General features: G+C 42.2%; 3 long non-coding RNA genes across 11 annotated transcripts; 2 read left to right on the forward strand and 1 right to left on the reverse strand.

The window, feature by feature from the left end:
* Window positions 1–871: 871 nt before the first annotated feature.
* LOC149983503 (uncharacterized) lies at window positions 872–7,686 on the forward strand. 2 transcript variants are annotated; one of them, XR_016496435.1, is made up of 3 exons: window positions 872–4,580; window positions 5,040–5,111; window positions 5,211–7,686. It is a non-coding gene; the product is annotated as an uncharacterized LOC149983503 (long non-coding RNA). The 2 variants fall into 2 exon arrangements; XR_016496434.1 differs by having other exon boundaries at window positions 5,214–7,686.
* A 14,274-nt stretch (window positions 7,687–21,960) lies between these two features.
* Window positions 21,961–74,784, reverse strand: LOC118964617 (uncharacterized). 8 transcript variants are annotated; one of them, XR_016496120.1, is made up of 5 exons: window positions 74,443–74,670; window positions 61,080–61,218; window positions 40,847–40,926; window positions 37,970–38,050; window positions 21,961–24,780 (listed from the first exon to the last, which is right to left on the reverse strand). It is a non-coding gene; the product is annotated as an uncharacterized LOC118964617 (long non-coding RNA). The 8 variants fall into 8 exon arrangements; XR_016496123.1 differs by having other exon boundaries at window positions 37,974–38,050; window positions 40,836–40,926; XR_016496121.1 differs by having other exon boundaries at window positions 40,836–40,926.
* A 28,594-nt stretch (window positions 74,785–103,378) lies between these two features.
* LOC149983504 (uncharacterized) lies at window positions 103,379–110,960 on the forward strand. The gene is made up of 5 exons (XR_016496417.1): window positions 103,379–103,522; window positions 104,075–104,343; window positions 104,776–104,795; window positions 104,992–105,613; window positions 110,558–110,960. It is a non-coding gene; the product is annotated as an uncharacterized LOC149983504 (long non-coding RNA).
* The last annotated feature ends 33,219 nt before the right edge of the window (window positions 110,961–144,179 follow it).

Consider the following 144,179-nt stretch of genomic DNA (forward strand, 5'->3'; position numbering starts at 1 on the left):
AGTAATCCAAATTCATGACGCGCGATCACTAGGTGCAGACGAAACGTCAAAACGTTCCGTTACAGTCCGTAGAAACATGTCAAACGATGTATAGAATCAATCTTTAGGATGTTTTTAAAAATAATCTTCAATATTGTTCCAACCGGAGAATTCCTTTGTCTGTAGAATTGCAATGGAACTTAAGCTAACTATCACGTGAACACGGGTGGTCAGCTCATGCCTCTCTGGCAGACCTCTGACTCATTCCCCTCTCATTCGCCTCAACTTCACAGTAGAAGCATCAAACAACATTCTAAAGACTGTTGACATCTAATGGAAGCCTTAGGAAGTGCAATTTGTCCCCATAGACACAGTGTATTCAATAGGCAAAGAGTTGAAAAACAACAAACCTCAGATCTCCCACTTCCTGGTTGGAATTTTTCTCAGGTTTTTGCCTGCCATATGAGTTATGTTATACTCACAGGCATCATTCAAACAGTTTTAGAAACTTCAGAGTGGTTTCGATCCAAATCTACTAATACTATGCATATATTAGCAACTGGGCATGAGTAGCTGACAGTTTACTCTGGGCACCTTATTCATCCAAGCTACTCAATACTGCCCCAGCCATAACAAGTTAAATAACAAACAGCAATTCAGCTACTGCAATGAAGGCTTAGAGTACAAGTCAAAAGTTTGGAGACACCTACTACATTGTAGAGTAATAGTGAAGACATCATGAACTAACACAATGGAATCATGTAGTAACCAAAAAAGTGTTAAACAAATATTTCAGATTCTTCAAAATAGCCGCCTTGATGACAGCTTTGCACACTCTTGGCATTCTCTCATCCAGCTTCATGAGGTATGGAATGCATTTCAATTAACAGGTGTGCATTGTTAAAAGTTAATTTTGGGAATTTCTTTCCTTCTTAATGCGTTTGAGCCAATCAGTTGTGTTGTGACAAGGTCGGATTGGTATACAGAAAAGCCCTATTTGGTAAAAAAAAAACAAGTTCCTATTATGGCAAGAACAGCTCAAATAAGCAAAGAGAAACAACAGTCCATCATTACTTTAAGACATGAAGGTAGTCAAGCTGGAAAATTTCAAGAACTTTGCAGTCACAAAAACCATTAAGCACTATGATGAAACTGGCTCTCATGAGGGCCTCCACAGCAAAGGAAGCCCAAGAGTTTCCTCTGCTGCAGAGGATAAGTTCATTAGAGTTTCCAGCCTCAGAAATTGCAGGCCAAATAAATGCTTTACAGAGTTCAAGTAACAGACACATCTCAACTGTTCAGAGGAGACTAGATGAATGAGGCCTTCGAATGATCGAATTTCTGCAAATAAACCACTACTAAATTAAACAAATAATAGGAAGAGACTTGCTTGGGCCAAGAAACATGAGCAATGGACATTAGACCGGTGTAAATCTGTCCTTGGTCTGAGGAGTCCAAATTTGATATTTCTGGTTCCAACCGTCATGTCTTTGTGAGACGCAGAGTAGGTGAAATCCCTAGAATGGAGCCGAAGGCTGCTGTTTTACGATCCCATAACTAATTGTGCTATTGTGTATGTTTTTACTCGTTATTTATAATTTATTTAGTAAGTAATGTTTCTGACCCGAAAACAGCTTCTAGTTATCAGGACAGCGATTACTCACCCCATACTGGAGAAATATTTTTTGCTTCAACGAGTAGGAAAGAAAGGATTTACTTCAGACGGCTGACAAGGCCCTCATCCCCGTCATTCACAGGACAAAGAGACGGAGGTATCAAGGACGAAGGTCCTGGGTGCAATGAAAGGATCCATCGCCGAGAGGGTAATCTGCCTTTACCATCCTATTAGGTCCTATTAGCCAACGTACAATCAATCGATAGTCAATCAATCGATAGTAAACGAACTACAAACTACAAACTACAAGCAGACATTAAAAACTGTAATATCTTATGTTTCACCGAGTTGTGGCTGAACGACGACATGAATAAAATACAGCTGGCGGGTTTTACGTTTTTCAGCAGGATAGAACAGCAGCCTCTGGTAAGACAAGGGGTGGCGGTCTATGTATATTTGTTAACAACAGCTAGTATATGAAATCTAAGGAAGTCTCAAAGTTTTTACACTAAGACAGTCATGAAGAGGGCACAACAAAGCCTATTCCCCCTCAGGAGACTGAAAAGATTTGGCAATGGTCCTCAGATCCTCAAAAGGTTCTACAGCTGCACCATCAAGAGTATCCTGTCTGTTTGCATCAACGCCTGGTATGGCAACTGCTCGGCCTCCGATCGCAAGACACTACAGCCCAGTACGGCCCAGTACATCACTGGGGCCAAGCGTCCTGCCATCCAGGACCTCTATACCAGGCGGTATCCTAGGAAAGCCCTAAAAATAGTGTAATACTCCAGCCACCCTAGTCATGGACTGTTCTCTCTGCTACTGCATGGCAAGCAGTACAGGAACGCCAAGTCTAGGTCCAAAAGGCTTCTTAACAGCTTCTATCCCCAAGCCATAAGGCTTCTGAACAGCTAATCAAAGGGCTACCAAGCCAGTCTTTTACCCTGCTGCTACTCTCTGTTTATTATCAATGCATAGTCACTTTAACTCTACCTACTTGTACGCATTTCCTCAATTACCTTTACTAACCGGTGCTCCCCACACATTGACTCTGTACCGGTACACCCTGTCGATAGCCTCTATTGTTATTTTACTGCTGCTGTTGAATTATTACTTATATTTTCAAATGTTTTCTTGTTTATTTTTTACTTCACATTATTTTTGCTTCATGATACCATATGTGTTATTTCATAGTTTTTATGTCTTTACTATTATTATACAATTTAGAGCATAGTACAAATAAAGAAAACCCTTGAATGAGTGGGTGTGTCCAAACTTTTGACTGGTACTGTAATGTGAAACACGATACTTAAGTTAGTTTTCATGATAGCCAACTATGTCACTCTCCACTGTAATACACTGAGTGTACAAAACATTAGGAATGACATAGACCAGCATTTCCCAAACTTGGTCCTCGGGACCCAAAGGGGTGCACGGGTGCCCTAACACCACACAACAGATTCAAATTATCAAAGCTTGATGATTAGTTGATTATTTGAATCAGCTGTTTAGCGCTAGGACAAAAACCAACACATACACCCCTTGGGCTCCCAAGGACCGAGTTTGGGAATCCCTTACATAGACTGACCAGACTGAAAGCTATGATCCCATAGTGATATCACCTGTTAAATCCACTTCAATCAGTGTAGATGAAGGGGGGGAGACAGGATAAAGAAGGATTTTTTTAAGCCTTGAGACAATTGAGACATGGATTGTGTTTGTGCTTTTCAGAGGGTGAATGGGCAAGACAAATTATTTAAGTGCCTTTGAACGGGGTATGGTAGTAGGTGCCAGCAGACGCATTGGTTTGAGTGTGTCAAGTACTGCAACGCTGTTGGGTTTTTCACACTCAATAGTTTCCCATATGTATCAAGAATTGTCCATCACCCAAAGGACATCCAGCCAACTTGACACAACTGTGGGAAGAATTGGAGTCAATATTGGCCAGCATCCCTCTGGAATGATTTTGACACCTTGTAGAGTCCAACTAATTAAGGTTGTTCTGAGGGCAAAAGGGGTACAACTCAATATTAGGAAGGTGTTCCTAATGTTTTGTACACTCAGTGTAGACTTGAATCATGAGCATGTTGGCAAGTTCATCACTATAGATATACCACTGTAAGTCATCAGTCACCTGCTTAAGAAGTCAGACTCTTTATGACTGCAGTAGTCTTCTTATGCTTTAGGAAGAAAACAGCCTGCAAAAACGTCCTTAGTAAACATGCATTCTAAGTAAGTATGACCAAGGCATACAATTATTGTGGAGGAAAAGATCTGTTAAGAGCCACTGGTATTTACACTTGTCTTGATGGAAACCCATAGACTCTCTCTACATAAGCAAGCCGTCCTTCTAGTCAGCAACCTCATAACAATGGACAGACGTGCCTCCACAAGCTCAGAGGCTCCAAAGTCTGCTCTGGTATTTTGGTTGGTGGTGCACATGGAAATATAATTACTTGAACAGACGTCCTCCTCATTCAAGTCAATGTTCTGTGATACATCACAGGCAGTCTCCACTACCTCAAGGAAGAAAATTACAACCCACTTTACATCCCGTTTACTTCCTACCAAAAACTGCCAAATTTACAGAATTACTGGCGAGATCTTGGGTGAAAATTGATTTGTGACCCTTTTCCAACATGAAAAGCACGGCTCACGCCACCTGCATCACTGGCTTGGAGGTTGGAAGAGTCAATCATGATATCCCCAAGAATAAGTATGGTGAACTACAAATTCACACATTTGACTCTTTTTCCAGGGCAGAAATTAAGTTGTTTTTTTTGCGATTTGCATTACATCGATCACATTACAGGTCTGGGGAGGCACACTACTCTGCTCCTGAGTGCAGTGTGGGTCGGTGGCACAGCTCTTCCAACCTCCAAGCCAGTGATGCAGGTACCACCACAGAGCTGGGCCCCTAGGCTGCTCCCATTTCCTCCTGGCCCATCTCCTGCTCGCCGCTACTGGAAGTTTTGCAATAGCCAAGGTGAGGCTTGAGGACACAGCGGTGGCATTGTCCCTGCCGGTAATATTAGCTCTGGTGTGGATGGACGGGCGGATGGGCTCACAGGTAACCTCAACCGTGTTTTGGGTGTAAGTGTGGTCAGGTGTGTGAGTGGAGGGAAAGAAGGTGTGAGTGAGAGGGTTTGTGCTCATGCACGTGTGTGTGTGTGTGTGTGTGTGTGTGTGTGTGTGTGTGTGTGTGTGTGTGTGTGTGTGTGTGTGTGTGTGTGTGTGTGTGTGTGTGTGTGTGTGTGTGTGTGTGTGTGTGTGTGTGTGTGTGTGTGTGTGTGTGTGTGTGTCAGATCCAGCTTATGTAAAGTGTTTTGACACCCTAGGATGGATGGATAGTTTTTTCCCTTTGTTTTGGTGTGCAGTCAGTGGAATGCCCTATTCAGTTTCCTCACACCATCATGACTACTGCCACTTGTTTCTCCGCATGTAGGATTGGAGACAGTCGTCAAGGTGTTTCTTAGCTGCTTTTGACGCCTCCTCAGAAACAATGTTTACCCCGAAGGTATGCCAATGGTTAAAAGTCCTCTGGGAAAGGTGTATACACAGTCGGCTCAAATGTAGCGTGACATTTTCCGTTTGTTTTTGTGTTTCTTTTCTATAGCAGAACAGGAAAAAGACAGGGAACCAGCCTATTGGAATGCTCAGGCCAAGGAGATGCTCCAAGCCATGCTAAGACTCTGCCCCCGAACACACCGCGCTAAGAACATCATCCTATTTCTGGGGGATCGTAAAAGAGCAGGAACCATAGACATATGTTAAACAGATGGTACTTGTGGAAAGCATGGCATTATCTGGCATTGCAGGGCACAGTGACTTTACTACATAGCACAGGGGTTTCTTTTATCAATTACCGGAGGAAATCTGTCGGATAAATAATTGGAATTGTAGTTTTTTTAATAATTCAATTTTTTTTAAATAGTTGTGAGGCTCAGGCATGTGTACAACAAATGTGTTTTAATGAGATGAGAGCTGCTTTGGGATGCACACTTAGAGGCACAAAAGGTCTAAGGGATTTCTTGTCGACAGGCAGAATTTCCACTCTGCACAAGGTCTATTTTATCATTATTCTATTTTTTGAGTTACCGCTATTCACTTAAATCTTCTAAAAGTACAATATTTTTTTCATTTGTAGGTCTGTTGCTTTTTGTTCCCAAATATCACTTCTGAGGAGAGGTTTTGAGCAAAGCCTACATAATTAGTTAAATAGCAATTCATTTATTTGTCTTTTCAGATTGTAACATTTGCTACAGCATCCATATTAGGACATTGTTAGTTATCAGAAAGTTGTGTCTATCCTAATATTGATGCTGTACTTCAGAGGTTATTGATTGTGATTGAATTAAAAGAGAAAGAAGATTAAAAGATCAAGATGCCCTGGTTTAGTTTTAGAGCACATTAATGAGGGTGAAGCCTATCAACAACATCATTGTCATCTCATTTGTCACTCAGGGATGGGTGTGTCCACTGTGTCGGCAGCTCGCATCCTGAGGGGCCAAATGGAAGGAAGGTCAGGAGAGGAGACAGTGCTCGCCATGGATACCTTCCCTTACCTCGCCCTCTCTAGGGTTGGACGAATGCCTACACTATTTCACCCTAAACTCCCCCCACTATACATCCATTCATTTACTACCAACCTAGGCTGCGTTTCATTTACTGCCCTTCACAGATCTGCTAGGACTGAATGCTGTACTAAGTGGACCTATTGCTTATGTAAAAGATGTTAATCGTACTCTCCTTTCATTGTGTTAAGTTCAAAGAAATCACCCCAGTTGAGCGTTATTTATTATGTGATTAAATAGGAAACAGCATGTTAGTTGTGCAGGGCTTAATGATGTTGATGGCTGTCGATGGTAAAATCTGTAGCATGAAAACAACTGTGTTGGCAGTGAGCTTATGTGACCATTACATCGGTGCATGCTATCTAGCTAGCACACTTATATACAGCAATCATATACCAAAGCACATCCCAGAAAGACCCTCAATTCCTAACAGGTACCATAAACCCACACATGTATAATTCAGGAATGTATAGCAAACCTGTACACAGTGTAAAATATAAAAATAGAATACAGTATTGTCATGACGTTGGCCTGGGGGGTAGTTTTATGACAGTCATAAATACCAGAACTATATTCTGGTAATCCGAACAATTGAACATATGCGGTGGTACTTAATGAATATGATGTCAGTTCGGTTGTCATCTGAGACATTCTCATCAATGATAAGATGACATAACCTCTACAGTGGAAAGTCTACACATCAGAGTTATCGGATTCACATGGAAATGTTGTTCAATTGAAATGTTTGAATATGAAATTATTTGTGATGGGATGAAATGTGATTTTAGCTTCTAAAATGTGAAATGTGGGTTTTCATAAGATAGGGCTGCTCAATCAGTGGCCCACCCTGTGAAGGGACATGGGCTATAAAACTTTTCAAACATGCCCTCCTCTCCTTTCCTATATAAAGCCTTGACAACAATAGAACTTCCTGTTCCGGGGATGTAGGACGACGGTCCTATGTCAGAATGGTTCAGATGATAACTACAGAACGAAGCCAACATCAGCGTGAGCTTTGGTTGCGAATGGTATGAACTTTGAACTCTTATTCACTACAGAAGTGATACCTCCTAGCCGTTGAGTTAGCAACCGCAGCTGCAAACGCAGGTTAGGAAGGAACAGACAGAGTATCTCCTCTACCACACAACGACGTTACTACAACGTATCCAATTGACCACCAGAGACATTCTTCAAAGGACTCAGTTGGGCAACACGGCCTTCCATCTACCACCAACCTACCGAAGCGCAGCTCAGAGTAAATATTTATTGCATTTTCCTCTTCCAAATGGGCAGTAATTTAGAATGCATAAGATACTGTATTTACGATAGCTCAGTTCCTCAGTCTTCCCGCTCTTTCACTCAAACCCAGCCCCTTTTCTTTTGTGAAACAAGCTGTCATGCCTGTTCTGCCCGCTAGGGACGTTTTCCTTCATGACGTAATTTGTAATCAAGTTATGATTAATTGTGTGTATGTGTAAGTCTGTGTGAGGTATTTAGTAAATAAATAATTAAACCCAATTTTGTATTGCTGATTCAACTTGTTGGCCAGGGTTCGTGCAGATAAAATAATTTACAACTTTCAGATGAGACTGCATTAAGATGACGATTGATTTTGACTGCTATTGATGTAAAATATTACTAGACCTTTAAGAGTTTAATCGGAAGATAACAGCTCTATAAATATTATTTTGTGGTGCCCGACTCTCTAGTTAATTACATTTACATGATTAGCTTAATCAGATAATATTAATTACGAAGAAATTAATTTATAGAATAGCACCTGACGTTCGCGATCTCCTCCTATCTACAAGCGGGGCCAATAACAATACGCTTTATTGTCATCGGAATTGAACCAACCAATATCAGTGCTTGAACATTAAATACAAATTTCTTTAGAGGCAAGTGGAAACATAACCAACCATGTTACACTTACACCTACCCAGTTGTCTCAGATCTGCTGACTGGCATAATATACAATATACTATCCTAAATATATGCTGACAAAAGCACATATCACTGCATACTATACAGGTCGCGGAGGGATCTACAATTTTGGGGTGATAATGACTGTAAGAATGTCCGTTCTGGTGACTTTTTATACTGACCAAAAATATAAATGCAGCATGCAACAATTTCAATGATTTTACTGAGAATCCTAAATATTTACTATCCTATATTTATGATAGTATATTGAATATTGTCTGTATCTATGGATTTCACATGCCTTGGAATACATATATGCATCTGTTGGTCACAGATTCCTCCTTTTCAATGGCTTTGCGAAGTTGCCGGATATTTGCGGAAAACGAAATACTTTGTCGTACACGTCGATCCAGAGCATCCTAAACATTCTCAATGGGTGACATGTCTGGTGAGTTTGCAGGCCATGGAAGAAGTGGGACATTTTCAGCTTCCAGGAATTGTGTACAGATCCATGCGACACTGGATCGTGCAATTTCATGTTGAATCATGGGGTGATGGCGGCAGGAAAAATGGGACGACAATTCAAAATGCCAACAATAAAATGCAATTGTATTCATTGCCAGTAGCTTATACCTGCCCATACTGTACCATAACCCCACCGACACCATGGAGCGCTCTGTTCACAATGTTGATATAAGCAAACCACTCGCCCACACAACTCCATACACGTGATTTGCGGTTGCGAGGCTGGTTGCCAAATTCTCTAAAACAACATTTATGGTAGAGAAATGAACATTTATTTCTCTGGCAACCGCCCTGGTGGATACTACTGCAGTCAGCATGCCAATTGCACGCTCCCTCAAAACTTGAGTCATCTGTGGCATTGTGTTGTGTGACAAAACTGCACATTTTAGAGTGGTCTTTTATTGTCCCCAGCACAAGGTAAGGAATTTGTTATTTTTACCTTTATTTAACTAGGCAAGTCAGTTAAGAACAAATTATTGTTTTCAATGACGGCCTACCCCAGCCAAACCCGGACTACCCTGGGCCAATTGTGCGCGCGCCAATCACCTCAGGTTATGGTACAGCCTGGAATCGAACCAAGGTCTGTAGCGATGCCTCTAGCAGTGAGATGCAGTGCCTTAGACCGAACGATCATGCAATTTAATCAGCTTCTTGTTATGCCACACCTGTCAGGTGGATGGATTATCTTGGCAAAGGAGAAATGCTCACGCATAGGGATGTAAACAAATTTGTGAACAACATTTTAAGAGAAGTAAGCTTTTTGTGAGAATGGAAAATATCTGTGATATTTTATTCCAGCTCATGAAAGGACCAACACGTCACATGTTGTGTTTATATTTTTGTTCAGTGTAAAAGGATATCCTACCGCAAAATGTATGAAAATAAAATGTTGCTGAAGTCTAAAATATATTTTCCCCCTCCAGATATGAGTCTAATATAATGTATTGGTCTATATTTATCAGGCAGGTGTGCTATTTAGCAATTTGTATTATCACCTTATGTAGTCCACCTGATGCAGCATAGTGGCTATAACCCCACTGGGCTAATCATGTGCTATATCACAATCTCTAAGTTCTAAACATCTTATTGCTGGTTATAGCAACATATTGATGACTTAAATGTCCTCAAAATAGAACGTTCTACTGGCACTCGGCCAATCAAGGATCATGCATTGTGAATAATGTAGTTATACCTGACCCGTGTTACACTTAACCCCGGTCTTCCCTATGCATTCAATGCCATTGGCTTTGCCACTGTCATGCCCCTGCTAAAAACTTTAGTTCTAAAATGGTAAATTTTTACTTTCTTGGATTTGAGAAAAAAGTGTAGCCTAGTAACACTAGAAAGTTCAATGACCCTCCACTTTTAACAGTGGCCATCGAAACTGCTTTCAAAGGTGTGTTGTAGGCTACAATAACTGGGCATGTGTATTTCTCTCCATGCACGGCACACGCAATTTGATAGTGCCTCAAGAGGAATATTATTTTCTCACAGAATGCAAAAGACTGGGCAATTGAATAGGTAAACTATTGTATTATGTGGTTGTCTGATTTTGCTCTTGCTTAGTGTTGGCTGTGGAAAATGAACGTGGACAACAATGTTTTAATTAGATAATTCAAATAGGCTAATGAAAGGTGTGTGTGCGTGCGTGCGTGCATGGTGTATATGAGGTTTTCAGAAATGCCTAAATGATTAGATAAATAGCCATTCACTTCTTCGTCTCTTCAGATTGTACCATTTACAAAAAAAATTAAATATGTTTTTTTTTTTTTTACTTGGCTTATTACGTCAGATTATGTGGTTATCCCACTTAAGATGAATACACTAACTATACGTCGGTCTGGATAAGAGCGTCTGCTATATTACTAAAATGTAAAATGTTGTGGTGGGTGGGAGATGGGTGTGTGTGTTCTGCATGCTTTGTTCTCTTGACATGTCGTATCTTGTCCCATTCCACCCTTCTCCAGCTCAGTACAATCCTCTTGGTATTGTTGTGGGAGAATGTTCCTACACAGCTTAAATTGCATTTGACATTTAAAATGAAAATGTAACCATTGTGGTAAAATACAGGAAATACTGGAATTGGGTTTATGGTCAGATAGAGGTTAAGGTTCGGACTTGTAGCCAAACATAATCCCCAAATGTTTTCCTACTCAGTTGAATTCTCGACATCTGGATAAGAATTTTCAGTGTCTTTGGTGTCCGTTCCAGGTTCTCTCACATTCATCAGATAAGGTGCAATGAATGGGAAACAAAATAGTGAGGGAGTCAATGATTCCCTTCTTAGCGAGGTTCCTAGGTGTTGGGGAAAGGTCATTACAGTACAGATGTGGGACCTTAATTAGGAAATGTTCTATCCTGTAACAATGGGAAATGTCAATTATTGTGTGGATTATAATTAATGGACATTTTTGTAGGGGTTGATCCATTTTTTGTTAGGGAAAAAACATTTTCTGCAACCAAAGGGTGATCAAATTAAGATCCTACTTCTACGCCCACATTTGAGAGTGTTTGTGTTTGTTTTGTGCCATATAGACATAGTGTTGATGAGCAAATAAAAGACAGCGCTAAGACAGTGGGCCTCAGCCAACGCAGTGGTCTACGAATGCAACACTACCTTCGGTAAATGAAGTGTCCTCCGTGCTACATTGCGCCAAAGCACAAGGTATGGTGAACTGCAGCACATACTGTACACGCTAATTGTATAGTAGACAAGCAAAAATAAAAATGCACACAAACACACACACACACACTACCCATACACAGCCACACCACACACAATGCCTTGAAATAAAGAAGCAATGTTTACATCATAAAATTATCTCATATTGCCTTGCATCCACACCCTCTGCCACTCTCTCTCTGCCGATAGTTTATGATGGTAAGATTACAATGTTATTTAAAGTGCAATGTTCTTAACTCATTATCTACTGTGTCTTTGGGAGTAAACCGATCATCTGACAAGAAAGGGTGGGGCTAGTAAAGAGGGAGACCCTCAAGTGAACTTGTTCATAATTTTGATTTCCAAACTCAGGCCGGGATTCATTCCAACATAGATAACATAGACCTGCACACAGCTCAAGACTTGTAAATGCAATTTCCCAGACGTTTATGGGGATTGAGTTGGTTACACTCAGGGGCTCCCGAGTCAAACAGTGGTCTGAGACACTGCATCTCAGTGCTAGAGGCATCACTACAGACCCTGGTTTGATTCCAGGCTGTACCACAACCGGCTGTGATTGGGAGTCCCAAAGGGCGGCACACAATTGGCCCAGCGTTGTCTGGGGTAGTCTGTCATTGTAAATAAGAATTTGTATAAAACAAATACAAATCTACACTGCACATGTAGACACAAGCAGAAATCACCTTTAAAATTAAATTGCAGCGCAGATTAATCTGAGTTTGTTTGAATCCCAGCCTAAATATGATTTCATAAATCTTAACTGGCTCTCTGTTATCTTAGTGTCTGTGAATGGTGTTCACCTGTCTATGGTGGTGGGGTTATACCATAGGTTATGCTATGGACAGCGTACTTCTCTGTGTTTGTCAATGGAATAGCTCGGCCGTTCTACGAAAAGAGTGCCTTTTGCATCTCTTTGATAGTTTAAGCAGAAATTGTGTACCAATATTGAATTTCAGAAGCCTGTTGTGCCCTTTAAAATAGACCACACAGAGAATTCAATATATCCGTTTTTTATATATGAATAAAGGCTTGCTAAAGTGCAAGAGCTATGCATTTTGACAATGCATTCAGTCAACCCTGTGTCACTAATTGGAAGATTGTGACCCACTTAATAACATTTTCCAAGTATAACCACCATTGAAAAGCCCTAGTTATTTTGTTCCTTTGACAAAGTCATTTCTGAAGATTGTTATTTATTTCATGTGATTACTGATTCGTCTGTCCCTCATTTTAAGGTCGACCCTCTCATTTTAACACGGGGAAACTATTCCTGTCAAATATTCCTGTCAAATATTTTCAGTCTCCTGAGGGGGAATAGGCTTTGTCGTGCCCTCTTCACGACTTTCTTGGTGTGTTTGGACCATGATAATTTGTTGGTGATATGGACACCAAAAAACTTGAAGCTCTCAACCTGCTCCAATACAGCCCTGTCGATGAGAATGGGGGCATGCTCGTTCCTCCTTTTCCTGTAGTCCACAATCATCTCCTTTGTCTTGATCATGTTGAGGGAGAGGTTGATATCCTGGCACGACACGGCCAGGTCTCTGATCTCCTCTCTATAGGCTCTCATCGTTGTCGGTGATCAGGCCTACCACTGTTGTGTCGTCGGCAAACTTAATGATGGTGTTGGAGTCGTGCCAGGCCATGCAGTCGTGGGTGAACAGGGAGTACAGGAGGGAACTGAGCACGTACCCGAGGGCCCCCGTGTTGAGGATCAGCGTGGCAGATGTGTTGTTACCTAACCTTACCACCTGGGGGCGGCCCATCAGGAAGTCCAGGATCCAGTTGCAGAGGGAGGTGTTTAGTGCCAGGGTCGTTAGCTTAGTGATGAGCTTTGAGGGCACTGTGGTGTTGAACACTGAGATGTAGTCAATGAATAGCATTCTCACAAAGGTGTTCCTTTTCTCCAGGTGGGAAAGGGCAGTGTTGAGTGCAATAGGGATTGCATCATCTGTGGATCTGTTGGGGCGGCATGCAAATTGGAGTGGGTCAAGAGTTTCTGTGATTATGGTGTTGATGTGAGCCATGACCAGCCTTTAAAGCACTTTGTGGCTACAGACTTGAGTGCTACGGGTCGGTAATCATTTATGCTGGTGACACGCACCTCAGGGTGAGTGCGGGAAGGAGGAACAGGGCGTACTGGACCCTGGAGGCGCACTGGAGGCCTGATGCGTGGTGCCGGAACTGGTGGTACCGGGCTGGTGACACGCACCTCAGGGCGAGTGCAGGGAGCAGGAGACACAGTACGCAGAGCCGGCGCAGGATATCCTGGTCCAAAGAGGTATCCTGGAGACCAGGAGCGCTGAGCCGGCACCCTCCTTCCTGGATGGCGCCCATTCTAGCCCGGCCAATGTAAGGAGCTGGAATAGAGTGCACCGGGCTAGAATAGCATACTGGAGACACCGTGCGTTCCACCGCATAACACCTGACCAGTAACACGCTCCCCACAGTAAGCACGAGGAGGTGGCTCAGGTCTCCGACCTGACTCTTGCAATCTCCTCGTGTGCCACCCCCAATTTTTTTATTGGGGCTGCCTCTCGGGCTTCTCTGCTAGCTCCACCTGCCTCCACGGTAGGCGATCCTCTCCTGCCAGTATTTCCTCCCACGTCCAGGATCCTTTACGTCCAGTATTTCAGTATTTCGTCCCATGTCCATGCTGTCTGCTCCATCAAACGCTGCTCCTCCTTTTCACGCTGCTTGGTAATTTTATGGTGGGTTGTTCTTCTATGTTTTAGTTGCCTGTTCTGCACTAGCCATATTAGTTTCATGGTTCGTTTTGTTGTTTTGTCTAGTTTATTCAGTGTTCATTCTTTCATTAAATAAGTATGTACATTTACCACGCTGCGCCTTGGTCTCCTCCATATGACGACCGTGACAGATTTTGACAATGAATGTATATTTTATGCAAATCTTGTTAATGTATTTTTTATATATTTAAAAATCTTGTTTTGAATATTTACAAAAATAAAAACCTCCATGGGTTTCTTCCCTCTCCTTCCTCCTTGAATTCAACTCAGCATACATGGGTCAGTTATACCACTCTACCAAGGTACATATCATACTCATCTTTAAGTGAAACCTTAAAGACTGTCTGAAGTAACTTTTATAAAATATTCTCACGTTGCAGGCATCTTCTTTTACTCTGCCATGGCTGATAAATTTGGCCAATTTCTTCAACTTCTTTCCTTCGGTGTTTCTAACTAGTTATTCAAAGTTAATCCATACCAAAAGCCCTGTCCAAACCAAAAAACATTATCTTTAAATGCCCACACCAGTAGAAATCCACTATTTCAAGCTGAAAGACAATTGCCAGACTTTACCCATGAATTTAAGTCAATAAGTCAAAGTGCCAAATCTGAACTGCCCAGTTTGTGCAAATCCTCGTCAAGGTCGTCTTTTCCTATGAGATGACATTCAAATTCTTTAGCATAAGTTTAGTTTCAGGGTTGGGTGGAACATATTATGAATAAACATGAGGTGGGGGATTACAGAGTCCTTATAAAAGAACTGGTGAAGGAGAAGATGATGGATGAGGAAAAAAAGGAAAGATATGGAATAGGTTTTGAGTAAATATGGAATGAAGGATCGTACAGAACTTTTGGAAGAGCTTGAGGAGGAAATGTAACATGACGAGAGTGAGGATGAGGTGCAGTGATGACTGCTGAGAATAAGTTGAGTGTAGAGGATGTAGTGAGGTGAAGGAGGTGGGCATCAAGTGCAAAAACAGGGATATATACTCCAATAGTTTAGAGATGTAGTACTTGCAACGAGGACCGACGAGTTTGGGCCTCGTCCCAAAGATTAGAAGGGTGATTTTGGGATTGTAGAGAGAATAGATCCTTTCTTTTTGGTTGATCCATATGTGGTGTCAGGTTGGATGGAGGAAAGGTTGGGGACTGTTGAGTGGACTCTTGATAATTTTTTGTATTTCCTCCACCCAGAGGGAGCGGGCGCTCCGGATTACAAGATAAGGGACAAGAATTGTGACATGGTTTGCTCTCTGGAGCAGTGCGCTGTTGAAAGGAGAAACAGCTGGGGTTGCATTAAGTGTTGAGGAGCATTTGAAAGTGAAGATTCCCGGTGTCTGTGACACCTGCTGTTTGGTGAGACCTAGATATGGTGGGGAAATGGATAATACAATATCTGTCATACTGAGTTTTGATGCAGAGTCATTACCAGGTAAGGTCAAGTTAGAAAGTGTCAGTTTTATCCTGGGAGAGCTTATGTAATGAACATAGTATGGTGTTTTAGGTGTCAAGGTTATGTGCATGTTGCAGCAGTATGCAGGAGGGAGATTCATAGATGTGAGAAGTGTGCAGGAGGGCGAAGGAGTGTGTGGTATTGGTGGAGAAAGTTAGTTATGGGGGTGATCATGGGGCTAGAGATTGGAGGTGTCCGGTGAGCGAAAGGCAGGTTGAGTTTGCCAGGGTTAGAGTAGTACAGAAAGTGTAGTATGCCGAAGCAGTGAAGAGAGTGGTAGAGGGCGATGGGTATAGGGTAAGGGATCTTGAGAGGTTTCCTGTGAGTAGGCAGAGATCAAGAGAGAGTGATGGGAAGAATATGTGCTTCACTAAAGTGGATTTTTAGCATTTATAACCATGGTTGTTAATTGTACTGCAGAAATGGATCGAAAGTCACAGAAAATAGGGGTTGTGGTGGCAGCCGCAGAGAAGTACATTGGATTGCCCGAATTTACTGCAGAACAGCTGCAGGGAGTGTTGAGTGGTAGTGTAATGTCCTCTCACACCGTTAGTCTGAAATAGGACTAGACAGGGTTAAGTAGTGGAATGGGTGGTGTTTTTACTTTATAGAGGGCTAATAGGGGTTATGGCAATTTTCCTTTTCCCTAAGTTTGTATTATTGTATCAAGGAATATAATGTAGGTAGGCCGTGAATTACCTCACACACCATTACAGTAGGTGGCGATGTATACACCTAAAAGTTGGATGTGATCCGCCAACCAAATCCCAAAGAAGAAAAAGTGTTAGAGACTGGAAGTTGAGCGGAGATTGGTCTCCTATGCAAGTTTCCATGTATTGTCTATTTGGGTGTTTGCCGTGATCGCACTGAACCAGTGTCTGCGGGATGAGTGAGGAAGTGGGTGGCTGCGCTGGCGACAAACTGGGGCTGTGGAGCAAGGTGGTGATCTTAGAGCAGAAAACTGAGAGAGGCATTGGTACAAAGCAAATCTAGGAAGATACATGATTCTTCCTATGTTCCCCTACCCTTTCTCTCTCTGGGCCATTTTGCACTCAACTGAAAGCCTCTATTGACGTCAGGTTTCCCTGCCGTCTGTCTCGTTCTCGTTTAACACCGAAGGCGGGGCCATTAGTGATGTCTCCAAGCAGTCTCAGACCGGGCGCGTTCCAGGACAGGGAGATGTTAATTTTATTTTGTGGGGATATGGTTCTTATCAGGCACTAGAAATTCGAGAACCCATCCTCACCCTTTCCATGTTGTCTTGTCTGTCTTTCCCCCTCCCTATTTGTCCCATAGCAGTAGAGTCCATTTGAGGGGTTGGCAGAGTAGAGCAGGGCCAAGGGTGGGTTCCATCTTGTTTGCAGCACCAGAGCGAGATTGCAGCACCTTCCCTTAGAATAATTATCTTGTTGCAGTGGCATGTTAGAATAATTCACAGTGTACAGTGGAATTAGATTTGTGGTGCCTTTCACCATATTGTTGCTGTGCCATTTCAGAAAAATGCAGTGTGTTGCAGTGTGTCACTTTAGCATGTTCAATATTTGTAACTCACCACCTGGACTTGGTTTCATGTAGCAACATTTGAATTTCTGTTTTTTGCACTGGATAAAAGTAGAGACTGAGAGCTACAAAATGGTACATCATATACTGAATTTAAGGAAACAATGGGAAAGTAATTCTGCTTTGAAAGTTGAAACTTGTAAACTCACTTTTGAGAAAACCGTCTTTCAATGTTTTGGTACTACTATTGGAGAGCCCTTCTTTGTGTACACCCATTCAACATTGTTCACACCCTCTTTTAAGCCTTAGCCCCACCCATCTCTTTAAGGGTTGATTTGTGCGTTCTGTACCAACTTACCAGCTACTTCCAGATATCTTTATGTACATATTCTTTATCCCTTTACACTTGTAAGGTAGTAGTTTTGGAATTGTTAGGTTAGATTACTCGTTGGTTATTACTGCATTGTCGGAACTAGAAGCACAAGCATTTCGCTACACTTGCATTAACATCTGCTAACCATGTGTATGTGACAAATACATTTGATTTGATCTAAGAGAAAGAGAGAGAACAGGTCATTGAACATTACTCGCCCTAGAAGAGCTGGTTAGGCTGTTATGTTATCCAGAGCTTTGGTGACTGCAACTGTGCTGTCAGATTGTCCATTTGTAAATTCAGAGCATTTCGGGTTCAGAGCTCACACTGGACGCTCTGGCCAATAAGTATGGTTGTTCAGAAAGCTCTGACCTCACAACTACAGTCAAGCACCCAAGCTAACTGGCTAACATTGGCTAGCTACTTCCAGACACATAATGAGAGAACACCCCACTCTGACCATTTTACTCACCCTAGCAGAGCTGGTTAGACTTTTTCATGTTATCCAGAGCGTTGCTGACTAACTGTGCTGCTGGCAACAATTGAATTTAATTTCATTGCCGGCGTTTACTGACACCGGACATATTCAATGGGTGCTGAGCGTTCAAAAATGCATCAGTTATTCTACGCTCTGGCACACTTAAGTCGAGTGTCTTTTGTTAAGAAATGTAGCTAGATAGCTAAACAATGAATCCCAACGCATGACGTAACGTTAGTTAGCGAACCAGCCATCTAACGTTAGCTAGCTTGCTAACAGTACACTTCAACTTGAAATGAAAATACTTTAACAAAATACTCCACTCTAATTTGGACATGACGTGTAGCTAGATAGCTAAACAATGGACCACAATCAACTCATGCTGTTACTACCCTGCATGAATCTGCAGGTAGCTAACCACCCAGGTTCTAAGGCAATAACTAGTCAAGCAAATAAAATAAATGTTTATTTGTCACATACACATGGTTAGCAGATGTTAATGCGAATGTAGTGAAATGCTTGTGCTTCTGGTTCCGACCATGCAGTAATATCTAACAAGAAATCTAACAATTTCACAACAACTACCTTATACACACAAGTGTAAAGGGATGAATAAGAATATGTACATAAAAATATATGAATGAGCGATGGCCGAACGGCATAGGCAAGATGCAGTAGATGGTATAGATTACAGTATATACATATGAGATGAGTAATGTAGGGTATGTAAACATATAAAGTGGCATTGTTTAAAGTGGCCAGTGATACATTTATTGCATCAATTTTTAATTATTAAAGTGACTAGAGATGTTGGCATCAACCACTCAATGTTAGTGATGGCTGTTCAACAGTCTGATGGCCTTGAGATAGAAGCTGTTTTTCAGACTCTTGGTCCCCGCCTTGATGGACCTGTGCTGACCTCACCTTCTGGATGATAGTGGGGTGAACAGGCAGTGCCTCGGGTGGTTGTTGTCATTGATGATCTTTATGGCCTTCCTGTGACATCGGGTGGTGTTTGTGTCCTGGAGGGCAGGTAGTTTGCCCCCGTTGATGCGTTGTGCAGACCTCACTACCCTCTGGAGAGCCTTGCGGTTGTGGGTGGAGCAGTTGCCGTACCAGGCGGTGATACAGTCCGACAGGATGCTCTCGATTGTGCATCTGTAAAAGTTTGTGAGTGTTTTTGGTGAAAAGTCGAATTTCTTCAGCCTCCTGAGGTTGAAGAAGCGCTGCTGCACCTTCTTCACCATGCGGTCTGTGTAGGTGGACCATTTCAGTTTGTCCGTGATGTGTACGCTGAGGAACTTAAAACTTTACACCTTCTCCACTACTGTCCCGTCGATGTGGATAGGGGGATGCTCCCTCTGCTGTTTCCTGAAGTCCACGATAATCTCCTTTGTTTTGTTGACATTGTGTGAGGTTATTTTCATGACACACACCCCGAATGCCCTCACCTCCTCCCTGTAGGCCGTCTCGTCGTTGTTAGCAATCAAGCCTGCCACTGTAATGTCGTCTGCCATCCTCTTATCCCTGAGTGATAATAATCATTACATTTTAATGTAAGTATTTAGATTTTAGCTTCTATATCAAAATATTCTATACTCTATTAAAGTCAGGGAAATCAATACAAAAAAACACACTTCAACATTTCAAACCCTTCATTCTGGATTGTACAACCCACTTAGTATGGTAATTCTATAATCATGATAAAGGTTAAACTTTATTAATGGGAGTGAGTATCAAAAATACACAACGGATCTGTAGATTCAGAGGTGAATAAATCGCTTGATGTTAACCATTGTTTCCATATTTCTTTCCACACTTGGGTTTCATTGACCTAACTGTCCCTGGGACATCCACCTAGTCAAAATATAATACCCTGTTGTTTCATTAAAAATTCTGCTAAGACCTTCAAAAGGTTGGCGCTGGCTCATCAGCTCAGTGTTCCACTTAATGTAAACAGGTTAAGGGTTTAGAGAACCTTACTCTAAACGTGTTAAAAGAAAACAACCTTTAACCAATACTGACTTACAGCATGTTAATAATATTTCAAAGGAAGAGAAAGAGAACACGCTATAACAGTTTCACACCAAACTTGCTAAGAATGAGATTGTTGCAAGGTTAGCCCAAGCAACAATCTAGTGTCTCGCCTCACGTTTTTTAGGGCATAGCTCTGTCACTAGAAGCCTTGTCGTTCCAAATTATAATTGTGGTGTCAGGACAACAACCTTTCCCTCAACTTGAGAAAGACAAAGGAGCTGATCGTGGTCAAGAGGAAAAGGAGGGGCGAACACACCCCCATTCACATTGACAGGGCTGTAGTGGAGCGGGTCAAGTGTTTCAAGTTTCTTGCTGTCCACATCAACAACAAGCTATTATGGTCAAAACGCATCAAGACAGTCATGGAGAAGGCATGACAATGCCTTTTCCCCCTCAGGAAACTGAAAAGATTTGGTATGGGTCACCAGATCCTCAAAAGGTTCTACAGCTGCATCATCGAGAGCATCCTGACCGGTTGCATGACCGCCTGGTATGGCAATTGCTCGGCATCCTACCATAAGATGCTACATAGGACAGAGCATATGGCCCGGTACATCCTGGGGCCAAGCTTCCTGCCAACCAGGACCTATATACTAGGCTGTGTCCGAGGAAGACCCCAAATCTTTTCAAAGACTCTAGACACCCAAGTCATAAACTGTTCTGTGCTACCGCATGGTAAGCAGTACCAGAGCGCCAAGTCTAGGTCTAAAAGTCTCCTTAACAGCTTCTACCCCCAAGCCTCAAGGCTGCTGAACAATTAATCAAATGGACATCCGGACTATTTGCATTGACAGACCCCTTTGTTTTTACACTGCTGCTACTCACTGTTTATTATCTATGCATAGTAACTTTACCCCTACCTAAATGTACAAATTACTTTGACTAACCTGTACATTTACTCGGTACCCCCTGTATATAGCCTCGTTATTGTTATTTTTATTTTATTTTTTACTTTAGTTTATTTAGTAAATATTTTCTTAACTCTATTTTCTTAAAACTGAATTGTTGGTTTAGGGCTTGAAAGTAAGCATTTCACGGTAAGGTCTATTTGGCGCATGTGACAAATAAAGTTTGATTTGATTTGATCTTGAACCAAGTGGGGACAGCGGACTGGGATAGGAAGAGATTTAATATGTCGTGCGTGCTCTTTTTTAAAAAACCTTTATTTAACTAGGCAAGTTAGTTAAGAACAAATTATTATTTACAATGCCAGCCTAGGAACAGTGGGTTAACTGCCTTGTTCAGGGGCAGAACGACAGATTTTTACCTTGTCAGCTTGGGGATTGATCAAGCAACCTTTCGGTTACTAGTCCAATGCTCTAACCACTAGGCTACCTGCCGCCCCAAATGCAGTGGTTTGCACTTTCAATTTTGCGCTAATGCTACCATCTATCCACAGTTTTTGGTTTGGGTAGGTTATAATAGTCACAGTGGGAACAACATCCCCTATACACTTCCCGATGAACTCAGGCACCGTGTCCGTGTATACATCAATGTTATTCTTAGAGGCAACCCGGAACATGTCACATTCTGCATGATCAAACCAATATTGAACCATAGATTCCGATTGGCCAGACCAGCGTTGAATAGACCTTAGCACGGGTACTTCTTCTTAGAGTTTCTGCCGATAGGAAGAGAGGAGCAGAATGGAGTCGTGATCTGACTTGCCAAAGGGAGGGCGGGGGAGGGCCTTGTAGCCATTCAGGAAGAGAGAGAAACAATGTTTGAGTTTTTTGATGTGCGAGCATTACAGGCAATGTGTTGATAGAACTTCGGTAGCGTTTTCCTCAAATTTACTTTGTTAAAGTCCCAAGCTACAATAAATGCGGCTTCTGGATATATGGTTTCCAGTTTTCACAAAGTCCACTGTAGTTCCTTGAGGGCCGTTGTGGTATCGGCTTGAGGGGGAATATACATGGCTGTGACTAAAACCGTAGAGAATTCTGTTGGAGGTAATACGGTCGGCATTTGATTGTGAGGTATTCTAGGTCGGGTGAACACAAGTACTTGAGTTCCTGTACATTATCAGAATCACACCATGAGTAAGATAACCATGAAACATACACCACCGCCTTTCTTCTTCCAGAAGAGTTCTTTATTCCTGTCTGTATGGACGGGCCAGTATATCCGGAGAGAGCCATGATTCCGTGAAACAGAGTGTGTTACAGTCCCTGATGTCTTTCTGGAACTAGATCCTCACACTGAACTGGTCTACATTATTGTCCAGGGACTGAACGTTAGCAGTAATATACTCAGAAGTGATGGATGGTGTGCACGCCTCCTGAGTCAGAGAAGTCCACTCTGAATACCTCTTCTCCGCCGGATTCGTCTTGGAGCAGCCTCTGGGATAAATTAAATTGGATTTATGGGTTTTGTCTGGTCTAGGGGTTTTTGTATGTTTATAGGGCTGTTTCCTTTCTAGGTAGTTTGTAGGTCTATGGTTGCCTAGATTGGTTATCAATTAGAGGCAGCTGTCTATCATTGTCTCTGATTGGGAACCATATTTAGGCAGCCATATTCTGTGGGTACTTGGTGGGTGTTTGTCTTATGTCTTTGTGTCTATGCACCAGATAGGACTGTTTTCGGTTTTCACATTTGTTGTATTTTGTAAGTGTTCTCTCTTATCGTCTATATTAAACATGTTGAACACTAACAACACTGCATTTTGGTCGGAAGAAAACCGTTACAGCAATAATAATTAATTATTTGTAATTCAACATTGTGTCTTGATTTTGTGTGTACAGTAGGAAAAGGAAGGGATGGTAGAGAAGGCAAAAATATTAGGATTACATAAAAATGTATCTCCCAACCCAATGTGATGGTTTTATGTCTGAACCCAGCAATATAGTCTAATTTGCCCAGCAGTTGGGTAAAGGGCTCACCCAATGCACTGGGTAAGAAGCAAAACCCAAACCCACTGGGTTGAATTAACCCAATGCTGAGTTTGTCCAATATTGATCCAGCGCTGGGTTGTCGAAATTACCCAAATTGGGTTATTTTTAACCCAGCATTTTTTGGTAGTAACAATTTATTTTGGAAAAATAATGTGAATTGCCATATTAAGCAAAACTCAATATCTACCTTTTTTTTGTTTTCTGATTGTTTCCAGTGCATGCATACATTCAACAAGCTTTGGACGAAGGACTTCCAACTTCCAAAGTTCACTCAAAAAGGCAATGGTTCTGAACTGGGTTGGATTTAGTTATTGTTGTTACTTATTACAATTTTGTTAATGAACTTTTAAACTTCCATTTGTAAATATATTCCTCAGTTATCACTTATCTCATGTAAATAATTATGTAGTTATCCTTTTAAACATCCGAAGGTCAACATCCCAATAGTGTTCACATTTCTCTCATGTAAATGTTGCAGCTACATTAAATTATTTTTTTATTTATTTGGGATATATGCAATCTTTGCTATTTATAATCACTATGCTGATGATTTCAAGTTGTATTGGATTGATTTTTCTCTTAAAGACTTTGAATACTGAATGTCTTTGAATGTTGTTTAGTATATTTACTACTTTTTAGTATGTTTAGTTTTTTCTCTATGAAGTAAGTTCATTTAAAGTTATGTGATTTGGTTTATGTCGATACATCTGAATGTTATTTAACACACAGTAACCAAAACCTGATCTCATTTGCATATTCATACTGCGTTTGAACCAAACAGAATGTTCGCTACAAATTTCCCACAATTGTTGGCCAGAACTTCACAAGTTGCCGCATATTTACCACAACAGTTTGCAACAAAACTAATTTGCATGTGAAAATATGAGCTTTCTGCAAATTTGTGGTAAATTGGCCAAAGACTTACCACAACTGTTAGCCAGAAGCCAGTTTTTTCAGTAAGGGTTCATCACTCCTAACTTATACTGAACAAAAATTTAAATGCAACATGTAAAGTGTTTCATGAGCTGAAATAAATGATCGCAGAAAAGTTCCATATGCACAAAATGCTTATTTCTCTCAAATGTTGTGCACAAATTTGTTAACATCCCTTTTAGTGAGCATTTCTCTTTTGCCAAGACAATCCATCCACCTGACAGGTGTGGCATATCAAGATGCTGATTAAACAGCATTATCATTACACAGGTGCACATTGCACTGAAATGTGAAAGGCCATTTTAAAATGTGCAGTTTTGTCACACAACTCAATCCTACAGATGTCTCAAGTTTTGACGGAGCGTGGATTTGGCATGCTGACTGCAGGAATGTCCACCAGAGCTGTTGCCAGAGAATTGAATGTTAATTTCTCTACCATAAGCCGCCTCCAACATAATTTTAGAGAATTTGGTAGTACCTCCAACCGGCCTCACAACTGCAGTCCAATCAATCAATCAACCATTAGCAGATGTCACAAAGTGCTATAAAGAAATCCAGCCTAAAATCCCAAACAGCAAGCACTAGAGATGTAGAAGCACGGTGGCTAGGAAAATCTCACTAGAAAGGCCGGAACCTAGGAATAAACCTACATGGGAACCTGGCTCTGAGGGGTGGCCGTTCCTCTTCTGGCTGTGCCGGGTGGAGATTATAAGAGTACATGGCCATTAAAGCCAGATTGTTCTTCAAGATGTTCAAATGTTCATAGATGACCAGCAGGGTCAAATAATAATCACAGTGGTTCTAGGGGGTGACAGGTTAGTACCTAAGGAGTAAATGTCAGTTGGCTTTTCATAGCCGAGCATTCAGAGGTTGAAACAGCAGGTGCGGTAAAGAGAGAGCGAGTCGAAAACAGCAGGTCCGGGACAAGGTAGCACGTCTGGTGAACAGGTCTGGGTTGCATAGCCGCAGGCAGAACAGTTCAAACTGGAGCAACTGCATGACCAGGTGGACTGGGGACAGCCAGGAGTCATCAGGCCAGGTAGTCCTGAGGCATGATCCTCAGGTCCTTTGGGAGGGGAGGGAGAGGGAGAGATAATTAGAGGGATCATACTTAAATTCACACAAGACACCAGATAAGACAGGAATTACACCAGATAAAACAGACTGACCCTAGCCCCCCGGCACATAGATTATTGCAGCATAGATACTGGAGGCTGAGACGAGGTGGGTCAGGGGACACTGTGGCCCCGTCCGACAATACCCCCAGACATGGAAAACCAGGCAGGATTTAACCCCACCCACTTTGCCAAAGCACAGCCCCCATACCACTAGAGGGATATCAGCAGACCACCAACTTACTACCCAGAGACAAGGCTGAGTATAGTCCACGAAGGTCTCCTCCACCTCACGAGACAAAGGGGGCGCAAAACTGGACAGGAAGATCACTTCTGTGACTCAATCCACTCAAGTTGAGTATAGCGAAAAAATCCTGGCACTATTTGATGCACCCCTCCTAGGGAAGGCATGGAAGAGCACTAGTAAGCCAATGACTCAGCCCCCGTAATAGGGTCAGAGGCAGAGAATCCCAGTGGAGAGAGGGGAGCCAGCCAGGCAGAGACAGCAAAGTGCCTTGCCGTTCACCTTCGCACCACTGGGCCAGAATACACTCAATCATAGGACCTTCTGAAGAGATGACTCTTCATTAGACTTAAAGGTCGAGACCGAGTCTGCGTCTCTCACATGGATAGGCAGACAATTCCATAAACATGGTGCTCTATAGGTGAAAGTCTTGCCTCCAGCTGTTTGCTTAGAAATTCTAGGCACACCATGGAGGCCTGCGTCTTGTGACCTACGTGTAGGTAGGTACGGCAGGAACAAATCGTAGAGATAGGTAGGAGCAAGCCCATGTAATGCTGTGTAGGTTAGCAGTAAAACCTTAACCGGAAGCCAGTGTAGAGACGCTAGCACTGGAGTTCTAGTCAAGATTTTAGCAGCCGTTTTAGGCACTAAAATGTAGTGCTTTATCCAGGTAGCCAGAGAGTAGAACATTGCAGTAGTCTATTTTAGAAGTGACAAAAGCATGGATTAGCTTTTCTGCATCATTTTTGGTGTAATGAGTCACTCAGAAAGCGGATGAAACTGTGGGTTTACACGATTGACGAATTTCTGCACAAACTGTCAGAAACTGTCTTGGGAAAGCTCATCTGCGTGCTGGTCGTCTTCACTACGGTCTTGATCTGACTGCGGTTCGGCATCGTAAGTGAATTATGCAAGGAGCACTAAAGCATGCATGAGAGCACCAGCTGTTCCAGACGACGTGGTAGCCGATGTGAGCAAGACCTTTAAACTGGTCAACATTCACAAGGCTGGATTACCAGGACGTTTACTCAAAGCATGCGCGGACCAACTGGCAAGTGTCTTCACTGACATTTTCAACCTCTCCCTGAGCGTGTCTGTAATACCTACACGTTTCAATCAGACCACCATAGTCCCTGTGCCCAAGGAAGCGAAGGTAACCTGCCTAAATGATTGCCACCCATAGCACTCATGTCTGTAGCCATGAAGTGCTTTGAAAGGCTGGCCATGGCTCACATCAACAGCATCATCCTGGGTACCCTAGACTCAGATCCACAGATGACACAATCTCAATCACACTCCACACTGCCCTTTCCTACCTGGACAAAAGGAACACCTACTGTATGTGAGGATGTTGTTCATTGACTACACCTCAGTGTTCAACACCATAGTATCCACAAAGCTCATCACTAAGCTAAGGACCCTGAGACTAAACACCTCCCTCTGCAACTGGATCTTGGACTTCCTGACGGGCCACCCCCAGGTGGAAGGGGTAAGCAACAACATGTCTGCCACGCTAATCCTCAACTACAAATTAAATTGTATTTGTCACATGTGCCAAATACAACAACCTTACAGTGAAATGTTTACCTACAAGCCATTAACCAACAATGCAGTTTTAAGAACATACCTAAAAAAGAAAGAGATTTAAATAACAAATAATTAAAGAGCAGCAATAAAATAACAATAGCGGGGCTATATACAGGGGGTACCGGTGTCGCAAATAGTCTGGGTAGCAATTTGATTAGATATTCAGGAGTCTTATGGCTTGGGGGTAGAAGCTGTTTAGAAGCCTTTTGGCGCTCGGTACCACTTGCCTAGGTAGCTGAGAGAACAGTTGATGTCTAGGGTGCCTGGTGTCTTTGACCATTTTTCAGCGGTGCATGCTTAGGTCCCTCCTGTACTCCCTGTTCACCCACGACTGTGTGACCAAACATGACTCCAACACCATCATTAAGTTTGATGATGACAACAGTGGTAGGCCTGATCACCGACAGCCATGCTTTTTTGTATTTTATTTGGATCCCCATTAGCTGTTGTAAAAGCGGCAGCTACTCTTTCTGGGGTCCACACAAATGAATCTATATGTTTTGTTCATGACAGTTTACAATCTAAGGAAACGCCAAGTAATTTGTCTCCTCAACATGTACAACAGCCACACCATTCATTGCCAAATTCAGCTGAAGCCAACCATATTGTCGTGGAAATGTCCTCTATTTACCAAATCATGAGAGCAAACCACACACAAGTCAGAGTTAGTTATCACAAAGTCCATCTTTAATTATATGAGCTCTATCACAACCCTGTGACTCTCAGATCAATTCAGTGTCTATCAATGAATTCTCTGAGAGTCCCTTACATATTGCAACTGAGATCCTTTATAGCAAAAGACACACATAGCCAGACAGCATTGGCATAATTTATCGTTCAGCTTTGTCTCCTAAACTATATTCTTTTCTCAAACTCAGAATCATAAAAACCAATCCTCCATATCAACAGGCATATATCAAATCCATCCTATCTTGACAAGATCACAGAGACACATTTACTGGCACACAGACATTGTGGAGCCAAGAGATACACGCTTGACCTCTCCCCTCTCTCCGGCCCAAGCAACTTAGTCTTGACAGAGACCAGATGACTGCAAACCCCACCACAGTATTATACAAACACATTCTGATGAGAAGTAACTTACAAACATATGATGAATATTAAACATCTTACCTATGTTACCAACTAATTCTGATTATTCCCCAACAATATACAATACTCTTAGTTTTAGAGATGTTCAGGACCAGTTTATTACTGGCCACCCATTCCAAAACAGACTGTAACTATTTGTTAAGGGTTTCAGGGACTTCATTAGCTGTGGTTGCTGATGCGTATATGGTTGAATCATCAGCATACAGTTGAAGTCGGAAGTTTACATACACTTAGGTTGGAGTCATTAAAATGTGTTTTTCAACCACTCCACAAATATCTTGTAAACAAACTATAATTTTGGCAATTAAACACTGGAATGGTAGGATGTGCAGAGGATGAATGTGCAAGTTGAGATACTGGGGTGCAAAGGAGAGTGAGATAAATAAATAAATAAAATCAGTATGGGGATGAGGTAGATTGGATGGGCTATTTACAGATGAGCTATATACAGGTGCTGTATAGCTGCTCTGACAGCTGGGGCTTAAAGCTAGTGAGGGAGGTAAGAGGCTCCAGCTTCAGAGATTTTTGCAGTTCGTTCCAGTCATTGGCAGTAGATAACTTCATTTGACTCAACTGGAAGTGTACCTGTGGATGTATTTCAAGGTCTACCTTCAAACTCAGTGCCTCTTTGCTTGACATTACGGGAAAATCAAAAGAAATCAGCCAAGACCTCAGAAAAAAATTTGGAGACCTCCACAAGTCTGGTTCATCCTTGGGAACAATTTCCAAACGCTTGAAAGTACCACGTTCATCTGTATAAACAATAGAACGCAAGTATAAACACCATGGGACCATGCAGCCGTCATACCACTCAGGAAGGAGACACGTTCTGTCTCCTAGAGATGAACATACTTTGGTGCGAAAAGTGCAAATCAATCCCAGAACAACACCAAAGGACCTTACAAAGATGCTGGAAGAAACAGGTACAAAAGTATCTATATCCACAGTAAACCGAGTCCTATATCGACATAACCTAAAAGGCCGCTTAGCAAGGAAGAAGCCACTACTCCAAACCGCCATAAAAAAGCCAGATTACGGTTTGCAACTGCACATGGGGACAAAGATCGTACTTTATGAGAAATGTCCTCTGGTCTTATGAAAAAAACAGTTTGGCCATAACGACCATTGTTATGTTTGGAGGAAAAAGGGGGAGGCTTGCAAGCACCATCCCAACCGTGAAGCACGGGGGTGGCAGCATCATATTGTGGGGGTGCTTTGCTGCAGGGGGGACTGGTGCACTTCACAAAATAGATGGCTTCATGAAGGACAATCATGTGGATATATTGAAGAAACATCTCAAGACATCAGTTAAGTTAAATATTGGTCACAAATGGGTCTTCCAAATGGACAATGACCCCAAGCATAATTCCAAAGTTGTGGCAAAATGGTTTAAGGACAACAAAGTCAAGGTATTGGAGTGGCCATCACAAAGCCGAAAAAGTGTGTGCGAGCAAGGAGGCCTTACAAACCTGCATCAGTTACACCAGCTCTGTCACGAGGAATGGGTCAAAATTCACCCAACTTATTGTGGGAAGCTTGTGGATGGCTACCCAAAACCTTTGACCCAAGTTAAACAATTTAAAGGCAATGCTAGCAAATACTAATAGAGTGTATTTAAATTTCTGACCCACTGGGAATGTGATGAAATAAATGAAAGCTGAAATAAATCATTCTCTCTACTATTATTCTGATATTTCACATTCCTAAAATAAAGTGGTAATCCTAATTGACCTAAAACAGGGCATTTTTACTAGGATTAAAGTTAGTAATTGTGAAAAACTAAGTTTAAATGTAATTGGCCAAGGTGTATGTAAACCTCTGACTTCAACTGTATATTTTTTGCCCCACCAAGATTTACATGCTAAAATCGCCACTGCAGACATTTGAGGTTGGATTAATATATATATTTTTTTTACTGTCTTTACTCATTTGACAGACAAATAACCTAATCACACTGCGACAACACTGTTATTATTTATGTTTACATCATTTCTTCTGTCTGTGTGTTTGTATGATAAACCACTGCAGCCCTTACACTCATTACCTTAAGTTTACAAATGAAGTTGTATAATTGTATTGCAAAGGACAATGACTATGAATGTGCAAATAAAATATATTACAATAGCAAGTGTATGTCCATGTCTTTCCCACCATTTTGCGACAGAGACTGTGCTCCAGGGTGCAGTACATCTTCCAGGTGTGGAAGGCCGAGGAGGGCGTCATCTCTTTTACACTGCTTCCAGAAAGCCATCCCCTTGGAGGCGGAGGCATACACGTGCGAGGCCTGCATGGTGGACGCCATAGGTGAGTGGCCATTTTATTACATTTGGGGTCCATTTCTCTCCTTATCTCTTAGCCTTCATTTTTACTGATACAGGCCACAAACAAATTAACATGAAGGATGGCTTTCGGGAGTATTATTTAACATGTGTAGTTCGTAACTGTCAGTGCAGATGGAGAAAGGGGAGACAAGGAGAAGAAACCGGTTTAGACTACTGAGATGCAGCCTGGTTGTACTTTCATGTTTTAAGATAGAAGTCTTGTGATAATCACCAAAATGCAGATAATATCCCAAGTACATTGCAATTTAAGTGTTTAATCTCTCATTTATCATTTAAAAAAAATCTAATTTAGAGGTATTTTAATCATCAACTGTTTTTTTAATTATATTCTCTCATTTCATTTCCAATATCAGTGGGTAACATGATCCAACACATGGCTCAAAATCAAGACCCCCTATAACGAAAGGAACTAAAACGAAATAAAGACAGTTTTAACGAAACAGTCTCATTGCAGGGTTGAAGATGCTGACCAACCAGAAGTGAAAGGAAAGTACAGGGTGATGATCATGTGGTAGGTGAAGAGGAAGTGGAGCTGGCCGAGGGGTAAAGGCAGCTCAGGCCTCCAGGGCAGGACAGTAGTGACCCCCAGAGGTGAGAGTTGGGTACTGCATCTTAAAACATGCAACAGAAAATTACAAATATGTTTGCTTATTGGACAAGGTCAAGACAGCACATCCCCGTTTCATTTAGTTTGGGAATGTTTTATTTTGTTTCGTGACTAGTGAACACGACCATGCAAACAAGAAGGGAGAGACTCATTATAGAATATGTCTATGGAGAGATGGCGCTGTCAGCTAATCTGTCGCTTTATGGCAGGGATTTGACAGGCTTTTGTTCCAGTCCAGCTTTAATACACTTGTTTATGCAAAAATGTGTCTAAATTGAAGACTGTGTGAGTTTATTGAAATGTGTTAGTGCTGGGTTGGAACAAAAGTCTGCTAACACTGGGTTTGTCCTCCACTACTGGGCGATGACATGGATGATGATAATCTGTTAGGCCGACACACGTAACATAAATGGTAGTAGTGTCTGACGACAGACTGGGATGCAATGACTAATGAAGAACTTTGTTACGATACGCAGATTTTTAGCCACATCATTTGGACAAATCAAGATTTCGCAGGTGCTCACATCTTTAACATTTCGGAAGGCGAGGGGACATTTGGCCCATAGACTTAACCAAAACCGTCTGAGAGTTTCTGTTTATAGCTGTGGAGACTTTGCTAGTCTAGTTAGTATCTTTTCAAACACGTCTCCCCCAGAACTTAATTGAGCATCTGGCTCAATACGCAATATTTTCACTGGAAGGCCAAAAAGATCATCAAGGGCATCAACCACCCGAGCCACGGCCTGTTCACCCCGCTATCATCCAGATCTCAAGGTCATCAGACTGTTAAATAGCCATCACCATCTGGCTGCCACCCAGTTACTCAACCCTAGCCCTTAGAGGCTGCTGCCCTATGTACACTAGTCACTTTATTAATGTTTACATACTGTATTTTAGTAATTGCTCATCCTAATATTTATATGTTTCTTAATTCCATTATTTTACTTTTAGATTTGTGTGTATTGTTGTGAATTGTTAGATACTACTGCACTGTTGGAGCAAGGAACACAAACATTTCTCTACACCCGCAATAACATCTGCTTAATATGTGTATGTAACAAGTAACATTTGATTTGATATTTTAGTTATGGGTGTGCTAGATTTGGATGAAAATAATGATTCTGACAACTAATAATAATTCTTATGATCATAGTTGTAATTAGGGGTGTGAATGTGTAGCCCTTTCCTGCAGTCAATAACCATAAGCGCCCTCTATTGCCTCATGGGTGGAATGTTAATATTTTTCAGAATTGATGTATATTTTTATTTAAACAGACCAAAATCCGGTGTTTCTATGTCAAAAAGTTTTGTTATATTTCAGTCTTCTGTGATGTTTATAAAGTGTAATATTGGGATGCAAACTCAAAATGTAATATATTTCAACTCTATATCTGGCATGGTACAGGTGTCGTCCTGTTTTTAAGCCCATAACCATCTGTGTGAGGTGTATACATTTGTTTCAAAGTAGATTTGTTTAAGACTACTAATAATTACTCTGTGTGACCCTGATTTAGGCCCACTGCTGAAAAAAAACAGGTTAAATGTTTGAGATTCAGCCTATGACTGCAGTAGATAGAACATAGCGGGCATACCCAATAGGACCATATTCTGCATTGAGTTGTTCTTATCGTTTTAATGGAAAAAATGGCAGTGTAAATGTTAAGATTTTTTTTCCTTTGTTCCATCCAGTCATAATTGTTGTTATTATTATTATTATCAGGCATTTGTCTAACTACCCCAAACCAAAATGTCACGAAGCCATCCAGATATGGGTAAATATGTGGAAGAAATTGTATATTTTTTAAAGATGAATGAAAAACACTAATCTTGAATAGATAAGTATTCAAACCCCTGATTCAATACATGTTATATTCACCTTTGGCAGCAGTTACAGCTGTTTGGGTAAGTCTAAGAGCTTTGCACACCTAAATTGGACAATATTTGCCCATTATTATTTTTTAAAACTTTTCAAGCTCTGTTAAGTAGGTTGTTGATCATTGCTACACAGCCACTTTCAAGTCGTGCCATAGATTTTTAAGCAGATTTAAGTCAAAATTTCAACTGGGCCACTGAGGAACATTCAATGTTGTCTTGGTAAGCAACTCAAGTGTATATTTGGCCTTCATGTTTAGGTTATTGTCCTGCTGAAATGTGAATTTGTCTCCCAGTGTCTGTTGGAAAGCAGACTGAACCAGGTTTTCCTCTAGGATTTTTTTGCCTATGCTTAGCTCTATTCAGTTTCTTTTTATCTACCCCAAAATATCCATAGTCCTTGCCGATGACGAGCGTATCCATAATGATGCAGCCACTACCATGCTTGAAAATATGAAGAATGGTACTCAGTGATGGGTTGGATTTTGACCAAACATAATGCTTTGGAGCAAAAGTTCATTTCTTTGCCACATTTTTTTTGAGTATAACTTATTTGCCTTATTGCAAACATGATGCATATTCTGTACATTTTACTCCGTCATTTAGTTAGTCTTGTGGAGTAACTACAATGTTGTTGATCCATCCTGTTTGCTCCTATAACAGCCATTCAATTCTGTAACCGTTTTAAAGTCACCAATAGCCTCCCAGTGAAATCCCTGAGCACTTCCCTTCCTCGCCGGCAACTGAGTTCAGGACACCTGTATCTTTGTGGTGATTGGGTGGGTGTATTGATACACCACCCAAAGCATAATTAATAACTCCACCATACTCTAAGTGATATTCAGTGTATGCTTTATCTTTTTTTAATCCAAATCCAATTATTTGCGATTTAATGGCGAGGAGGCAGAATAAAAGCAGGGGAAATATGCATACTATTTTTATGAAACACCAGTCAGGTTGCAGCAGTATGTTTTTTCAACCCTGGTGTGATTAACTGAATGCGATACACAACATCCGGAACTAGCATTAGCCACTGGTGGTGGTGGACAAGGTGTTTCATAAAGAAAATATGCATTTTTTCCTGTTTTTCCCCCACCTTCTTGGCTAACATCTGGTTTTCAGGGTACAGTATTTTCATCCGAACTTCAGTTTCCCATGTAAGATGGAAGTGGGAACTCAGCTCAAGCGTCTTTCAACACCTGCTACGTTAGGTTAAATGCCAGGAGCCTTGTGGATTTGACAGCTTTAACACAGTTCCACCTCTGACAGTTAAAACATCAGCTATGCAGATGTCGGCTAAAGAGGATTTGATTGAATCTGGCCCATAGGATCTCTATTAGAGGTCGACCGATTAATCGGAATGGTCGATCAATTAGGGCCGATTTCAAGTTTTCATAACAATCGTAAATCGGTATTTTTGGACACTGATTTGGACGTGTTTTTTTTTTACACCTTTATTTAATCTTTATTTAACTAGGCAAGTCAGTTAAGAACACATTCTTATTTTCAATGACGTCCTAGGAACGGTGGGTTAACTGCCTCGTTCAGGGCAGATTTTTACCTTGTTAGCTCGGGGGATTCAATCTTGCAACCTTACAGTTAACTAGTCCAACGCTCTAACCACCTGATTACATTGCACTCCACGAGGAGACTGCCTGTTACGCGAATGCAGTAAGCCAAGGTAAGTTGCTAGCTGGCATTAAACTTATCTTATAAAAAACAATCAATCAATCATAATCACTAGTTAACTACACATGGTTGATGATATTACTAGTTTATCTAGCGTGTCCTGCATTGCATATAATCGATGCGGTGCGTATCGTTGCTCCAATGTGTACCTAACCCTAAACATCAATGCCTTTCTTAAAATCAATACACAGAAGTATGTATTTTTAAACCTGCATATTTAGCTAAAAGAAATCCAGGTTAGCAGGCAATATTAACCAGGCAGAGTCAAGTGTATATGCAACAGTTTGGGCCGCCTAATTTGCCAGAATTTTAAGTAATTATGACATAACATTGAAGGTTGTGCAATGTAACAGGAATATTTAGACGAATGGATGCCATCCGTTAGATAAAACACGGAACGGTTCCGTATTTCACTGAAAGAATAAACGTCTTGTTTTCGAGATGATAGTTTCCGGATTCGGCCATATTAATGACCTAAGGCTCGTATTTCTGTGTGTTATCATGTTATAACTTAAGTCTATGATTTGATAGCGTAGTCTGACTGAACGATGGTAGGCAGCAGCAGGCTCGTAAGCATTCATTCAAACAGCACAGTCGTGCGTTTTGCCAGCAGCTCTTCGCAAGCACAGCACTGTTTATTACTTCAAGCCTATCAACTCCCGAGATTAGGCTGGTGTAACCGATGTGAAATGGCTAGCTAGTTAGCGGGGTGCGCGCAAATAGCGTTTCAAACGTCACTCGCTCTGAGACTTGGGAGTAGTTATTCCCCTTGCTCTGCATGGGTAACGTTGCTTCGAGGGTGGCTGTTGTCTTTGTGTTCTTGGTTCAAGCCCAGGTAGGAGCGAGGAGAGGGACGGAAGCTATACTGTTACACTGGCAATACTAAAGTGCCTATAAGAACATCCAATAGTCAAAGGTTATTGAAATACAAATGGTATAGAGAAATAGTCCTATAATTCCAATAATAACTACAACCTAAAACTTCTTACCTGGGAATATTGAAGACTCATGTTAAAAGGAACCACCAGCTTTCATATGTTCTCATGTTCTGAGCAAGGAACTTAAACGTTAGCTTTCTTACATGGCACATATTGCACTTTGTTTTTGCATTATTTAAACCAAATTTAACACGTTTCATTATTTATTTGAGGCCAAATTGATTTTATTGATGTTTTATATTAAGTTAAAATAAGTGTTCGTTCAGTATTGTTGTAATTGTCATCATTACAAATAAAAAAAAAACATTAAAATCGTCACGATTAATCGGTATCGGCTTTTTTTGGTCCTCCAATAACCGGTATCGGTATCAGGGTTAAAATCATAATCGGTCGACCTCTAATCTCTATGGCAGAAACAGACAGCACACTGGGGCAAACCGTAAGCAATTGAGGGTGATCTATTGTACTATTCACAGGTGGTTGGTTTCACCTTAATTGGGGAGGACGGGCTAATGGTAATGGCTGGAGTGAAATGACTGGAATGGTATCAAATAAATCAAACACATGGTTTCTATGTGTTTGATGCCATTAAATTCTCTCCAGTCCAGCCATTATTATGAGTCGCCCTCCCTTCAGCAGCCTCCACTGGTGCTATTACACATGGAAACATTCAAACTTTTGTAATGTGTTCTTATTTTTGCTATCTATCTTTAGACAAATAACAGCATAATGGGTCACAAATTCCTCTGTGATTATATTATTCAAGTGTTATTTCATGGAAAATACTGCAATGACCAGAGAAATGTATAATGTATGAGAACACTTTGTAACAAATCATAAATGTATAAAATTAACTTCTAGTCAAATTCCAGGCACACTGTTAACCATTTGGAATTCGAATGACATGCCTTCCTCTGTTTTCACTGTATATTTTAGTGTATACATTTATTATATAATGCCTACTAAATACCGCAATCACTAAGGGTGGGTTAGGATGCACTTACTGTTTCTCCAAGACAATTCGTGGGGCTATTGCCTTCAGGACATATTCTGTCCTCGATCTGTCAAACTAGACAAACTTATAATTTTACAGTAGGCGCATGTGAGCTAAATATGACAGTCCCCCATATTGTGAAGGAGTAAGGGGCTAAAACGTGTCTTCAGATTTTCAGTTAAAGTTATGTAAACTATTGAGGACAATTCACATCTTTAAACCTTGGTAATAACTGTCTATGGTATATTTAGCTATTATTTGTCTCACTGAGATTAAAGATATATATATATATTTAGTAAAAGAGACCTGTAATATCTGCCTTTCAAAATCCTTATGACCCTCAGTCAAAAAAAATGTACTCACAGAATCATATGGATGGTTGGATATATACATTTTATTCCCCCTTCTCCCATTGCCACATAAGAAAGCTCCAACAAGCATGATCAAGATTTTATATGATGCTATGTCTACTTACACTCTCCATACAAGCCTGTGGGGGAAATACATAATATATATGCACAATAATCAGCACATCCGGACGATATCCCCTCTGACGTTTGGTTGGCGTGGAAATCGGGGACACAGTAGCATTCATTGTTCAGCGAGCTTTTCCACTTAGTTAAACCCACCGACAGCAATGAATGTTGATTGTGACCTTTGCTGTGGTTAGAGGCTGGAGGATTGGTTTCTCTGTGTGTGTGTGTGTGTGTGTGTGTGTGTTTAGGAGGGGGGTAGATGCAGAGGGGTGGAGAGGCAGATAGGGCCATAGTGTTCATCTTCCTTCTTCCTCTGGTCACATTGAGAGTTGGGCTGGCCACAGGGTACACTCAACGGTCGATGGTTTTTGTCAATTTAACTCAAACTCACCGACAGCGTTGAATGTTCACCGGGGAAAACAGGGCCTGATGGTGAGTCGGGCTGACAGTCGGGCTGACAGTTTGCTGCTTCGAGATGAGGAAAGATGAGGAGAGCAATAGGCAGGGCTGGATTACCGAATGGAGGTCAGGGGCCACCACCCAGATAGCAAAATGTGTAGAATTGCAGAAAATTAGCTATAAAATTTCAAAACTTTCTCTCAGCCTCATGGCAAAATATGAACAATAGCATGAGATGAGCTATAAAAACAGAAAAACTAACATTTTCTCTTGTGTAGAGAAATGTGTAGAATACTATTACAAAACTGCTTTTTCTTCAACACAAAATGTGTTGAAATGCAGTTTCTCAAAAGAGACCCGCCTGGAGGTCGGTGCCCCGGGCCCCAAAAGCAGTAGTCCGGCCATGGCAATGAGCAGCTGGGACTCTATTGCTCCCTCTCCATCCCTCTTTTATTCTCCCTATTTCTCGCTCATCCCTCTTATTCTCTCTCTCCATCCCTCCTTTATTATCTCGCCCACATCTATTCTCCCCCTTTCTCCATACCTCTATTCTCTCCCCATCCCTCTTTTATTCTCACTCTTCATCACTCTTTTATTCTCCTATTCATTCTTGTTTTATTCGCTCTCTCTCTTCCCTCTTTTATTCTCTCCCTGTCCCTCTTTTATTCTCCATCCCTCTTTTATTCTCTCTCTCATCCCTCTTTTATTTTCTCTCTCTCTCTCAGAGCTAGAAGGACACCACAAAGACATGGCCATTGTCCCTTATGTCTTAAGTCACTTTTCAGACGCCTCCATTTACCTGTTGTTATAAGAGGATGGCTATTTAACTTTGAGTGTTTTATTATACTTAAATGACTGAAACCATCTCATATTGCTCACCCACGTGAAATATATGTAGAGAGACTGAACGCTTGGAAATGAATTGCAGACATCTTCTCTGCTTCCTCTTGGTCTCGTCCTCTGGCATAGATGAGAAAGCAAGGGAGAGAAAGAAAGGGAGGCATTAAGAATTCAAATATGCACTTCGGTTGGGTTAATAAACCTAAACATATTAACATGTCAATTTCCAATAAAGCCCCATTTGTTTCACAGACCGTTCAATGTCCTGATTGCCAATTGTATACTGAGTGGCACCCCCTTTCCCTATAATGTATAGTGTACAAAACATTATGAACGCCTTTTCTTTCCATGACATAGACGGACCACGTAAATCCAGGCGAAAGCTGTGATCCCTTATTGATGTCACTTGTTAAATTCACTTCAAATCAGAGTAGATGAAGGGGAGGAGACCTGGTTAAAGAAGGATTTTTTAAAGCCTTGATACAATTGAGACAAGGATTGTGTGTGTGCAATTACGAAGGGTGAATAGGCAAGACAAAAGATTTAAGTACCTTTGAACGGGGTATGGTAAGTAGGTGCCAGGTGCACCAGTTTGTGTCAAGAACTACAACGCTGCTGGGACATCCAGCCAACTTGATACAACTGTGGGAAGCATTGGAGTCAAAATGGGTCAAAATGGGTCAAAATCCCTGTGGAATGCTTTCGACACATTGAGGTGTCCATGCCCCAACGAATTGAGGCTGTTTTGAGGGCAAAAGGAAAGTGGGGGTAGAGGGTAGTATAATGCAATACAATGTTCTAATATAATATTTTTTGTCCTAATATAATTATTCAAAGCATTTCACACATTATAATTTTGCTCCGAGTTTAACCTACAGTTCAGCGGCTTATTTGTCTTAGACAAATTTAATGCAAGGTAATGTACTTCACTTTTTGTTAAACTGTACGCGGAGCAGGAAAACACATTTGTTTTCACTCTCGGTAGCGGTTGAGGCTTTAGTCATCTTTTAGTCATCTTGAAAGTCCTGACTCATTTGAGTCTTGGTAAACAGCGCACCGTGAGAGCGCTAGGGGTGGTTTCTATCGGCATGTAGTCTATCGGCATGTGTTGCTAGCTACCTCAACTGAAAGACCTTAGTGTCAACACAACCTGCTGAGTCATGCTAATTGATAGCATCTGAAGTTTCACTATGATGTGGGGACCTTTCAAAGGCAAGACAGTCATCTGCATTTGTGACCACGCTAAAAATCGGTGCATGCACTCTCATGGAATGTGTGTGGCGCTTTTTCAATAATTAATGTGAGTAATACTAAAATGTGTTCAGTCATTTAATTTAATCTAAATGTAATAATGAACAGAATGTGACTGTCTTTCAAGGATGTTTTTTTCTCAAAGGTGGACAAAGTGAACAGGAGATTATCTATATGTTGACCCTTCTTCATTAGCTAAATTCTCTTGTCTATTCCGTACTGCAAAAAAATGTACTAATTCCTAACCAGGCCTTTATTAGCTTGCTCTGGAAACATGACCAAAAGTACAGCCAGTCCTTGCTCGAGGGCCACATCAAACTCCCTGAACCCTGGCCCCTTATTAAGCCATTGGATTGACATTGTGCGAATTGACAGAAGCGGATCAGCAGAGGTAATGGCAGTGTACTCCAAGGTCTTCTATGTCCAGAGGACGAGCATGACTCAGACTGGTTTGGTCAAGAGTCAGAGAGAAAGAGATGGACCCTGAGCTGACGTCCAAGCCCAAATCGGAGTGACGGGGCTGGGCATGACTGCCGACGGGCCGGAGGAAGTGGAAGTCTACAGTATATGGGGCTAGGGGGGGAGGAGGGGGTAGTCTTTTTCACTCAGACAAGCTGGTCTTAATGGTATGAGCAGCTCTGACATTTGACCACTTCATTGTTGTAAGACGATGGTCGGTTGGAGACCACTGTGAATGTGCGACTCAATGTAAAGGCTTTGTGTTAAAGTGATTTCCCCAATAGTCAAAGCATACAGAACAAGGTTGTACATAACCTTCTCTACAAATGTCTCCATTGCTGAAATGGAGACGATTTGATCTATTTTTGGATGAATGAGAAAGAGAAGACATAGCCAAATTACAACCACATGTATTGGGACCCATATCTAAAAACAACAAACTCTAGTGACAAATCGTTTGGCGCAATCAAATTACGTAAAAATAACAATGGGAGCTGTCTGCACATTGCTATCGTAGCAGTGTGTGAATTTTAGACTATTTTACAACTCAGAGAGCTCCATTCAGACATGAGGGGGTGCAGCGATGACACAAGGAATATTTTGTGACAACTGGTTAGGGACAGCCAGGCAACACAATACAATACAATACAATACAGGACAGACTGGTTTCCTCGCAGGGCAGCAGGCTACTGGGTTCATTAGGGAAGGGATTGGACAACAAAAATTTGAGTTTCTAATTGGACAAGTCCAGGTAGTCCCTCCTCGTTTCAGGCTGTTTTCATCCATTTGGTGCCAAATGAACATGACCCTTTTGGTGTTACTGACATATGAGACTGGTTGGGCAGTAGGCACACTTCATACACTGTAGTTATGGGAACTTGTAATCTTTTGGTGTAATTAGTTACATGTACAAGTAAGGAATTTAACAGAGCATTTGGTAAGTTAATTTTTTATTAGGCTACACTATAATAAAACATTTTCATAGACCTCATCTGCAGTAGTTACAACATATAACTACTTTGGCATTAGGGTAAAGTAATGTATTGCAGACAGGTTGTCTATCTGAGGAGGAAATTCCTTCCTGTTTTTTTGTTAGATTTACAAGCTGCCAGTAGGTACAGACTGGTTAGCTCAGCCCGTCTGCAGCTCTCTCACACACACTATGTGATCTGTTTACCTCCATCTTAATGCTCACCTGCATCTCACCTTTGGGTGTGTTTGTGTGATCTTCTGGCTTCTTCTGTCTCTTCACAGCTGAATGGTCTCTCGAGTTGTTCTGTGACCTGCTGTCATGCACGCACGGACACACACACAAAGAAAAATATAAAATACAAGGATACTATTTTGACATTTGAAATAATATTTTTTTCTGCAATTCTACACATTTCACTATGTAGTGGAGATATTTTTTTGCTGTTTTAAAGCAAATGTCCTGCAATTCTACACACTTTGCTATGGAGCAGAAAGAAAATATTGCAGTTTTAGAGCTTTCCTGCAATTCTATTAATTTTGCCATGGCTAATGCAGTATTCTTAAACATAATCAACAAAATCAATATGAATAAAAAAATAAATAAATGTATTCTCCCTGACTGTCTAGCTTTTATTTTGGTGATTGTTAGTTCTCAAAGATGAAATAATAAAAAATAGGTCCATTATATTTTCTACATATTTTCTATCTGATTTTAGTCATTTAAGTTTAATCTGAAAGCATTTTTCCATCACAAAAATTATTAACAATAAAAAAAGTTTTGGACCAGCCCAAGGATTTCAATTGCATAAAAATCCCTGAAAAATACTTGAAGACATTTAAAGAACAATGATAAGAGCACAGGCAAAATATACTACCCACAAAGCCACACACACTCCCTCTCGCTGCACTCAAACACACACACCCTCTATGTAACAGGCTGGGTTTGATGGGGTTGATTACAGTAATTGTGTGTGTGTGTGTGTGGGATCCTGTGGCAGGAATGCCATACACACACACACACACACACACACACACACACACACACACACACACACACAGGCTGTGACACCCGTATTGACGCCCAGCCTCTGAGCACTGAACAAACCACAGACTCGCTCAAACCAAAGCCCTACTCAGACGAAACCAAAATGGCAGCAGTTTCCCTGCATCAGGCCTCGTGTGAATAGCACACAAAGAAAGCAATCCTCCATTTGGGCACTGGGCTTGCTAATCTGCCGCTACTGCTAACTAGAAAGACCAGCAGACCTGTAGCCTAGCAGACTGTATGCATATTTTGGGCTCTTTCAAAACACGGGTGAGCTCACACAAATAAACACACACACACACACACACAGTTAAGCTGGGGGATGGGGGGAGTGGCTCAGGCAGTTAGTCTCACTGTGGTAACTGAGAAGAAGAGGTTCACAAATGCCTATATTATGTATCTCATACCATGTATTTCACAGAGTGCCTTTATGGCTACACATTTACCCATCTACACATTAAAGCCATTGCTCATCCATTGTTCAAAAGGCACTACACTTTCAGTATAATGTGCAACAAGACAGTGGCAAACAAATGTTCCCTTATTCACTCCTAAATTGTCATGACACTGAAGAAGGCTTAGGCCGAAACCTTTGTCCATCTACCTACCCCTGAATGAAATATATACTAAAAATTAAATAAAAAAAATAAACCTTGAATCTCCTTTTTGAGTATGGACCAGCTAAACAATTTTGGAATTCTATTACATTTTGGTCGACACACCTGTTCTGCGTGCAGTGGTCACACAAACTTTCATAGTCCCTTATTCATCCCTACAATAAGGAATTGGCCTGTTCAACTCAAAAGTTAGTAGGGGTTGCCCTTATTCCCTCGTCTATTGCCCCCTATTTAATCCTTTGTTACAGACCTATTCACATAATCGATTAATTCTTTGACAAAAGCCAATATACAATATGACAAAATGTTTAGTGTTTCACACATAAGTTTGGATAATAGGGCAGTTTTCTGTTCTTTCTAAACCACATGATGTTTCTCTACACAACAACTATGCACACTGATCCTTTGGTTATGTGGACTGGGTGGACATTGGAGCCAGCCATTAGATTGACCACAGGTGATAAGAACATGTCAGGCCAGCTAGGCCACATCTCCACTCCTGGTCAGCCCACTAACGTACATGTCAGTGAGAGAGATCTGTGTTGCGCTCTTTAGGGCATGCAACCGAAAATGGGCAAGTCTAGGTAATTCCTCCTTAATTCAGTCAGTTTTTTTTCTTCATAAGATGCCTAATGAATACAACCATGAGGTAGTACATTTGGGTCCCACCTGACTCTACAGGACAGGCCAAGTGTTTGTGTGTGTGTGTCAGTGGAGGCTGGTAGGAGGAGCTATAGGAGGACGGGCTCATTGTAATGGTTGGAATGGAGTTTGATACCATTCCATTTATTCCTTTACAATGAGCCTGTCCTCCTATAGCTCCTCCGACCAGCCTCCACTGTGTGTGTGTGTGTGTGTGTGTGTGTGTGAGAGAGAGATGACAGAAAGAGAGAGATGACAGAAAGAGAGAGAGAGAGCAGAGATGGAAAACCTGAAAGAGATACAAAGCCAGATACAGAAACCGAGAGAAAGAGACAGATGGATGGAAACAGAAATCCAGAGACAGACTGAGATAGAAATGCAGAGAGGGAAGAGAGAGGACTGAGATAGAAATTAAGAGGGAAAGAATGCCAGATAGAGAGAGAAAGAAAGATAGATGGAGAGTTAAATAGTGAATAATAACCACAATCACTCCAGTATCCCTTACATTGGCTGATGAAAACATCAATAGTCATCCATTAGCCGTGCCGTCCTCTCTCTCTCTGCTCTCATTCTGAAGGTCTTAATAGCGACACTGTTTGTGTGTGTGTGTGTGTCTGTCTGTGTTCACACAACGCTCATCTAACCAGCTAACAGGGTCCATTCACCTAATTCCTGTGATTTCTGAATCTGCAACAAGACGTATAGGACACATATACAGTTCAAGTTTTCAAAGTCAATGTCAAAGCTAAACTCAGCAAAAAAAGAAACGTCCCTTTTTCAGGACGCTGTCTTTCAAAACTGATTCGTAAAAATCCAAATAACTTTGCAGATCTTCATTGTGAAGGGTTTAAACACTGTTTCCCATGCTTGTTCAATGAACCATAAACAATTAATGAACATGCACCCGTGGAATGGTCATTAAGACACTAACAGCTTACAGACAGTAGGCAATTAAGATCGCAGTTACGAAAACTTAGGACACTAAAGAGGCCTTTCTACTGACTCTGAAAAACACCAAAAGAAAGATGCCCAGGGTCCCTGCTCATCTGCGTGATCGTGCCTTAAGGCATGCTGCAAGGAGGTATGAGGACTGCAGGTGTGGAAAGGGCAATAATTTGCAATGTCCGTACTGAGAGATGACTAAGACAGTGCTACAGGGAAACAGGGCGGACAGCTGATCGTCCTCGCAGTGGCAGACCACGTGTAATAACACCTGCACAGGATCGGTACATCCGAACATCACACCTGTGGGACTGGTATAGGATGGCAACAACAACTGCCCGAGTTACACCACGAATGCAAAATCCCTCCATCAGACTGCTCAGACTGTCCGCAATAGGCTGAGGCAGGTCCTCACCAGACATCACCAACAACAACGTCACCTATGTGCACAAACCCACCGTCGCTGGACCAGACAGGACATGCAAAAAGTGCTCTTCACTGACGAGTCGTGGTTTTGTCTCACAAAGGGTGATGGTCGGATTCGCGTTTATCGTCAACGGAATGAGCGTTACACCGAGGCCTGTACTCTGGAGGGGGATGTTTGGAGATGGAGGATCCGTCATAGTCTGGGGCGGTGTGTCACAGCATCATTGGACTGAGCTTGTTGTCATTGCAGGCAATCTCAATGCTGTGCGTTACAGTGAAGACATCCTCCACCCTCACGTGGTACCCTTCCTGCAGGCTCATCCTGACATGACCCTCCAGCATGACAATGCCACCAGCCATACTGCTCATTCTGTGCGTGATTTCCTGCAAGACAGGAATGTCAGTGTTCTGCCAGCGAAGAGCCCGGATCTCAAACCCATTGAGCACGTCTGGGACCTGTTGGATCGGAGGATGAGGGCTAGGGCCATTCCCCACAGAAATGTCCGGGAACTTACAGGTGGAAAAGTGGGGTAACATCTCACAGCAAGAACTGGCAAATCTAGTGCAATCCATGAGGAGGAGATGCCCTGTGGTACCTAATGCTGCTGGTGGCCACACCAGATACTGACTGTTAATTTGGATTTTAATCCCCCCCCCCTCCCGTTTGTTCAGGGACACATTATTCCATTTCTGTTAGTCACATATCTGTGGAACTTGTTCAGTTTACGTTTTCTGAAAATAAACGCAGTTGACAGTGAAAGGATGCTGAGTTTATCAGTATATTTTAGTATTTACCATTAGCAATGCAATTGTACCATGATTCTAGAAGCTGGTTGAAGGGAGCCTAGGCCGGTGTAGAATGAAGACTCTCCCTAATTGGACAGTACAATTGCAGATGTGAATTAACCTGGCGAACGTTGATGCACATAAAACAAAGATGGGAACCAGATATTGAGACCCCTGGAGAGGGAGAAAGAGGAGAAGGGATGGGGGGGGCGGGGGGGCCTAGGGTGGCATTCCTTGATCCCGGCGCTCCGGAGTTTGGTCTTGTTGGTAAGTGGAATAGGGATGTTTCCATAGGGGTAAATGTAACAGTTGCCTTCTCTCTCTGTGTGTGTCTGTGCGTGTGTAAAAGACCATCAGGGTCTTAGGGTTTCATTAGTCAGACAGAGAAGATGCACAGGCCAGTATGAGGGGAGCAACACACACAAAGTTCTTACTGCAAAGTACTTGCATTCACTAATATGCAACAGTAGCCCTTTATACTCGTACGTGTATATGGGTGGAAAATTGCAGATTTGGGCACTGATAAGCGCCTAAAATGGAACACAGTGGCTGTACAGTAGCATGTTCTAAATGACATCAGAGCTCAGGCTCTGCGATTCACAGCGCCGTATGTGTTTTGACTGACAGCCATTCTTGACCTTCAGCACCGCACGCCACAAGAAGTTCCCCTCATTCCCTCATTCCACCCGATAATTGGGCAACATTTGCAAATTGTTTGTTTTGTGAGAGAGAGAAATTCTGGAAATTAAGAGGACTCTATGTATTTTTGAAAGATGAGACGTTGAGGATTATAATAAATACCAATTTAATGTCATACAAGCAAGCCAAACACCCGTGAGTCCAAAATGTGCACTTCACATTCCCCTATCATAAAACTCATGTCATATTCAGCGACAACGTTAATGATCACTATGTTTGATGTACAGTTACAAGAAGATATGGCATCATATCCTGGGTTGTTCTGAACAGAATGAGCCAATGTTTGTCTCTTGTGAAGAAAACTTACTGCGCAATAAGCACCTGAAACAAGGATATAAACTCAATAATACTACTGTGTCACTAACTAACTAGTCACACACACACACAGACAGATACAAACAGACGCACACACACACACAACGTTGTTAGAGTTAGACAAAGAGAACCTCCAAAAAATAAACATGATTTACGAACTATTGGGTATGTCTCATTGCAAGGAGTCATATCTGTCATTATTGTACATAATGAATACTGAGATTCCTCTGGCCAGTCGGCCCACAGTAGAACCCAGGGGTCTTTTCAGCCTGTTCAGATAGAAATGTATTGTGTAGAACGGATATGATTGTCTGTCATGTAGAATAGGGAATCGTGTCAGCTCTATTCATAAGGAACTGTGTCAGCTCTATTCATGAAATTTCTAGGCTTGCTGAATAGATCCCAGCTGCAGCTGGGAGCACTCAGTCCCTTCCTCAGTCCCTTCCTTCCCTGCCTGCCATAGCGCAAATACCAGCCAGGCCAACCGGTCAACCCTGTGGCCCCCGAGATTTTCCCCTGGTTAAATATCCAGATGTACTTTTTAATGCACCCCAGGTACTAAATTTCCCATATGCTGGTTATAATACTAACTGTAGAATGTCTTTCCTCCTTAATGTAGACCATAGAGGGTAAAGAACAGCTATTGTATAACTATGCCATATCCAAAATAGACGTGGTGGAATAAATTAGCAGAACCTCTTTCAATCGTTTTTTAAAATAAAAATGTACAAACGGAAGGACTAAAAATGTCCATTCCAAAAGTGATGTGCTAAATATGGATTTGATGGTGAAATACAGCACCTTAACTATTTAAATGGATCTACATTCACAGAGAAGGAACAATGATTGACCTCAATTGTTAATACCTCGCTTTGATGTTAAATATTACTGGGATGCAGTTGGCAGTGCTGCTGTGGCTGAGAGCGGGAAGAAAAATGAGGCCTTTATTCCGGTGACTTAACCTCTCTCTCTCTTGCTAAAACCAAGTAGGGCATTCTTCATTAGGACAGATATGGCACGACTCGCCAATGTATCCCTTCATTAGCAGATATATGTGCTGCTCACTACAGTAGAAACATGGGGACCACCCACACGTTTATGCCCTCTCAAACAACTACGCACAATAAAAGAGCTGCTCTCTGGTGACTAAACGAGGGAATTCACACAAATAAAAATGGGGGGGGGGGACATTCAAAGAAATGCACCTTTTATACATGTCCACCAGAAGTAAACCGTGTAATATACAGTGCCTTCAGAATGCATTCACACCCCTTGACTTATCCCACATTTTGTTGTGGTACAGGCTAAATTCAAAATGGATGAGACAACTCTATCTCACCCATCTACAAACAATACCCCATAATTACAAAGTGAAAACATGTTTTTAGAAATGTTTGCAAATGTATTGAAAATAGAATAAAGAAATATCTATTTTATTTTCTAAGATTTTCCTGAGTTACAGTTCATATGAGGAAATCAGTCAACTGAAATACATGTATTAGACCCTAATCTATGGATTTCACACGACTGGGATTACATACATCTATTGGTCACAGATACCTTTAAAAAAATGGGCCTCATGATCATCACTGTATTGCTGTGCATTCAAATTGCCATCGATAAAATGCAATTGTATTCGTTGCCTCCCCATACCATAACCCCTCTGCATGGTTTTACCGTAAAGTGTGTATAGAAATGTCTATGCATGGTTTTACCACAGCGTCTGCAGTAAAGCAACCAGTAGAGACATGGTGTTACCGTAGCGTGTGCAGTAGAACAACCAGTAGAGACATGGTTTTACCGTAGCGTATGTAGTAAAACAACCAGTAGAGACATGGTTTTACCGTAGCGTATGTAGTAAAACAACCAGTCTCTCTAGCTGTAGACCACCCAGAGCAGTCATCCAAACAATCCCCCCTCCCTCTCACAATTCCTAATTGTCTCCATCCTCTGGTAGGGCCTTTCTACTTCCAACACATCTAAACTAAAACTAGCCCCACAGCAATCCTCAAACAAAACATCAGCCATGGGAGAATTTTAGGGCTTTGCAATATATATATTTATGCCTAAAATAGTACAAAGAGTTTTCCCTGGTCGATTCATATGGCAAGGAAAAACTCAATTATAGTAAGAAATCTGTTCTTATGCATGCTTATTGATGCAGCTTTGCATGCACTAATTATCCATTTAAATTGCACTGTATAAGACTGTCTCCTAAACAACAAGTCTTGTAAACTTTACCCATTGACGACAACGTTAAGACAGAACCTCTGCTGGAGTTCAACGGCTCAGTGTACAGAGGTAGTCAGACTTGAGAAAACCCGTAGCAATGCCTCTCTGCCAAAACCCTTTGATCATCTGCCCACCTCGCTCAGAATGTTTTGTTTCTAAACAAATAGTTTAGATGCTTTGCTAAAGTACGGTGACATTCCGTTGCGCTAAACAGTGCCCGAAAAAGACTCTGGGGGAAACAAACGATAAAGGGTTCTTCGGCTGTCCCTGTATGATAACCTTTTTTGGTTCAAGGTAGAACCCTTCCCCTCAATGAATAACCCCCAAAAGCCCTTTAGAAGTTGGAATCAATAACCAATACCTTCAGGGACAGCATAAGAACCCTTTATGGTCCTAAGTAGCACTTTTTGTTCTAAGAGTGAAGAGAAGGAGCAGAAAAGGAAACCAAGGAGAGCATAAGAGAGAAAAGTTCCCCTCCCTCCTCGGCACCAAAATGTTCAAAAACCTCCAACCCTGAGGTATTCATCTGTTTCTGTCAGAGGTTAGCGCCGATGCTAACAAAGGCTGTTTATTCTAGGCAGCATGGCTAATGACCCCTAATTAATTAATTATTAGCATTATGGAGACCTTAACGCCTTCCTTTGATTTACCAGCTGATACGCAAAACCTCATAACTAAAATCTCACAACTAAACTCAGTCCCAATAATCTCTCATTCCTCCTGAACTGTGCACTTGTTCAAATCTCCCCATAAATGTAAAATTATTAAATTGGTATAGGCATTGGCTGGAAAGAGTTCCATATATCTGTAATTTCCTTTCAAAGCCGAGGGGGGGGAATAAGTGCATAATTCGGGAGAAAGGAGAGATTATTGGGACATTTCAATGAAGAGGTTGAGCCACCATACAATGTCAACTCCAAGCACTGTAGCTCTTTGAAAGCTGAGGAAGTTCATGAGCCAAAAGAGAAAATATGGAGTACTGCTTCTATGAAAAATATATAAACGGTCTCACAAAAAGGTGCTAATTGTAAACAAGGGTCAAAAGAGACTTTGGGGAGCATATTTCGTAGTCTATTATACACTGAACAAAAATATGAACGCAACATGTAAAGTGTTTGTCCCATGTTTCATGAGCTGAAACAAACGGTCCCAGATATTTTCAATGCACACAAAAAACGTATTACTCATAAATTTGGTGCACAAATTTGTTTACATCTCTGTTAGTGAGCATTTCTCCTTTGTCAAGATAAACCATCCACCTTACAGGTGTGGTATATCAAGACACTGATTAGACAGCACAATCATTACACATGTGCACCTCGTGCTGGGGACAGTAAAAGGGCATTCTAAAATGTGCAGTTGTCACACAACAATGCCACAGATGTCTCAAGTTGTCTCTATCATAAACTGCTTCCAACATTGTTTTAGAGAATTTGGTAGTACGTCCAACCGGCCTCACAACTGCGGACCATGTGTAACCATGCCAGCCCAGGACCTTCACATCAGGCTTCTTCACCTGAGGAATCATCGGAGACCAGCCACCTGGATATCTGATGAAACTGTTTGCACAACCAAAGAATTTCTGCACAAACTATCAGAAAACGTCTCAGGGAAGCTCATCTGCATGCTCGTCATCCTCACCAGGGTCTTGACCTGACTGCAATTAAGCGGCATAACCAACATCAGTGGGCAAATGCTCACCTTCGATGGCCATGGGCACGCTGGAGAAGTGTGCTCTTCCCAGATGAATCACAGTTTCAACTGTACCGGACAGATGGCAGACAGAGTATATGGTGTTGTGTGGGCGAGCGGGTTTGCTGATGGTGGCAGTGGGATTATGGTATGGGCAGGCATAAGCTGCAGACAATGAACACAATTGCAATTTATCGATGGCAATTTGAATGCACAGAGATACCGTGACGAGATCCTGAGGCCCAATGACGTGCCATTCAACCAAGGCAAGTCGCAAGGATCTGTACACAATACCTGGAAGTTATAAATGTCCCAGTTCTTCCATGGCCTGCATACTCACCAGACACATCACTCATTGAGCACATTCACCGCCCCTACTTTTAAAAAATGGTATCTGTGACCAACCGATGCATTCCCAGACATGTGAAATCCATAGATTAGGGCCAGATGAATTTATTTCAATGACAGATTTCCTTACATGAACGGTATAACTCAGTAACTTCTTTGAAATTGTTAGATGTTGCGTTTATTTATGTTCAATGTACTGCTCTAAAAAGCAGTTTGTGAATGGAAATGCTCTCTTCTAAATGACAATATTCATTATTGCTTTCATTACACAGGCTAAAGTTGTACCGCCCTCTAAAAAAGCATTTTACAAATGGATATACTTTCAATAATCAGTTGCATTTGGAAAGTATTCAGACCCCTTCACTTTTTCTACATCAGTCTTATTCTAACATTGATAAAAGAAAAATAAATCCTCAATCTTCACATAATACCCCATAATGATAAAGCAGAAATGTTTTTACATTTATTCAGAAAAATGTAAACAGAAATACCGTATTCAGACCCTTTTCTGTGAGACTGACCTAAAAAAAAAAATTGTCCTGTTGAAAAAAATACATTGATAGTCCCACTAAGCGCAAACCAGATGGGATGGTGTATCGCTGAAGAATGCTGTGGTAGCCATGCTGTTTAAGTGTGCCTTGAATTCGAAATAAATCACAGACAGTGCCACCAGCAAAGCACCCCCACACCACCTCCTCCATGCTTCACGGTGGGAACCACATATATAGAGATCATCTGTTCACCTAATGTGCGTCTCACGAAGACTGTGGTTGGAACCAAAATTTCTCAATTTGGACTCATCAGACCAAAGGACGGATTTCCACCGGTCTAATGCCCATTGCTCATGTTTCTTGGCCCAAGCAAGTCTCTTCTTCTTATTGGTGTCATTTAGTAGTTTCTTTGCAGCAACTCGACCATGAAGGCCTGATTCATGCAGTCTCCTCTGAACAGTTGATGTTGAGATGTGTCTGTTACTTGAACCCTGTGAAGCATTTATTTGGGTTGCAATCTGAGGTGCAGTTAACTCTAATGAACTTATCTGCAGCAAAGGTAACTCTGGGTCTTCCTTTCCTGTGGCGGTCCTCATGAGAGCCAATTTCCTCATAGCACTTGATGGTTTTTGCAACTACACTTGAAGAAAAGACTGTTGTTTCTCTTTACTTATTTGAGCTGTTCTTGCACTAATATGGACTTTGTCTTTTACCAAATAGGGCTATACTCTGTATAACCCCCCCACCTTGTCACAACACAACTGATTAGCTCAAACGCATTAAGAATGAAAGAAATTCCACAAATGAACTTTTAAGAAGGCACACATGTTAATTGAAATGCATTGAGAGAATGCCAAGAGTGTGCAAAGCTGTCATCAAGGCAAAGGGTGGCTACTTTGAAGAACGGCAAATATAAAATAGATTTTTTGGTTACTACATGATTCAATACAAGCCTCACAAGACCTCAACTGGCAGCTTCATTAAATAGTACCTGGGAAAACACCAGTCTCAACATCAACAGTGAAGATGCTGGCCTTCTAGGCAGAGTTGCAAAGAAAAAGCCAGGTCTCAGACTGGCCAATAAAAATAAAAGATTAAGATGGGCAAAAGAACACAGACACTCCACAGAGGAACTCTGCCTAGAGGGCCAGCATCCCGGAGTCGCATCTTCACTGTTGACATTGAGACAGGTTTTTTGCGGGTACTATTTAATGAAGCTACCAGTTGAGGACTTGTGAGGCGTCTGTTTCTCAAACTAGACACTACTGTACTTGTCCTCTTGCTCAGTTGTGCACTGGGACCTCCCACTCCTCTTTCTATTCTGGTTAGAGCCAGTTTGCGCTGTTCTGTGAAGAGAGTATTACACAGCGTTGTACGAGATCTTCAGTTTCGTGGCAATTTCTCGCATGGAATGGCTTTCATTTCTCAGAACAAGAATAAACTGATGAGTTTCAGATGAAAGTTCTTTGTTTCTGGCCATTTTGATATGGTTCATGTGGAAAAGCCTATGTAGGACAAACGAAAAGACACTTAAAACAACGCATAGCTAAACACCTCAGCTCAATCAGGTGTAAGAACATCGACTATCCAGTAGCAGCCCACTTTGTTGAAGCTAACCATCCAATCTCCTCCCTCAAATACACAGGCATTGAGCATGTTGATCTACCAAGGAGAGGAGGTAACATTGAGATCCTACTTCTACAAAAGGGAGGCTTACTGGATATCCTATCTAAAAACATTGAACCCTAGTGGTCTGAATATTGACTTTGATCTCAGACCTTTATGAACAAATCTTTCTTTTATGAACAAGTCTTATAAATTGATATATTCTTTCTACAGCTTATTAGAGTAAACCTAATATGTTCCCCCTGTTGATGTTGCTTATTATGCATTAGGTATGAAGCAAAGGATTACATGTAACAAATACGAAATGAAATACAAAACAATTAAATATGTGAAATTGAATTAAACAATAATATATGTTGATGCTAATATTATGCACAATATTCAATTATGTTTCTATATGATAAAAAACGCCTAATATATTTAATATGCCATACACTATTCTTTAACAGTTTTACTAATTCATTGTAATTTACTTAATCATTTTGACACACCCCTCACCATTGTCATTGGTTGCACTGTATGTCTACATAATCTGGTTCAAGTATTCATGACATTACCCTGAAGAAGGCAGCACAGTGCTGCCGAAACATTGGTTAATACCAAATCAACTACTGGGAGTTTATATATGGAGTGTGCGACTCTCTATTTTGATAGTTTATTCTTTACTCAGCACAACAGTTTTCAGCTGTGCTAACATAACTGCAAAAGGGTTTTCTAATGATCTATTAGCCTTTTAAAATAATAAACTTGGATTAGCTAACACAACGTGCCATTGGAACACAGGAGTGATGGTTGCTGATAATGGGCCTCTGTACGCCTATGTAGATATTCCATAAAAAATTGAATATGGAACAAAAATTGAAAAAACAAGGAAATAAGCAACACCAGCTCAGACTGTGTGAGTGTGTGTGAGTGTGAGTGTGTGTATGTATGTGTGTGAGTGAGTGAGAGCGATAGACACACAGTTGAAGTCGGAAGTTTACATACACCTGAGCCAACAACATTTAAACTCAGTTTTTCACAATTCCTGACATTTAATCTGAGTAGAAATTCCCTGTTATTTGGTCAGTTAGGGTCACCACTTTATTTTAAGAATGTGAAATGTCAGAATAATAGTAGAGATAATGATTTATTTCAGCTTTTATTTCTTTCATCACATTCCAAGGGGGTCAGAAGTTTACATACACTCTACATACACATTAGTATTTGGTAGCATTGCCTTTAAATAGTTTAATTTTGGTAAAATGCTTTGGGTAGCCTTCCACAAGCTTCCCACAATAAATTGGGTGATTTTGGCCCATTCCTGCAGACAGAGATGGTGTAACAGAGTCAGGATTCTAGGCCTCCTTGCTCGCACCCGCTTTTTCAGATCTACCCACAAATTTTCTATGGGTTTGAGGTCTGGGCTTTGCGATGGCCATTCCAAAACCTTGACTTTGTTGTCCTTAAGCCATTTTGCCTGGAGTCATTGTCCATCTGGAAGATGCAACCAAGCTTTAACTTCCTGACTGATGTCTTGAGAAGTTGCTTCAATATATCCACATGATTGCCCTTCCTCATGATGCCATCTATTTTGTGAAGTGTGCCAGTTGCTCCTGCAGCAAAGCACCCCCACAACATGATGTTGCCACCCATGTGCATCACGGTTGGGATGGTGTTCTTCGGCTTGCAAGCCTCCCACTTTTTCCTCCAAACATAACGATGGTCATTATGGCCAAACAGTTCTATTTTTGTTTCATCAGACCAGAGGACATTTCTCCAAAAAGTACAATCTTTGTCCTCATGTGCAGTTGCAAACCTTAGTCTGGCTTTTTTATGGCGGTTTTGGAGCAGCGGCTTCTTCCTTTCTGAGCGGCCTTTCAGGTTATGTCCATATAGGACTCATTTTACTGTGGACAGATACTTTTGTACCGGTTTCCTCCAGCATCTTCACAAGGTCCTTTGCTGTTGTTCTGGGATTGATTTGCACTTTTCGCACCAAAGTACATTCATCTCTAGGAGACAGAATATTTTTTCTGAGGTCTTGGCTGATTTCTTTTGGTTTTCCCATGATGTCAAGCAAAGACGCACTGAGTTTGAAGGTAGGCCTTTAAATACATCCACAGGTACACCTCCAAATGACTCAAATGATGTCAATTAGCATATCTGAAGCTTCTAAAGCCATGACATCATTTTCTGGAATTATCCATGCTGTTTAAAGGCACAGTCAACTAAGTGTATGTAAACTTCTGACCCACTGGAATTGTGATACAGTGAATTATAAGTGAAATAATCTGTCTGTAAACAATTGTTGGAAAAATTACTTGTCATGCACAAAGTAGATGTCCTTAACTGACTTGCCAAAACTACAGTTTGTTAACAAGAATTTTGTGGAGTGGTTGAAAAACTAGTTAATGACTCCAACTTAAGTGTGTGTTAACTTCCGACTTCAACTGTGTGTGTGGGTGTTTACACTACAATTAGTAGTTATGTTGTTTAATGGGTTCCACCATTTTAAAGTAGTCAACTAGATGGGGATTCCTTTAATTGGGAGCAATCAGCCAATGAAGAAGGCTCCCGAGTGGCGCAGCAGTCTAAGGCACTGCCTCTCAATGCTAGGCACGCCACTACAGACCCTGGTTCGATTCCAGGATGTATCACAACCGGCCGTGATTGGGAGTCCCATAGGGCAGCGCACAATTGGCCAAGCATCGTCCAAGTTAGGCCGTCATTGTAAATAAGATTTTGTACTTAACTGACTTGCCTAGTTGAATAAAGGTTAAATTACGTTGTTGCTGGTGATGTCTGGTGAGGACCTGCCTTACAACAGGCCTACAAGCCCTCAGTCCAGCCTCTCTCAGCCTATTGCGGACAGTCTGAGCACTGATGGAGGGATTATGCATTCCTGGTGTAACTCGGGCAGTTGTTGTTGCCATCCTGTACCTGTCCCGCAGGTGTGATGTTCGGATGTACCGATCCTGTGCAGGTGTTGTTACACGTGGTCTGCCACTGCGAGGACGATCAGCTGTCCGTCCGGTCTCCCTGTCTCCCTAGGCAACTCACAGTATGGACATTGCAAATTATTGCCCTTGCCACATTTGCAGTCATCATGCCTCCTTGCAGCATGCCTAAGGCACGGTCACGCAGAAGAGCAGGGACCCTGGGCATCTTTCTTTTGGTGTTTTTCAGTGTCAGTAGAAAGGCCTCTTTTAGTCTCCTAAGTTTTCATAACTGTGACATTAATTGCCTATGGTCTGTAAGCTGTTAGTATCTTAACAACCGCTCCACAGGTGCATGTCCATTAATTGTTTATGGTTCATTGAACAAGCATGGGAAACAGTGTTTAAACCCTTTTAAATGAAGATCTGTGACGTTATTTGGATTTTTACGATTTTTATCTTTGAAAGACAGGGTCCTGAAAAAGGGACGTATCTTTTTTTGCTGAGTTCAGCTAAAACGTTCCACCTGATCTCGCATCCTCCCGCCAGCCCTCCAGCTGAGGACAAACAGTGCATTCGGAAAATACTCAGACCCCTTCACTTTTTCTTATTATTCGAAAATTATTCTACACTCAATACCCCATAATTACAAAGCAAAAACATGTTTCAGAAATCTAGAAGAAGATTTAGAAATCTTTAAATAAAAAATATCTTAATACTTATGTAAATCAGACTCTTTGCTATGAGACTCAAAATTGCTTTGAGACAAAAAAAAATGCTCAGATGCATTCTGCTTCCATTGATCATCCTTGAGATGTTTCTACAACTTCATTGGAGTCCACCTGTGGTAAATTCAGTTGGTTGGACATGATTTGGAAAGGAACAAAACTGTCTATATAAAAGGTCCCAAAGTTGACAATGTATGGCAGAGCAAAAACCAAGCCATTAGGTCGAAGGAATTGCCCGTAGAGCTCCGAGACAGGATTGTGTCGAGGCACAGATTTGGGGAAGGGTACCAAAACATGTCTGCAGCATTGAAGGTCCCCGGCAACCTTAAATGGAAGAAGTTTGGAACCACCAAGACTCTTCCTAGAGCTGGCTACCCAGCCAAACTGAGCAATCGGGGGAGAAGGGCCTTGGTCAGGGAGGTGACTCTGTGGAGATGGGAGAACCTTCCAGACGGAAGCCACTCCTCAGTAAAAGTCACATGACAGCTCGCTTGGAGCTTGCCAAAAGGCACCTAAAGGACTCAGACCATGAGAATCTGGAGGAAACCTGGCACCATCCCTACGGTGAAGCATGGCGTCATGCTGTGGGGATGTTTTTCAGCGGCAAGTACTGGGAGACTCGTCAGGATCGAGGGAAAGATGAATGGAGTAAAGTACATAGAGATCCTTGATGAAAACCTGCTCCAGAGCGCTCAGGACCTCAGACTGGGGCGAAGCTTCACCTTCCAACAGGACAACGACCCTAAGCACACTGCCAAGACAATGCAGGAGTGGCTTCGGGACAAGTCTCTGAATGTCCTTGAGTGGCCCAGACTTAAACCCGATCAGACTTAAACATCTCTGAGGAGACCAGAAAATAACTGTGCAGCGACACTCCCCATCCAACCTGACAGAGTTTGAGAGGATCTGCAGAGAATAATGGGAGATACTCCCCAAATACATGTCTGCCAAGCTTATAGCGTCGAACACTGTTTTAAATTGTTTATAAATTTGCAAAAAAAAAAATAAAACCTGTTTTTGCTTTGTCATTATGGGTTATTGTGTGTAGATCGATGATGGGGAAAAAACGATTTAATACATTTTAGAATAAAATTTATAAAAAGGGAAGGGGTCTGAATGCTTTCCGAACGCACTGTATATTTCTATTGTTCGAGTGGTCACTCGACTATCTTGTCAATATAATTGATAATCTTTTCTGCTGTGGAGAAAGAGTGGACAGTGCATGCACGCATTTGACATAATCACAGAGCAACAGACATGAAAAATAACAAAGAGCATCGAAAAGGGATTTTGGTGAAATACAATAGCACAATATTATTATATTTGTTGTATTCACCCCTCTTAAAGTTCACCAAAATTCTCTTTCCGTTGCTCTTTGTTATTTTTCATGTCTGCATTGGCTTTTGTGGTTGACAATTGCGCTGTGATGGATTGATTTGGTCTACAGGAACGTAAGACGAACAGAACATGCGCTCTCTACCTGTCTCCTCAGTCTGCTGTTTGAATGCTTTCTGTGAACAAGTACTTAGTAAGATAGCTATAATGTTTTTTTATTTTTTTTATTAAATAGAACACTAATTTCCATGAACATTTCATCAAGCCTTTGCTAATGTTGTTGTGATATTAGCTAGCGAACTAGAGGTAATGACAAGGTATTGTGTAAAAACACAATTTTAGGTTGGCTAACATTGCTATTTAGTTAGCTAAAGTAAAACAACACCAGGGTGTTTTACTTTATACTTTACTGTACTTCAATAAAGAATAAATAAATCCATAGATATTACCATCTTATTACCAAGTTATTACCGAGCTGGAATGTAAAGTGCTGTCCTCGTGCTAACGCAGGACAGTTATTGGTAGTTCTGCAGTCCTAAAATGATACAGAAAGAGCTAAAATGCACTGTGCTGTCAGCTTGAGCCCTTAATCAAGGGGGCATCACAGCGAGTCATATTGTAAGAACAGTCAGGTGACATCCTGGCTTTGAAACCAGGCTTTGAGACAGAAGGCAACACCTGAGCTTGTTGAATAAACTTGGTTTTGTTTTCAGTTGCAAAATGTTTTTTCCTAATGAATAGGAGGAAAAGCAAAGTGGGGTTATTTGCTTGGAAACACTCACAGGTTTCCTGATGTAAAAAAAAAACAACAAAAAAAAACAAGGAGCTACTCTCTATTTCCCCTTAAGCGTTTTAATCGCCACCTGCCTTTAAAACAAGAGGCCTTTGTTGAACTGGTAGGATGAAAGAGAGGGATATGTGTGTGAGTGAATAAGACAAGGGGAACACTAATGTGAGTGTGGGTAGGTAGGGACTAGGAAAAAATATTTCACAGAAGAAGGCTACAACAACTAAGCTACCACAACAGCTAGCTGGAAGCTAGAGCGTCAACCTTTTCAACTTCCTACCACCTTTTGAGAGAGAGAGAGAGAGATCTCAGGCAAAGAGAAGAAGAGAGGGAAGAAATTACAGCTTTCCGGCATTCTCTTTATATCTTGGCGTAACCTATAATCTTAGAGCCCCAGTCAGTCTGACCACGCTACAGACTAGCATTTGATTTACTGTAGCTTTTAGCCCAGGAGAGGGAAAGACAGAATGCTCTTAGACTAAGTGGCTCAGACATTGCCTTGGGAACACAGCAACACATTGCAGTATTTGTTTGTTCTCTGTGTGTTTCGTCTTTTTGCCCTGACAATGACCCTTCCACATACGGTGCTTTCAGAAAATATTCACACCCCTTGAATTTGTCCACATTTTGTTGTGTAAAGGTAAGGTTCAACATCCAAGTAAACTTGGTTCAATCTGTGACCAAATACTGGATCAAGACCCCTTATTATTCAGTATAAAACTACCATAGCATGAGAGAAGATAGATAAGATGGCGATACATGATACACAGTACCAGTCAAATGTTTGGACACACCTACTCATTCAAGGGTTTATCTTTATTTGTACTATTTTCTACAATTGTAGAATAAAAGTGAAGACATCGAAATTATGAAATAACACTTATGGAATCATGTAGTAACCAGAAAAGTGTTAAATTAATATATACACAATTGATGTCTTCACTATTATTCTATAATGTATAAAATAGTAAAAATAAAGAAAACCCTTGAATGAGTAGGCGTCCAAAATTTTGACTGGTACTGTATGTGACAGATCTTAGGATTCAAATACATATTTTTTTAAATGGGTAAAACTGGACTTAAAAAGGCACAAAAAAGGATGATATGTTGAGCCCAATTGATGGCTGGAGCAAAAAAGCATTTCACCTCTTAATTAACACGTGAAGGCCAGATTAACTCTGGACTTTTAACTCGGAATCAGGGATAGAGAGATGAGAGGGAAAGAAAGTGAGATGAGAGAGGGAGATAAAGGAGGAGTTGAGGAGTCAGGGATGAGGCAGGTGCTGGGAGAGACAGAACGGAGGGTTCCTCATCTGGCCTTGTATGGCTCAGTGCCTGTCACGCACGCCCGTACACACAAAAACACATTCAGAAGACACACAAACACACACTTGCAAAAAGACACACATTCAGAACGCACAAATCAAATCGTATTTGTCATATGCTTCGTAAACAACACGTGTAGAAATGCTTACTTATGGGCCCTTCCCAACAATGCAGAGAAAAATGTTAGAATAATAGAAAGATAATAACACAATAAATAAATACACAATGAGTTACGATAACTTGGCTATATACAAAACGGTACTAGTACCGAGTCAATGTGCATGATGTGTATGAGGTAATTGAGGTAGATATGCATATAAACTGTGTAAAAGGACTAGGCAATAGGATAGATAATAAGCAGTAAAGCAGTGTATGTGATGAGTCAAAATAGTTAGTGAAAAGGGGGGATAACAAAGAACCAAATAGCTATCTGAACTACTTAGCAGTCTTATGGCTTGGAGGTAGAAGCTGTTCAGGGTCCTGTTGTAGAGTTCTGCTAACCGACCCAAGCCCGATGGACCCCAACATTATACATGGGATTTGGGCCGGGTAGGGCCTGTTTTTTTTATCAATAACTAGGGTACAGGCAGGTCTCGGGTATCACTAAATTGATCACTAACATTTTGAAGCGGAGCCATTTGCTTGTGCTCTGCTGGCGCAGTACAGTCATATGTGACTAAGAGCATAACGAGGTGTCAGAAGTGCTTCAACCTCATCAAGACAGGAGAGATTATTTCACAGAAAATAATGAGTTTTGTCTGAGTTTATATTGATGAAAAGTAGCTAACAGGTAACTGCTCTCTCATGTCTCTTCATTGAGCAGAGCAGCCCTAGCGAAACTATGGATACTCAGTCTCAGAGCCGCATGAGCAGAGCAAGCCAGGAGGGAGCAGAGAGGGAGCGAGTGACAGAGCGAGAGAGTATGGATTTACTAACGGAGAAAGTAATTTCTGATTTCGGATGTTGGGCCTGATTGTTGCGGGCATGGGTAGGGCTCAAGCTTAAAATGTGTGCCCGTGAAGGGCTCTATCCTGTTGGTTCCAGACTTGGTGCATCGGTACCGCTTTCCGAGCAATAGCAGAGAAAACAGTCGGACTTGGTTGGCTGGAGTCTGACAATTCTTAGGGCCATCCTCTGACTTGCAGTTGGATGTGGAAGAAGTTGTCATACCAAGTGGTGATGCAGCCGGTCAAGATGCTCTCAATGCTACAGCTGTAGAACTTTGAGGATCTGAGGGCCCATTCCAAAACTTATCAGCCTCCTGAGGGGGAATATAGGCATTATCGTGCCTTCGTCACGACAGTGATGGTGTGTGTGGACCATGTTAATTCCTTAGTGATGTGGACACCAAGGAACTTGAAGCTCTCGACCCACTCCACTACAAGAGGGCTCAGGAGGACACACACACACAGTGTGCAGGTGACTCAGGCATCCAGGTGGGAGTTAAATGAGGACACCTCACCCTCCCCCAGCCCTCTAACACGAGGCGCCGTTTGACCTCAGGGCTCTTACCTCTATCCCTCTTTCATCTCACGGCAGTCATCCCTCCTTCCTCTGGTTCTGCTCCGGGGTTTACTCCATTCCTTCACACGCGTCGGGCTGCTTCTCTTCCTCTCCGTTTTCCTCTCTTATCGCAGCTCTCTGATAACCTCTGAAATGTAAAAGAACAGAGGCAAAACGATAAAGAAACTGTTCCAGTATATGGAGTCGTCTTCACAAGGAAAAGCGGAGGGCAGGGAACATTCCATTAAAAACTAAATTAGTCGAGAGAGAGAGAGAGAGAGAGAGAGAGAGAGAGAGAGCAAGGTTGCTGGCTCCACTCATAACATCAGCGATTTGGTTATCTTTCAAAATGTAGATATACAGTAATAGGAAGTCCTGTAAAAGAATACCACGGTGGATGAGAGCATATTTTCAATGGCACCTATTTCTACTCCAGAGGCAAGGTGGTGTCTAAAAGCCAGAATACTTAACTGAGCTTGGGCCAAACGGCAACGCATACCTCAGGATAACTTGTGTGAAGAGAGGGGGGGTTCAGCTAGAGAGGAATCCACGGCTGTTATAATTGTACTCAAGAAATCACTAACAGCTGTGCTCCCATTCAGCCAGCTAGATCCCCTCCCCAGCCTTTTTTCAAACGTACAGCTGCACAGATAAAGGGAAGAGGGTTAAGCAAATACTGCACAACGAAGAGTAAACAGAGCGGACCTTCCACTCCTCGCGCCTCACTTCGGGAGACACGGGCAAGAGAGCCCTACTGTTTTGTGTGTGTGAGAGAAACGCTCACTGCTTGTAGTCTTTATCTCTCTCAATAGTCCCCTTCTCCATATTTTAATATCTATTCTACCCCCCCTCCCCACCAGTCCAGCCAACACTCCCCAAAAACCCCAGTGAGACAGTGACAGTGCCTCTTTGTTCGACCCACCTCTCCTCTTGCCCTCGGTCTGTGTTCACGTCAGTTGCGAGGGGAGGCATGCCTCGACAGGCACAGGGAGGGGGAACCAGGGAGGCAGAGGAGGGGTCTCACAATTTTTCAGTCTCGCTCTCCCCCATTCCTCCACTTATCTTGAGAGAGGGGGGCAGCGGTAGGGCGTCCGACCTCGATGAACTAACCACTGAGGATCACGAGCCACCTAAACCCCATAGATGGGCCCTATTTCTTCAAAAGACTTTATAGAAGAACATAAAGAAACTCCAACTAAACAATGAGGAGAGAGCGGGAGAACAATAAACAGCAACTCCACAAGTAGACTTAGAGGCTCTGTGGCTAAAAAAGAAAAACAACAAAAGTTTCTAGTTTAGGCGTTTACCTTAAAATGTTTTATTTTCACAGAAATAATGTGGCGTGATATTCCGTGCCGTCTTGTAATTTCTCCTTTACGCAAAGAAAATAGTCTGCCCATTGAGGTCTGTCGACAATTTTAGACTGTTCATTTTCTTAGCAACTCTTAAAAGGGTTAGGAAACCGATTCCTAGATAGTATAAATAAAAAAAAAATAGAATTACTGGAAGTCATTCCCATTCAAGTTGACATTCTGTAATACAATGTCTATGCCGTATGGTGCCTGCATAGCGTAAATAGTGTTGCCACCATAGAAATAGAATTTCTAGAACGGATATTTCCATTCAAGTCAAGGTTTTGTTATTCTATTTCTATGCTATATATTGCCTGCAGTACTGTATGTGTCTGGTGGCAATAAGGGAGACGGGACAGCGAAGCACAACTTGTTTTCCCCCACCTCACATTAAAGAGCCGCCTAGCCTCCCAGGCAGCCGCCAACCAAGCAATCGGATCATTAACCTCAGCTAATCTACAAACATTATGTTTAGAAAAACGCTTTCACAGGCTTAAGCCCTGTGTAACAGCCAAAGCACCTTTCTAATTCACTTGGAGGATATGAGCGTGCGAGACTGACTATGTGTGTGTGTGAGATGGAGTGTACACATGCGAGTGTGCGCACACGCATTTGTATACCCCTTGACTTTTTCCACATTTTGTTGTGTTAAAACCTGAATTTGAAATGGATAACATTTAGATGTGTCACTAGCCTACACACAATACACCATAATGTCAAAGTCGAATTATGTTTTTTGAATTTTTTATAAATTAATAAAAAATAAAAGCTGTAATGTCTTGAGTCAATAAGTATTCAATCCCTTTGTTATGGCAAGCCTAAATAAGATCAGGAGTAAAAATAAGTTGCATGGATAAGTTGCACGGGCTCACTCTGTGTGCAATAACAGTGTTTAATATAATTTTGTGTTGTTCCCCACACATACAATTATTTGTAAGGTTCCTCAGTTGAGCGTTGAATTTCAAACACAGATTCAACCACAAAGACCAGGGAGGTTTTCCAACGCTTCGCAAAGTGCACCTAGATGGGAAAAACATTTGTTTATCAGACATTGAATATCCCTTTGAGCATGGTGAATTTATTAATTACACTTTGGATGGTGTATCAATACACCGAGTCACTACAAAGATACCGAGGTCCTTCCTAACTCAGTTGCCGGAGAGGAAGGAAACCGCTCAGGGATTACACAATGAGGCCAACATTAAAACAGTTAGAGTTGAATGGATATACAGTAATAAGAGAAACATAGTAATAACTACAACATTGTAGTTAATCCACAATACGAACCTAATTGACAGAGTGAAAATAATAGAGCCTATACAGAATAAAAATATTTCAAAACATCCATCCTGTTCGCAAAAAGGCACTGAAGTAATACTGCAAAGAATTGTGTCAAGGCAACACACTTTTTGAACTAAACAGAAAGTGTTATGTTTGTGACAAATCCAATACAACACATTACTGAATACTAGTGATGCACCGATATGACATTTTGGCCGATACCGATATCCAATATTTTCCTTGCCAAATAAAATGATACCGATAACCAATATTAAACATTTTAGCGTCCTATTAATCATTCTAGTACAGCTAAATAGTTAACACACACACATGGACGCAGCGGTCTAAGGCACTGCATCTCAGTGCAAGAGGCATCACTACAGTCGTGATTGGGAGTCCCATAGGGCGGCGCACAATTGGCCCAGCGTTGTCCGGGATTGGCCGGGGTAAGCAGTCATTGTAAATAAGATTTTGTTCATAACTGACTTGCCTAGTTAAATAAAGGTTACACACACACACACACACACACACACACACACACACACACACACACACACTGACCAAAAAGTTACTTCGTTTGGCATTTACGTATGTCACCGTTACCATTAAAACATAATCAAAACATATTCCTTTCACTTACTTGCTGTGCTGTTTCGTTGTTCAGTCATTTCATTCTAGACTAGGATTTCTATGGAACGCCATTTGGGTCTTTGCGTGTCAAATAAGCTTGTTGACCAATCAGGATCTTAATATGACTGCACGTCACATAATAATTTAACGCAATCATAATTTTTTTATGTAGTTATTACACTATCACTCGTATTTCATTTGTCAGAACAATTCATCTATGATATGTATGCTATGATGCTGGTAAAGTTGTTTCACGCACCTACAGTGCTGGTCATAAATAAAGCCAAAAAACATAGCAAAAAGAAAATCTGTTCCAGTAGCTATAGTTGGCTAGCTAACTATATAGCTTGGTGCCATCATCTAAAATAACCCTAATTTATTAGGCAATTCTTATTTGATTAATGGTGGCCTTCGTGAATGTGTGAAACTAATATGAATATATGAAACTAGCCACAATAAGGATTAGCCACAATATTGGACTTTGCAGTTAGCCTTCAAAATTAAAGAATGTAATTGACAGTGATGCTAATGAATACAAACAGTAGAATTATGCCGTAATTGAATAGATCATGCTATCAGTCTACTGAGTGACATCTAGAGAACATTAGCGTCTTAGCTCTTATTGCGGGACTCTGAAACAACTGCTCATCAGCCATAAAAATTACATAACAAGTTGGAAATCACAAAGCCAACAATGAGTGGTTTGGAAGGAAGTGAGAACAGCACGAACAAGGTGAGTCCAAAAATGTACTGTATGCTGCTGCAATATGCCAGGGAGATATGTATACTGCAGCTAAGAAAGTAATACTAAGTGTATGTTGTGAAGTAAGCTGATAGCAACCCATGTGCCTCACACAAATAATTTGGTCCCTTTCCCCCTCTTTCCCTACTGTTCTGACTTGGTGGTGCACATGTGGCCTATAGCCTGTTTTAGAGAAATGTAGTCATCACATATTGTAAGAGCTTTCATTGTCTGCTTATATGGCCTCATCATTTATCCTACGGTTCTGACTTGGTGTACAGGGAGAATTCTGTAAGAACGGCTCATGTTCTGAATTTCAAAAGTGCAGAACAAATCATTATATTGACAACGTCTGTCCTAGCTCGCTCATTAATGTCTTAATCGAAATTACGTATTGCCCCTTACCTGCTCATCTTTCCCTTATGCCTTAGTTCGTACATCTCAGTAGAAACCACAGTTGTTTAAACAAGTTAGACATATCAGCTATGTTTTTTTAAAAAGGCAGTAAATGAGGCTGAATTAACTGTTTCGCTGTCAGACATGGCTCCGCTGATAGCCAGGTGTGGCAGTGGTAAGGTGTTGAGACTGCTGTTGGGGCAGCTTTATGTGGACCCTAACAGTTTGTGGGCACTGTTTGTCACCATTATAGTGCAAGTTTTACATGCTAAAATCGCCACTGGGGCAGGGAAGGGGTAGAGAGCAAATTGAGACTGCTCAGTTGGTAACATGTTACTCTTTACAGGCTCACACCACATCTCTGACAGAGACTACTGATCAGGACCCGAGCCAATGTGTACACAGGGGATTCGGAGGCGTCCCCCATAAAAGCCTGAGATTCCTCAAACTGTCAATCTCAGAACAGGGAGTCATTGAGTGAAGGGGGAGGAGTATTGGGTTCTCCTGACTCAACTGCCACGTTGTTCCGAGAACAAAGAAGCATCCGGAAGTGATTCATCAAAACAATTACTCATCTGACTGTCATATTTGCTCATCTGTGTATGCAGAAGGTAATCCCCTTAGGGAGCTTGGCATAACCAAGCATTATATTGTGAAATGTGAACTTGAAAACATTACTCGTGTTTATCTTTAAAATGACTTAAAAACTATCTGAAAACTTGAGTAATATATATTCTAGGCACAAGTTATTTATAACATTATACTTTTTCTTGTAGAAATAGTTTTATTAGCATTTGGTTGAGATGTGCAGTACCATTCATTCCAGTAGGTAGACTACAGTGTGTTGTTTAAAAAAATTGCTGTCTCATAATGCCGGTCTCATAATTTCATTTCCAGTTAATGTTTTTTTTAAAGGATTTTCTCAGCAGCAGGAACAGTGCGCTCCCTTATCTTCTACAACTGATCTCACTACCACAGCTTGAATTTGATTTTATTGTAATTTCAAACAGAATATATGTAATGTCCTGGTATTCCAACTTCCACATGAATCAATGCAACAGCACAGAGGCCAATTCTTCAGTAGTCACCTTTTAGAACTCTTATACATCCAAGTTGGGGACTGCTCATTTCTATGTGCATGTTTAAAACGTTTATAATTTAGTTGGTAACATTGATCAATGTGTTTAATGTTATTTTTGTTCGTAATGTCATGCAATGGAATGTATCTTTCTTTTAAACTTGAGGGTCCCTATTCTTCTACTAAACATGACTTAACATGACTGTATGTCCAGTGAATGAGCCAATCATCACCATCATATTTACAATCGATGTTGCCAGTAAATGTTCAGAGGTGAGAATAAACAACCCAACAGACTTTCTATAGTGTTTGCAACACCAGAGCCCTATACCACGTACAGGGTTTAAGGATTTAGTTAGGTAACTTTGGCCAATTTAACTCGAAAGTGGCTCACCTTTGAGCCAGGTACATTTTTATGGAAATGAATCCTTCAGAACTAACCTGCTCCCACGCAGGCTAATGCAACGTTAACACCATTTATCCTGAATGAAGTGTCTGAGCCGCCGAGTTGAGGACCAATGAATGAAATCAGATTCCCTGCCTCCTGCAAAGATTGCATCATCATCCTCTTAATTTGAGGAAGAGGACTGATTAAATATTTTATTCATTAATGTTATATATATATATATATATATATATATATATATATAAAATGCTAAAATACCGATCACATTCCACATTTAGCAATAACAGATTGCATTTGAAACTTCATGCACAGTAAAACTTGCATGACTTAATACAATTATTTTATCGATAGAAGTGGGGAAAAAATGTGTTTGTGCATTGATAAGCACACCAAAGATGGCATATTAACGAAATGTAATAAAATAAAAGACGGCACATCAACAAGCCTATTTCACACCATAGCCTGCTGAATTTCCCATTTTCTTTTCTTTCATTTTGATTTCGGCACAAATGAAAATGTGGCACTGACTCGCCCATTGATTGATGTTTTAACATTGTCTCAATGAAGAGTTTGGTGTTCGACTAGCCACAAGCGACATGCACGCGCAGTTACAAGCCTGCTAGAGTTAGCGGCAGGCAGACCAGCAATATCCACTGTCATAGTACGGATGAAGCCTGAGCTGGAATGTGAAGTTAACTGAAGCTGGCTAGCTTTAGAAAATCCTGAAAAGATCTAGCTTCAACTTGTAGTATACCCCTCAAATCTCAAAAAGTTAATAGATATGTAAATTCCCTAGCCCGAGATGCCCTGATTGCATGGGCACATTGTGCTGACATGCTACAAACCAATACGGCCTAGACAAAGACAAAGGAGGCGGCATGGGTTTCCGGGGGGGGCAGATGACAAACGCAGCTTAAACACGGCCAGATGTAATCTCCGAGAACAAATGTATTTGGAAGGGGACTTATTCAGAACGCATTAGAGAGGTGACAGGGACAAGCACCGAGGGAGTCCCCCCCACGCGCCCCGTTCCCCCCTCTCAACACTCCCAAAGCAGCCCACACAACCCTTCAGAGATCCCTCCCTCCCTAGCCAACTCGACACATCCAGGGGCATTTAAGAGGGGGCCACTAACCAAATGAACGGCCTCCTGGGAGCTGTAGTTTAATTGTCCGTCCTCTACTCTAAATTGAACAAGCAGCCGTACTCACACAAGAGGCCGTGCTGATCTCTTCACCGTAATAGACGGGCACGTTACGTTATACTGCGTCGCCAAGTACCATAAAGCAGCGTGGAATGGCCGAAACGGCTGCATCATCCCATTATACGATTTGCAATTAAGAGAGTTAGACAACTAAGGCGAGATGCCGAGACAAACGTTTCTAATCACGAGTCTGGCGAAGTCCCACTGAGAATCCCGACTTCATTACACGTAATGGCTCTTCTCAATGCTTGATAGAAGACGCAACTGTTTTATTACATTGCAACTGTATCACATGCAAACAGTGAGGGTTTGAGGAAGGGAGGCGTGACGTGAAAAGTATTAGATTTCAGGTGATAAAATGATGTCTAGGCGGTACACTGTGGAATGTCTTCCCCCATGGGTGTGTTGTAGAATGTATTACCCATTTTGGGCTGTAAATCAGGGGGTCACCTGGACACCTCTTTTTTGAATTTTCTCATGTCTTCACCAATCCATACTTTTCCCAACTTCCTCTTCTCCACCTTTCCTTTATTCTGTAGTGTGGCAGTGTTTTCCTTCACAAACTCTGCTATATCTCTTTTGACAAGGCGTGAAAAGTTGAACATCGGCCTCGTGTCGGTATCGCCCAGCACTACAGGAAATGTGACACAATGTGACAAAAAAAATCATCTCTCTTTTCGCTGCAGGAGGTCAAGTCATCTGTCAATGACTGTGTCTGAGAGGCCAAACGAAGAACAAATCCATGATGGTCTTTTAAGGTTGAATTTGAACAACACTCAACTACAGTAACAGCCACACAACTTTAATCTTTGCCACTTAAGGTGATACACGCTGCATTTGGAGAAAGGTAACTTTAGCAGTAGGGGTTATAGACCGGAGACGTCTGTAGAAATTAGAATTGTTTGAAAAGAGAGGAAGTCGAGCGGCCATGATCAGCATTTACCTGGAAAGCGTTCAGTTAAGAATTAACCAGCATTTAAATCATGTACCTTGGTAGCTGTTGTGCTTTGATAGAGCCTCCCAACAGGACAAATACCACTTTCATATAAAATTGTGCAAATCATTTTCTTTCATCTCAGATCGTGGTGGCATTGTTGCATTTTCTTACCACCACCCCCCCCCCCCCCCCCCCCTCCTCACAGCACAGGGAGCTAATCTGAGACAAACACTCACGCCAACTGAAACGTTGTCAAGTTCAAAACAGGGTGATTCTTTTTAGCACGTAAAAGAGGAGAGCGAGGGAACAGGGCCCTCATTTCCCCAGAGGACACAGGGAAAGGGAGGGTGGGATATCGAACCCCATGCATCCTCTCGATGCACACAGTGGGGCTTTTTTCTGTAGGCCTATCACCATTGATTACCCCACCTTCATTGATCCTTCCATCTACCCCTCCATCCATCCGCCTGTTCCAAGACTCTTTCAGGTCTGCCACGTCTAAAACAGAGGACAGTGGGGCCCCCGACCCCAACACGTTTTGGGTTGCCCATCTCGCAGATCCAATCTTCTAATACTGCCGGTCGGAAGGATATCCGTCTGATAGTGCTGCCCGAGGCCACGGAGGACCTTTCTGCAAGGCCCCGGCTGCGTTATCTGATTCCAGCAGACGGGGAACAATACTGGCCATGCCAATAACCCACCATCTTTGATTCTTAAAGCACATCCCTCTGCTCTGCGCTCCCTTTATTGATCGCCGGCAGGCATCACTTTGTCTATCCTCGCACTAGGAACACTGGGAATTATCTATTTGTAACATGAGCTCCAAGATGAGGGGCGACACATAAGTGGACTGGACACTAATTATTTTTCTCTCTCTGTGGTGAATTTCTTTGATGCATTGGTTCTGTTGAGTTTCAGATAGCCCAAGGGTAAGTAGACCCCTCCTTTTGGAAAGGTCTTGGCGTAATCCACACTTAAGTGGTGCCTTCACAAAGAACAATGGCACATGCCATTGACTGGCAATTTAAATCCCAGCAACGGTGGGTTTGATGGTTCAAAATGACCTATGGTAGATCTACACCTCTGCATATTTCTGTGACCGCTAGCGAACGACAACTGCAAGACGGTTGATTTCAAAAGTTTATATATCGAAACATTTCACCTTAACGAAGCCAAAAGTCTGATTGATCTACATGATCAACTCCTTCCATGTCAACTCCAGAAATTCGATGAAATAGTGCAGAGGATCTGTCTAGCTGCTCCATCCAGATGTATGTAAATTGCATCATTAACCTTACAGCACAACCACTTGGCGGTGCACTGTAGATGGTTCAGTCCATCAGGGCTTTAGTGTTCTATGGTAAAGCACATTAATAGCATCAGGATGCCTTCACTATGGCCCAGGGCTGATTTGCTCTGGCGTTATCAAACAGTATACATGACAAGCCTTTGATTTTATGCTCGTGATTATTACACCATGTCATACCATCTGAGTTTTGCTTCCCCCTCTCTGCTTTGAATCTTTACCCTGAGACAAAACAATGGCACAAAGGGGAGAAAAGCAATGTGAAAAGGATCCGTGTTCTCACACAGCGTTTCCCCCAGGTTCTCCAGTGTGTGTGAAGAATAAATGGTGTGTGTGAGCTCCGGCGGAGAGGGCTTGCACCTGGAGCAGGGAGGAGCATGCAAGAGGTCAGGGGGCTAGAAAGGACTTGCTCACTCTCCTGAGAAGGCCAGAAAACCCCTGCGGCGGCATTGCACAACATGGGCATTTTTTTCTCTCTTGATCCCCCTCTCCTCCTTCTTCTTTTCTCCTTTGGAGAAGCGCAGTAATCCATAACACACTCAACAACCGGCAGCTCAATTATCCTCCCCTTTGCCCATTTTCTCCCCTCGGATGGAAATTCTAAAACAATTAACCTCTTCATGGCCACAGAGTTTTCCCAGGAAATAACACATTGGTAACTGAATGAATCCTACATTTACATTCCTGACCGTGACTTCAGTCCACATACATCTTGCTACAAAAATCCTAAACTGTTGCTCTGTGATTGTCCAATGACATTATGCGGCATGCGTTTTATATTATCTTGCAATTAAGATAATTTATTTCAGTACAGATTTATGAACTATTGATAGACTTAAAACACGTTTAATATAATTCCCAAATAACTATAGGAAAAAATATTAATGTAAGATTTTACGACTTACCCCTAATGCAATTTTGTGTTAAGACGAATGCTAAATGAATAAATGAGGCAAAAAAAATCCAGTGCAACATACATTTGTATAAGAAACAAAAAAATCACTACTCATTGCCATTTTGCTAAATTCAACCGAGGTAATTCAAATAAACTGAACATCTAATATAGCAAGTCAATGTTTTTTCCTCAACAGTGAGCGCAAACAGAACGATAGCTCAATGGCTTACCTACCACACATGGTACATTGCCTACTGGTTGCACCAAAACTATCTAGTCTTTGAGTATAATATGACTATAAGCCATGTAGCATCCCCCCTCTTAAGCCTTCAATAAACACTTTTCTCTCTCCTTCGTTCTAGAGGGCCTCCTATTCATCTCCAGGTAGAATGCTTCAAAGTGCAGGAGGGAAAACCAGCTTGTGGCTTCCATTCAGTATTTTATGGCCCCCTTCAAAGGATCATTACATCTCAAATGGCACCCTATTCCCTATATAGTGCACTGCTTTTGACCAGGGCCCATAGGAATCTAGTCAAAAGAAGTGTACTATATGGGGGCTAGGGTGTCATTTGGGAATCATTCAAGGAGAGATCTAGGTGTGTCCTTAAATGTCTTGATACTCAAAGTAGGCTCTGAAAAAACTAACAAGTGGTTTTCATCTAGAGCTGCCTTCACATTTTACATGCATCAGACATGTTCATTACTTTGACAATTTGATGAACACATATCAACATAATTCACATATAAATTATACATACTCTTATATATCAGCTGAATGTTTGAATATGGAACTTGGTTGTATTATGAATAAATCATATAAAGTGTCTATTTGATCAATGTAAGGGGCTTCCGAGTGGCGCAGCAGTCTAAGGCACTGCATCTCGGTGCTCGAGGTGTCACTAGAGACCCTGGTTTGACTCCAGGCTGTATCACAACCGACTGTGATTGGGAGTCCCATGGGACGGCGTACAATTGGCCCAGTGTCGTCCGTGTAAGTGTTTGGCCGGCGTAGGCCGTCATTGTAAATAAGAATTTGTTCTTAACTGCCTTGCCTAGTTAACTAAAAAAAATCATAAGATTGGTCCTTATAAAATGAGGTATGTGAGGTACAATCTGCAAACAGCTCAATAAAGGCATTCTGAGGCAACCCAAGAAGAAAGACTTGACCATGAGGGAAAAAAATATTTTATATTATAGATGAAGGCTTGTTATTATCAGATTAAACCAGGATGAATTGAATTTGTAAGAAAATTCTGTATTTGAGGCTAGCTCCACAAAAGCTGCTTTCACCCAAAGACAATCTTTATTATTGAAGCGTTTTCATTAAATCACTAGTCCTAATGAGACCTAGGTAAGTCAGCTTTTTGTTCATGTCTCGCATTAGAAACCTGCATGCTCTAGCTTTCAGCCCAAGGTGATAGACATTCACTATAGCAGTATGTGGCGAAACGGGTAGAAAATCTTCAAAGGCCTGAACATTACCACCAATGTAGTGCTGAAACAGGGGCAGGTTCCAATTAAAACAACATGATCAATTCACTGAGGCAACCGCATGAGGCGGAAAGGTAAATAATGCCAGACTTTTGTGCTGTAGAATGAATAAAAGTGAATGTACAGGCTAATAATCCAAGTCAACAAAAAACTTCTGGCTTTCAAAATGAGCCATACTGTGTGTGAATAAGCCCTCGCTCTGTTTGGACAAAAAACACTAGGTGCTATTTAAAAAAAATTCAGAGCCTTGCTAAAATAGCATGGCAGAAAACACACACACACACACACACACACACACACACACACACACACACACACACACACACACACACACACACACACACACACACACACACACACACACACACACACACACACTCAACAGGAACAGTGTTGTCTTTCATGTTTCCTTCCTCCTGTGTGTGTGTGTGTGTGTGTGTGCCAGACTCCATATCTATACATAGCGGCAGTGGAACTGGCCCCATGCAAACATAGCATGCTGGCTCCTTGATTGTGGATGGAGGAGGGACAGGCAGGCAGGTAGAAGCAGGGGGGAGAATAAAATAAAACAACTGGCTATGCTCCAAACTGACTGGAACTCTGTTGATCAGTATGTCTAGCCTTCAGGTGTCTAGGGCGGCAGCCAGCGCCAGTTGGGGGAGGTTTAGATAACAGAGGAGCCAGACAAAGAAAAAAAGAGCATACCACCAGAATCAAACAGGGAGGGAAAAAATGGGGGTAATAATTATTTTATTTTTTTAACTTTCTGTGTTGGGTTGTTTTTTGTTTTTGCTCCCACCCCACTTTCTTTTCCTTTTCAGAGAATGGGACAAAAATATTTTATAGGTCCTAATTAAAACCATGTGAAGCCTTTCAAAACGTCAATCAGCCGGGCAAGTTATTTTCTGATTGCTCTTAAAATCAAGAATAACAGCCCTTTTAATGTGACGCAAAATATTATTGTGGTAATCAATATAGGGTGAAAAGAATGACATGACCTCATACAGTGTCTGTCAAATTAATTGGAATGTGATCCCTCTCAAGCAAAGGCATGTTTGGGAGTGAGAGACTTTCTTGTAGGCTAGTCTATTGCTGACTTCAGTCTTATTTTCTTATAATTGAGACACGTGACATATTAGTCTACTGTGTTAGAACATTTTGCATGGAAATGAAATAAATGAGATGGGAGGATGGATGATCCAACCCCCCCATCCATGTTGCAGAGCTTTGCACCTCAAGTGCTCCAGCCCTCTTGTTGGGTTATAACTGCCCTCACTCAGCCGTGTCTGCACACACTTAGGGTCAGCGAGTTTGCAGTGCCTTTATTTAGTCTGTATGTCATGCCCTGCACATCACATAGGCTATATCCAATCAAAAACAGAATACTGGCTACTTTTTACCAACAGTTGATAACAAATCCAAGAGGAGGTAGACCTACGCCTATATGCGTGAAACTCACAAGTACAAGCCTCAATAATAACATTTGATAAAGGCATTTTAACTCACAGCGTGCAAATACAGGACGTGTGATGCAAGGTGTGGAGAAAAAAAAGAGCCGCCATTGATAAATGCGCATCTGATTAAAAAAATCCATCTGAATTAAGTAACAACAATATTTACGGTTAATTTTAGTATTTTAAGATGATGCACCTACCGTTCACGGATTTCCGCGGTCAACAGTCAGAGAAAGTCCGTTCGAAAATACATGAGAACATATGTGGCCAGGAACCTGAAAAACTTCATTTCACAAATGGTCTTCATTTCTAATAATTTGTTGGCTGTTGTTGACGTCCTAACCCGCCGGTTTCCGATCTGCAGTGATGCCACAATCCCGCGATTGTACACCGTGTGGAAAGGCATGAGAGAAAGCCAACATGTGATCTACGAGGACTCGCGCCATTGGCTAGGCAAGCATAAATTGATAAGGCTGGTCTTTGTTCCATTGGACTAGCACGAGAACTGAGAGGCCCCTCCTGCGCGAAGTTGGTCTGTGTGCAAGAATGTGTGTGCATTGTGCAGTGTGTATCTGCTATCTGGTATCCTTGGGACATACATACACACCCCCATTGACATTTAAATGGTTTAAAGGTAAGAGTTATGTTTAGTGTAAGGGTAGGAGTTAAGGCCAGGGTTTAGGGTAGAGACGTCCCAAGGATTCCCGAATAGCACTTAATGTGTGCAGTGTTCACAATTTCCAGCAGAGGAAAAGTAACACATTGCTGAAATAATGGAATGACAAATAGTAGTCTAATATTATGCTACTATTAATTTTGAGAAACAAGTAATCTCTAGATGAAATAGGGCAACACAAATGTACACAGCAAATTGGCCAGTGTTACCTAGTAGAGATTTTTCAGTATAACAATTCTAGTGTTGATTCAGGAGTTAAATTAACTATGTAAAGGCACCTACAGAAAGGCCACGATAAGCTGCAAAGGTCTCATAGACTTCAGTGGGAGTAGGGTGGCAGGCAGCAAAATGCAGACAGTTTTGCAAGCCCCGCAGTTTTGGGTGTTCGCTCCTGTGAGCAGCTTCAGCACCCAAAGCAGCAAAAGATGAAATTAGCTGACAATAACCAGGACCGCTGGTCTCTACACACGGTAAACAGATTTTCTTGCTGTTTGATGTTTACTGCAGCCCGTGTGTAAGCGCTTTAAGAGTGATATTAACACTCAATGGTGTTAAAGAACCCCACTGTTGGTGTTAACAACCAGTGTTGAGCGTGAGAGTGATTGTCAGTTTTACTCTGTGGAGAGTAAAACATTCCCATCAAACCATGCCCATCATTAAAATATATATATATATATATATATATTTTTTTTTTTGGGGGGGGGGGGGTCGTTCTAAACTCTGGCGCAGTTGTAAAGTCAACACATGTCAGTGCTGCTGTGAACTGCATCACAAAAGACATACCAAATGATATCATTGATACAATTTCAATGTTTAATTTGCTTGATGTATCACCAAATTTCCTTCAGATGATTTTACTGCTAACTGCATCCAAGTTGCTTGACATAGGCGTTTCAAAGAGCTGTCAGTCAAGGCGAGCTCATGAATATAAGCTCCTCGTCCACTCAGCCTCTTTTCAAACTTCAAGGTAGTTAGCCATGAGAGAAAAAGTACTTTTCAGAATGACTGTTCAGGACCGTTAAGTCTAGCTAGATTCCAATAGCAATTACACATCACTTTGCAAGCCAGCATAATGTGACTAGCAGGCCTATTGTGGCCGGTAGTAAACCATGAGTTTTAGGCCACTGACAAATAGTAGTCTAATATTATGCTACTATTAATTTTGAGAAACAAGTAATCTCAGAGACAGACAAAAGCACGATAGATGAAATAGGGCAACACAAATGTACACAGCAAATTGGCCAGTGTTACCTAGTAGAGATTTTTCAGTATAACAATTCTAGTGTTGATTCAGGAGTTAAATTAACTATGTAAAGGCACTTACAGAAAGGCCATCAGAGTAAGGCCTTGTGATATACACTACAGTTCAAAAGTTTGGGGTCACTTCGAAATGTCCTTGTTTTTGAAAGAAAAGCAACATTTTTGTCCATTAAAATAACATCAAATTGATCAGAAATACAGTGCAGACATTGTTAATGTTGTAAATGACTATTGTAGCTGGAAAGAGCAGATTTTTTATGGAGTATCTACATAGGCCCATTATCAACAACCATCACTCCTGTGTTCCAATGGCACGTTGTGTTAGCTAATCCAAGTTTATCATTTTAAACGGCTAATAAATGATCAATTAGTCTTTTAAAATGATAAACTTGGATTAGCTAACACAGCGTGCCATTGGAACACAGGAGTGATGGTTGCTGATAATTGGCCTCTGTACGCCTATGTAGATATTCCATAAAAACATCTGCCGTTTCCAGCTACAATAGTTTACAACATTAACAGTGTCTACTCTGTATTTCTGATCAATTTGATGTAATTTTATTGGACCAAAATGTGCTTTCTTTCACAAAAACAAGGACATTTCTAAGTCACCACAAACTTTGGAACTGTAGTGTATGTGTTGTTATAGAGTTTCATTTCAATGATCACATTTGTCTATATATTTTTTGTGCTTTTTTTTTTTAAATAATTTTTATTTTCATTTCACATTCAAATACAATTACAAATTCAGTGCATTACGTTGTACATAACATGGATTTTATATACTCACTTTAGGACCACCACAGACCTTTTACAAGGAAATACTGTATTTCAATAATCATGTCTCTGTCACTAACAATTATTGTCATGCGTGGTAATGCTACAATTCACTTGAAAAGGCAAGGCACACTGGGAAATTATACATTTTTAGGTAGTTATTTTTGGAACTTTTGTTTATTACTATATATTATTTAAAAAATGTAGAATGTCTGCTGACAGTTCTGAAGTCCTTGTAAATGTAAGAGCATGTGACAATAAATAGTTGTAAATAATTGTGTAATGCCCGTAAGCAACCTTGTCAAAAGATACAGACCTCTTGGCATAAGGGTTAAAAAATTATGGAACACCGTTCGGGTCTTTATTTGTCAAAAAAAAGATACACAATTAACACTATTTGACGCATCAAATAAGCTTGTTGACCAATCAGGACCTAAATATGACTGTACGTCACATAATAATTTAACACGTTCATAATTTTTTTACGTGGTTATAACACATTTATTACACTCTCGTGTGTTATATGTCACAGCGATTCACCATCTGTACCATCTATGAGTCATAGATTTTGTCACTGATTATCCTCATTTGCATAAAGGCCGTTTGGACTCCGCCCAATTCTCAGGTACTGATGAAAAACGATGACTCAACTTTCTGTTCTTCTGAGGTCAAGTTAGCTAACTGTTCTTCTGAGGTAAAATTATCTAGCTAGTTAACAATGGCTGCACAATTTCTCAAAAATTGTAAATCTATCAGCTCTGGTTGTACCAGACTGCTGCTCACGGACAGAAGAGATGGACTTCAACCATCAATAGCCAGGTAACGTTAACTTCATGTTAGCTAGGTAGCTAACGTAGGTGTTGAGAGTGAGGGGTGTAACAGCTGCAAAAAAAAAGTAGCTACATCATATAACGCTAACGTTACCTAACAACGCGTCAAATAGTCAAATAGCAATATGCAAACTAAATGCAGATATTGGCCAATCACAAATAAGGCGCATGTGAAAAACTTTGTCAATCATCACCAACAAACGAATAAGTAATGTCGAACCTTGAAAACATGAAACCGCTTTTTAAGGTTTGCCAGCCATGTACAACCACCTTTCCAACTACCCCAGGAGGATCGGGTGGTTCAAAGGTAGGATTCATTCTGGTTGGTAATACTTGGCAAAAGTCAACATTGACAGGTGTTGTGCTGAAAATTCCCCCCCTGACAGAATTCTCCCCCCTTCTAATTTCCTTAATTTTGTGGCTAGAGTCAAATGCTTTCTGTGACACACATCAGAGTCAAATTCTTTCTATAGAATAAACTTCACGTCAGGATGGGCAACCAAAATGAATAATTCATGTACATGTGTTATATTAAACATAGAGAAGGGAGTAAAATGTTGGCAAGCAATAAACATTTCAGAACAACTATGGCTGAATTATTATCCTTACACTTTCAAAAATACTAGTCGAATAAGACATGGGAGAGATGACACATTTTGGCAAAGAGATTTATTTATAGACTAATGTAAATCAGTAGCGGATTTAGGAACTGGCGACATGGGCATGTAATCCATTACATGTAAGGGATTACAAAAAAAACCCAGCTAAAATACCAGCTAAAATATTGTAATCAGATTACAGATACTTTTGAAAAAGTAGATGATTACTTCAAGGATTACTTTTAAATTCAGGAAGGATGTTCGCGAAAAAAAATCTTTGACAGTTATTGGTTTTCTCAAGCATTGAAAAAGGCGGAAGTTTAAGGTGGTTCCACCTGAGCGAGTCTGACCACAGCGAGTCTGACCTGAGCGAGTCTGACCACAAGTCAGAGACACCAAATGTGTGATGGATCGCGGGAAAAGAGCAGGAATAGGCTTTCGTAGTCTACAGTCCAAGCTATGTCTATGGAATCCAAAGATCATCCACTTCAATAAACGCTTGTAGGTAAGGATGACAGAAGTGGTGTAGTCTAAAAGGATACGGATATCACTTATTATTGACATCTACATAGTGCATTGATGTGAATCATACTACTGCTCTCTCATTTAGCTATTTGCGCCTTACGGATTGTGGTTGTTGTGGAAGGCTGTTCACAAATCTAAATGTGTATTTGAACCCAATAATGGTTGAATTGAAGAAGTTTAAGTTGCCTATCAATCACTGTTATTGAAACCAGTGGACAGCCAGTGAAAAATGCACTTTTGCAACATCTGCATAAAATCAAATCAAATTGTATTTGTCACATGTGCCTAATACAGGTGTAGATCTTACAGTAAAATGCCTTAACAAAAAAAAGTGTTAAGAAAGTATTTACTAAAATAAACTAAAGTAAATAAATAAATAAACCAAAGTAAAAAATAAATAAAATAAAAATAATTAAGGAGGAACAACAAAATAACAGTAGCGGGGCTATATTACAGGGGGTACGGGTAGAGAGTCAATGTGCGGGGACACAGGTTAGTCGAGGAAATTGAGGTAATATGTACATGTAGGTAGAGGTAAAGCGACTATGCATGGATACTAAACAGAGAGTAGCAGCAGCGTAAAAATGGGGGTGGGGGGGACAATGCAAATAGTCTGGGTAGCCATTTAATTAGCTGTTCAGGAGTGTTATGGCTTGGGGGTAGAAGCTGTTAAGAACTATTTTGGACCTAGGCTTGGCGCTCCGGCACTGCTTGCCATGTGGTAGCAGAGAGAACAGTCTACGACTAGGGTGGCTGGAGTCTTTGGCAATTTTTTGGGCCTTTCTCTAACACCGCCTGGTATAGAGGTCCTGAAAGGCATGAAGCTTGGCCCTTGTGACGTACTGGGCCGTGCACACTACCCTCTGTCGTGCCTTGCGGTCAGAGGCAGAGCAGTTGCCATACCAGGCGGTGATGCAACCAGTGCTCTCGATGGTGCATCTGTAGATATGTTTGAGGATCTGAAGACACATGCCAAGTCTGAGGACCCATGCCAAATCTCTACGGAGGGGGAATAGGCGTTGTTGTGCCCTCTTCATGACTGTCTTGGTGTGTTTTGACCATGATAGTTTGTTAATGATGTGGACACCAAGGAACTTGAAGCTCTCAACCTGCTCCACTAACGCCCTGGGGATGAGAATGGGGGCGTGCTCAGCCCGCCTTTTTCAGTAGTCCACAATCATCTCCTTTGTCTTGATCACGTTGAGGGAGCAGTTGTCATCCTGGCATCACACTGCCAGGTCTCTGACCTCCTCCCTATAGGCTGTCTCATCGTTGTTGGTGATCAGGCCTACCACTGTTGTGTTGTCAGCCAACTTAATGATGATACTGGAGTCGTGCTTGGCCATGCAGTCATGGGTGAACAGGGAGTACAAGAGGGCACTGAGCTCGCATCCCGTTGAGGATCAGCATGGCAGATGTGTTGTTACCTATACCTCAGGCTGGCCTGTCAGGAAGTCCAGGATCCAGTTGCAGAGGGAGGTGTTCAGGCCCAGGGTCCTTAGCTTAGTGATGAGCTTTGAGGGCACTATGGTGTTGACCGCTGAGTTGTAGTCAATGAATAGCATTCTCATGTCGTTGTTCCATTTGTCCAGGTAGGAAAGGGCTGTGTGGAGTGCAAAAGAGATTGCATCATCTGTGGATCTGTTGGGGCTGTATGCAAATTGGTGTGGGTCTAGGGTTCCTGGGATAATGGTGCTGATGTGACCAGCCTTTCAAAGCACTTCCTGGCTAAAGACGTGAGTGCTACGGGCCGGTCGTCATTTTGTCAGGCTACCGTTGTTTGTCCCTCTGTACATTTTGTATTTTTTGTATATATTTCAATTTATTTCAATCTCTTTTTCCATTTTTAAATTAATTATACCTTCCGGCAACCCGCCTCACCCAATGTGATACGGATCGGCTATTTTTAGACCTTATAGCCAGAACCTCCATCAGAAGCTAGCCATCAGAAGCTAAACAGCTAATTAGCTACTAGCTATTTAGTCATTTTTAGCCACTGCTAGCGGCCTTTACCTTTTGCACAGACACCAGCCGCTTTTAGCCTAGATAATACTTGCCAGCCTGCCAGTATCGGACTGTTTCTCCACTACAACACCGGATTCCTGCCGTAAGCCCTGGACCATTACTCCTGATCATCACAGCTAGCTAGCTGCCACCGAGTGGCCCAGCCCCGAAGCTAGCTTTGAGCCAGACCCACCTCCCGGCCTGGTCAGTGATCACTCGGCTACACAGCTGATGCCTCCTGGACTCTTCACTAACACGACTAGAATCCACTTCTCCACCGGATTCTTGCCGGTAAGCTCTGGACCTTTGCATCGGATCATCGCTGCTGGCTAGCTGCTACCGAGTGGCTATTGTGGCTAACGCCCTTGTCCTGAAGCTAGCACCAGTTAGCTGCGAGTCAGGCTCATTTCCAGGCTAGCGAAACAAAATTACTCCAGCTACAATACCTCTTTTGCCAACTGGCCTGGACCCTTTGTCGACATGGAGCCCTGCCATTCCATTACGACTCATCTGCATAACGTAATTCCATCCGTTATGCCCTCAACCGGCCTTTGCCGGACATCGGAGCAGACACTTCTACTAGCCCCACCCTGCTAACTTTTTATTATTTTTTTAACGCTGTGTCTCCCGCTTGCTAGCGTAGTAACGACTACCGAGCGGCTTCCCTGTTTCATCTATTGCTGTTCACTGGACCCTATGATTACTTGGCTACATAGCTGATGCCTGCTGGACTGTTCATTAATCACGGTACTGCATTTAGTTTATTTTTGTTTAACTGTCGGCCCCAGCCTCGAACTCAGGCCCTGTGTGTAGTTAACTAACCCTCTCTGCCCATTCATCGCCATTATACCTGTTGTTGTTGTCTTAGCTGAATAGCTGTTGTTGTCTTACCTGTTGTTGTCTTAGCTAGCTCTCCCAATCAATACCTGTGATTGGACCCTATTCCAACTAAACTACTGAAAGAGCTGCTTCCTGTGCTTGGCCCTCCTATGTTGAACATAATAAACGGCTCTCTATCCACCGGATGTGTACCAAACTCACTAAAAGTGGCAGTAATAAAGCCTCTCTTGAAAAAGCCAAACCTTGACCCAGAAAATATAAAAAACTATCGGCCTATATCGAATCTTCCATTCCTCTCAAAAATTTTAGAAAAGGCTGTTGCGCAACAACTCACTGCCTTCCTGAAGACAAACAATGTATACGAAATGCTTCAGTCTGGTTTTAGACCCCATCATAGCACTGAGACGGCACTTGTGAAGGTGGTAAATGACATTTTAATGGCATCGGACCGAGGCTCTGCATCTGTCCTCGTGCTCCTAGACCTTAGTGCTGCTTTTGATACCATCGATCACCACATTCTTTTGGAGAGATTGGAAACCCAAATTGGTCTACACGGACAAGTTCTGGCCTGGTTTAGATCTTATCTGTCGGAAAGATATCAGTTTGTCTCTGTGAATGGTTTGTCCTCTGACAAATCAACTGTAAATTTCGGTGTTCCTCAAGGTTCCGTTTTAGGACCACTATTGTTTTCACTATATATTTTACCTCTTGGGGATGTTATTCGAAAACATAATGTTAACTTTCACTGCTATGCGGATGACACACAGCTGTACATTTCAATTAAACATGGTGAAGCCCCAAAATTGCCCTTGCTAGAAGAATGTGTTTCAGACATAAGGAAGTGGATGGCTGCAAACTTTCTACTTTTAAACTCGGACAAAACAGAGATGCTTGTTCTAGGTCCCAAGAAACAAAGAGATCTTCTGTTGAATCTGACAATTAATCTTAATGGTTGTACAGTCGTCTCAAATAAAACTGTGAAGGACCTCGGCGTTACTCTGGACCCTGATCTCTCTTTTGAAGAACATATCAAGACCATTTCAAGGACAGCTTTTTTCCATCTACGTAACATTGCAAAAATCAGAAACTTTCTGTCCAAAAATGATGCAGAAAAATTAATCCATGCTTTTGTCACTTCCAGGTTAGACTACTGCAATGCTCTACTTTCCGGCTACCCGGATAAAGCACTAAATAAACTTCAGTTAGTGCTAAATACGGCTGCTAGAATCCTGACTAGAACCAAAAAATTTGATCATATTACTCCAGTGCTAGCCTCTCTACACTGGCTTCCTGTCAAAGCAAGGGCTGATTTCAAGGTTTTACTGCTAACCTACAAAGCATTACATGGGCTTGCTCCTACCTATCTCTCTGATTTGGTCCTGCCGTACATACCTACACGTACGCTACGGTCACAAGACGCAGGCCTCCTAATTGTCCCTAGAATTTTTAAGCAAACAGCTGGAGGCAGGGCTTTCTCCTATAGAGCTCCATTTTTATGGAACGGTCTGCCTACCCATGTCAGAGACGCAAACTCGGTCTCAACCTTTAAGTCTCTACTGAAGACTCATGTCTTCAGTGGGTCATATGATTGAGTGTAGTCTGGCCCAGGAGTGGGAGGGTGAACGGAAAGGCTCTGGAGCAACGAACCGCCCTTGCTGTCTCTGCCTGGCCGGTTCCCCTCTTTCCACTGGGATTCTCTGCCTCTAACCCTATTACAGGGGCTGAGTCACTGGCTTTACTGGGGCTCTCTCTTGCCGTCCCTGGAGGGGGTGCGTCACCTGAGTGGGTTGAGTCACTGATGTGGTCATCCTGTCTGGGTTGGCCCCCCCCCCCTTGGGTTGTGCCGGGGCGGAGGTCTTTGTGGGCTATACTCAGCCTTGTCTCAGGATGGTAAGTTGGTGGTTGAAGATATCCCTCTAGTGGTGTGGGGGCTGTGCTTTGGCAAAGTGGGTGGGGTTATATCCTTCCTGTTTGGCCCTGTCCGGGGGTGTCCTCGGAGTGGGCCACAGTGTCTCCTGACCCCTCCTGTCTCAGCCTCCAGTATTTATGCTGCAGTAGTTTATGTGTCGGGGGGCTAGGGTCAGTTTGTTATATCTGGAGTACTTCTCCTGTCCTATTCGGTGTCCTGTGTGAATCTAAGTGTGCGTTCTCTAATTCTCTCCTTCTCTCTTTCTCTCTCTCGGAGGACCTGAGCCCTAGGACCATGCCCCAGGACTACCTGACATGATGACTCCTTGCTGTCCCCAGTCCACCTGGCTGTGCTGCTGCTCCAGTTTCAACTGTTCTGCCTTATTATTATTCGACCATGCTGGTCATTTATGAACATTTGAACATCTTGGCCATGTTCTGTTATAATCTCCACCCGGCACAGCCAGAAGAGGACTGGCCATCCCACACATGCTCTCTCTAATTCTCTCTTTCTTTCTCTCTCTCGGAGGACCTGAGCCCTAGGACCATGCCCCAGGAATACCTGACATGATGACTCCTTGCTGTCCCCAGTCCACCTGGCTGTGCTGCTGCTGCAGTTTCAACTGTTCTGCCTTATTATTATTCGACCATGCTGGTCATTTATGAACATTTGAACATCTTGGCCATGTTCTGTTATAATCTCCACCCGGCACAGCCAGAAGAGGACTGGCCACCCCACATAGCCTGGTTCCTCTCTAGGTTTCTTCCTAGGTTTTGGCCTTTCTAGGGAGTTTTTCCTAGCCACCTTGCTTCTACACCTGCATTGCTTGCTGTTTGGGGTTTTAGGCTGGGTTTCTGTACAGCACTTTGAGATATCAGCTGATGTACGAAGGGCTATATAAATAAATTTGATTTGATTTGATTTGATTGCTTTAGGCCTCGCTTAATGTCTATTTCTAATGTCAATATGCCTTGTATGCTGTTGTTTAGGATTAGTTATCATTGTTTTAGTTTATTGCGGAGCCCCTAGTCCCACTCAACATGCCTTAGATACCTCTTTTGTCCAACCTCTCACACATGCGGTGACCTCACCCAGCATAACTAGTGCGTCCAAAGATGCAACCTCTCTTATCGTCACGCAATGCCTAGGTTTAGCTCCACTGTACCCACACCCTACCATACTCCTCCTATCTGTACATTTTGCCCTGAATCTATCCTACCAGGCCCAGAAATCTGCTCCTTTATTCTTTGTCCCCAACGCACTAGACAAACAGTTTTGATAGCCTTTAGCCGTACCCTCATCCTACTCCTCTGTTTCTCGGGTGATGTGGAGATTAACCCAGGCCCTGCGTGTCCCCAGGCGCTCTCATTTCTTGACTTCTGTAACCATAAAGGCCTTGGTTTCATGCAGGTTAACATCAGAAGCCTCCTCCCTAAGTTTGTTTTACTCACTGCTTTAGCACACTCCGCCAACCCTGATGTCCTTGCTGTGTCTGAATCCTGGATTATGGAAAGCCACCAAAAATTCTGAGATTTCCATCCCAAACTACAACATGTTCCGTCAAGTAGAACTGTGAAGGGGGAGGAGTTGCAATCTACTGCAGAGATAGCCTGCAAAGTTCTGTCATACTTTCTAGGTCTATGCCCAAACAGTTTGAGCTTCTAATTTTGAAAATTATTCTCTTCAGAAATAAGTCTCTCACTGTTTCCGCCTGTTATATACCCTCAGCTCCCAGCTGTGCCCTGGAAACCATATGTGAATTGATTGTCCCCCAACTTTTTGGAGTTAGAGCTACAGAATGCACATTTCTGTTTGAAAAAGCTAGCCTTTGCTTTCCTGACTGACTGCGTGTATTAGTTCCTGACTTCCATGAAAAGATCCATATCGCGGGGACCATTAGATGCTAGTGCAGTCCGCCACAGGATGTTTTTGTGCTGGTCGAGGGCAGTCAGGTCTGGAGTGTTCTTAGTTCCACCGGTATAACTAGCATCACAACTCTGGATGGTTCTCACTTAGAAAATGTGGACAACTACAAATACCTAGGTGTCTGGCTAGACTGTAAACTCTCCTTCCAGACTCATATTAAACATCTCCAATCCAAAATTAAATCTAGAATCGGCTTCCTATTTCACAACAAGGCCTCCTTCACTCACGCCGCCAAACATACCCTCGTAAAACTGACTATCCTACCGATCCTCGACTTCGGAGATGTAATTTCCAAAATAGCCTCCAACACTCTACTCAGCAAATGGGATGCAGTCTATCACAGTGCCAAACCTTCTAGAGTCCCGCTCCTTGAAAGTGGCAACACTATCCTTTAACTCAGTCCGGATGTTGCTTGTAATCTATGGCTTGTGGTTGGGGTATGTACCTACTGTCACTGTATAGACGACGTCATCGATGCACTTATTGATGAATCCAGTGACTGATGTGATGTACTCCTCAATGCCATTGGAAGAATCACGGAACATATTCCAGTGTGTGCTAGCAAAACAGTCCTGTAGCTTAGCATCTGCGTCATCTGACCACTTCCTCATTGAGCGAGTCACTGGTACTTCCTGTAAGCAGGAATCAGGAGGATAAAATTACGTTCAGATTTACAAATAGACACAGAACGTCACCCCTTGTCTTACCGGAGGAGGCTGTTCTATGTTGCTGATGGACCGAAAACCCAGCCAGCTGTATGTTATCCATGTCGTCGTTCAGCCACGACTCAGTTAAACATAAGATATTATAGTTTTTAATGTCCCATTGGTAGGGAAGTCTTGATCAGTGTTCATCCATTTTGTTATCCAATGATTGCACGTTGGCTAATAGGACTGATGGTAGAGGGGGATTACTCACTCTCCGTCAGATCCTTACAAGGCACCTATGTCCCCAATATCTCTGTCTCTTCTTCATGCGAATGACAGGGATTTGTGCCTTGTCGGGTGTCTGAAGTAAATCCTTCGCGTCCGACTCGTTAAAGAAAAAATCTTCGTCCAGTACGAGGTGAGTAATCGCTGTCCTGATATCCTGAAGCTCTTTTCGGTCATAAGAAACGGTGGTAGAAACATTATGTACAAAATAAGTTACAAATAACGTGAAAAAACAAACACAATAGCACAATTGGTTAGGAGCCTGTTAAACAGCAGCCATCTCCTACAGGGCGCCATCAGTTATAGTGTGGATCCCAGCCTATGGAATGAAGTGGGGTTTGTATTGCTCAATCTCACGCTGATAAAAAAAATACATCCATAGGCCTAATGGACACATGCTCAAACTCGTAGACGTTTGATAGACTTAAAGGGGTAATCTGTAGTTGCTACAGCCTGCAGTCGCTAGAGCGCGATGAGCAGAGTAAAGTCCCCCGCGGGCCAAACCCTTCTCTAACCCGGACATTGCTGGGCCAATTATGGACCGCCCCATGGGACTCCCAATCATGGCCGGTTGTGATACAGCCTGGGACTGAACCCAGGTCTGTAGTGACGCCTCTAGCACTCTGATGCGGTGCCTTAGACCGCAGCGCCGCTCCGGGGGCCCTCTGTTACCCCAAGTTTTATCAATGGAATGTGAAACAAACGAGGCAACGGTGTGCTTTAAGACCATATGGACGCCTCCGAGCGGTTGGATAGGCTGTTTGGAGTGTTTATCTGACTGGATCAAAAAATATATATATAACAATAATAATTATGTCCCCTACTTCTAAAACCATAGTTGCACCCCTGCCTGCGGCACTCCAGGACCAGGGTTGCCTACCCCTGTCCTATAGCTTGACTTTCCACTTGAGATGATGCATCCGGCATATTCCAGTCTCTCTCCCTCTCTCTAGTGTGGAGGCAGCAGAACTCAAGGTATGGAGGGAAATAGAGCGTGGGTAATACAGAGACACAGATCTTCCACTGCTTGAATGCGGCATTAACAATAGTCGGCAAAGCATTCTCTTGTTTTCACCTTCACTTGACTGCTGCCATAATGCGTCATGGGGGTTGTGTAGTCGCCCCCCTGATTTTTGTGACACTTTTCTCCCCCTTCTCTCTGGTCGGCCTCATTTAAATAGCTCCGAGGCGCATAATGCTCATTCCATTTGTCCCGCATCCTCAGAGCAGTCATGAGAAATACGTGTTATCACAACACAAAACGATGTCATTATTGCATCACAAGGTCGTTAAACATATCAGGGTTTTTGAGGACAATATGGGAGCCTTAACCCTTTTTGGCATATTATAACCGAAACTGTAAAAAATGTGTCTTTGGATCAACCAAAAATTACACCTGGTTACAAGTAAATTAGTTAGGTTTTCTCAAGGGAAAATACTACATTTGTTGAAACCAAACATAGGATTCAATGCCAGCTGTTTTATTTGATTATTACAGAAACTATAATACTATTTCCAGTTGGTGCAACCTATTTCTCCCAACACTTAACTTAATTTCCCTTTCTAATGAATAACAAATACAAACAAATATTTCCTGTAAACAAAAAAAAAAAATCTTGCTCCAATTATATTTTTTACTTTGAAAATACCAAATGACCTCAACTGGGTTACAAGCAATTACATCAATTTCATGTAAATCGAAATATTAAGTTAAACTAGATGGTAACTTTACATGAAGTTGTGGGTCTTACTTTAGGTCTTTAAAACTATTTTTGTGGTAGTGGAAGAAGTTTAACACGTTTTACTTTACCTTTTAAAGCAATGCTGTTACATATACAGTGCATTTGGAAAGTATTCAAACCCCTTGACTTTTTCCACATTTTGTTACGTTAAAGCCTTATTCTAAAATGGATAAAATATTTTTTCCCCACATCAATCTACACACAATAGGTTTTAGGAGATTTTAGCAAATTAACTAAAATAAAAAACAGAAATACCTCATTTACATAAGTAGTCAGACCCTTTGCTATGAGACTCGAAATTGAGCTCAGGTGCATCCTGTTTCCATTGATCATCCTTCAGATGTTTCTACAACTTGATTGGAGTCCACCTGCGGTAAATTCAATAGATTGGTCATGATTTGGAAAGGCACACATCTGTCCATATAAGTTTGCACAGTTGACAGTGTATGTCAGAGAAAAAACCAAGTCATGAGGTGAAAGGAATTGTCTGTAGAGCTCCGAAACAGGATTAAGTGAAGGCACAGATCTGGGGAAGGGTACCAAAACATTTCTGCAGCATTGAAGGTCCCCAAGAACACAGTGGCCTCCATCATTCTTAAATGGAAGAAGTTTGGAAACCCCAAGACTCTTCCTAGAGCTGTCCGTCCAGCCAAACTGAGCAATTGAGGGAGAAGGGCCTTGGCCAGGGAGGTGATCAAGAATGCAATGGTCACTCTGACAGAGCTCTAGAGTTCCTGTGTGGAAATGGGAGAATCTTCCAGAAGGGCAACCATCTCTGCAGCACTCCACCAATCAAATCAAATCAAATGTATTTATAAAGCCCTCCTTACATCAGCTCATATCTCAAAGTGCTGTACAGAAACCCAGCCTAAAACCCCAAACAGCAATCAATGTAGGTGTAGAAGCACGGTGGCTAGGAAAACCCCCCTAGAAAGGCCAAAACCTAGGAAGAAACATTGAGAGGAAGCAGGCTATGAGGGATGGCCAGTCCTCTTCTGGCTGTGCCGGGTGGAGATTATAACAGAACACGGCCAAGATGTTCAAATGTTCATAAATGACCAGCATGGTCAAATAATAATAATCACAGTAGTTGTCGAGGATGAAACAGGTCAGCACCTCAGGAGTAAATGTCAGTTGGCTTTTCATAGCCGATCATTGAGAGTATCTCTACCGCTCCTGCTGTCTCTAGAGAGTTGAAAACAGCAGGTCTGGGATAGGTAGCACGTCTGGTGAACAGGTCAGGGCCTTTATCAGGCCTTTATGGTAGAGTGGCCAGACGGAAGCCACTCAGTAGAAGGCACATGACAGCCCCCTTGGAGTTTGCCAAAAGGCACCTAAAGACTCTCAGACCATGAGAAACACGATTCCCTGGTCTGATGACCAGGATGAAACTCTTTGGCTTGAATACCAAGTCTCACTTCTGGAGAAAACCTGGCACCATTTTTACGGTGAAGCATGGTGGTGGCAGCATCATGCTGTGGGGATGTTTTTCAGCGGCAGGGACTGGGAGACTTGTCAGGATCATGGGAAAGATGAACGGATCAAAGTACAGAGAAATCCTTGATGAAAACCTGCTCCAGAGCGCTCAGGACCTCAGACTGAGGCGAAGGTTCACCTTCCAACAAGACAACAAACCTAAGTGCACAGCCAAGACAACACAGGAGTGGCTTCGAGATAAGTCTCTGAATGTCCTTGAGTGGCCCAGCCAGAGCCCGGACTTGAACCCGATCAAACATCTCTGGAGAGACCTGAAAACAGCTGTGCAGCTCCCCTCTCTATTCAACCTGACAGAGCATGACAGGATCTGCAGAGAAGAATGGGAAAAACTCCCCAAATACAGTTGTGCCAAGCTTGTATCATCATACCCAAGAAGACTCGCGGCTGTAATCGCTGCCAAAGGTGCTTCAACAAAGAACTGAGTAAAGGGTCTGAATTCTTATGTAAATGTTATATTTCAGTTGTTGTTTGGTTTTTTTTAGCACAATTTTCTAAATCACTGTTTTTGCCTTGCCATTATGGGGTATTATGTGTAGATTGCTGTGGACACCCTACATTTGCTGCTGTGTACTGGTAGAGTCCTCCTAGCTAGCTAGCACACAGTGTCCTTCGCTCCTACCTGCTGTCGCTATCGTTAAGAGAACTGTGGGAAAGCAGTGCCCGACAGGCAGGGGTGAAGTACACTGTCTACCCGTGTCCTAGCTATTGATAGCTAGCTAGCTACTTAGCCCACCTGCTATGTACCAAAGTCTTAGCTAGCTAGCACCCAGTGTCCTAAACGCCTGCCGAACACCTGCCCTCGCTGTTATTAAGAGAACTGAGGGAAAACAGTGCTCGACTGGCGGGGTCGAAGGACACATAGCTACCTAGCTCGCCTGTGATGTAGAGGAGTCTTAGCTAGCTAGTACCCAGTGTCCTAAACGCCTGCTGAACACCTGACCGACCAGCTGAGTGTTAATTTACCTCTTTGTTACACTGAAAAACCAACACTAGGTAACACTGGACAATTTGCTGGGTGCAAATATTATCATATAGGTACAGTTAAACATTCTCATACCTATCTTTTTAAACTGAGCATGACATCTTCATGCGTGTGTGTGCGCGCGCAGGGTTAAATTTTAAACACCAAGGTAAACACTAAGGCTCAAAGCACTATTTAAAAGAAACACATTTATCCAGATTCCTTCTTGCCTTCCAAAGAATCCTTCTTGCCTTCCAAAGAATAATCTAAGAACCCTTTCTTCCAAAAACGGTTCTTAGAAGAAAATGCTTCTTGGTAGAACCCTACCCCTCTGCAAATAACCCTTTTGCAACCCTTTTTTCTAAGAGTGTACTTTCATATTGCTGACAACAGGTGTTTCCAGAGTACCGGCATCTGAAGCTAACTGAGCATTAACACCATCAAAGTTAACTAGGCTCTCAAAGGCTTATTTCCTATCAGCCAATTATGCTAAATGTTCTGAACTGTCAGTATAAATATAGGAGAAATAACAAAAAGCAGATTAGTTTATTCTGTGATCTGCCGGTAAGACTGTTTTTCTCTCATCTTGCTCTGTGAAAGGCATTGGTTTTGTCTCCACAACGTCGGGCAGTGGTTTGCTTATGTGGGTGTGTTATCCAAAGTGAGATGTTACTTAATTAAATATATTAAGTTGGATGTGGGGGTTCGCCCTGGCCCCTAAATTGACCTTTACTCTAGGTAAAAAGCTAAACTGGCGTGACATCAGAATTTAGGGGTAACACACGCGCAAGCACACACAAACAGTGTCATTATGACTATACATACAGAGGTACATTCTTTGAGATACAGTGATGTATGACCAATTTTTGCAGAGACAGAATTTTGCTTTCATAATGATGCTTTTGCGTTTGTGTGTGTGCGCAGGCTGTGCTTAGCAGTATCATATATTTAGATGATGCAGTGCGACATGGCTTAAATCTTGAAAGGAAGTGCTATGCTGGTTTCTGGTAAATACTACTGTCGCATGCTCACTTCACAAACCATTAGAAAGACCAGCATGACGGTGGCCAGGGGCTTCTTCTGCTGATCCAAAAGTGCAGGAAAGGGGAACCTATCGTGACACTGTTATTGAAAAATAAGGATTATTGGAAAGAGGACCTATATTACACTGTAAAAAGTGGGATGACGCTGTTGTTCATCTAAAGTGCTTTTACTGACTGGAATGATTGAAAAGTACGCTTTGGTCCGTTAAACCTTTTCTAGTTAATTTGTCTGAAATCAAATGCCAAATTAGACAGATCAATGTGAGTTTTCAAATTTAATTAAAACTTCTAAATTGCTTTAGACACCTCATACACATACGCAATATCGGTGGGTGCGATGTAGCAGCGGCAGCCTATCATAAGAGTTGGAGGCGTGGCTTATTGGGGACGTGTCTTCCAGGTAGTTTTTTTTGCCCACTCGACAGACTGAACGTCATTCTAGTTAATTTGGTCTATTGTTGTCAACATTTAAACGTAACCTTATACACCGCCAGTATCTGCACTTGCTCAATACTTGCATAAATACATGTGACAAAGTGTAAATGTGCATTGGCACTGTTCTTCATCTGAAGTGTTTTTACTGACTTGTAGAGGCTTTGGTTTGTTCAACCTATTCTATTCATTTTATCTGAAATCAAATAACAGAGTTGATAGATCAATGTGTTTTTTTAACTGAATTTAAGTTTCTAAATTGCTTTTAACACAGTAAATGCGCACTGCAGAGGCAGCCTATCCGAAAAGGAGGTGTGGCTTATTTGGGCTGTGCCTTTAAGGTTGTTATTTTTAGTCACCCATCAGAGGGAATGTCATTCAAATGAATCTGTTCTGTGGTATTTTTTTCACAGACTCTTACTTGTATACTACACAAACTGAATCTCTAATGATACTTGCATAAGTTAGTGATGGGCATTCCGGATCTTTTCAGTGAGCCGGCTCTTTTGGCTCCAAAACAGCCCTTTAAAAAATATATTTTGTATTTTTTCAAGTCAAACAGTTTGCGATAAGGATGATTGGTGTTAAAACAATTATAATTAAATTATTAAATAAAATCATACCCTACCTTAACCACAATGTATTTCAAAAATACATTGGTTTGATATGAAAAATAATGCTATTAAACATTTGCATTTAAAGTATAACTTTTTAATGTATATTAACAAGGTGCATATAAATTTAACCATTCAGATCGAATACAATCTGAACAGCATAATAGAATATTGCACCATATCAAAGAAAAATAAATAACAAATTGCAAAACTGCAGCATCCCACTTAAAACATTAAACTGGTCCCTATTTTCTCTCTCTTCTTTATTGCCATGTTATAACCAGCAGCGCACAGCAATGCTAACCATATTTTGCTTTTATGAGAGATTTGCATTCAGAAATGCAAGCTGCCTCACTTTCGAGGGGCTGATGCGGTTTCTTCTCTCAGTAATTATTTGTCCCGTTTTCGAGAAGACCCTCTCAGTGGGTACGGATGTGGCCACTATGCAGAGTCTCCTTGTCATGACTTTAGTAAGCCGTGGGTAGACAGAGGCCTTATTCTTCCACCAGCTCAGAGGATCTGCAGAGGGACTCTGCAAAATAGGATCGGACCTCCGTTATGACATCTGCTGAGGTATTCCTTCGTGCTGCATCCCCAGTTGCTCTCTCATCAAACAGCATCCAAACAGCAGACTTTTGTGGCAGTACTGCTGGTGCTTCTGTTCCATCTGATCCCTATTCTTTCTGTTGCACTGGTGCCTGAGCCAGCTGACTGCTGGGGCTGTCTCTCCCTGCTGCTGAGGTTATTCTTTGAAGAGCCTCATCAATCGCTCTGGCATCACTGAAGGCTAACTTCTTAAACCTGGGGTCAAGTGAAGCGGTTTCTGATTGCACGTGATTATATTCCATTCTGTGGAACTTTCTGTCCATTGATGAACATAGGGTGTCCATCAACTCTGTCACATGTCCTCTGGTTACATTTGCTTTTCTCTGGAAGCTAGCTGGCTGTGATTCGCTGCAGACTCTTGCACAGGAGTATCATTTTTGAGGCTGTCACATAGCTGAAAAGAGAGAACAGTAACTTATTAGTTCAGGTTCATGTTTTGTCTACTGATACTACATTCTCATCTGCTGCTCATATACATATACAATACTGGATTAAATAATGATGTAGTAATAACTGCTTGCTCTACCTCTCTCCACTGATCTCCACAGTGACCTGCTCAAAGGGTTCCAGGACTCTGCACACCTCTTCCACCACCTCCCATTCCTCTTGGGTCAGAGCATCAACAGGTGCATTAACAAGAAACCGCTTCAACATATAAAATGTTGAATTCCACCTTGTAGTGCAGTCTTGTTTAGGCCTCAGCTCAGGCATCCCCATCTGGCATTGTGGAGACTTTAGTTTTTCAGCACCTATTGTGCTCCTGTGGAAGTATTCCACAGCTGCTTTCACTTTTGTCACTTTGACCTTCAGAGCATCGCTTACAATCAGGTTGATTGTGTGGGCAAGACATTGATGATGGGTCCATTTTAACATTTTCATGCTGTATTGTCGCTAACACAACAGACCACTTTTCCATCTACTTGCCATTCTCTGGCCACTCTCAACAGTTACTCTGCCAAGTTGTCTGAGGTGTGTCTGTCGCTGAACTCAAAGCAGTCCAGGAGACAGCTAGACATCGAAAAATCTTAAATTAAGTGACATGTAACCGACATGTAAGAAGTGGTTGGTTACCCTTGATGTCCATTAGTCAGTGGTAAGGCAAACAGCAGTTCTGTTATATTATTCTTTGTTTTAGTATGGTCAGGGCGTGAGTTGGGGTGGGCAGTCTGTGTTTGTTTTTCTATGTTGGATTTTGTGTTCGGCCTAGTATGGTTCTCAATCAGAGGCAGGTGTCGTTAGTTGTCTCTTATTGAGAATCATACTTAGGTAGCCTGGGTTTCACTTTTGGTTTGTGGGTGTTTGTTTCCGTGTGAGTGTTTGGGCCACACGGTACTGTTTCGGTTTTCGTTTTGTTCACATCGTTTACTGTTTTGTATTTCAGTGTTCAGTTCGTTTCAATTAAATATCATCATGAACTGTCACGTTCTGACCTCTATTTCTGTTGTTTTGTATTTATTTAGTATGGTCAGGGCGTGAGTTGGGTGGGCAGTCTATGTTTGTTTTTCTATGTTTTGGGGCATTTCTATGTTTTCGGCCTAGTATGGTTCTCAATCAGAGGCAGGTGTCATTAGTTGTCTCTGATTGAGAATCATACTTAGGTAGCCTGGGTTTCACTGTGTGTTTGTGGGTGATTGTTCCTGTCACTGTGTTTGTTGTCACAGGATAGGACTGTTTTGCGTTTTCACATTTCTTGTTTTTGTTAGTTTGTTCATGTGTAGTGATTTATTAAAACATGAATAACCACCACGCTGCGCTTTGGTCCGCTTCTCTTCCTCCTACAGACGAACGCCCTTACATGAACACTTACCACGCTGCGCTTTGGTCCGATCCTTCCACCGACGACAACCCTTATACTATTGTTATGATTTCTAAAAACCTCTGTCCTCCACGATCGAAAATATCTGGAAATCGGTGGCAATCATTTTAGCCAATGCAATATCAATTTGGCCTTGTTTTGGTACAGACATAGACTTTGGCATAAATTGGTCCATAGAAGACTGCTTTGCTGTGGGTCGCAGAGTAGGCCTACCTGACTGAGTGGATACATCTCCACATGTGGAGGTGCTGGCTCCACCACTATCACTATAAGGCCCGCTTGAAGCTCCTCTACAGCTAGCTTCCCAGTTGGGTGCACAGTTCGCATATGCTGGTGTAGGTTGTGCGTAGAACCGGCTTTATATGAGATTTTGTTTTGGCAAATTCTACACTGTGCTCTAACATTGTCTACATTATTAAAATGCATCCAAAACCTACTGTGCTTCCGACTAATTTTCCAGCTGTTGTTTTCACAGCTGCCCTCCCTCTCTCTCCTCGGCTGCTAAGTGTGTGACTGTGAGTGAGTTGGCACGGCCCTCCCTCACGCATCTTTGGTTCTTGGTTGACACTGCGTTTCTGATTGACAGGAACAACAGACGAGGCTGTTAGTCTGAGCAGACAGTCAGAACGAATGTGTGCGCTTGAGCATTTAAGCCTATATTATTTTATATATTTTTTCATTCTTTGAATTAGGGGGGGTATGCCTTATGATTAACGAGACGTGGTGTGATCATAACAACATATAGGAACTCAAGTCCTTCTGTTCACCTGACTTAGAATTCCTCACAATCAAATGCCGACCGCATTATCAACCAAGAGAATTCTCTTCGATTACAATCACAGCCACATATATTCCCCACCAAGCAGACACATCGATGGCCCTGAACGAACTTCATTTGTTACGCTGATTCGGTGAGAAAGTTTATTAGCAAGTGCATTGGTGATGTTGTACCCACAGCATTTATTAAAACAACCAGAAACCATGGATTGATGGCAGCATTCGCGTGAAACTGAAAGCGCGAACCACTGCTTTTAATCAGGGCAAGGTGACCGGAAACATGACCGAATACAAACAGTGTAGCTATTCCCTCCGCAAGGCAATCAAACAAGCTAAGCGTCAGTACAGAGACAAAGTAGAGTCGCAATTCAACGGCTCAGACACGAGAGGTATGTGGTAGGGTCTACAGTCAATCACGGATTACAAAAAGAAAACCAGCCCCGTCGCGGACCTTGCTCGCAGACAGACTAAATAACTTCTTTGCTCGTTTTGAGGACAATACAGTGCCACTGACACTGCCCGCTATCAAAACCTGCGGACTCTCCTTCGCTGCAGCTGACGTGAGTAAAACATTTAAACGGGTTAACCCTCGCAAAGCTGCAGGCCCAGACGGCATCCCCAGCCATGTCCTCAGAGCATGCGCAGACCAGCTGGCTGGTGTGTTTATGGACATATTCAATCAATCCTTATCCTAGTCTGCTGTTCCCACATGCTTCAAGAGGGCCACCATTGTTCCTGTTCCCAAGAAAGCCAAGGTAACTGAGCTAAACGACTACCGCACCGTAGCACTCACTTCCGTCATCATGAAGTGCTTTGAGAGACTAGCCAAGGATCATATCACCTCCACCCTACCTGACACCCTAGACCCACACCAATTTGCTTACCGTCCCCAATAGGTCCACAGACGACGCGATCTCAAGCCCGCTCTGTACAACTGGGTACCGGACTTCCTGACGGGCCGCCCCCAGGTGGTGAGGGTAGGTAACAACATCTCCACCCCGCTGATCCTCAACACTGGGGCCCCACAAGGGTGCGTCTCTGAGCCCTCTCCTATACTCCCTGTTCACCCATGACTGCTTGTTCATGCACGCCTCCAACTCAATCATCAAGTTTGCAGATGACACAACAGTGGTAGGCTTGATTACCAACAACGACGAGACGGCCTACAGGGAGGAGGTTAGGGCCCTCGGAGTGTGGTGTCAGGAAAATAACCTCACACTCAACGTCAACAAAACAAAGGAGATGATCGTGGACTTCAGGAAACAGCAGAGGGAGCACCCCCCTATCCACATTGACGGGACAGTAGTGGAGAGGGTAGTAAGTTTTAAGTTCCTCGGCGTACACATCACAGACAAACTGAATTGGTTCACCCACACAGACAGCATGGTGAAGAAGGTGCAGCAGCGCCTCTTCAAACTCAGGAGGCTGAAGAAATTCTGCTTTTCACCAAAAACACTCACAAACTTTTACAGATGCACAATCGAGAGCATCCTTTCGGGCTGTATCACCGCCTGGTATGGCAACTGCTCCGCCCACAACCGTAAGGCTCTCCAGAGGGTAGTGAGGTCTGCACAACGCATCACCGGGGGCAAACTACCTGCCCTCCAGGACACCTACACCACCCGATGTCACAGGAAGGCCATTAAGATCATCAAGGACAACAACCACCCGAGCCACTGCCTGTTCACCCCACTATCAAACAGAAGGCGAGGTCAGTACAGGTGCATCAAAGCAGGGACCAAGAAACTGAACAAGGCCATCAGACTGTTAAACAGCCACCACTAACATTCAGTGGCTGCTGCCAACATAACAACTCCAGCCACTTTAATAATGTAAAAATGTATGTAAAAATATATCACTAGCCACTTTAATAAGGATATGGCAGACAATCTCTCTTTGGAGAGATTGGGTACCCCTAGTAAACTGGAAAAAAAATCTGTCAAAAATTGCTAATATATGCAAATAAAAATTATTATTGGATAGAAAACACTCTAAAGATTCTAAAACCGTTGGAATTATGTCTGTAAGTATAGCAGAACTCACAGGGCAGGCATTCTTCCAAACTAGTTTTTGTGGCCATGAAAGTTGGAGCAACTTTGACGTCATGGCCCCCACCCTTCCCAACCAGTTATGATTCTGGGGACACTTTCTATCTCTTCCGCTAGATGTCCTCTTTCATTAGAGCTTTGAATCGTTCAAATCCCGCGAAAATCCCGAGAATTGACCCTATGGGAGTGAAATTAGTGCGTGCCACGAGAGAATAGGCTGTGCGTATGGGCGCGAATTGGTCCCAGCCATTCCTTTGTTCCAGCACTCAAGAGAAGAGCAGACGATGGCCGATTGAATTGAAGTTTGTTTTGCGTGTCTAAAACATCATAAAGCTTGCTTCTGCACTTAGTTTGACCTGTTTAGTCGACATATAATATGTAATTTTGAAGTTTTGATGCGCAACTTTTCCGGACCAGAGGACGTTTTGGGTGCATTTCAGCTGATGTTATTAGCAGTAGCTAATACAAAGACGCAAGACTTGAAACCAAACGATGTATTGGGTAAGTATGAAGCCTTCCAGAACATTCTGAACGAAGACCATCGAAGGTAAGGGAATATTTATGCTTAAATCTGTGTTTCTGTTGACTCCAACATTACGTGGAAATGTAGCTTGGAACTGAGCGCTGTCTCAGCATATGGAATAGTGTGCGATTTCTGTAACGTTAAAAATAAATCTAACACAGCAGTTGCATAAAGAAGCAGTGTATCTTTCTAACTATATGTAGAACATGTATATTTAGTCAAAGTTTATGATGTCTATTTACGTTATCTTGCCGCGCTACATTGATTTCCTGCGGGCATTTTTGAGTAATTTCTGAAGGTGAACTCACTGTAAATGGACATTTATGGATATAAATGGCATATTATTGAAAAAAAAAATATGTACTGTGTAATATGTCATATTACTGTCATCTGATGAAGATTTTCAAAAGGTTAGTGAGCGATTTATTTTTTAATCCTGCGTTTGTTGATTGCATGTTTTGGCTATTGAAATGAGCTGTGTCTGGTGGTGGTTTTACATATATATGTGCTATGTTTTCGCCGTAAAACATTTTAGAAATCTGACTTGCTGGCTAGATGAACAAGGTGTTTATCTTTCATTTGAGCTATTGGACTTGTTAATGTGTGGAGGTTAAATATTTTTAAGAATATTTTTGCGTTCCATGCGCCACCGTTTCAGCTGAACGTGGGAGGGTTGATTCCCAATTGGGAACCAGTATCGTAGACAGGTTAAACAATGCCACTTCATATAATGTTTACATACCCTACATTACTCATCTCATATGTAAATACTGTACTCGATACCATCTACTGCATCTTGCCTATGCCATTCTGTACTCATTCATATATTTTTATGTACATATTCTTTCATTCCTTTATACTGTGTGTATAAGGTAGTTGTTGTGAAATTGTTAGGTTAGATTACTCGTTGGTTATTACTGCATTGTCGGAACTAGAAGCACAAGCATTTCGCTACACTTGCATTAACATCTGCTAACAATGTGTATGTGAAAATAAAACTTGATTTGATTTGGTAGTACATTTTATTGTACTTTTTGTGACCTGCAAAATAAATTGAAAGAGGTCCACTGCAACATAACATCTCCAAAAGTGGATGAGAGGAAGTGGCACCACTGTCAAAATGTTTGGTGCTTTGTTGTAGGATGAATTACATCACAAAATCCAATTTTGTATATAGACCTAATGTTGATGATTTGTTAGAGAAATACTGCGCTGAGTACCTCAGAAACTGAAGGTTCTTATTTTTTGGGTGAAATGTATTTTGTACCATAAGGAAATTAAATTTGCTAACTAAGCTGGCGTATGTCGCGGTCACTACTTCACAGGAGAGCTGTTTGAACATAAACTTTTTTTGGGGGGCAGAATTGCCTTCTCAAACATGTGAACTTTCATGTGCTTTAATAACAAAGTTGCATGCCATTTGTAAATACGAATAAAATAAAACTGTTAAATTATGAGCCTAGTTTGTTAAACCACAGAAAAAGGCAGCAACCTTCCAGCTAGCCAGGATTGGCTGAGATAATGAGTGGGGTGGACATCCCGAGAGATGGGTTTGGATTGATCTGCCATATAGCACACTTCTCTCTATTAGCGCTGGCTAGCATGTGTAGGGTAATCCTGTCTAATGCTGCTTTTAAAAATAAATGTATTGCGTATTAAAAAGACTGCAGTATGCAAGTATCCATTTCAATAGAATGTCACTGCAACAACTGTTTCAGAGCACTCTCGTCTGTGTACCAGAGTGCAAAATAACAGATGAATGTACGAATGCTTAACACCGGTTGAATATGGCCAGGTTCAATAAATGTCAGCAAAAACGTGTAATTCAGTGGTTCTTAACCTGGGTTCGATCGAACCCCAGGGGTTCGGTGAGTCAGTCTCAGGGGTTCGGCGGAGGTCAAGACACACATCCGACTCATATGATTCGTGATGACACGCCCCGCTTGGCCATCATTGGCTGCAGGTGATCACGCTACATCGCTTGGCCTATCTGTGCTGCAGGGAATTTGGTGCGCACAGTAGTCGACTTGTGACTGTCGTGATGGTACGTCTTGTGATTTCTTTCTTAATATTTGAATCCCTTCATACTTACTATGTCGAGTAAAAAAAGAAAGTGGTCGGACGAATATGTACAATATGGATTCACATGTATAACGGAACGTGATGGGAGTCAGCGTCCTAACTGCATGATTTGCAATGCCAAGTTGAGCAATTCTAGTATAGCACCGGCAAAACTAAGAGAACACTTCCTTAAGCTGCATGGAGATGAAAAATACAAGAACACAACGCTCGCTGAATTCAAGGTGAAGAGAGACAGATTCGATGAAAAGGCTACTCTGCCTGTTCTCGGCTTTGTACCCATCAACAAACCGATCCTCACAGCATCGTACGAAGTTGCTTACCTGATCGCAAAGCAGGGCAAACCACACACCATTGATGAAACACTCATAAAACCAGCTGTGTTGAAGATGGCGAATATCATGCTGGGAAAAGAGGCTGAAGTTAAATTATCCCAAATTCCTCTTTCAAATGACACCATCAGCGACGGAATAGAGGACGTGAGCAAAGACATCTTGGCTCAAGTAGTTGTAGATCTGATTTCAAGCCTGGCAAATTTCAGCCTTCAACTCGACGAGAACACAGACGTTTCCAATCTAAGCCAGTTTGCTGTATTCGTGCGCTATGTGAAAGACGACGTGATAAAGGAAGATTTTTTATTTTGTAAGCTTCTTACAACAACAACTAAGGCAGCCGATGTGAAAAAACTTGTGGATGACTTCTTCAAAGACAACAATGGGATATGGTTTCTGCAGTTTGTTCGGATGGAGCTCCAGTCATGCTGGGAAGAAAGTCTGGTTTTGGTGCGCTAGTGAAAGCCGATGCACCACACATCATGGTTACGCATTGTATTCTGCACAGACATGCGTTGGCAACAAAAACCTTGCCTCCAAAACTGGTAGAAGTATTACAAATTGTAGTGGAATGCGTGAACTATGTGCGAACTAGTGCTCTGAGACACCGCATCTTCAGTGAGCTGTGTAAAGAAATGGGCTCTGAATTTGAGGTACTTCTGTACCATTCTAACGTTCGGTAGTTAACCCGGGGACCGGTGCTGAATCGTGTTTTTGCCGTGCGTGTGGAATTAGCCCTGTTTTTGCAAGAGCACCAACATTGTCATGCAGATTGCTTCAAAAATTCTGAGTTCATTCTCATTTTAGCGTACATGGCTGATATTTTCGCAGCTCTCAATCATCTCAATCAAAAGATGCAGGGCAGTGGAGTCAACATCATCGAAGCGGAGGAAAACCGGAAGGCTTTTCAAAAAAAGCTACCGTTATGGAAACGACGAACAGAGAATGATAACTTCGCAAACTTTCCCTGCTGGACGACTGTGTAAGTAAGATCGAAGATGTATCTGGAATCGGAGACATTTCTGTACCCGCGGAACTGAAGCAAGCAATTGCCACGCACTTAGATGAGCTTGCAAAGTCTCTCGACGGATACTTCCCTACAAGAGAGTCATATCCAGCATGGGTGAGACAGCCGTTCACGTTTAGTGTTGAGACAACTTATTTTTCCAATTAAGAAGGGTTCGGTGAATGCGCATATGAAACTGGTGGGGTTCAGTACCTCCAACAAGGAACCACTGGTGTAGTTACATTGTTACAGTCACCAACGCTCTGAATAACATGAAAACAGCCTAACCAGCTCTGATAGGGTGAGTAAAATGGTCAGATTTCTGGGCTAAAGCTTAACCTCTCTGAACCACCCATCCCGGATCAGGTATAATTGTCATCAGCAACGCTAAATAGCATAGCGCCACAGTCAAATAATATTACTAGAAAATATTCATATTCATGAAATCACAAGTGCAATATTGCAAAACACAGCTTAGCCTTTTGTTAATCCACCTGTCGTCTCAGGTTTTAAAATGATGCTTTACAGCGAAAGCAATACAAGCGTTTGTGTAAGTTAATCGATCGCGCGACAAAATAATAAGTACACTTAGCATCAGGTAACTTGGTCACGAAAATCAGAAAAGCAATCAAATTAATCGTTTACCTTTGATGATCTTCGGATGTTTTCACTCACGAGACTTCCAGTTAGACAACAAATGTTCCTTTTGTTCCATAAAGATATTTTTATATCCAAATAACTCCGTTAGTTTGGTGCGTTATGCCCAGGAATCCACAGGAATCGGTCACGATAACGCAGACAAAAATTCCAAATTTAATCCATAATGTCCACAGAAAATTGTCAAATGTTTTTTATAATCACTCCCCAGGGTGTTTTTCAAATATCTATTCGATAATATATCATCCGGGACAGTTGGCTTTTCACTAGGACTGGGAGTAACAATGGCCGCCTTTCTCTTTTGCGCACAAATCACTCTGAGAGCCCCCACCTATCCACTTACGCAATGTGGTCGTTCACGCTCATTCTTCAAAATAAAAGCCTGAAACTACGTCTAAAGGCTGTTGACAGCTTAGGAAAGCCATAGAAAAAGGAATCTGGTTGATATCCCTTTAAATGGGCAATAGGGATGCTTAAGAACAGAGAGGTTTCAAAAACAGGGGCACTTCCTGATTGGATTTTCCTCAGGTTTTAGCCTGCAATATCAGTTCAATTTTGATAGTTTTGGAAACGTTGGAGTGTTTTCTATCCCAATCTGTCAATTATATGCATATTCTAGCATCTGGTCCTGAGAAATAGGCCGTATACTTTGGGAACGTTATTTTTCCAAACATAAAAATAGTGCCCCCTAGCTTCAAGAGGTTTTTAAGATGATTCTTATGGAATTGCACAAGGGTGAGTGTGAACCAGAGTGACTTGACACAACAATGGGCCAAGCAAGCTGTACATACAAAACGGAAACGACACAGGACGTCTTATTTAATGAAAGGGGATGCAGTCTGCCGTGAAGCATTCGTCCATGTATACGGGTTAGATTCTAGCTACAGATTCAGATATTATACGTTTCTAATTTTGTCAGAAAGTTGTTTTCATTGCAAGCTTACTATTAGCTAACTAGCTAACATTGAACCTATTTAGTAAACTTTAGCTAGCTATGACAATCGGTTTGTATTGCTAGTACTCTATGGATTGGGATTATCGTTCCTTGTTTAGCTAGCTAGCTCCATGTATAAACAAAATACCCTTGAAGCTTACTTTTAGCTAGCTAGCTGATGTTAGATGGCTGGCTCGCTAGCTAACATTACGTTTATGATCTAGTTATAGCCTAATGTTAGCTAGTTAACTAGCTAACATTGAACCTATTTGCTTAACTTTAGCTAGCTATGACAATCAGTTTGTATTGCTAGTACTCTATGAATTAGGATTATGGTTAATTGTTTAGCTAGCATGTATAAACAAAAGACTTCACTTCGCCAGATGATTACATGACACATCAACTTAGCCAGGTGTGTCTGATGGGGATTATGGCTATCTATTGTATAATAAAGCCAAAATATTTGCATCTGGAATTTGTCTTTCAGCATCAGTAGAACATGCCTGACTCTCCTCCACCAGTCATATGAGGAGAATGGTCTAATGCCACCCATCAAAAAGAGATCTGGCCCAAGCAAGCACAGGTTACACCTGAAGCATGAGGACTTGCAGCGAGTGGTGAACTTCATCAACAACTACGCAGAAGAAAATGCAATAGTATTACCAGGACACAAACACTTTGGTGGAAAGCTGCTGTCATGCCATGTGACAAAAGCAGCAGTGTGGCATTCCTACAAGGATTCGATGACAAAACTTGGTATGTAAAGCATAAACAACATATTTTGTTTATTTCATTGACCACCAATATGATTGGTAATACTTTTATTGATCTCACATTTTTTCTGTATTTTCCAGTTTCACGTTCTGACCTTTTTTCCTTTGTTTTGTCATTATTTAGTATGGTCAGGGCGTGAGTTGGGGTGGGCAGTCTATGTTTGTTTTTCTATGATTTGGGTATTTCTATGTTTCGGCCTAGTATGGTTCTCAATCAGAGACAGGTGTCATTAGTTGTCTCTGATTGAGAATCATACTTAGGTAGCCTGGGTTTCACTGTGTGTTTGTGGGTGATTGTTCCTGTCTCTGTGTTTGCACATTTATTGTTTTGTTAGTTATTTCATGTCTAGTTCCTTTATTAAAGAACATGAATAACCACCACGCTGCATTTTGGTCCGCTTCTCCTTCACCACAGTAAAACCCTTACATCCAGAGGTACGTGTAGTCGGGCTTTGTGTTATCATTTTAACTTCCAGTTTCCAAGATTATGTTTCTGTATGCAGTGCTGCTGCTCTGCACATTTGTAGGTAAGTGAAACTTACCTGATGAAGATCCATAAAAAAATGATATTACGTTTTACATTACATTTTATTTTCATTAATTTATCTTAATGTTCTTTTGTTGTTTGCAGGTGCACTATCCTTCTGACTCTATGCAGCCAGGTCCCATCTACTTTTTAACTCCTCGCAACTGCAGTGGCCAAAACAAGAACAAGTTTGTGCTCTGGTACTGTGCCTAGCGGACCATGCACAAGCTCCACCAGTCTTGACCTTCACTTTCTGATCACAGGCCACACCAAGTTTTCCCCCCGACTGGTGCTTTGGCCTCATCAAGCAGCGCTTCAGAAAGACCAGAGTGAACACTTTGTCTGAGATTGCTGGTGTTGTGAAGGACAGCACTGTGACGGGGGTCAACATCCCACAGCTGATTGGACTGGAGGATGGTATAGCCCTGGTGGAAAGCTATGGCTAGCAACAACATCCAACTCCGTACTTCAGGCCACTGACAGTTCAAGCAGTACCAGCACTTCAGATGAATATCATTTTCATTGTATTGTATGAGGTTGTTCTTCTCATCTAAACTTGGAGGTGAATTGATGTTATGCAAGTTGTAATGTCTTACATTTTTTATTTAATTTCCTGTTTTACAGCTTCAATGCTCTGGAGCCTGGTGTTGTTGTCGCCAAGGAGCGCTTGGACTCCGCCGGGAACAGGTTTCAGCTGCTGCGCAACGCTGACATCCTTCCTCCCAAGGTACCAACATCACCTAGACTGGACACAGCTAGACAAACTGATGTTTTTAAGAAGATCAGGGAGTTTTGTGATGAAGAGGCTATGGACATCACATGCCATGCACCAAAGTCAATGGCAGGACAGAAACAGGCTCTCCGAATATAGATACCCTTGTTCATGCGTGGTTCGGCCAGACACGTCATCAACACTATCTGCAATGCCTCTATTCAAATAACGCTCTCCTAACACACACTCCATACGTTGCTGCTGCTATTTTTATTTTATCCTGCTGCTCAGGCACTTTACCCCTGATTGTATGCATTTAACTACCTTATCTATCACTGATATTGTTCTTGTACATACTGTATATTTTATTTATATTTACACTATTTCTGATATTGCTACTATGCAAATAACCATTTGGCTGTACCGTTTAAACCTTCTGTAGAGACCATTCCACTTGGCAAGATGTGGCTGGGTGGTATAGCATTTCTTTGACATGACCCATCAATTTAGACAAGTGTGTCTGGGTAAGTGTCATCTAATATTTTTATCTGGACACTTTTTGTTAACCTGGAATTGTTCCTTCTTGTAGGCTACTACTTTTACCACTTTTAGCCTTAATCTTTAGTACACTGCTCACTGTTTAGCACATGAACTCACATGTGAATCCTTAAAGAGATGGGTGGGGCTGTTTGGGCTAGGGGGCAGCATTTTCACATTTGGATGAAAAGCATGCCCAGAGTAAACTGCCTGCCACTCAGTCCCAGTTGCTAATATATGCCTATTATTTGGATAGAAAACACTGACGTTTCTAAAACTGAATGATGTCTGAGTATAACAGATTTCAGATGGCAGGTGAAAACCTGAGAGAAATCCAACCAGGAAGTGGGAAATCTGAGGTTTGTAGTTTTTCAACTCTTGGCCTATCGAATACACAGTGTCTGTGGGTTCAGTCTTTAGAACCTTGTTTGAGGCTTCTACTGAAGTGGGGCCGAATGAGTCGGAGGTCTGGCAGAGTGCCATGAGCTCGTGACGCACGTTCATGTGAAAGTGACCTCGCGTTCCATTGCTTTTCTATAGACAAAGGAATTCTTCGGTTGGAACATTATTGAAGATTTATCATAAAAACATCCTAAAGATTGATTCTATACATCGTTTGACAAGTTTCTACGAACTGTAATATGACTTTGTTTGAACTTTTGCCTGGACCTCCTTGGGCGTTGTGAGTTTAGATTGTGTACTGAACGCGCAAACCAAAAGGAGTTATTTGAACATAAATGATGGACTTTATGGAACAAATCAAACATTTATTGTGGCACTGTGATTCCTGTGAGTGCATTCTGATGAAGATCATCAAAGGTAAGTGAATATTTCTAATGCTCTTTCTGACTTCTGTTGACTCCAACATGGCGGTTATCTTTTTGGGTTGTGTTGGTCTGAGCGCCGTACTCAGATTATTGCAAGTTTTTTTTTATTTTATCTGACACAGCGGTTGCATTAAGGAGAAGTATATCTTTAATTCTGTGAATAACACTTGTATCTTTTATCAATGTTTATTATAAAACTTTCTGTAAATTGATGTGGCTCTGTGCAAATTCACGGGATGTTTTGGAGGCAAAGCCAAATGTTAACTGAGGTTTTTGGATATACAGTGCCTTGCGAAAGTATTCGGCCCCCTTGAACTTTGCGACCTTTTGCCACATTTCAGGCTTCAAACATAAAGATATAAAACTATTTTTTTTGTGAAGAATCAACAAGTGGGACACAATCATGAAGTGGAATGACATTTATTGGATATTTCAAACTTTTTTAACAAATCAAAAACTGAAAAATTGGGCGTTCAAAATTATTCAGCCCCTTTACTTTCAGTGCAGCAAACTCTCTCCAGAAGTTCAGTGAGGATCTCTGAATGATCCAATGTTGACCTAAATGACTAATGATGATAAATACAATCCACCTGTGTGTCAAGTCTCCGTATAAATGCACCTGCACTGTGATAGTCTCAGAGGTCCGTTAAAAGCGCAGAGAGCATCATGAAGAACAAGGAACACACCAGGCAGGTCCGAGATACTGTTGTGAAGAAGTTTAAAGCCGGATTTGGATACAAAAAGATTTCCCAAGCTTTAAACATCCCAAGGAGCACTGTGCAAGCGATAATATTGAAATGGAAGGAGTATCAGACCACTGCAAATCTACCAAGACCTGGCCGTCCCTCTAAACTTTCAGCTCAAACAAGGAGAAGACTGATCAGAGATGCAGCCAAGAGGCCCATGATCACTCTGGATGAACTGCAGAGATCTACAGCTGAGGTGGGAGACTCTGTCCATAGGACAACAATCAGTCGTATATTGCACAAATCTGGCCTTTATGGAAGAGTGGCAAGAAAGCCATTTCTTAAAGATATCCATAAAAAATGATGTTTAAAGTTTGCCACAAGCCACCTGGGAGACACACCAAACATGTGGAAGAAGGTGCTCTGGTCAGATGGAACCAAAATTGAACTTTTTGGCAACAATGCAAAACGTTATGTTTGGCGTAAAAGCAACACAGCTGAACACACCATCCCCACTGTCAAACATGGTGGTGGCAGCATCATGGTTTGGGCCTGCTTTTCTTCAGCAGGGACAGGGAAGATGGTTAAAATTGATGGGAAGATGGATGGAGCCAAATACAGGACCATTCTGGAAGAGAACCTGATGGAGTCTGCAAAAGACCTGAGACTGGGACGGAGATTTGTCTTCCAACAAGACAATGATCCAAAATATAAAGCAAAATCTACAATGGAATGGTTCAAAAATAAACATATCCAGGTGTTAGAATGGCCAAGTCAAAGTCCAGACCTGAATCCAATCGAGAATCTGTGGAAAGAACTGAAAACTGCTGTTCACAAATGCTCTCCATCCAACCTCACTGAGCTCGAGCTGTTTTGCAAGTAGGAATGGGAAAAAATGTCAGTCTCTCGATGTGCAAAACTGATAGAGACATACCCCAAGCGACTTACAGCTGTAATCGCAGCAAAAGGTGGCGCTACAAAGTATTAACTTAAGGGGGCCGAATACTTTCGCAAGGCACTGTAGGGCCTTAAAGTTCCATCACTGGACCTATACAGCTGATCAACCCGTCCGTGCCCAGATCTTCGCATTAATACGACTGATGAAACAGTGGCTAGAACCTGGAAAGGGAGTAGGACATGTGATAGAGACCCTCGTAGTGGACAAGAGAGAGGGAATTACCCAGTGACTTAAAGGTTGTGGGGCAAGCCAACCCGTTGTCAGCCGACAACACAACCCAGGCGGTCGAAACACATCGGTCTACAGGGGAGTTGTTAAAAAGTGACAAGGAGGAACGGAAGGATTCTTCCAATCCCGTACCACGACTCACCCCGGCGCGTCCGCCACCGAAACGTACAAACCCCCTTCGGAGGTGGGGAACATCGCTTGCTGGCGCAGTGGAGGGGGCCCTACGAGGTAATGAAAAGGGTCTCACCGGTCAATTACCTCATCAAGCAACCTGACAGAAGGAAGAAGGTCCAACTATCACATAAACCTGTTGAAGACGTACCATGGACGAGAGGAGGAGGTGGCTTTGATGGCCCTGGAGGGCAAAGGAAAAGAGGAGGCTCTACCACAGGTGCGCCGTGGCCAAACTCTCCTGCCGGAGCAGTCAAGACAGCTGACTATGAACTTCGGTCGAATATTCTCTCCATTCCCAGGACAAACAGATGTCCTGTTCCACCATATCCACACTGAACCCGGCAAGAAGGTGCATATCCGCCCTTACAGGATTCCTGAGGCTCGCCGAGTCATCGCTAAGAACGAGGTAAGGGAGATGTTGAGGATGGGCGTGATTGAGCCATCAACGAGTGAGTGGTCCAGTCCCATAGTCCTGGTCCCCAAATTCGATGGTAGTATGAGACTCTGCAACGACTTTAGGGGCGTGAATGCCATCTCTACATTCGATGCGTATCCCATGCCCCACGTGGATGAACTCTTGGAGAGCTTAGGAAAGGCCAAGTTCATCACCACCCTGGATTTGACGAAGGGATATTGGCAAGTGCCGGTGGCTCCGGAGGATCGCCCAAAGACGGCCTTCCCCACCCCAGAGGGGCTTTTCCAGTATGTGAGGATGCCCTTCGGACTGCATGGTGCCGCTGCAACTTTCCAATGCCTCATGGATGCCATTCTACGGCCCCATCAAGAGTATGCAGCGGCGTACATAGACGATGTGGTCATCCACAGCGAGGACTGGGATAGTCACCACCTGCGATTACGGGAGGTGCTTGTGAGTTTGGAAGCCACAGGGTTGACAGCCAATTCAAATAAAATGCTGCCTGGGCCTGTCCAAAGCGGAATACCTGGGGTACACCATGGGGAATGGGAAAATACGCCCACAAGCAGAGAAGACCAGGGCAATTCGTGACTGGCCTCGACCCCGGACCAAGCGAGACGGTCGGGCCTTCTTAGGGATAACGGGATATTATCGCCGTTTAGTCTCGGGATATGCAACCATTGCCAACCCCCTCACAAACCTCATCAAGAAAAACCTGCCAAACCAGGTAGAGTGGAAAGACGAGACGGGAGAGGCCTTTCAATTGCTAAAAGATGGCCTGTGTTTTGATCCCGTTCTACAGGCTCCGGACTTCTCACAAGAGTTCATTGTGCAGGTCGACGCCTCGGATACAGGGCTCGGGGCCGTACTAGCTCAGGGTAAAGGCGAAGCAGAGAAGCCGATTCTCTTAAGTAGGAAGCTCAGCGATCGGGAACAGAGGTATGCTACCGTAGAGAAAGAGGCCTTAGCCATTAAGTGGGCCCTCGATTATCTCCGGTACTACCTACTGGGTCGGAGGTTTGCATTAGTTACTGACCATGCGCCCCTCACGTGGATGGCTGGTAAGAGAAACAATAACAGAATTACCAGATGGTTTTTGTCTTTACAACCGTTCTCTTTCCATGTCATCCACAGGGCCGGATCGAGGAACAGGAATGCAGACGCGCTGTCCCGACGCGACCAAGACGGTGTCTGGCGCCCGACCCTCCGGTTCGGTCCTGAGGGGGAAGGTATGTGGAAGGACCACCAGAGGGCAGGCTGGGCACACGGATAGTAGCCCAACAAGGCATGGGAGACAAGGTAACCAGAGGCAATTAAGCACAGCTGAAGGTACTAATGACATTCTCCTTCCCTTATAAGAGTATGGAACCAGCAGAAGATGTGGAAGATGGCCACCGAGACAGATGAGCTATCCATGAAGAACCACTAAGACGGTGACAATCCCGTGACTTTTGTTGTAGTTTAAAGATAATCCTATTGTGTTCCTGTTTCATCTGGAGAAGTTGTATGTTTTTCCTTGGGAGATTTTCATTGATTATGTTGGAGTGTTTGTGTAGACCAAATGCCCTCAATAGAGAACTGTGTTCAATCAAGAAAATCTACTCCTGACTCGTTTATTCCACCTTCCCTCTTTAGAGTGACGCCCAATTAGTTGGTCCGCTCACAGTAGCTAGATGACACTGGGCTCCAATTTCCTTCCGCTAAACAGTGGCACGCAACACTAAAAACATGTCCAAACACCGAAAATACACACTTATTTGATTGTAACAGATACATCATTGGTCAGGGATAATCCCTAATACCACCGGTAGTCTACATATCCTATACTAATATGTGAAAGCATTACTAATTTATGTAAACGGCAAGATATTTCCTCAAACATTGAATGACCATTGTTGCATACATCGATCACCTCGTGCAAATTGCTAATGAAATCAGCCAATTGTGGATGTATTTGATAGGGTATAAAATAGGATATTAGCCTAAAAACTAGCACCACCTCACACCAGTAATAGATCCGTTGTTGTATTACTTATGAGTCACAGCTGAGTGAGCATACATTTAAATAATTTGCTTTTTATTTCCCTGAGATGATGGTGGCTGTGTCTGATGGTCAGTTTCAGCGGAGGGAGAGAGCAGCAAACTGAGGGTCCGCCTATCCCTCTGTTCTCCCTTTCCTTCACTGAAACTGACCAAAGGGACACCGTCTTCCAGTTGATGGTGAAACTCAAGTCACACGGCATTATTTCTGCCTCATGCACAAATTCATGTTGTTACTCTTATGAACAGAGAATGTAAATATTCCTCGATATTAAAAAAGACGTATGCCGCTATTAATAACATCGCAAGCCTATCGATATACTTTCCTACTCATTCATTACTGCTGCAGTGCTTGTTGTAGCTTTGAGTGGAAATAGGAAGAACGTGCATTTTATGGCTTATAAAAGCATTGAATACAAAGTGTTGACAGTGCTGCGTAAGAACTTAAACATGAACTCACTCGTTGACAGTTTCTCTCTAGTCATTAAAAAGTGTCACTTGTGCTCCCTTTCCGGCCTCTAGGTCAGCAGGCTGCTCGTTATGGCGCACACCTGCCACCATCGTTACATGCATCAGCGCATAATGACACTCACCTGGACACCATCACCTCCTTGATTACCTGGCTTATTTATGTTACTCTCTTTGGTTTATTCCCCAGGCGTTATTGTTTCTGTTTGTTGCCTGTGCGTAGTTCTTGTTTTGTATTATGGTTTCATTTATTTGTTATATGATTCACTCCCTGAACATGCTTCCCAGCGCACATGTTACAAAAAGTAAACATTTTGCCGTAGCTTGGCCAGTTGTAAGCCTATTATGCACTCTCCAGAGGCAGAGTTTGTACCTTCAATCACATGAAATGGTTCAAAATGGCAGCTGAATCGGGTGCACCTACTGTACCACCAAGACGAATAACAGAAAAAAAGGCTTTATCATTGGGTTTTTTACAGAAATGTTTGGCGATCGACTAGGAATGTGATCGAACCAGTTGCTGAAACCACTGCTGAAAGTTGAGTGAAGTTCAATATTGTGCTTCTCTCTGTGGGCTGATATGTATTCTGCACTGTAGTCCTGGGGAGCTGCAAGGCAGTCTCTTACTGCGCGACCACGCACACTTTAGTGAGAACAATGGTTGTAGGTAGAACCATGTACAGGAGGTTCTATGAAGAACCTTACATATACAAAGACCTAGCCCCCCAAAAAGTTCCCCTATGGGGACAAACCAAAAAACCCTATATGGTTCTACTTAGTAGTGTATCTGTTCTTTTCCCAATATTTGTGTAGGCCTGAGAGCAATTTAAATTCAAACTGCTGCTATTTAGTGCATGAGTTGAGCCAGTACTCATCTGTTAAAGAATACTGGCTCTAAAATATGAACACCCGTACTGTAAAATGGGTATCTGCAGCTAAAATAAGCACCCATATTTATTTCATTCCACTTCAAGCACTGCTGCTATTTAAAGTTATATAGAGAATCTCTGTGAAAACATTGTATTGACAGGTTATTTTGTCAACACACTAGAAACTGGATTGTTTAATGTATGAATCACCTTGGAAAATCCACAGTAAAACGATTTTGATATGAATGTTTTAATCAGTTAGATATTCCTCGGCAGAGAGCATCTTTTGACAGTACATTGCAACGGTCAAAATGAACAACGTGACTAAAGCAGAATGAGATTTGTCCCTATCTTAAAAACAGATTGTTGTGTTTCCTAAATGCCAGCCAGGAGTCCACCAAATGCTGTGCTTCAGACGAGGGCCCCGAGGGACCTGGACACACACACACACACATCTGTTGTGTGTAGTCCACACACCGAGGGTCACTGTGGACCAAGTCTAACTGCATCTCTCTTAAGCTTTAAAGACTTATAGGTTTGGCCCCAAAGTCACATTGGGGACTGGCATGGCATCTGTCCCCAAACCATGAGCCAACCGCTGGGGTGAGGGAGGGGGAGGACCAGGTCCTGTAGCCCAGATAAAGACAGCCTCCCCTGACCATGGCAGTAGGAAACTGGGGGGCATGGTGGACAGGCCTTTGGGTTCAGCTGAAGACTGCTGATAATAATCCACATGGGTGTGAGAAGCCTTAATCAGAATACCCCATTGGGGTAAGGAAAGACCTGCAGGAGAAAAAACAAGATTAAAATTAGTCTGTGCTCAATGCTCAGGACTATAACGCATTAAGGAAGCCATAATCCATCCTCCATTGCACTGCTACTACTTCTACTACTGTATATCATTACTGTTTTTACACTGAGAAAATGTTATACGGTGAATGCACTAGCCTTCATGAGTACACTTCTGCTAAGTTTTCTACTAACGCTAATTGGTTTGCTGTAAACAAATCAAGCTATTCTCGTTCATTGAATTTAATATTGGATATAATAATGTAGTGTTTATTTAATAGGATTTTAATCAAGCCAGTTTACTGTCTCAGCGAACAAGCGCTTTGCTTTTCTTTCCTTAAATGCCAGCCAGGAGTATAATCAACTTGTATAATCAACATTTTAATTTAACAATCAAAGGAGTTAAGGGTCACTTTATTACATGAACCAGTGAGGTGAATCAAATAAATTCTGGGCTCATGGATAGTTCAGGGTACAGTGTATTCTAATGAATAAAATATGATATGCTGTACTGACTCTTCAATTTATATGGCAAATAACTGGATGAATATCTTACAGTTAGTAAGTTATACAGGGGATTTATACATCAAATGATAGCTTATGTGTAATTTGAAAAAGTAAATGAGGTAAATAATGTTGCTTAGTGTAACATTCCATTGAATAACACAATAGCTGTGACATAATATAAAAACTGTGAAAATACTAACCGTACGACGTACACAGTCAAGCGCTTTGCTCAATGTCAGTTTACCAATGATGTACTGTATGCATGTCAGCTGTGAGGCCTCAGCTGGAATAGAGGAAGCTACACCTGTCAGTGCCCATGGGCCTCTTTCTTTTTTTTTCTCTATCTCTGTCTGTCTCCCTCCCTCCATACATACAGTGCCTTGCGAAAGTATTCGGCCCCCTTGAACTTTGCGACCTTTTGCCACATTTCAGGCTTCAAACATAAAGATATACAACTGTATTTTTTTGTGAAGAATCAACAACAAGTGGGAGACAATCATGAAGTGGAACGACATTTATTGGATATTTCAAACTTTTTTTAACAAATCAAAAACTGAAAAATTGGGCGTGCAAAATTATTCAGCCCCCTTAAGTTAATACTTTGTAGCGCCACCTTTTGCTGCGATTACAGCTGTAAGTTGCTTGGGGTATGTCTCTATCAGTTTTGCACATCGAGAGACTGACATTTTTTCCCATTCCTCCTTGCAAAACAGCTCGAGCTCAGTGAGGTTGGATGGAGAGCATTTGTGAACAGCAGTTTTCAGTTCTTTCCACAGATTCTCGATTGGATTCAGGTCTGGACTTTGACTTGGCCATTCTAACACCTGGATATGTTTATTTTTGAACCATTCCATTGTAGATTTTGCTTTATATTTTGGATCATTGTCTTGTTGGAAGACAAATCTCCGTCCCAGTCTCAGGTCTTTTGCAGACTCCATCAGGTTCTCTTCCAGAATGGTCCTGTATTTGGCTCCATCCATCTTCCCATCAATTTTAACCATCTTCCCTGTCCCTGCTGAAGAAAAGCAGGCCCAAACCATGATTCTGCCACCACCATGTTTGACAGTGGGGATGGTGTGTTCAGCTGTGTTGCTTTTACGCCAAACATAACGTTTTGCATTGTTGCCAAAAAGTTCAATTTTGGTTTCATCTGACCAGAGCACCTTCTTCCACATGTTTGGTGTGTCTCCCAGGTGGCTTGTGGCAAACTTTAAACAACACTTTTTATGGATATCTTTAAGAAATGGCTTTCTTCTTGCCACTCTTCCATAAAGGCCAGATTTGTGCAATATACGACTGATTGTTGTCCTATGGACAGAGTCTCCCACCTCAGCTGTAGATCTCTGCAGTTCATCCAGAGTGATCATGGGCCTCTTGGCTGCATCTCTGATCAGTCTTCTCCTTGTATGAGCTGAAAGTTTAGAGGGACGGCCAGATCTTGGTAGATTTGCAGTGGTCTGATACTCCTTCCATTTCAATATTATCGCTTGCACAGTGCTCCTTGGGATGTTTAAAGCTTGGGAAATCTTTTTGTATCCAAATCCGGCTTTAAACTTCTTCACAACAGTATCTCGGACCTGCCTGGTGTGTTCCTTGTTTTTCATGATGCTCTCTGCGCTTTTAACGGACCTCTGAGACTATCACAGTGCAGGTGCATTTATACGGAGACTTGATTACACACAGGTGGATTGTATTTATCATCATTAGTCATTTAGGTCAACATTGGATCATTCAGAGATCCTCACTGAACTTCTGGAGAGAGTTTGCTGCACTGAAAGTAAAGGAGCTGAATAATTTTGCACGCCCAATTTTTCAGTTTTTGATTTGTTAAAAAAGTTTGAAATATCCAATAAATGTTTTTCCACTTCATGATTGTGTCCCACTTGTTGTTGATTCTTCACAAAAAAATACAGTTTTATATCTTTATGTTTGAAGCCTGAAATGTGGCAAAAGGTCGCAAAGTTCAAGGGGGCCGAATACTTTCGCAAGGCACTGTACATCCCGCTCTTTCTAGCTGGATGTGCAGGAACCCCTCACCTCAGATAGATCCAGGCTGCGCCAGCCAGTCCAGCTCAGCCATGCGTGTCCTACTCTGGGAATTCACTCCGGGAGCTATCGTTACATCCATCTATCTTTTTCTCTACCTCTCTCTCTCTCTCTCTCTCTGTCTGTTATTAACCTCCCACATTGCTGTGTCTCTTCCCTCTCTCTCTGTCTGCCCTCTCACTTTTTTCTTTCCCTCCCTCCATCTCTTTATCATTCTCTCCTCATGCTCTCTTCCACTGGTCTCTCTGTATCTCTGTCTGTTGTCTCTTCCTCTCCTTTGTTTATCTACATTATCTCTCTACCCAATTCCCTCATTCTCTCTCTTTGTTTCTCCCTCATTCTTACCTGGCTTTCTCTCCCTCTCTCCGGCCTTAGTCACCCCATCCCTCTGAACAGTAGTCCAACAGGAATGAGCGAATCCGGTGGTGAGGGTGAAAATTAAAATGAGTTGGTTGCAGTAGGAATGTGTAGCCTTGGCTTGTTGATGGAAACCCTACCATTAGGCCCTGGCCCAGAAAGGTTGAGAAACAGAGCGTAAACAATGGCTCTCCCAAAGGAGGCCACTCACTTCCTGGATGGGATGCAAGGCACACACACCGGTAAAAATCATCACGTTCATCAGCTGTGGACACACACACACATATTCTGTTCTATGAATTCATTACACTTTGTGAAAAAAATTGCCCTACCATCTAACCCTGCACCCATTAAAACCTCACCACCATTCCACTACTGTGGCCCTATCTACTCCAGGCCAGCAGACTGGGAGGAAGGGACAATATCGTTCAAAACATCTTGTAACTCTTCTGCTGTAAAATCTCGTACACCCAAATACTTTTCTGCAGCTGCAACCACAACGTATATCCTTTGTGATTAACCTTCAATTCCTGTAGTACAATCAACAACCATGGCCATAAATGCCCCCCAAAAACTTACTGAAATTAACCTTTTATAACTAGGGGGCAGTATTTTCATTTTTGGATAAAAAACGTTCCCGTTTTAAACGGGATATTTTGTCACGACAAGATGCTCAACTATGCATATAATTGACAGCTTTGGATAGAAAACACTCTGACGTTTCCAGAACTACAAAGATATTGTCTGTGAGTGCAACAGAACTGATGTTACAGGCGAAATCCAGATAAAAATCCAATCAGGAAGTGGCACATTTTTTTGAAACCGCCTCATGCCAATGACTCCTTATATGGCTGTGAATGAGCTACGAATGAGCTTACGTTTTCTACGTATTCCCCAAGGTGTCTACAGCATTGTGACGTCTTTTTACGCATTTATGTTGAAGAATAGCCGTAAGGGACCACATTTAGCAAGTAGTCACATGATGGCTCCCACAGGAAATCTTGCGTAAATTACACAAGTAGCCATTTTTCCAATCGCTTCTTATGAGAAACCAATTGTCCCGACGGATATATTATCGAATAGATATATGAAAAACACCTTGAGAATTGATTCTAAACAACGTTTGCCATGTTTCTGTCGATATTATGGTGCTAATTTGGAAAAAAGTTTGGAGTTGTAGTGACTGCATTTTCCGGTCGATTTCTCAGCCAAACGTGAAGAACAAACGGAGCTATTTCGCCTACAAAAATAATATTTTTGGAAAAAAGGAACATTTGCTATCTAACTGAGAGTCTCCTGAGTGGAAACATCCGAAGTTCTTCAAAGGTAAAGGATTTAATTTGATTGCTTTTCTTATTTTTGTGAAAATGTTGCCTGCTGGTAGTAGAGCCTAGCATAGCATTATACCATGATAAACTTGCACAAATGCTTGTCTAGCGTTGGCTGTAAAGCATATTTTGAAAATCTGAGATGACAGTGTGATTAGCAAAAGGCTAAGCTGTGTCTCAATATATTTCATTTGTGATTTTCATGAATAGGAAAATGTTCTAGGAAGATTTATGTCCGCTGCGTTATGCTAATTAGTTTGAGGCTATGATTACGCTCCCGCATGCGGGATGGGTAGTATCAAGAAGTTTTAAGCACATGTTATTCCTATCACTCTCTATTGTCCTTGGCCTAATCCCAGAGATCCTCTCAGGATCCCTCACCCTGGACCCATCTTCCTCTACTACTCTCTCCACTGCCTCAGCATATGACATCTTCTGCACTAGTCTGATCCTGACAACCTCAACTTCTCACTGACAGTGTCTTCTCAGATGAAGCAGATGCTAAGCTACAGGCCTGTTTTGCAAGCACTAACTGGAATATGTTCAGGGATTCTTCCGATGGCAGTGAGGAGTACACCACATCAGTCACTGGCTTCATCAATAAGTGCATCGATAACGTCGTCCCCACAGTGACTGTACGTACATACCCCAACCAGAAGCCAAGGATTACAGGCAACATCCACACTGAGCTAAAGGGTAGAGCTGCCGCTTCCAAGGAACGGACTCTAACCTAGAAGCTTATAAGAAACTCCGCTATGCCTTCTGATGAACCATCAAACAGGCAAAGCATCAATACAGGACTAAGATCAAATCATACTACAACGGCTCCGACGCTCGTCGGATGTGGCAGTGCTTGCAAACTATTACAGACTACAAAGTTAAGCACAGCCGAGAGCTGCCCAGTGACACGAGCCTACCGGATGAGCTAAATTACTTCTATGCTCGCTTCAAGGCAAGTAACACTGAAACATGCATGAGGGAATCAGCTGTTCCAGTTGACTGTGTGATCACGCTCTTCGCAGCCGATGTGAGTAAGACCTTTAAACAGGTCAACATTCACAAGGCCGGAGATCCCGACGGATTACCAGGACGTGTACTCCAAAAATGCGCTGACAAACAGGCAAGTGTCTTCATTGACATTTTCAACCTCTCCCTGTCTGAGTCTGTAATACCAACATGTTTTAAGCAGACTACAATAGTCCCTGTGCCCAAGAACACTAAGGTAACCTGCCTAAATGACTACCGACCTGTAGCACTCACGTCTGTAGCCAGGATGTGCTTTGAAAGTCTGGTCATGGCTCACATCAAAACCATGATCACAGAAACCCTAGACCCACTCAAGTTTACACACCGCCCCAACAGATGATGCCATCTCTATTGCACTCCACACTGCCATTTCACACCTGGACAAAAGGAACGCCTATGTGAGAATGCTATTCATTGACTACAGCTCAGCGTTCAACACCATAGTGCCCTCAAAGATCATCATTAAGCTAAGGACCCTGGGACTAAACACCTCCCTCTGCAACTGGATACTGGACTTCCTGATGGGCCTCCCCCATGTGGTAAGGGCATATGTAACAACACATCTGCCACGCTGATCCTCAACATGGATTCCCCTCAGCAGTGCGTGCTCCTGTACTCCCTGTTCACTCATGACTGCACGGCCATGCACAACTCCAACACCATCATTAAGTTTGCCTGATCACCAACAATGACGAAACAGCACATAGAGAGGAGGTAAGAGACCTGGCCGTGTGATGCCACCAGGACAACAACCTCTCCCTCAAGGCGATCAAGACAAAACAGTGGTCTACAGTAAATGGAGGACCGAGCATGCCCCCATTCTAATCGATGGGGGTGTGGTGGAGCAGGTTGAGAGTTTCAAGTTCCTTGGTGTCCACATCAGCAACAAACTAACATGTACCAAGCACACCCAGACAGTTGGGAAGAGGGCACAACAAAACCTTTTCCCCTCAGGAGACTGAAAAGATTTGGTATGGGTCCTTGGATCCTCAAAAGGTTTTATAGGTGCACCATCGAGAGCATCCTGTCGGGTTGCAACACTGCCTGGTAATGGCAACTGCTCGGCCTCTGACTGCAAGGCACTACAGAGGGTAGTGCGTACGGCCCAGTACATCACTGGGGCCAAGCTTCCTGCCATCCAGGACCTCTATACCAGGCGGTTTCAGAGGAAGGCCCTAAAAATTGTCTAGCAGCTTCATTAAATAGTACCTGCAAAACACCAGTCTCAACGTCAACAGTGAAGAGGTGACTCCGGGATGCTGGCCTTCTGTAATATTCTGACCCACTGGAATTGTGATACAGTAAATTATAAGTGAAATAATCTGTTTGTAAACAATTGTTGGAAAAATTACTTGTGTCATGAACAAGTCCTAACCGACTTGCCAAAATTATAGTTTGTCAACAAGAAATTTGTGGAGTGGTTAAAAAACAAGTTTTAATGACTCCAACCTAAGTGTATGTAAACTTCCGACTTCAACTGTAGGTTTCTCAATTATGCGTGGCACAAATTGCAACACGGGGAAGGGGAATGGGCAGGTTATATGCAAATTAAATAATGTAGTATTTACTGTTTTTTAAGTGTAGCGTTTTTGTGGATTGTAGTGTTTTTGCCGATTGTAGTGTTGATTTTACTACAGTATTTTTTGGGGGATAATACTGTAGTATTCTATAGTATACTACCACATTCTACAACATGGGTGTCAAACTCTGGCCCGTGGGCCAAATTTGGCCCGCGGGGTAATTATATTTGGCCCGCGAGACAATACCAAATTACTACTAGAGCTGGCCCGCCGGTATTATACAGCGCATTCACCACTAATACTACGAATCCCATAATGCTCTGCTGTTTTCGCTCGCCAATCAGCACAGGACCCAGAAACGCTCTCTCCTCTGTGACAGTAGTCATAGCAACATAGACGCTACAACTGTCAGCGAGCTAACCCTTCCCAAAAATGGCGAAAAGAAAGGCAGAAAACAGGAGCTTTCTGGACAAGTGGGAGGCAGAATATCTGTTTACATATGTAAAAGACAAACCTGTTTGTCTTGTTTGTGGAGTCAACGTGGCTGTAAGTAAGGAGTACAACATTAGATGACACTATGAAACGAAACACCATGACAAATACAAGGACCTGGACATGACTCAAAGGAGCCAGAAAGTAGAGGAGATGAAAAGAAGTTTGGTTTCACAACAGAATATGTTTAAAAAAGCCACATCACAAAGCGAGGCTGCTGTAAAGGCTAGTTATATAGTGGCAGCAGAGATCGCAAAATCAGCCCGGCCCTTTAATGAGGGAGAGTTCATGAAAAAGTGCATGATGAAGGTTTGTGACCTCGTATGCCCAGAGAAAAAACAAGCATTTTCAAACGTGAGCCTGAGCAGGAACACAGTAGCTGATCACACATGTGATCTTGCCATCAATCTGTATGACCAGCTGATGGAAAAGGGAAAAGATTTTGTTGCGTTCTCCCTCGCTGTGGATGAGAGCTGCGACGCATCTGATACTGCTCAGCTGTCAGTCTTCATCCGTGGAGTGGACTCAAATCTGTGTGTTACGGAGGAGCTATTAGGATTCAAATCAATGCATGGCACAACCACAGGAAAGGAAATCTTTGAGGAGGTTTCCAAATGTGTAACTGAAATAAAGCTGCCGTGGGATAAACTCGTTGGATTAACGACAGATGGTGCGCCAGCGATGTGCGGTAAAAAGAGTGGACTGGTGGGCATGGTTCGGGAGAAGATGCGGAAAGAGAACTGTGCAGGTGAGCCAACTGTTTACCACTGCATCATACATCAGGAAGCACTGTGTGCCAAAGCCCTAAAGATGGAACATGTTATGACCACAGTAACACAGGTAGTTAACTTTATAAGAGCCAAAGGTCTAAATCACCGCCAGTTTAAATCTTTTCTGGAGGAGTGTGGTTCGGAATACGCAGACGTGCCGTATCACACAGAGGTGAGATGGCTAAGCAGAGGAAAAGTACTGAACAGATGTTTCGAGCTGCGTGAGGAAATATGTCAATTCCTGGAAACCAAAGGGAAGGATACAGCAGAGCTCCGGGAGCAAAAGTTCCTGTGTGAGCTGGCCTTTCTCTGTGACATCTCGAGCCATCTCGATGCGCTGAACCTGCAGCTTCAGGGGCGGGGGCGCATCATCACAGACATGTAAGCTGCAGTGAGGGCCTTCAAAACTAAACTGTGCCTGTGGGAGAATCAGATGCTGCAAGGAAACCCTTGCCATTTTCCCTGCTGCCAATCCATAAAAGCGCAGATCTCTACCGCCGTGTTCCCATGCGCACAGTTTGCTGAAAAACTCAGTGTTCTCGCCGCTGAGTTTAGCCGGCGATTTGCCGACTTCGATGCCCAGAAATGCAAGTTTGAACTGCTTAGTAATCCCTTCGCAGTTGATGTGGAAAATGCACCAACCAACATCCAAATGGAGCTGATGGAGCTCAAATGGAGCTCAAATGGAGCTCCAGTGCAATGACACGCTGAAGTCAAAGTATGATGCTGTGGGCGCCGCACAGTTTCCACGGTTCATCCCTGACACAATGCCTCAGCTCCGCACCCAAGCTGCTCAGATGCTCTCCATGTTCGGCAGCACTTATCTATGCGAGCAACTTTTCTCCTCGATGAAGATGATCAAAACAACTCACAGGAGACGTCTGACTGATGAACATCTTTGCTCGATACTGAGGATTTCTTCAGCTCAGAGCTTGAGCCCAGACATTGATGAACTAGCATCCAAGAAGAGATGCCAGGTATCTGGCTTGGGCACATCAGATTAGACCAGTGTACAATAATTAACGTTTTCTTTATGCACTTTTTCTTGCTACAAGGCATGGGCTTGAATGGTTGATTGATTTATTATAATTTTATTTGTAAAATTATTAGCCAGTGGAAAAAGTTTATTTTGGTATTTAAATCAGAAGGCTGCAAATAGAAAAGAGGCATACAATTTTTATTTACATTTTATTTATTTAATAAATGAATGCCATTGATGTGTTTTTTCATTTGAAATTCGATTTTGCATGTCTCCACTATTAAATTATATATTGTATGGTAATAAGCGATGCTTGTTCCATATTCAATGTTAAAGCAAAACTTGTTTGGGTCCATATTAAAAGGTTAATTTGTTCAATGTTGGCCCGTGACTTTGTTCAGGTTTTACATTTTGGCCCACTGGGTATTTGAGTTTGACACCCCTGTTCTACAATAAGTACCACACGTGATTGAGGGACACTACATTCTACAGTTTACTATAACATTCTATATATAGTAAGTAAGTAAATTTTCATGTGGGTAGGCCTACACAATACACATTTATTTTTCATGGGTATTTTTTGTTTTAGATTTAACAAGTCAGATGTGGGGTAAATAGAGTTATTGCTCCGCATATTATATCAGTAGTATGATTTTTTAAAATGTATTTAACCAGGCAAGTCAGTTAAGAACAAATTCTTATTTACAATGACGGCCTACCCGGGAACAGTGGGTTAACTGCCTTGTTCAGGGTCAGAACGACAGATTTTTACCTTGTCAGCTCGGGGATGCCATCCAGCAACCGTTCAGTTACTTTCCCAACGCTCTAACCAATGTGTTTATTAAACATAGTAAATATTGAACTTTTAGGGAAAGGATGTTTTAGTCAGTTATATAATGGCATGCTATTGTTGTGATACAATTAATTTCATTGGCTTTTTATAGTATTTTTTTTGTTTTATGAAAACACTATACTGTTTTGCAGCATAATGTAAAGCTTGGCTTGTACAGTGGTCAGATAATTCTGCCGCTCGAAATATAAACTCAAGAAGCACACTGCTGTGCATCTTGAAATATGACCATAACAAAACCTTTAACAGCCGGTTTAAATTGACCATTTGGGATCCATAAAAACCCTGTATCCGGCCATTGTTCAGCACAAAATTTCAACCAGCTCTCCCTGGGTAGAACGTTACCTCAATGTCACCTCAACAACCATGTTGAGCCTAAACACTTCCAAAAGATGCAGCGAGGGCCACAATCACAATTCTCAGACACAATTATGAAAATATCACATTTTAAAAACCGCAAAAACGCCTTTCTGTCCTTTCCTAAATCAAATAGGCCTGACTCAATGTATTTCAAAAATTGCAAACAGTAGAACCTACACACTAACAAGGCTAGCACAGTTAGTGTTGTGCATTAGCCGTGGCGAAATCCTCACATCTTTCCAAAATGGGAATTGTAATATCTCCACCTTGCAGGCGGCAGCCGGAGGAAGGCTTAGCACTCGCTGCTTTTTTCTGCAGGAGGCTGTGAAGTGAAGTCTGATGGTGTCAGGGCTTTTTCTCTCCACCGAGGGAGTTGAGTATAGCGGGTGAGCCTGTCTGTGTGTGTTTGTGTGTATCCTTAAAAAGGGAACACTGTGAGACACTGATAAGAGCCTGAAAGCAGATATATACACACTAGAGTGAACTGCAGACAGACAGAGACAAGTAAACACATCACATGCATTAACCTTATAGGATTTGCACGTCACAGGTGTAAGTGACAGCAACTGGAATTCATTAGCATGTTAGGTAGGTAAATTTAAATCATAATGCAGAATTCTGTATCGTTAGCGGTAGCTATGCTATACAAAGCTAACAGCTCCATTTTAGAAGTGCAAATACTTTTTTGCTGCTTTAACCAGATTCTAGGTTAATTTCTTTCCCTTACAAATTGGATTGACCCCCTATCTCAGTGACAAAAAACTACTGGTTTGAGTAATAAACCGTGTGTGTGTTGTTTTTGTGTTGAGTGCAGTCTACAATTGCAGAACAAGCAAGCATTTACCTCTTTCCCCCAGAAATTTACAATTTACTGCAATTTACTTTTCTGGTTTGATAACACCATGAATACCAATACTACAATGCATATGTTCTTCCTCTGCACAGTTTTCCCCCTCCCCCTTTTCTCCCCCCTGCTCAAATACAAAGTTGCCAGTCGTTGCCATGACTACAGTTGGAGTTCATAAATTAGGCTGCAGAGGGACTATTCATTCTCTGTAAATTATCTTTTTTGGGGGAGAGAGGATGAAGGATTTGGAAAGAGGGTGGAAGGAGGGGCTATAGACACTTACCTCTCTGTGCCCTGCTAAAACAGATGGTGGATATGAGAGAGAGAGCAAAAGAGAGAGAGACTGTGCGTCTGGTGGCATCATAGCTGGGCCAACATAAGAAGACAAATTGAACAAAGTGATGACGTACAGACAGACTGCAGACAAGGGAAGCTACCATTCTGTTTGTGTCACGGTCATTTAGCCCCTCATATGCAAACAGTCTTCACAAAATAAATATAGACTTCTGTGATTGACACTATCTTCTGTTATCACTATCAGTTCTGTAAGCAGTGAGGGAACACATCATGCGACATCCTGCACACAATCGAAAATGGTTTGCAACATATGAATGTTTTGCAATGAAACTTAGTGCTTCTTATTGGTCCAGATAGTCACTCCCTGTTTCTGTACATTTTCTTCCAATTAGTCCCTAATGAACTCGACCAGGGTTGGATGATAATAGGACATCATAGCAGCAAAGGCATCCCTCACCAAACATTGCTTAGGCTACTTCAGGACAAATGCTATGTCAGATACATTAATAATCCATAAACCATTATTATTCACGTGGTCCTAAAAAAAAAAAAAAATCCCAATACGAAGGCCCTGTTGGGGCACATTACTATTTATTCATTTTCAGATGTCAAAACAGAAGCAAATACCAATCAAATCCACCTAACAATATCCCGTGCCAGGAAATGACAGCCCAGTTTCTCACAAGAGAATGGTGTACCGGGCTGGGTAGGGGGCGGTGGCTGGATGCTCTTGCACACTCTCTCACATACACTGGTGCACTCTTCTACCCCCAAACCATAAGACTACTAAATAATTAATCAAATAGCTACCCGGGCCCTTTGCACTAACTCTTTTACCTCATCACATATGCTGCTGCTACTGTTTAGTATCTATTGCCTTTTCACTTTACCCCACCCATATGTACATATCTACCTCAATTACCTCGTACCCCTGCACATCGAATCGGTACTGTTACCCTATGTATATAGGCAAGTTATTGTTACTCATGGTGTATTTATTCCTTGTGTTATAATTTGTTCTATATTTTTCTCTGCATTGTTGGGAAGGGCCCATAAGTAAGCATTTCAATGTTAGTCTACCTGTTGTTTACGAAGCTTGCAACAAATACAATTGTATTTGAATCACTGGCCCCTCACACACACTAGAATACAGCAGGCACATTTATTACAGAGGCACACACACATATGCACACGCACACACACACTTGAACTCACTCACTCACTCTCTCTCTCACACATACACACACCAGCCCCTCTCAGTCCGTGGGCTGGAAGAATGGAGCTAGTGTGCAGCAAGGCAGCCAGTAGCAGACATGAGGGCAGGACGGGGGTTTACAGGGGTGGGGGCACAGGGAGGTACGAAGGGGGGGACATCGGTGGAGTTCGGGGGACTGAGGTTAGACAGGGACTGTACATTTGAAATACATTAAAGTAAACAAGTGGTAAAAAATAGAAGCTGTGGCCTTTTGGGGACATCACTTGGTTATCTTGAAGATTCTCTAGAAGTCAAGGCTTTGGGGTATACAGTGAAGAAAGGCCTCCATTCTTTCAGTAAATGTAGAATACTGTATTAATCTCTAACCCATCATAGCTGTAACTGCACTGTAAAACCTTTCCTGTTGTTTTACGTCAACTTACAGTAATTTACAGGCAAATGGATTCCTGTAAGAAAAGGTACAGTGTTACCATACTGTATCCAATACTGTTACTGTACGCTTTTGGTAACACTTGACATTGTCATGACTCTCTCTCCTTGGTGAGGATCAAAGGTGCCAGGTCAGCTTGGCACATGGCTGACAGATAGCCAGACCCCAACCCTCTCTCCCACACAGGGGGGGCGGAGGGAGTTGAGACGGTTTTATGACTTGACAGCCGGTCATAAATAGTTTGCAGAAACTTTCTCTTTCTTGCCCTGCAGTATTGGAAGACAGAAACTCCTTTGTTACAGAGAAACTTTTGCCGCCTAAAACTTTAACGGCCAAAGAATGAACTTTGGAACAAAATTCATAAGATAGGAACGTTATTAATGGTCCCTGGGGATCTAAAGAATAATCCTGTCATATGGTTTATTATTTTATGATGTCATGGATGGTATGACAAAGTAACTGTAACGCTGAAAGTGTATACATCCTATTTACAGTATCAAGTTTACATCAAAGTGTGGTACAATATGTTTTATATGTCACGCCTGCTTCCGCTTCCCCTCTCTGGTCGCTCGAAGGCGCCAGGCTGCCCTTCATTATGCACACCTGTCACCATCATTATGTGCATCAGCGTTCGTTGGAATCACCTGGACTCCTTTACTTTGTTGATTGCCCCTCTATATCCGTCTGCTCCTCAGTTTGTTCCCGGTGTCAGCATTATTGTTGTTTTGTTTTCCCCTGTCCAGACTCTGTCCGTATTCTGTTCCTGTCTGTGTTTCATTAAATGTTTACTCCCTGTACTTGCTTCTTGTCTCCATCAGCTGTCCTAACAATATACACTGCTCAAAAAAATAAAGGGAACACTAAAATAACACATCCTAGATCTGAATGAATTACATATTCTTATTAAATACTTTTTTCTTTACATAGTTGAATGTTCTGACAACAAAATCACACAAATTATCTATGGAAATCAAATTTATCAACCCATGGAGGTCTGGATTTGGAGTCACACTCAAAATTAAAGTGGAAAACCACACTACAGGCTGATCCAACTTTGACGTAATGTCCTTAAAACAAGTCAAAATGAGGCTCAGTAGTGTGTGTGGCCTCCCTACAATGCCCGGGCATGCTCCTGATGAGGTGGCGGATGGTCTCCTGAGGGATCTCCTTCCAGACCTGGACTAAAGCATCCGCCAACTCCTGGACAGTCTGTGGTGCAACGTGGCGTTGGTGGATGGAGCGAGACATGATGTCCCAGATGTGCTCAATTGGATTCAGGTCTGGGGAACGGGCGGGCCAGTCCATAGCATCAATGCCTTCCTCTTGCAGGAACTGCTGACACACTCCAGCCACATGAGGTCTAGCATTGTCTTGCATTAGGAGGAACCCAGGGCCAACCGCACCAGCATATGGTCTCACAAGGGGTCTGAGGATCTCATCTCGGTACCTAATGGCAGTCAGGCTAACTCTGGCGAGCACATGGAGGGCTGTGCGGCCCCCGCAAAGAAATGTCACCACACACCATGACTGACCCACCGCCACACCGGTCATGCTGGAGGATGTTGCAGGCAGCAGAACGTTTTCTACGGCGTCTCCAGACTCTGTCACGTCTGTCACGTGCTCAGTGTGAACCTGCTTTCATCTGTGAAGAGCACAGGGCGCCAGTGGCGAATTTGCCAATCTTGGTTCTCTGGCAAATGCCAAACATCCTGCACGGTGTTGGGCTGTAAGCACAACCCCCACCTGTGGACGTCGAGCCCTCATACCACCCTCATGGAGTCTGTTTCTGACCGTTTGAGCAGACACATGCACATTTGTGGCCTGCTGGAGGTCATTTTAGAGGCCTCTGGCAGTGCTCCTCCTGCTCCTCCTTGCACAAAGGCGGAGGTAGCGGTCCTGCTGCTGGGTTGTTGCCCTCCTACGGCCTCCTCCACGTCTCCTGATGTACGCTGACAGACACAGTAAACCTTCTTGCCACAGCTCGCATTGATGTCTCATCCTGGATGAGCTGCACTACCTGAGCCACTTGTGTGGGTTGTAGACTCCGTCTCGTGCCACCACTAGAGTGAAAGCACCACCAGCATTCAAAAGTGACGAAAACATCAGCCAGGAAGCATAGGAACTGAGAAGTGGTCTTTGGTCACCACCTGCAGAACCACTCCTTTATTGGGGGTGTCTTGCTAATTGCCTATAATTTCCACCTGTTGTCTATTCCATTTGCACAACAGCATGTGACATTTATTGTCAATCATCAGTGTTGCTTCCTAAGTGGACAGTTTGATTTCACAGAAGTGTGATTGACTTGGAGTTACATTGTGTTGTTTAAGTGTTCCCTTTATTTTTTTGAGCAGTGTATTATTAAATAAGATTGCAATTTGATTTTAGCCTACTAAATGAGATACAACACCTTTCAAAAGTTTGGGGTCATTCAGAAATGTCCTTCTTTTCCATGAAAACACACATGACATGAGTTGCAAACTGAATAGGAAATATAGTCAAGACTTTGGCAAGGTTATAATGAATGATTTTTAATTGAAAAAAATTGTGTCCTTCAAACTTTGCTTTCGTCAAATAATTCTCAATTTGCAGTAATTACAGCCTTGCAGACCTTTAGCATTCTAGTTGTTAATTTCTTGAGGTAATCTGAAGAGATTTCACCCCATGCTTTCTGAAGCACCTCCCACAAGTTGGATTGGCTTGATGGGCACTTCTTACATATCATATAGTCAAGCTGCTCAATAGGGTTGAGATCCGGTGACTGTGCTGGCCACTCCATCATAGACAGAATACCAGCTGACTGCTTCTTCCCTAAATAGTTATTGCATAGTTTGGAACTATGGTTTGGGTCATTGTCCTGTTGTAGGAGGAAATTGGCTCCAATTAAGCGCTGTCCACAGAGTATGGCATGGTATTGCAAAATTGAGTGATAGCCTTCCCTCTTCAAGATCCCTTTTACCCTGTACAAATCTCACACTTAATGACCACCAAAGCACCCCCAGACCATCACACGTCTTTTGTCCTCGTCTTGTCGTGTCCCGTATATATATATATATATAACTTTTTTCACATTCATTTTTTACTTTTTCCATAAACGCATCTTCAAAACACTCTCCTGCAACCCGCCTCACCAATTTATATTTATAAAAAAGTATTATTTACCTCAGATCTGTAATCCTCCAAGAAGCTAGCCAGAAACTAGCCGGGAGCTAGCCAGAAGCTAATCAGAAGCTGGTTCAGAAGCTGGTTCAGAAGCTAGTTCAGAAGCTAGTTAGCTTCTTTACTGGCAAATCGTTAGTATTCAGCTAACCACGGTTTGTGGTCATCGGCTGTCCTTTGGCTCGAGAATCTATCGCCAGTTTTGTACGGCGCAGCGCGGCTCGGAACGGAACATACCGGACCAATTTTTCTCTCCATGTCCCTGGATTTCGACTGCTGGCTCTGGACATTCATACCTGGATCTCACAGCTAGCTAGCTGCTATCCGTGTGACTATCGGCTTTCGTCGATTCCGGAGCAAACATCAATTGTTCCGGAGCTAGCCAGCTGAAGAGTTCCATCAATCACTCCTGGGCTGCAGTCACCTATCCGGACCCGTTTTGCTGCCTGGGGCGGAGCCCCACCGGGCCTTCACAGGACTGCCGACGTTGTCTACCCGAGGGAGTTGTCCGGCTGGCTCCTCCGTTGCGACGTTGCCTGGGCGCCCATCTGCGGCCTGCTAGCTGTTGGCTGTCTTATCAGCTGCTATCTGAATAGACAATCGGACAATTTATTTTTTAATTATTATTATTATTATTATTATTATTTATTTATTTATTATTATTATTTATTTTTTTATTATTATTTTTTTTTTCTTTATTTTTTTTTTTTCTTGGGCCTCTATAACTATATCTATTGTTTTTATTTTTTATTTTTGTTGTTGTTGTGTGATTTGGATTAATCCCCTCTACCACAAGGAACCCCACTAATCTACTGACGGAACGCAAGAGGTGGCTAATAACAGACCTCCATCCTATGCTAGCTTGCTACCGATGGCCTGGCTAGCTGTCTAAATCGCCGTGACCCCCAACCAACCTCTCCACTCACCGGACCCTTTTGATCACTCAACTAAACATGCCTCTCATTAATGTCAATATGCCTTGTCCATTGCTGTTCTGGTTAGTGTTTATTGGCTTATTTCACTGTAGAGCCTATAGTCCTGCTCACTATACCTTATCCAACCTATTCGTTCCACCACCCACACATGCAATGACATCTCCTGGTTTCAATGATGTTTCTAGAGACAATATCTCTCTCTTCATCACTCAGTACCTAGGTTTACCTCCACTGTATTCACATCCTACCATACCTTTGTCTGTACATTATACCTTGATGCTATTTTATCGCCCCCAGAAACCTCCTTTTACTCTCTGTTCCAGACGTTCTAGACGACCAATTCTTATTGCTTTTAGCCGCACCCTTATTCTACTCCTCCTCTGTTCCTCTGGTGATGTAGAGGTGAATCCAGGCCCTGCAGTGCCTAGCTCCACTCCTATTCCCCAGGCGCTCTCTTTTGACGACTTCTGTAACCGTAATAGCCTTGGTTTCATGCATGTTAACATTAGAAGCCTCCTCCCTAAGTTTGTTCTATTCACTGCTTTAGCACACTCTGCCAACCCGGATGTTCTAGCTGTGTCTGAATCCTGGCTTAGGAAGACCATTCTGAAATTTGAATTCCAAACTACAACATTTTCAGACAAGGTAGAACTGCCAAAGGGGGCGGTGTTGCAATCTACTGCAAAGATAGCCTGCAGAGTTCTGTCCTACTATCCAGGTCTGTACCAAAACAATTTGAACTTCTACTTTTAAAAATCCACCTCTCTAAAAACAAGTCTCTCACCGTTGCCGCCTGCTATAGACCACCCTCTGCCCCCAGCTGTGCTCTGGACACCATATGTGAACTGATTGCCCCCCATCTATCTTCAGAGCTCGTGCTGCTAGGCGACCTAAACTGGAACATGCTTAACACCCCAGCCATCCTACAATCTAAACTTGATGCCCTCAATCTCACACAAATTATCAATGAACCTACCAGGTACCTCATAGATATCATCCTAACCATTTTGCCCTCTAAATACACCTCTGCTGTCTTCAACCAAGATCTCAGCGATCACTGCCTCATTGCCTGCATCCGTAATGGGTCAGCGGTCAAACGACCTCCACTCATCACTGTAAAACGCTCCCTGAAACACTTCAGCGAGCAGGCCTTTCTAATCGAACTGGCCGGGGTATCCTGGAAGGATATTGATCTCATCCCATCAGTAGAGGATGCCTGGATATTTTTTTAAATGCCTTCCTAACTATCTTCAATAAACATGCCCCATTCAAGAAATTTAGAACCAGGAACAGATATAGCCCTTGGTTCTCCCCAGACCTGACTGCCCTTAACCAACACAAAAATATCCTATGGCGTTCTGCATTAGCATCGAACAGCCCCCGTGATATGCAGCTGTTCAGGGAAGCTAGAAACCATTATACACAGGCAGTTAGAAAAGCGAAGGCTAGCTTTTTCAAGCAGAAATTTGCTTCCTGCAACACTAACTCAAAAAAGTTCTGGGACACTGTAAAGTCCATGGAGAATAAGAACACCTCCTCCCAGCTGCCCACTGCACTGAAGATAGGAAACACTGTCACCACTGATAAATCCACCATAATTGAGAATTTCAATAAGCATTTTTCTACGGCTGGCCATGCTTTTCAACTGGCTACTCCTACCCCGGTCAACAGCACTGCACCCCCCACAGCAACTCGCCCAAGCCTTCCCCATTTCTCCTTCTCCCAAATCCGTTCAGCTGATGTTCTGAATGAGCTGCAAAATCTGGACCCCTACAAATCAGCCGGGCTAGACAATCTGGACCCTTTCTTTCTAAAATTATCTGCCGAAATTGTTGCCACCCCTATTACTAGCCTGTTCAACCCCTCTTTCGTGTCGTCTGAGATTCCCAAAGATTGGAAAGCAGCTGCGGTCATCCCCCTCTTCAAAGGGGGGGACAAGTCAACAAACAGATTACCGACCATTTCGAATCTCACCATACCTTCTCTGCTATGCAATCTGGTTTCAGAGCTGGTCATGGGTGCACCTCAGCCACGCTCAAGGTCCTGAACGATATCTTAACCGCCATCGATAAGAAACATTACTGTGCAGCCGTATTCATTGATCTGGCCAAGGCTTTCGACTCTGTCAATCACCACATCCTCATCGGCAGACTCGACAGCCTTGATTTCTCAAATGATTGCCTCGCCTGGTTCACCAACTACTTCTCTGATAGAGTTCAGTGTGTCAAATCGGAGGGTCTGCTGTCCGGACCTCTGGCAGTCTCTATGGGGGTGGCACAGGGTTCAATTCTTGGACCGACTCTCTTCTCTGTATACATCAATGAGGTCGCTCTTGATGCTGGTGAGTCTCTGATCCACCTCTACGCAGACGACACCATTCTGTATACTTCTGGCCCTTCTTTGGACACTGTGTTAACAACCCTCCAGGCAAGCTTCAATGTCATACAACTCTCCTTCCGTGGCCTCCAATTGCTCTTAAATACAAGTAAAACTAAATGCATGCTCTTCAACCGATCGCTACCTGCACCTACCCGCCTGTCCAACATCACTACTCTGGACGGCTCTGACTTAGAATATGTGGACAACTACAAATACTTAGGTGTCTGGTTAGACTGTAAACTCTCCTTCCAGACCCATATCAAACATCTCCAATCCAAAGTTAAATCTAGAATTGGCTTCCTATTTCGCAACAAAGCATCCTTCACTCATGCTGCCAAACATACCCTTGTAAAACTGACCATCCTACCAATCCTCGACTTTGGCGATGTCATTTACAAAATAGCCTCCAATACCCTACTCAACAAATTGGATGCAGTCTATCACAGTGCAATCCGTTTTGTCACCAAAGCCCCTTATACTACCCACCATTGCAACCTGTACGCTCTCGTTGGCTGGCCCTCGCTTCATACTCGTCGCCAAACCCACTGGCTCCATGTCATCTACAAGACCCTGCTAGGTAAAGTCCCCCCTTATCTCAGCTCGCTGGTCACCATAGCATCTCCCACCTGTAGCACACGCTCCAGCAGGTATATCTCTCTAGTCACCCCCAAAACCAATTCTTTCTTTGGCCGCCTCTCCTTCCAGTTCTCTGCTGCCAATGACTGGAACGAACTACAAAAATCTCTGAAACTGGAAACACTTATCTCCCTCACTAGCTTTAAGCACCAACTGTCAGAGCAGCTCACAGATTACTGCACCTGTACATAGCCCACCTATAATTTAGCCCTAATTTAACTACCTCTTTCCCTACTGTATTTAATTAATTAATTTATTTTGCTCCTTTGCACCCCATTATTTTTATTTCTACTTTGCACATTCTTCCATTGCAAATCTACCATTTCAGTGTTTTACTTGCTATATTGTATTTACTTGGCCACCAAGGCCTTTTTTTGCCTTTACCTCCCTTTTCTCACCTCATTTGCTCACATCGTATATAGACTTGTTTATACTGTACTATTGACTGTATGTTTGTTTTACTCCATGTGTAAGTCTGTGTCGTTGTATGTGTCGAACTGCTTTGCTTTATCTTGGCCAGGTCGCAATTGTAAATGAGAACTTGTTCTCAACTTGCCTACCTGGTTAAATAAAGGTGAAATAAAAATAAAAATAAATCCACCATGCTTGACAGATGGCGTCAAGCACTCCTCCAGCATCTTTTCATTTTTTGTGCTTCTCACAAATGTTCTTCTTTGTGATCCGAACACCTCAAACTTAGATTCGTCTGTCCCTAACATTATTTTCAAATCTTCCTCAGTCCAGTGGCTTTGCCCATCTAAATCTTTTCTTTCTGTTGGCCAGTCTGAGATTTGGCTTTTTCTTTGCAACTCTGTCTAGAAGGCCAGTATCCCGGAGTTGCCTATTCAATGTTGACGTTGAGACTGGTGTTTTGCGCATACTATTTAATGAAGCTACCAGTTGAGGACTTGTGAGGCATCTGTTTCTCAAACTAGACACTCTTATGTACTTGTCCTCTTGCTCAGTTGTTCACCGGGGCCTCCCACTCCTCTTTATATTCTGGTTAGAGCCAGTTTGCGCTGTTCTATGAAGTGAGTAGTAAACAGCGCTGTACGAGATCTTCAGTTTCTTGGCAATTTCTCGCATGGAATAGCCTTCATTTCTCAGAACAAGAATATACTGACAAGTTTCAGAAGAAAGTTTTTTTGTTTCTGGCCATTTTGAGCCTGTAATCGAACCCACAAATGCTGATGCTCCAGATAATCAACTAGTCTAAAGAAGGCCAGTTGTATTGCTTCTTTAATCAGGACAACAGTTTTCAGCTGTGCTAACATAATTGCAAAAGGATTTTCTGATGATAAATTTGCCTTTTAAAATGACAAACTTGGATTAGTTAACACAGCGTGCCATTGGAACACAGGTTTGATGGTTGCTGATAATGGGCCTCTGTATGCCTATTTAGATATTCTGTCATGCCCTGATCTGTTTCACCTGTTCATGTGGTTGTCTCCACCCCCCTCCAGGGGTCGCTTATTATCCCCGGTGTATCTATCCCTATGTTTCTTGTCTCTCTGTGCCAGTTCGTTTTGTTTTGCCAACCAGTGGTTTTTCCTAGCTCTTTTTTCCCGGTCTCTGTTTTTTTCTAGCCCTCCTGGTTTTGATTCTTGCCTGTCCTTACGCCGAACCCGCCTGCCTGACCTCGAGCATGCCTATTGCCTGGTACTGTTTAGACTCTGACCTGGTTTATGAACTCTTGCCTATCCCCGGTCTGCCTTTTCCTACCTTACAATAAATATCGGCACTCAACCATCCACCTCCTGTGTCTGAATTTTGGTCTCGCCTTGTGCCCTTTATATATTCCATAAAAAATAATCAGTTTCCAGCTACAATAGTCATTTTCAACATTAACAATGTCTACACTGTATTTCTGATCAATTTGATGTTATTTTAATGGACAAAAACAAGGACATTTCTAAGTGACCCCAAACTTTTGAACGGTAGTATAATTCTTTTTCATATAAACTTGTGCCCAGTCAGTAGCCACGCACAAGTGAGCTCAGAGTGGCTTTGGCCAGAGTGCTTAAAAAGACTCGCTAAGAATTAACATGCGGACCAAGCAGATGGACGGTGTAAACCAGACGTCACGAATGGTTAAAACTACAAGACCAAAAAGACATGAGGCCGTGGTCCATACATTGAAATAATTAGAAACTTTGTACTGAGACCAGACAGCGTGGAGTGGTGGCTACACGGCTGAAAATGGTTTAAACTCTATAGTTAGATACTCTCAACATGAATGAAGAAGGTAAAGACAAGACCAGAACATTCGCAGTCAGCAGCTGTGCATGTAAAAAGTGGTCCTAGAACTTTGACTAAAATAAACGAGGTGGAAAGGAAGAATCCCTCAGACAACTGTTGGTACGTCTGAAGCATCTATTCTAACGAACACTCAAAGACCAGAGAAGCTCTACAACTAAGAAGGACAGTGTGACCTGGACAACCAGAGACTTACATCGAGCCACTCCCCATCGACGGATCGATTGGTTTCAACAGAGAGACGACAGAAAGGCAGCTACACGTAAATATGTATTGCATTTCTAATCCAAACGAGCGATGGTTAAGGTTTTAAGTATTCTGGTTACTGTGAACGTAGTTTCCAAATGTATGTACAATAAGTTGACTCTCTTTGTCTCTCCCTCTCCTTATCCTTCCCGTCCCCTTTCCATTATGTAACATATGTAACAAGCCATCATGTCGTGTCAGTCCACTATAGGGACTTTTATCTCATGTAAGTGAGTATGGGTATTCTGTGTTATTATTTAGTTAGTTAATAAATAAATAATTAAATCAATTTGAGTAGTACATCATTTATTTTATTTAACCTTTATTTAACTAGGCAAGTCAGTTAAGAACAAATTCGTATTTACAATGATGGTCTACCAAAAGGCAAAAGGCCTCCTGCAGGGACCTGGATTAAAAATAAATAAATATAAATATAGGACAACACACACATCACGACGAGAGACAACACAATGCTACATAAAGAGAGACGTAAAGACAATAACATAGCAAGGCGGCAACACATGACAACACAGCACGGTAGCAACACAACATCACGCAAAGCAGCCACAACTGTGGGTAAAAGTGTACATGATTGAGTATTTGAATGAAGAGATTGAGATCAAAATGTCCTGTTTGAGTGTTTGTTGCAGCTCGTTCCAGTCGCTAGCTGCAGCGAACTGAAAAGAGGAGCGACCCAGGGATGTGTGTGCTTTAGGGACCTTTAACAGAATGTGACTGGCAGGACTGATGTTGTATGTGGCGGATGAGGGCTGCAGTAGATAACTCAGATAGGGGGGAGTGAGGCCTAAGAGTGTTTTATAAATAAGCATTAATCATTGGGTCTTGCAACGGGTATACAGAGATGACCAGTTTACAGAGGAGTATAGAGTGCAGTGATGTGTCCTATAAGGATCATTGGTGGCAAATCTGATGGCCGAATGGTAAAGAACATCTAGCTGCTCGAGAGCACCCTTACCTGCCGATCTAGCTGCTTGAGAGCACCCTTACCTGCTGAGTGACTAAAATTGTCACTCCTGCTCACGCTCTTTCCCCCTGGCGCTCGAGGGCACCGGGCTCCCCAGCATTACGCACTCCTGCCAACATCATTATGCACACCTGCTTCCCTCGTCACGTGCATCAGCGATCTTTTGGACTCACCTGGACTCAATCACCTGTGTTATTTCCTTCCCTATGTCTGTCTGTCCCCCAGCTCTGTTCCCCGCTTCTGCAGCTCTGTTCCCCACTTCTGCATTTACGTTCATATCTCGTTTTGTTACCCGTGTGCTGACGCTCTTCCTGTCTTGTTCCTTGTCTGTTCCTCATCAAATGTTTGACTCCCCGGTACCTGCTTCTTGACTCCAGCGTCGGTCCTTACAAAAAGGCAATATATGTCACAGGTCTAAATATATGTGTCATGACAGTGTTATGACCATATTATGTCAGCTGTTATGACATGTTATGACCCTAGGTCAATCATATTACGGTAATTGTAACAAATTAATGAATGCCTGAATTAATTAGTGACATTTATTGAGGGGAGATGGGTTTGTATTTTACCATAATTGCAATCGGTTGGTGCAAGCAGGTTGGATACTAATTAATGTGTCTACATATTACAGCATATCAATGAATGCAAGTTTGGAAGCCTTTGTTAAGGCCTCTAGAATTGCAAGTGATATATAATACAAAATTATGTGTTTTACATCACTTGCAAGTCTAGAGCAAAGGCTTCCAGTGACTACAGGGCAAAACAAATCAATAGACATGGCAAATTCTCAACCATTAAAGGTTTGTTGGGTCACTACTACCACATGTCAGTGAAATTGGTGTAGCACTTTCACTAACGGATAAAGTTACGGATTTTGTCCGGAATTTGTCCCTTTGTCACACGTCCCACAATCAAACAATTTGGATTAAAAAAATAAAAACACCACTAAAGGTTGTTTTGTCCTGTATTTGAGGCAGACATTCCAACCTGTCTCTTGGAGTTACGTTGCACTTATGACAAGCCACATACTTAAGTGATAATGCCCGAGAAGCCGGTGTTTGTTGGATATATTGGCGTGGTTATATACAACAAACATCGGCTTCTCGAGCATTATCACTATTATACAATGGGTTACCAACATATTCAAATAATAATCAACATTTTTCATTAAAAACTTCATTTTTATTAATTTATTCATACTATTTCATCATGCCACAATACTTGTTTTTGTTCTTTTTGATCTGTATCTATAGATGCAACACAGTCGTTTGTTCTAAAGGTTCCATTACCATACTGACCTGGCAACGTTTTTATCCCTTGCTTGCTAGCTAGCCAACTATGGCTAATTTACAGTCACGTCAAAAAGTGCAGCCAGAAAAATAACAAAGTATTTTGCATTTGTTTAAGCTGTTTTCTATTTAAGATTTATTTGGATACATCCATATGATGTGAGACTTTGCCGGGCAGAAACAAATTGCTCTCATCAAGACACTGTTCAGATAATAAAAGAACAATTCATGACATAAATCTGAGCTGATTTTAATAAAAGAAACTATAGCTAAATAGCTATAGCTACTTATTGTATGTCACATTTATCTGTACATTCCCCTGGATTGTGCATTGGTTGAAATATCTGTCAGAGTCTGTGCTACTACTTCTGCTGCCTTGCTTCAGCCTTTTGGGTGTTGATGGTGCTGCAGTGTTCTCTTTGTTTTCCGCCAGGATGTTGCTCCAGTGTTTTCTGTCTGCCAGTGACGGACACCAGTAGTTATGGAGCGAAGCTTCACACAGATGCCCACCCACTGACATAATCTCCTTCGCTTCTAAATCAGCATTGGCCAGTTTCTGGACTGTCGTGGTCCTGATGCTGTGATTTGTGTATGTAGTTGTTCCCGCTGCCCTGAAGATCTTGGGTAGAAGTGCAGCCAGATATTTCACGCCCATCGGCTCTGACGTGTACCAGATCAAGTCCCCGATACACACTCCACTCCTTGGGGGAGATAAAATGCAAGAGTGTTCTCCCGGCATATCGATAGATATTTCTCCAGTGATCCACCGGGCATAGTGGGTTCCCTGGCTGCTCAAACATGAGTCCCCTTTTGGACTCCCTGCCCCTCTCCCTTGAGTCCAGATTATTATTTGTGATAGTGACGTATCTGAGAGAGTGCGTTATTATAATAGTGCAACTTAACACAGACAGTTCTAGTCTGTTTTACAAGGAATAAGTTGGGATTTAGTTGTCTGTTCCCCTCTTTTCCTCTTCGACCCAGATGTAACTGGAGGTCGAACCACACTTTCTGGACCAGACCCCTTGGTGTTCCGGGATTCAGAGCCTGGGAATTTTGGAGCTGGGCCATGTCCTTCTCGGTGATGGGAGGGTGGCTGTTTGTGATATCTTTTCCTTGCCTATTTAGCTGTTGGGTGGTTGGGTCATTTAGAAACCAGTTGAGCTCACGCCGGAGTGCCAGGTAACTATTTATACAGTGCTGCCCCCCCTACCCATTTCGTACATTCCATAAAACTGTTGGAGAAGGATGTTACACTCTTCCTTAGTGACAGTTTTGAAGTCAACAACTTTTTTGTTCTCTGCTAGCCAGCCCTTGAAGCAACACACAGCCCCGTTTGTGTTCTTAACTTCGTTTTTTTCGTTGCTGCTTTTCTCTAGAACATTCAATGCAGTATCCTCCAAATCTGCATGCCTGGGTAGTATTGCCATCTCTTTTTCCCATTTTCCAAAGTCATGAAAAGAAATGTTCCACTCATCCATTTTAGTTTTTGCAACAAAGTATCGATTTTGCCAGTCAACTGAAAAAAGTGGTGACGTTGCTACGACAACCAGCTCAATTTGCAGTCAGTGTCGTTCGGACACATTCACTTTATATTGGACGGTGGAGATCAGAATTCAATATTGAAGCAAGCACTATGATGAAACTGGCTCTCATGAGGACCGCCACAGGAAAGGAAGATTCAGAGTTACCTATGCTGCAGAGGATAAGTTAATAAATGTTACCAGCCTCAGAAATTGCAGCCCAAATAAATGCTTCACAGAGTTCAAGTAACAGACACGTCTCAACATCAGCTGTTCAGAGGAGACTGTGTGAATCAGGCCTTAATAAACTAAATAACATTTCAAGAGTGTTGGGTCCCTAACACCATAGGTATTGCAAATACTGACTTAAATTAACATCATTATAGCTGATGCCGTTACACTTTCTCAGGGTTTGGGAATTAACACCTGTGTTACAGTAACTTATTTTGGGGTGTTGTTGAAACACTGCATAGCAGGGTTCCCAGACTGGCAGGCCTGGCTTTACTGACAAAAACAGGCTTCTGGCAAACAGTTGTGGCAAACCTTTGGCCAATTTGCAGCGCGCTTATATTTTCACATGCAAATTCGTTTCGTGGCAAACTGTTGCAGTAATTTTGGGCAACTTGTGAACTTCTGGCAAACAATTCTGGGAAACTTGTGGCGAACATTCTGTTTGCTACAAACTCAATATGAATATTAAAATTAGATCAGGATTTTGGTTACTGTGTGCTTAAACATTGTACTGTATCTACATAACCCATATTAACTTACTTCACAGAGAGAAAAAAACATATTAAATATGCTAAACAACATGTATTCAATGTCAAACAAATAAAAATAAATCCAATACAACTTGGAATCTCCAGTATGGTAATGAAGAAAAGAGCAAAAACTGGATATTTGCTTGTTTAATTGTTTAATCATTTTATGTAGCTACAATATTTACATGAGAGAAATGTGAACATTATGGGCATGTTGACCATAGGATGTTTAAAGGGACAATTACATAACTGAGCAATAGATTAACGAATGGAAGTTTAAACAACAATTAACAAAATGTTAATAATTAAAACTAAAACTAAATCAAACCCAGTTCAGAACGATTTACTTTTTTAGTGAACTTGAGGTGGCGGCCCTGTGAAAGGTTGTGCGTCCAAAGCTTGTTGAATATACAGTTGAAGTCGGAAGATTACATACACTTAGGTTGGAGTCAATAAAATTTGTTTCTCAACCACTCCACAAATTTCTTGTTACATACTATAGTTTTGGGAAGTCGGTTAGGACATCTACCTTGTGCATGACACAAGTAATCTTTCCAACAATTGTTTACAATTAATTTCACTTATAATTCACTGTATTCCAGTGGGTCAGAAGTTTACATACACTAAGTTGACTGTGCCTTTAAACAGCTTGGAAAATTCCATAAAATGATGGCATGGCCTTAGAAGCTTCTGATAGGCTAATTGACATAATTTGAGTCAAGTGGAGGTGTACCTGTGGATGTATTTCAAGGTCTACCTTCAAACTCAGTGCCTCTTTGCTTGACATCATGGGAAAATCAAAAGAAATCAGATAAGACCTCCACAAGTCTGGTTCATCCTTGGGAGCAATTTCCAAACACCTGAATTTCCAAACACCACATGCATCTGTACAAACAGTAGTACGCAAGTATAAACACCATGGGACCATGGAGCCATCATATCGCTCAGTAAGGAGACGGGTTCTGTCTCCTAGAGATGAACGTACGTTGGTGCAAAAAGTGCAAATCAATCCCAGAACAACAGCAAAGGACCTTGTGAAGATTCTGGAGGAAACAGGTACAAAAGTATCTATCTCCACAGTAAAACGAAGAAGCCACTGCTCCAAAACCGCCATAAAAAAAGCCAGGCTACGATTTGCAACTGTACATGGGGACAAAGATCGAACTGTTTGGAGAAATGTCCTCTGGTCTGATGAAACAAAAATAGAACTGTTTGGCCATAATGACCATCGTTTTGTTTTGAGGAAAAGCGGGAGGCTCGTAAGTCGAAGAACACCATCCCAACCGTGAAGCACGGGGGTGGCAGCATCATGTTGTGGGGGGGCTTTACTGCAGGAGGGACTGGTGCACTTAACAAAATAAATGGCTTCATGAGGGAGGAAAATTATGTGGATATATTGAAGCAACATCTCAAGACATCAGTCAGGAAGTTTAAAGCTTGGTCGGAAATGGGTCTTCCAAATGGACATTGCCTCCTAGCATACTTCCAAAGTTGTGGCAAAATGGCTTAAGGACAACAAAGTCAAGGTATTGGAGTGGTCATTACAAAGCCCTGACCTCATTCCTGTCGAACATTTGTGGGCAGAACTGAAATGTCAGGTGCGTGAATGAGGACCCAAAAGCGAATTAACAAAACAGAGTTTCTTTAATGACGAAACACACGTAGGCTCAGATGGACAGGCAGATTCCGACAGGACAGGACAAGGTTAGATGAACAGGCAGATTCCGACAGGACAGGACAAGGTTGCAGCAAACACGACGATAGTCTGGTTCAGGCATGAGAAACACAAACGAGAATCCGACAAAGACAGAAGCAGAAACAGAGAGAGATATAGAGACCTAATCAGAGGGAAAAAGGGAACAGGTGGGAAAAGGGGTGAACGAGGTAGTTAGAGAAGACAAGGAACAGCTGGGGGAAAGAGGGGAAGAAAGGTAACCTAATACGACCAGCAGAGGGAGACAGGGTGAGGAGAAAGAACAGGAACAGGACACAACATGACAATACATGACATGAAAAGGCTTCTGTGAGCAAGGAGGCCTACAAACCTGGCTCAGTTACACCAGAGCCAAAATTCACCCAAGTTATTGTAGTAAGGGAATACCCCCCTGAATTGGACAAAAATTAATGGGAACATATTGTCATTGGGCAAAACATATACACAATGACAAATACCACTCAATTGGACGGCAATTCATGCAAAGCTTATGGCAACTGGCATATGGCAAATGCCAAGTGTCACACAGCAAAAATCCCAAAAATATTGTAAATAGACATGATGTCAAGACCCAAGTGTCAAATTTTGAACATTTGAAAGTAAAAAAAATGTATGTATATCACCCTCTAAAAAAGTGCTTTCTGGACCGGTTTTTGAAATTCTTTTGAATGTTTTGTCAATTGTACATGTATAAAAACTGTATGAACGTACCTTTGTAATATTTTATTGAGTTGTCCATGAGGCATATGTTTTTGTCCATTTGCAATATGCTATTATAGGAAGTCAAATGTCGATGTCAAAAGTCAGTGAACCATTGCCAAATGCAATAAGAAATGTCCAAATGCAATATATAAGTATTGAAAGTGCCAAATCAGGTTGTTATGTCCAATAGCAATATGTTATCATAGGAAGTTAAAGTCAAAAGTCAGTGAACCATTGCCAAATGCAATAAGAAATGTCCAAATGCAATATATAAGTATTGAAAGTGCCAAATCAGGATGTTATGTCGATTTGCCATATATGATCATAGGAAGTCGGCTTCCGAACCAAAAATTCAGTGAACCATGTCCATGGACTCATTGCACCGCCCTAAAGGCATAAAAAAAACATTTTTGACTTCTTGGCGCACCCATCCCGTTAGCGGTATCATTTGTGTCAACATCCGCTGAATTGCAGGGTGCCAAATTCAAATTAAATTACTAAAAATATTTAATTTTCACTAAATCACAAGTGCAATATAGGAAAACACAGCTTAGCTTGTTGTTAATTAATCCACCTGGCGTGTCAAATTTCAAAAAAGCTTTACAGCGAAAGCAAACCAAGCGTTGATGTAACGACATCTCTCTCAGCAGACAAAACATTACAAGCAGCAAAGTAGATTGGTCACGAAAGTCAGAAAAGCAATAAAATTAATCGCTTACCTTTGATGATCTTTGGATGTTTGCACTAACGAGACTCCCAGTTACACAATAAATGTTCCTTTTGTTTGATAAAGATTATTTTTATATCCAAAAACCTTGCGTTTTGTTCAGTAATCCACAGGCTCGAGCGGTCACGACGGGGCAGACTAAAATTCCAAATAGTATCCGTAAAGTTTGTAGAAACATGTCAAAGTTTTTTATAATCAATCCTCAGATTGTTTTTACACTAAATAATCGATAATATTGCAACCGGACCGTAGCTTT

The sequence above is a fragment of the Oncorhynchus mykiss genome, chromosome 5 (genome assembly GCF_057628025.1).
Source record: "Oncorhynchus mykiss isolate SJ-2025 chromosome 5, ASM5762802v1, whole genome shotgun sequence".
Classification (NCBI taxonomy): Eukaryota; Metazoa; Chordata; class Actinopteri; order Salmoniformes; family Salmonidae; genus Oncorhynchus; species Oncorhynchus mykiss.